Source organism: Mesocricetus auratus, unplaced genomic scaffold (genome assembly GCF_017639785.1).
Source record: "Mesocricetus auratus isolate SY011 unplaced genomic scaffold, BCM_Maur_2.0 Super-Scaffold_100007, whole genome shotgun sequence".
Taxonomy (NCBI): Eukaryota; Metazoa; Chordata; class Mammalia; order Rodentia; family Cricetidae; genus Mesocricetus; species Mesocricetus auratus.
The window spans coordinates 8490405-8623714 of NW_024429191.1; the positions used below are offsets into that span (position 1 = coordinate 8490405).

The window sequence follows — 133310 nt, forward strand, 5'->3', positions numbered from 1 at the left end:
GCATGAGTGTGTATGTGTGTACTGGTGCGTGTGCACATATGTGTGTGTGTGTCCTGGTGCATGAGTGTGTATGTGTGTACTGGTGCATGTGCAGGTGTGATGAGTGCAGGTTGACAGTGCATGTCGTGTCTTCCTTGATTACTTTTCACCTTGTATTTTTGGGGTTTGAGTTTGTTTTTTAAGACAGGCTCTCTGTGCAGTCCTCACTATCCTGGAACTTGCTGTGTAGACCAGGCAGGTCTTGAATTTAGAGATCTGCCTGTCTCTGTGCAGTCCTCACTATCCTGGAACTTGCTGTGTAGACCAGGCAGGTCTTGAATTTAGAGATCTGCCTGTCTCTGTGCAGTCCTCACTATCCTGGAACTTGCTGTGTAGACCAGGCAGGTCTTGAATTTAGAGATCTGCCTGTCTCTGTCTCCTGAGAGTTGGTAACTAAAGGCATGTACCACATCTGGCTTCCAAGTTATTTTTTGAGACACTCTCTCTTGGTGACCATGCAGGTCACTGACTCTGCTAAACTGGGCAGCCAATGAGCTTCAGGGACCCGCTTGTCTCTGCCTTCCTGAGTTTTGGGATTACAGACCCAGCCCTCTGGCTTTCACATGGTTCTTTCGAATCTGAATTCATGCTTTCGTGGCAGTTACCTTGCTAAAGGGCCAGTATTCCCAGTTCTTTTTTTCATTCTTGTGGGTGTCTGAGAGACTCCAGAATGAGAGTTACAAGTAGTTGTGGGCAACTTGAAGTGGGTTCTGGGAACTCAAGTTGGGTTCTCAGAGAACAGCAAGTGCTCTTAAACACTGAACCGCCTCTCCAGCGCTTCCATCCCCTTTTCATGGACGACAGAGTCAAGGAGTTGGCCACACAGCTGGTCACGCAGCTGACCACACACCTGGTTACACAGCTGACCACACACCTGGTCACACAGCTGGTCACGCAGCTGGTCACACAGCTGACCACGCAGCTGGCCACACAGCTGGCCACGCAGCTGGTCACACAGCTGGCCACACAGCTGGTCACACAGCTGGCCACACAGCTGGTGGGGGACTCACCTGTCAGGGGGCAAGGGTGGAGGCTGTGGAGGTGAAGCCAAGGGTTTCCTTGTGGGCTTGTCATACGGGCTGTGGGATGTTTTCCCTGTGGGGAGAGTCAGACATAGGTTCCCCGGAACCGGTGTGTAGGTCGTAAGAAAGCTACATCTGGGTCTGGCTCTGGCATCTCCCTCCCATACCATAGAGCTGCTGCAATCCGTCACGGTCATCTTGGGACAAGCGGTATTTGTCAGGGTCTCCCACTGGGCCCTGGTAGAAGGGCCTCATAATGGAGTTGGGAGCAGAAGAGTGGCCGAGGCCAAGGGCGTGGCCAAACTCATGAACTGCTACTGCAAATAGGTCCGTTCCTTCACCATCTGGGGAGAGAGGACAGGGGTGAAGCAAGGCCATCCACATTGGAAAGGAAGCACAGGGGTTTGCCTGCTGGCCAGGAAGAAGACCCAGGGGACCCTGGAGTAGGGATTCCACCTCCTCTGCCCTGACCCCTTCCTGAATGGCATCACCATTCCTGTATTCCTTGAACCATCCAGCAAAGATTTTTGCTGTGACACTGGGATATGGGGGCCAAAAGGGCAGAAGAGAGGTGTTCTCATGCTGATGTAGTCCCTCACCCAGCAAGGGAAAACTGCATATAGAAACTTAGGGTGCAGAACCCTAAGGTGCCCGGCACTGGGAACATCCCCTTCCAATTCCAGCCTGTGGTTAGAAATCCCCACTTAGGGTGCTGGAGAGATGGCTCAGAGGGAAACAGGGCTGGATACTCCTCCAGACATCCAGAGTTCAAGTCCCACATGGAACCTCACAACCTGATGCCCTCTTCTGGCATAAAAGGTGTACATGATCACAGAGCACTCACACACATAAAATAAATAAATAAGCCTTTAAAAAGAAGACAAAGAAGAAAGAAAAAGAGGTCCCCACTCTGCTGAGCGTGGTGGCATAGACCTTTGGCCTCAGCATTCAGGAAGCAGAGGCAGGAGTCTCTTTGTGTTTGAAGTCATTTGGGCCTATATAGCAAATTAAAGTCTAGTTAGGACTACATAAAGAGACTCCCCTCCAAAAAAAAAAAAAAAAAAAAAAGAAAGAAAGAGAAAAGAAAAAGAAGCCCCAACCTCCCCTTCCCTCCATCTTCACCCAGGGTTTCACTCCTTTCTTTCCTTCCCTCCCGTGCTTGGATCCACATTTCCAGGCCATTTCCCAGACCTCACATCTCCACCCACCTCTCCTAGGGCCCTCACCCCTCCTTCCGCCAAAAGGAAAGCTCAGACCACAGCACACTGCTCTGGCCTCTTCCCCCACAGCTTCTTCCCTGGGGACCCCACCCAGGTCAGCCCAGAGCTTCTTGATTCTCGGCTTTATCGATCTCTGAAGTCACCGGTTGAGAAGGCCTGCCTGGAAGACACTAAGACAGTTAGCAGAGCCAGGCAGTCCCCCAGCAAGGCCCAGATTTCTGAATGTCACTCCACCTCCCTCATAGTTTCTAACCAGTATTAATGATACTGAAAGTGAGATGTTAGAAATGACCGGTGAACTGAAAAGCAGCTTGCCCTAACAGGAAAACAAAACCAACTTTTCTCTTTTCTTTTTTGAAACTGGGTCACACTATGCAGCCCTGGCTGAATAGGGATTGATCTTGATGCAATCCTCCTGCCTCTACCTTCTAAGCGAAATCACTACTGTTATATACCACTATACTTGGCAAGAGCAGCAAATGCAAGGATTCGTTCCGTCTCAGACCTCCATCTCCCATCATTTCACAGAGGGGAGACAGAGTCATCAAGGTCAGGAGCAGAGCTGGACAGGAAGCTGAGGGCCCTGCCTTCAGGTGACCCTGTCCGAACTACAACTTAAGTTCCACGTTGGCTGCAGGTCATCTTATTATTCTGAAGCCTTTTACTGAGAAGTCAGAGGAAGTGTGGTGTCTCAATCAGGATGTTCTCTTTCTCCTTCCTTATCTCACCTCTCTTGGGGCAACGCAGGGCTTCCGGGTCACGAACCCCTTCCTGCACCTTTCTCACGCTATGCAGATGGAGAACATAACATAATCACCCAGACTAACCCGTGAGAGGCCTGGTGGACAATGTTCAGGGTCCCTGCCACCACCCATCTTTATTGTCTTTGGCCTAGCAGGTGACTGCTTTGGTCCTCTCAACTTCTATTCTAGGTTCATAGGCCCTCAAAGATGGGACCTGGACTCGGACCCCATCTTCATGTGACAAGGCTGGCAATTGTGTTTCCTATTTCATCAAGGCAGGCAGGGCTGGGGGTGTACTCAGTTGGTAGAGACCTTGTCTAGCATGCATAGAGTCCTGGGTTTGACTCCCAGCACAACGTAGAGTAACCCTGATAGTGCATGCCTGTGAGGGACATGAGAGTAGGATGAGCAGGAATTCAAGGTAATCCTTAGCTATATAGCAACTTTGAGGCCAGCCTGAGATACATGAGACCCTTTCTCAAAAAACAAAAAGCCAGGGGCCGGGAGGGATGACTCAGTTATTTAGAATGTCTACTGCTCTTCCAGAGGACCCCAGTTTGGCTCTGAGCACCCACCCCAGGGTGCTCACACCTGCCTGTAACTCCATGTGCAAGGAAGTCCGTACCCTCCTCCAGCATCTGCACTCGAGTACATGCCCCCACACAGACACACACACACATGGTTAAAAATAACAAATGTAAATCTTAAAACTAAAATCCAAACCAAACAAACTAAAAAGGCAGGCAATGCAATGTGATGTCACCTGGGGTACACATGTACACACGGGCAGATAGCCTCACAGCCCCACACTGACCTCTTGTCTCCTGCCCGTGCCCATTTCTTTCTTCCTGTCTAGGCATCTGTGCCCCCCCCCTTTTTTTTTTTTTTTTTTGGTTTTTCGAGACAAGGTTTCTCTGTGGCTTTGGAGGCTGTCCTGGAACTCACTCTGTAGACCAGGCTGGCCTCGAATTCACAGAGATCCGCCTGCCTCTGCCTCTCGAGTGCTGGGATTAAAGGCTAAAGGCGTGCGCCACCAACGCCCGCCCCCCCCATTTTTGAGACAGTTTATATAAACTATGTAGACCAGGCCAGTCTAAATTCAGAGATCTGCCTGCCTCTGCCAAGTGCTGGGATGAAAGGTGTGTACCCTACCCAGGCATCCACATTCATCTTTCTATTCATGCACTGGTAGAGCCAATGCTTAAAACCCTTCATCCTAGCCGGGTGTTGGTGGCGCACGCCTTTAGCCTTTAATCCCAGCACTCGAGAGGCAGAGGCAGGCGGATCTCTGTGAGTTCGAGGCCAGCCTGGTCTACAGAGTGAGTTCCAGGACAGCCTCCAAAGCCACAGAGAAACACTGTCTCGAAAAACCAAAAAAAAAAAAAAAAAAAACCCTTCATCCTGAGACACTCTTTGGGCCTGGTCCCCAGGATTCCAGCCTCCCTAGTTTCTGCCCGTGCTTCTTAGCCAAGTTCCTCAGTCAGTGGTTTAAACAGTCTTCACTTCCTCTATTTTTCTCACGCCTAACTACAGTTTGAAATTCTTCTCATGGAGCAAGCAGGCACAAAAAGGCCACTTGTCAGCCAGGGGGTGGTGACACACACCTTTAATCTCAACCCTCAGGAGGCAAAGGCAGTCAGATTTCTGTGAGTTCAAGGCCAGCCTGGTGTACATAGGGAATTCCAGGACAGTTGAGCTGTTACACAGAGAAACCCTGTCTGAAAAAGAAATGTCATTTGTCCCCAAATAACTAAATCCTGGTCACGTGACTTGCTGGACATTTCCCTGCCTAGCTGTGTCTAACCACTTCCTCTGAACTTTTGTATTCATCATTTTTCAGCCCTTTTTCTCCCTACTTCCATTGCTTTAGGTTTAGGGTTTTTTCCCCAGACAGGGTCTCTTGCTTGCAGGCCTAGATTTCTCTTTGTAGATGATTCACTGGCTGTCGCTTGTGTCAGCCTCCAAAGGCTGGGGTTACCAGCATGTACCGCCACGCCCAGCTCCCCATCAATCTCCCCAGCTACCTGCTTCTTAACTTTAAGGCTCTCCATCGCTGCTTTTGACTTTTACATGCTCCACTGTCTCCCTGGCACCTCCCGACCCCTCCCCAGGCTCAGCTCTGCGAGCAGCTGGCAGTGCAGTCAGCAGCCCAGGTGCCCACAGTGAGGAGAACACAGAGCACCCAGGCGGAAGGCGCTCTTCCCCCCCATGTCTCCGCTGAGGAAGCAGAGCGGCAAGTGGAGGAGCCCGAGCTCGCTCAGCATCAGAGCTGGCCTGCTTGATCTGGAGATGCCGGCCTGCAAGGGCTTCAGGCCGCCCTGTGCTGCAGGGTATCTACAGCCTCACTGTCAGTCTGTGACTGGCTGCCAGCGCCCCACAGAGCCTGGGCACCAGACCCAACCATCCCCTCCCCACTCATCTTACCCTAGCACAGAAAAGGACTGATCGGTACAGAACTGAGAAGACCTGCCCCCACCATCCATGTTCAGTTCTAACCCCCCCAGCCCCACACCACACACACACACACACACACACACTCACACACACACTCACACACACACTCACACACACACACTCACACACACTCACACACACACTCTCACACACACTCACACACACACACACTCATACACACTCACACACACACGCTCACACACGCTCACACACTCACACACACGCTCACACACACTCACACACACTCACACACACACTCACACACTCTCACACACACTCACACACACACACTCACACACACTCACACACTCACTCACACACTCACACACACACTCACACACACACTCACACACACACTCACACACACACACACACACACACACCGCTTCCCTTTCTCCTGAGAATCCTTTCCCTTGAGAAACTGTTTGCTTAAGAATTTCTGTGCGACTGACGGTGGTGCACGCCTTCAATCCCAGCACTAAGGAGGTAAGGGCAGACAGACCTCTGTTAGTTCAAGGCCAGCCTGGTCTATAGAGAAAGTTTCAAGATAGTCAGGGCTACACAGAGAAACCCTGTTCTGGAAAAACAAACAAGGAAAAAATAAAAACAGGAGACTGGAGAGGTGACTCAGCAGTTAAGAGCACTGGCTGCTCTTCCAGAGGTCCTGGGTTCTAGTCCCAGAAACCACACGATGGCTCACAACCATCTACAGTGGGATCTGATGCCCACTTCTGGCATAAAGGCATACATGCAGATAGAGCACTCATATACATAAAACAAGTAAATAAAATCTTAAAGCAAAAGAAAGACAAACAAAGAATTTCTATCTGGAAACAAGAGGAACGAATACAATTTTTTAAAAAGTGGGATGGGATGGGGGAAGGCAGGAAAAAAAAGGCTTCCTCTGTGAAGCTCTACTTCCAGGGAACCTGACCTAGGTCAGAATTGGGAGTCCAATTCTAAAGAGGGTATTTATCCTCCATGCCACCTGCACAGAACATGCACATACTGCCAACACGTCCAGACCTGTGCTTACCCACCCTGCCAGCCCACTGCTCCCTCCCCCATGTATAATAGTAGCAATCTTCTAGGGTGCTGAGCTGGACCTGGCCGTCATCTGCCATCGTCACTGGGGGTCTAGTCGGATCGCAGTCTGGGCCTGCTCTGACGCCCCTCAGCTCTGCCTCTTCACGGTCAGTCCCACCTGCTGCCTCTCGCCTCTCGCCACTCCGCCTCCCCATGCATCCAGGAATATTTCTAGGATGCAAGACTATTTGATGTGTTCCCATTGCTTCCTGAACCCTGTTCTTCAAATACTGCTTCCTTTCCAAAACCCTTTGTAACCCAGAGCCCTCTCTCATCTGTGACATCATACACGCTGACGTTGCCCACAGCTTTGTGTCCCAGCCATCAATGCTCCAGACCGTATCTTCCCTCAGTGGCTCCTCCCACTCTGGCTACATGGCACTCAGCCAACTCACTGGCTGGTGTGTTCTTCTTGTGTGTCCCCTATACCTATGCACTGGCCTGTGACACCTGGTACTCAGCATTCTTTGTTCAAGACAGAGTCACTCTGTAGCCTAGGCTGGCCTTCATCTCACTATGTGGCCCCAGGTTGGCCTCAAACTTGCTACAATTCTTCCTTAGCTTTCTAAGCACTGGGATTACAGGTGTGCTCATCACACCTGCTCTGAACCCTGTCTTATAAAAACGAAATGTTTGTCTTGAGTTGGAGTCTTTGTTTGTTTTTTGTGTTGGTTTGGTTTTGGTTTTGGTTTTTCAAGAGAGCGTTTCTCTTTGTAACAACTCTGTCTGTCCTGGAACTCTACCTGTAGACCAGGCTGGTCTTTAACTCGTAGAGATCTGCCTACCTCTGCCTCCCGAGTGCTGGGACTAAAGGAGTGCACCACCATGCCTGACTCTGAAGTCTTGCTGTATATCTTCAACTGATCTGAATCTCACAATCCTCCTGCCTCAGCTTCTCAGCACTGGGATCACAGATGCCTGCTGTTACCTGACTGCCACCACATCCGGCACATGTCATAGTTAAGCAGAAAGAGTCACCACTTCTAGGAAGCCTCCCCTGCCCAAGAGTAACAGGCTGCCACTGGGAACTCAAGCTGAGAACTTCCTCTGCTGTGATTTCTGGCCATTGCATCACGTTGCATAGAGGTGACGGCCACTCTTCTGCCTACGTTGATGGATAGTGAGGTGTTTGAGTTTTTACACAGTACTTCTCTGAGCTAGGCACTTGACAGGACAATCAATTCTTCTCCTTTTTTTTTGAGACAGGGTTTCTCTGTGCAACAATCCTAGCTATCCTGGAACTTGCTCTGTAGACCAGGCTGGCCTCAAACTCACAGAGATCCATGTGCTGGGAGTAAAGGTGTGGGCCACCACTGTCTGAGCTTGGCACTTGAAACGCCTCTGTAGTGGTAATTTTGGACAGGCACCTAATGGATTGTTCAAACAGCAGTCCACATGTGGCTGTGAAGCTGTTCCAGAGGTTTGACTACAATCTACTCTCACTGAAGCAAGCTACCCCAATGCAGAAGGACCATATCAATCCAGCTCTAAGGGCAAACACTGAGGATTCTAGGAGGGAAGAAACTCTGTCAAGACTATAACAGAAATCTAGCTTGATTTTTCACTCTGCTTTACAAATTTTGGCCATGTTAATTCCCACAATCCCCATGAACTGATTCCTTAAAGTAAATCTGTTTTAGGACAGGCTAGAATAAATAATGAGTTCAAAGTCAGCCTGGGTTACAATAATGAGACCAAGTCTCAAAAAAAATAAAAACAAAAACCTCTTTTTGTGTATTGTTAACGGTGTGGGAGGGGCTGGGGACTGGAGAGGTAGTGTAGTGATTAGGAGTATTGGCTGCTCTTCTACAGGTTTGATTCCCAGCACCTACATGGTAGATCACACCCACCTGTAATACCAGTTCCACATCCTTCAGGCTTCCTAAGGTACCAGGCAATGAACCTGGCACCCAGACATACATGCAGATAAAACATCTATACACATACAATTAATTAATTGTGGCTGAGCTCACTATGTAGACCAGGCTAACCTCAAATTCACAGACACCTGCCACTGTCTCCTGAGTGCTGGGATTAAAGCTGTGTGTTACCATGCTGGGCCAGTGTGTGTGTATACGAGTGTGTGTGTGTCTTCTGAACCCATACATGCTAGACAAGCAGTAGACCACTAAACTACCTATCTCCAGCTCCTCTGGGGAATCCTTGACTGATTTTATCAATTAATTTAAACCAAGTTCTTTACCTTTTGACCCAAAAGTCCAGGTCTCCTCATCATCGAAGTGAGTGTCTCCAGAGATGGGGTGCTCCCCAGGGAAGAAGGCATGAGCCAGGGTACCACCGGGTCCATCAAAGGGGTAGCTGTCCTGGTGGTAGCCCCGGGAAAAGTGGATAAGGATGTCGGGCTCCTGATTCTGAGAATCCACCTCCTGGAAAGTAAGGCCGGACTCAACAGCCCAGACAGCCAGGGCATAGCTCATGAGGGTCCTCACGGTCGACTGGCTCAACTGGGAGTTCTGAGAGAAGGACTGGATACTGAGGAGAGAGGAGGAGACTCAGTGGCTGTGAAGGGAATGGCCAGCCAGGCAAGTTTGGGACCTCAGGGGCAGGACAAGGGGAAACACAGGCACCAAGACCTACCTCCACGTCAGGGTGCGCTTCTCCCACACACTGCCACTCAGAGCATAGCGGCGACGGCGCCTGACCAGCCCAGCAGCCCCTAGGATATCAGGCAGGGAGCAGCGGGGCTTGTGCATGGTGGCTATTGTTATCGGGTCTGTGAGAGAGAGACGTGATGAGTAATAGGATAGTCTGTCATGGTACCAACTAAGAAGTTGGCTCAATGGAGCTGAAAAGTTAGCTCAACAGCTAAAGCCACTGGCCGTTCTTCTAGAGGACCCAAGTTCAAGTCTCAGCACCCACATGGTGACTCACAATAGCCTGTAGCTCCAGTGTCAAGTGCCCTGACACCATCTTCTGACCTCTATGATGCATAGGCACCCACACAGGTCACACACCTGAACACATAAAATAAAAATAACTAAATATTTAAAAAAGAGCCAGGCAGTGGTAGCGCACACCTTTAATCCCAGCACCTGGGAGGCAGAGGCAGGCAGATCTCTTGTGAGTTTGAGATCAGCCTGGTCTACAAGAGCTAGTTCCAGGACAGCCTCCAAAGCCACAGAGAAACCCTGTCTCGAAAAACAAAACAAAAACAAACAAACAAAAAAAGAAAGTGGCTTAGGGCCTCATGGTCTGAAAGCAGAGAGTCACGGTGAAAGCTAGCTCAAGCCAGGGGCGCTCTCTACTTGGCCTTGGGGGGACTGGCCATTGCAGGAGGCACTCAGAGGCTTAAGCTGGGTCTCCTGTGCCACTTCCCTAGCCTCAGCGGGTGGACACTAAAGGAAGGTACTCCAACGGTGTACCTGTGAGTCTGGACACCAGAGGTCAAGTCAACCTTGGGTGTCATTCTTAAGTGCTATCAACCTTGGGTTTTTTGTTTGTTTTGTTTTGTTTCATTGGCTTTGGGTTTTGAGACAGGATCTCTCACTTGGTCCAGAATTCCCCAAGTAGGTTAGATTGGCCAATGAGTCCCAAGGATCTGCATCTCTGCATCTCTGCCTCCCCAGGGCATTCCACCAGACCCCCTTTTAGCTGATTTCTAGAGGTCAAACTCAAGTCTTGATGCTTGCGAGACAAACATTTTATACCTAGGCCATCTCCCCTTTCCTTTAAGGTCAGAATTCAAAAGGCTGCCCCTCCCCTTAAAGCTGTCCATCACTCTTTTTGTTGTTGTTTGTATGTTTTCCTCCTGTTTTTTTGAGAAAGGGTTTCTCTGTGTAGCTCTCTGACTGTCCTAGAACTTGCTCTGAAGACCAGGGTGGCCTCGAATCCAAACTCAGAGATCTGCCTGTCTCTGCCTCCCAAGTACTGGGATTAAAGGTGAGAGCCGCCACCACCACCCCACCTAGTTTAAATCCTCATGGGATACTGATCAAAGTCTGCAGGCCAGTAGGGACCAGCAGGGATCTTTACTCTGAAGCAGCTAGCCACCCCTTCTCAAATTAGATCTATCTGTAAATCCCCTTTCTAGCACCTGCCCATTTCTAGGAGTCATTTCACATTCAAGTGAGGTCAAAGCACATCTCACTGGTAGCAATAGCAAACAGTAACCAAGGGCCCTATAGCTCTGGGTCTAGAGCACGGGTCTTGCAAATAGTAACCAAGAACACAGTGACGTCGGCCTCTGTTCTAGGCTGAGAATGAACAGAGCAGGGGGAGGTTTCTTTCTGGAAGATTCTCTGAGCTCCGTCTGCCATTCTATGTAACTGCACAGGAGAGTCCTCAGCTCTACCTCCAAAATATGCTCTCTGCCACATCCCCACCTCTACTCCACCAGCGCCACCTGCAAAAGACTCCTTCTGGTTCTCCACCTACCCTCTACCCCTGTCAGCAAACAGAAGAAACTTAAGACCAAACCAGAACTGAGCCCTATGGCATCAGTGAGGCTGGAACAGGAGGACCACAAGTTTAAGTCCACCCTAAGCGACAGAGCCTCCCCCACAATGAACAACAACAAAACCCCGAGTCAGACCACGTTTCTTTCCCCCTTTGAGCCCTCCTCCCCTGGTGTCTTCTTATCCTTCAAGGTGACCTAATCAGGCTCTTGCCTAAGCCCCTCAGCCTGCCTTCACTGCCAGCAGATAAACATGTGCCTGCCACAGCTCTTTTGCAGTTACCGGGCCATTTCCCCCACATTTTCCTGTGGTGGCATCCTGTCTGTGATCTTAGCTTATAGGCTCACAGGATGTCTTTCAGAGTGTCCTACCCAGCCAGATGCAGCAGTATAGACCTGGAATTCCAGCACTCAGGCTGAGGCAGGAGGATCTCGGAGTTCAAGGCCAACCTGTGCTCAGTGGCAGGATTCCCCCAAAACAAATCAGCGTCCTACCATAATCATGGGGATGGCACCATCTGAAATAATTTTGGATATTGATGATCTTGATCTGTTTCTTTCTCCCTCAGAATGTCAGCTCCAGAGAGCGGGGGCCAGATCTGTTCCATCCCTGTTGCAACAATGGAGCCTGACAAAGACAGGACGGATAACTGGATGCCGGCAGACCTCCAAGGTCTGGGCTGGGACCTGAGACCAGCATCTTGATATCTCTTGTGATTCAGGCCTTCCCTGTGGTGTAAAGACTCTGGACCATCGACACAGGCAGGACCGCCCCGTGGCAGGGGCGTGGTGGGCTACCTACCCATTCTGCCTGTCTAAAGACTCTGGACCATCGACAGAGGCAGGACCGCCCCGTGGCAGGGGTGGCAGGGGCGTGGTGGGCTACCTACCCATTCTGCCTGTCTCAGGCAGCCCAGCAAATCTCTGCATGACTTTGATCGCATCCTGCAGCTTCTCAAGGCTTTGCAGCTGGGCTTGGGAAGGGTCCGCCGGAGGCAGGTAGCCATAGCGAGTCAGCCAGTCCTAGGGCATAGGAGAGGAATGATGAAGCCCTAAAAAGATGGAGCTCGCCCTTCTCACCATAATTTGAAAAGTCCAACCCTCTAGGGGATCCAGAGACAGTGGTCCCAGCCCTGGATGACAGCGCCCATCTCCCTTACATACACAGCCAGGGTCCCCACTCCCCAGCTCTAGGTTTGTCAGTCTTTTAGATGCAGCAGGTGAAGGGCCCCAGCTTCCCATTTTAGCTCCTTTCCACACTTCCAAATCCCAGCCGCCAAACTTCCAGATACAGCTAGTAATACAGGTCCCCAGCCACCTTTCAGGACATTTGAATCCAGCCCCCTCTTTTCTTCAGACCCAGGAGTCCACCCTACTCCTTTCCTTTTACAGGCTCTCTGTGATCCCAGGAGCCAGAGGATCCGAGCTCACCACGCCCAGGCTCTCGTCCTGCGCCCTGGAAATCGGAGCGCGCACAGGCTGCAGCAGAATAACCAGCAGAAGACCAAGTAACCAGATACCGAGCGCCTGCAGCCTCATGGCGCTTTCAGCCTGGACCTCGGGGACACTCGAAGGGGCCCTGACTCCGTCCGCCCTGGGGGTCTGGAGGAGGACAGGGACCCGGTGAGGATCCAGAGAGCCCACACAGGGTAGTAGAGATGAGCAGGGGAGATCCGGGAGCCTAGCAGGCACAGCAGGGGCTGAGCGGCAATAGCCGAGGGTAGAGGTGGGGCTGGGGTCCTGGGAGCGTGGAGAAGGCGCAGGAGGGGACAGAGGTCCGGTAAAGAAGTCCACTACGGGAGTCTCTCCTGTCCCTCGGTCCCCCAGGTGCTGTCCGTGCCTGGGCGCTGCGCCAACTGCCCCGCCTGCAAGTGGAAGCCTTGATGGGGCGGAGCTCACGGCGATGAGCGTTAAGGGCGCGGCGGGGAAAGCAGTCCAATCTTCCAATGTCCAGCACGAAGGGGAGAGCCAGTCGTCGTCCCCCACCCCCGCCCCCCGCTGCTCCTCACTGGAAAGCAAGGACTCTCATGCGAGCTCAAGGACTAGCCGCAGGGCAAGCGGTCTGATGTGTCCCCTCCTCCACGACCTCCGTCAGAAAAGTTTCTGTTCCCAGATCCATGCTCTATCGGGACTCGTGGAGTAGTCCCTGCTTCTGCTTCCTTAGGACCGCGAGCCGGGGGAGGGGTGGCTGGAGTTCCCCTCCCCCACGCATCCTGCCGCCCTGCCGGGGGATCCCAGGCTGCTGGCAGTATGAGCTCCGTAAGCTTCCTTTTCACCGCAGGATCCCAGCCGGGTCTAGATGTGCTCAGCGTGACTGCCCCGGACCATCCATTGTCCCAACTCACCTAAAAGGCTCAGCTCGGAGGACCGGACGCTGGCGCCTCAAGACCCCAAACTCGCCTGTTCCCACCTCATGGTTTTCCCCCCAGGGATTAGGCATTTAAACCCCAAACCTGCACACACAGGAGACAGCAAAAGGTGGAAGAGGCAATTCTTGGGGGAAAAGGGCATGGCCTGGGGACCAGCAGAGCCTCCCCTACAGCCAGAGGAGCCTAGGGACGGAGACCAGACAAGTGGAGAGCGGCTGGGAGGAAGCAGGATGCAGGCTGAGGGACAGAATGGAAGGAAAGTGATCAGTGGAGTGTGTGTTGACCGCTCGGTATCGGGAGCAGCAGGAGGTTCATTTGCATTTCAGACAAAACAAATAGTGGGCAGGATGAACAGGCTGCCGTTGTAAACCAGAACGTTGGTATCCTGAATTCTTCTGCAGAGCTGTGGACAAATTTCACAGACTGGATGGCTCACACAGAAACTCGTTTTCTCACAGTCCTAGAAGGTCAAGGAGCACAGTGGGATTCCCCTGAGGCCTAGAGAGGGCACCCCTTGCTGTCTCTTCATGACGTCATGTCTGCTTGTATGACACCCCTGCTGTGTCTTCCCCTTGTGTGGACACTAGTCACTGGGTTTACCATAACCAACTAATTTCTTTCTTTTGTTTTTGTTTTTTGTTTTTTTTTCCATACAGGGTTTCTCTGTATTGCTTTGGAGGCTGTCCTGGAACTCGCTCTGTAGACCAGGCTGGCTTCGAACTCACAGACATCCACCTGCCTGCCTCTGCCTCCCGTGTGTTGGGATTAAAGGCATGTGCCACCAACGCCTGGCTCTTTCTTTTTTAATCACCTCTCTGTCTCTCTCTGTCTCTCTCTCTGTCTCTCTCTCTGTCTCTCTCTCTGTCTCTCTCTCTGTCTCTCTCTCTCTCTCTCTCTCTCTCTGTCTCTCTCTCTTCCCCTCCCTCCGCTCCTCACAGTCCCTCCTCTCCGCTTCCCTTCCCTCTCTCCCAGATCCACTCCTCCGGTTCCCTCAAACAAAAAATAAACAAGAAAGGGCAGTTTCCTAGGGATATCCCCCCAATAAACCAGGTGGAGGTGACGCATGCCTTTAATCCCAGAATTTGGGAGGCAGATATCTAGGTTTGAGGTCAATCTGTACTACAGAGCAAGTTTCAGAACAGCCAGCACTACAAAGAAAAGCTTTGCCTGGGGCGGTGGTGGGGAGGGGGGTTGGAGGGCAGACAAAGGGACAGAATCTCTGAGCCTACTCTATAATAGAGAGCTCCTTGAGCTCATGGCAGTCCTCCTGTCTCAGCCACTGGAGTGTCAAGATCACCAGTGTGGTCTACAGGGCAAGTTCCAGGACAGGTTCCAAAAGGTACACGGAGAAACCCTGTCTCGGAAAAAAAAAAAAAAAAAAAAAAGATTACCAGTGTGTACCACTACACCCATCAAGGAATGACTTTTATTGTATCTTGGTGGGGAGGCTGTGGCAGGAGTCCTTTGAAACTGGCCAGGGCTTTCCAGGTTTAAATTTTCTCTCCAGGGAGGAAACACTAGTTCTCAGCTTGCTTAGATGTGTAGATGGCACAAAACTTTAAAGACATCAGCAAATAACGTTGATCCAGTCCTAAAGAGAAACAGCTCACACAAAGATGATCTCATTACCTGAGATGACACGCCTTTAATCCCAGCACTAGAGGGAATAATAGATAGGATCAGGGTCTTCAGTGGTCAGTATCAGGGATTCATTCTCCAGCCACACTGAGGACAGGAAGACATTCAAGTCTCAGGATTCTCCAGCCACGCTGAGGAGAGGTTACAGTCTGAGGTTTGGCGGAGCCAGGATTGCCTTTCATTCTGAGGTAGAGTAAGAGCCAGTGACCAGCTGCTGTGCTTTTCTCATCTTCAGCTTGGAGCTTTACTGTGTTACACTACATAGTGAGTTCCAAGCTATCCAGGGCTACACAGGAAGACCCTGTGTCAATCCTGGCAGTGGTGGCACATGCTCTTAATCCCAACATTCTGGGAGGCAGAGGCAGGTGGATCTCTGTGAGTTCAAGGCCTGCCTGGTCTACAGAGTGAGTTCCAAGACATGCAGGACTACACAGTAAAACCCAGTCTCAAAAAACAATCATTCAAATAGCTAGGCTCAGGGACCAGGAGAGAGATTCCTGTAAGGCCAGCTGGATCTACATAGCAAGTTCCAGCCCATTTAGGACTGCACAACTGAGACTTAGTCTTAAAACAAAACACAGCAAAAAAGAAACAAGGAAAGGTGCTGTAGCCCAGATGTCAGAGCTCTTGCTTGGTGTTCAGGAGGGTCTGGATTCCATCCCCAGCACTGAGTAAAATGCAGAGCGTGGTGCTCCCCGGTAATCAACTCAGAAGGTAGAAGCCAGAGGATCAGAAGTTCAAGCTCATCTCAGCTATATAGTGAGGTATAGCAGCAAACTAACAAGAAGACCCAGTGGAGTCAGAGCCCTTGTTCCAGTGTGAGAGTGGGGACACCTGCTCAGGGACTTGCTTACAGTTTTATTAGACAGAGCTGAAGAGTCTAGCCACCATGAAAATGAAGGACAGCTGCAAACTCCTTGCCACCTGAGAGGTGGCCTCTAATCTCCCCCTCCTGGGCTGATCTAGCCAGCCAGCCCATACACCAGGTATGGAGGTGGAGAATCTTTCCACTGAGTTCATACCCCCTCCTCCCAGTGCAATCTGCCTGCAGGTTCATCAAGAGCCACCAGGCAGGGCTCTGCCAGCCCCACACCTGTGTGAGAGAGAAAACTATTGATATAGGGGTGTGACTCTATGGAGTGTTTGCCTAGCATGTGAAAGGCCTTGGTTGGTTCCCTTAAAAAAAAAAAAGGTAATTATTACACAGCAAGAAATCCTGGAGCCCTCCAGCCATTAACTCTACCCTATGTATAAGACAGAGTGGGACTCCATCCTGTGTTCACACAAACCAGGCTGGGCTCAAATTCAGTATGTGCTAAGGATGACTTCTGGTCATCTGCTTCTTCCTCTCAGGTGCCGGCAGTACAGGCCTGTGCTACCATGTCTGGGTTATGCAGTGCTAGAGACAAAACCCAGGACCTAGTACATTCTAGTTCAGATGTTACTCAGCCACATTCCTAGACCTAGATGTGTTTACGTTTGAAAATATGAAGACCCTAGCACACAGGAGGCAGAGGCAGATCTCTGTGAGTCTGAAGAAAGTCTGATCTGTAAAGTGAGGTCCAGGCTATGGAGACCCTGCCTCAAAAAAAGAAAAAAAAAGAAAGAAAGAAAGAAAGAAGAGAAACTGTAAAGAGGTAGGGTGGTGGTGGCACACCCCTTTAATCCCCATGCTCAGGAGACAGAGGCAGGTAGATCTCTAGGATCTCTATGGGTTCAAGGTCAGCCTAGTCAGTAGAGCTAGTTCCAGGACAGCTAGGTCTACACAGAGAAACTTGTCTCAAAAAAACCAAAAGGTTAAAAATAAATGAATAAAAATGAGGGGGAGAGAAGAAATCGTTGTCCTTGGGAGAGAGGAGCTAAAGTAGACAATGGCACGCTGCTCATTTGTCCATTCAGTGTTGACAGTTTGAGACTCTTCCAGAATCTCTTTAATTTGAGGATTTTCAAACCTAGTGATCTTCTGATTCATGGAATTATAGCGAATGTCGGAGCATTCTAGTATGTTAAGAGGTCTGGGGAGGAGATGGCTCATTTGGTAAAGTGCCTGAACGCATGAAAAAAGCTGAACCTAGAGTCCCACATCTGTAACCTCATTGCTGGAATGTGGACAGGGATAAGTACATCCCGGAGGCTCCCTGACCAGCCAGCCTAGCTGAAGCACTGAACTTCAGGTCAGCACAAGACCTTGTCACAAAAAATAAAGATGAAGCCTGGTGTGGTGGCACATGCCTTTAATCCCAGCACTCGGGAGGCAGAGACAGGTGGATCTCTATGAGTTGGAGGCCAGCCTAGTCTACAAATTGAGTTCCAAGCCAACCAGAGCTACACAGTGAGACCCCCCTCCCTCAAAAACAAAATGAAAACAAAAAAAGCAAAATACAAAAGAAAGAAAAGATGAAGGGGCTGTCTTCTACTACTCATGGGCACATGCATACATGCACATAAATAAATAATAAAATGTTTTAAAATAAAGATAAAGGGGGCTAGAAAGATGGGTCATTGGTTAAGAGTACTGGCTGCTCTTCCAGAGGTCCTGAGTTCAATTCCCAGCTCACAACCATCTCTAGTGGGATCTGATGCCCTCTTCTGGAAAGCAAGCATTCATACTGATAAAGCACTTATACCTAAAATAAATAAATAAAAAGAAGGATTGAAGAAGGAACATGCAACATTGACCTCCGGCCTCCATAAGTATGTTCGCAGATGTACATATATATGTGTGTGTGTGTGTGTGTGTATGTGTGTGTGTACAGTCACCAAAACACAGGCATACACAATTCATACATACAGAGAAAGAGAGTCAAAGCCAAAGGCCCACATTCTATCTATAACTTCCTTTAAAAAGTTTTACTTATGCCGGGCGTTGGTGGCACACGCCTTTAATTCCAGCACTCTGGAGGCAGAGGCAGGTGGATCTCTGAGAGTTGGAGGCCAGGCTGGTCTACAGAGTGAGTTCCAGGACAGCCTCAAAAGCCATAGAGAAACCCTGTCTCAAAAAATAAAAATAAAAAAAAATAATTTCCTTATTTATTTATGTGTATGAGTGGTTTGCCTGCATTCATTTATGTGCACCATGTGCATTCCTGGTCCCCAAAAATGCCAGAAGAGATGTCCCCACAATTCACCCCTTTTTATTTTCAAATGAGGCACTCCTGGCTTAGGTCAAGTAGGGTCACCCTCCCTTGCCCGTCTTCGGGGAACTTTGAACCCCTGTCTTAGGTGGGAGGGGTCTTCCCCACAGGTTGCCAATCGTCAGAGACATCCCAACCTTAAATCATCTGTAATCAACCTTCATGGCTATTGGGATTGCCATGGGCTAAGCTAAGCAATACTTGGTTATGGATCTCTTGCCTCTGGAACAAGGCACATTTGAGCTCGGCATAAAGCCAGAATGCCTACCACCACTGCCACCATTTCCAGGACCCCCATTGACATAGCACCTCTCCATCACCGTACCCATCACCAGATCTGGGCCATAACATTCTACCAGCCTTCGTCTGTTACAAGGGTAACCTGCATGTGATTTACATTTACAATTTGATAAAGTTTACAATCATTCCAAGATCTGCTCAGGAAAGCATTTAGAAAGTGCACTTGCACAGATACATTAGGTACAATCATTGATGTTACACATGTAGCATTATGAAAAATATGAACAATAGGCTTGTTGCACTATCCACAGAGCACCAATTTGTTCTTGTGGTGATGCAGTTTGTTGATTTAACGTCAGTAGCCTCAGCTGATTATGTGACTTGAGTCAAAGTCTCCTTTTTGTCGCATTAGGACAAGTTGCATTTCTCCAGAAAAATACATTGGCCTAGGCGCGATTCCAGAAACAGGAACCATCAAGTCTAATATTTCAAGTGACCATGTCCTGTTCAAATACTGAAAAGAGGCTTTTGCCACTCATCACAGTCCATACCAATGTCCAAATGTTTTAAATGGGTCCTTTTTTCCCCTAAAGGGAAAACTGGCAAAACGAATTCTGTTGTTTCAAGGTGTGTCAAGGGCAGACAGTTAGTCTTTCCAGTTCTCTGTTGGCTTCGGGATGAAAACTCACGGGTCCGGAAGGTTGATGCAGCAGGTCTTTGAGAAACTGGAAATCTCGAACCGACTGTTTTCTTTCTTTCTTGGGCTGTAGATTCGATGATATCAAGGGTCAGGAACATTGATTTAGGAGATCTCACTCAAACTGGCTTAGGTAGGCTCCCATGGTCTCAGGTCCAGTTTTTCTCTGCTCCATGCATCTCACTAAATGGTCTGACAGCTGCCAAAGCTTTTATTCTTTTCCTGCAAGAAAACACAAACATGCCCTCGACCCCAAATTAGGGTCTTCTCCACTGTCTAGTGCATGGATGTCTCCATTTGACCTGAGCAATGGTTGCTCAAGTTCCATCATGCCATAATCTGTCTGAAGCTCACTGGCATTCACATTATAAAATTTTTAAATGAGGAGTGTATTATTTGATGAGTCATGTGGGGACTGGGGACATTATTCCCCTTTTTTAATTTTTAAAATTTTTTTTTCTTTTTTGAATTGTTGAAGCTGGACCATAACAGTAGAAGGATTTGTCTACCCTCCTTGGTTAACTATCTAACTAAATTGGGATTACTACTTAGATTATTAGTAGATGCCCATTAAAAAGGACATATCCATTAAATATTTCCCAAAAACTTCTGAAAATCACTCAAAGATTGTAAACTATACTGTGTCCAAATAACTTTTGAAAATTATTTGAAGTCTGTGAGCAGTCTTTCCCAATCTAACCTGTAAAGCTCTCACTAGCTGACAAGGCCTCATTTGCATCTTAAATTTTTCTGTTAAAACATTAACAGACTGGCTGGATGTTCCTTTTGGCTATATATAAAGCAATCTAGGTAGCTTTTTAACTATTTTTGAAGGGATTTAAGTATCCTTTTAATCATATAAGCAGTTCACACTCGCGCATTCACAACCACATTTTATACATACTGGTGTGGCCACACCATACATTCAGTACATGCATCTTTCAGTCATCCTTTTTTCCTAGGTCACGATTAGTCTGTTGAAATGAAACTCCCTTATTTGAAATTTATGTAAAAGAACAACTCCAGCCAATCCTTGAACTAAAATGGGCAAAAAGTCCTGTATATTCTTTATCATTCCTCCATTTGAGCTACAGTCATTGGGTATAGCCGTACCTACTCCTTGTAACTCTGTAGATACAAGGTGGAGAGGCCAGGCTTTTGGCCAAAAGTTTTTAGAGATGACTCACAAAATAGAACTTAAATGCAAACAAAATTTTCCATTCCATATACCTTTGTCTTTGTCTTTTTCTTTTTCTTTACTTAATACAAGTACCTCTTTACTGTTACCAATTTTTTTGATTCACCCATTTTTTTTTTTGAGTCAGGGTTTCTCTGTATTGTTTGAGGCTGTCGGTCCAGCCTGGCCTTGAACTCACAGAGATCCGCCCGCCTCTGCCTCCCAAGTGCTGGGATTAAAGACGTGTGCCACCACCGCCCAGCTTGTTACCAATTTTTTTTTCTGAGACAGGGTTTCCCTGTATTATTTGGAGGCTGTCCTGGAACTTGCTCTGTAGACCAGGCTGACCTTGAACTTGTGTAGCTGGAGCCGTTCTTCAGCCCCTGATGTTCCTGTCTCTACTTCCCAAGTGTTAGGACTTCGGGAGGAGCTACTAGAGGCACGGCTTTCTATGCGTATTCTAGTGGGAGAGTGTATCTGCAAAAGAGAAAGAAAAATTTTGATGACCTAAAAGAACTGGAAAAGGCCGTCACGAAAGAGAAATGAAAACCCATATTTCACCTAAAGGGGAAATGAAAAAGAACCCGAATGTCCTACGAGAGGCTTTCTTTCCTTGTCTCACCTGACCTGAGTCCAGCCCAGGCAGGACTTTGAACTGCTGCTCCTCCCACTGACTTCATCTCTCCAGGTTCTGGGATCACAGCTGAGCCGCCATGCCTGCTTTATGTGGTACTGGGGGTTGAATTTACAGCCTCGCAAATGCTAGGTAAGCACTCTAAGCACTGAGCTACATCCGCAGTTGTTTTTTGTTTTGGTTGTTTTAATTATGAGACAAAGTTTCGTAATGTAGTCCAGGTTGGCTTGGAACTCACTACACAGCCCAGGCTAATCTCTCAGACTCCCACAATCCCCTTGCCTCCGAGCGCTGAGATTACAACGAAAGCATCTACACAGGCCCCCACTGACTTTTTTCTGTTGTGAATATCACCCAGATGGTGTGCTACATAGTGAGTACCTGTCACAAAATATTTTTCCCTGTTTGGGGATATGTTAATTAGATAGTTAAAGATATGTATATAACATGTCAAAAGGCAAGAGCCTTCCATGATATGTGAAGAAGCAGGGGGCTTAGTCCTGTCTTCAAAGGACTGCCCAATGAGGCACCTAGAAATCTCTTAGCTCCTGGTCACCAAAGGAAAGGGGACGAGGAAGCTGGGGATCCACCGTTGGCATCAACAAGACAACAAGACTATGGCTATGCTAGGTGGCGGCTGACCCGGAGAGCAAGCGATGGACACCACTCTAAATCACCATCTCTCTCTCTCTCTTTCTCTCTCTCTCTCTCTCTCTCTCTGTCTGTCTGTCTCTGTCTCTCTCTCTCTTTCTCTCTCTCTCTGTCTCTCTCTCTCTCTGTCTCTGTCTCTCTCTCTGTCTCTCTCTGTCTCTGTCTCTCTCTGTCTCTGTCTCTCTCTCTGTCTCTCTCTCTGTCTGTGTGTGTGTGTGTGTGTGTTGCTTTGGAACCTATCCTGGCACTTGCTCTGTAGACCAGGCTGTCCCCTGCCCCCCAAATGCTGTGATGAAAGGCGTGCACCACCAATGCCCAGCTAAATCACCAACTCTTGATTTCCCAGGCTCCAGTGGCCTCTACCTGGAGCACTGAGAGCCGAAAGAGCAAAGCTTTGAGAATGGGCTCCAGGCATGCATGCTGGAGGGGTTCCGCTTTCCTGGAGACAGCTTGTGCCTGTTGCAGGTGTAGGAACCAGCCAGGGGGCTCCTCCTCCTGCTTCAGGAAGCTCTCTGGGTTTGTGTCCCCAACAGACCCAAGGCAGGAAACCACAGGGTTCAGCAAGCAGCTCCTTACCCAAGTTCCAGCTGTCCTCAAAGTGGTGGCCCAGCTTCAAACACAAAGGGAGTGGCCAGGGACATAACCTCCGGGGTACAGGTTTCTCAAGATTTGAGGCGCTGAAGCCCGGCCTTCGGAATTCCAGGGTTCCCTCACATAGAACTGGCAATGCTGTCTCATGGCATCCCTCGCACAGCAGGTGACAGTGGGCATGTGACATCTGGAGCTACTTTCTTCATAGTCTTCCTGAGTAGGGGGTCCTATGCCCACAGAGGCATACAGGGAAAACTAGGGGCTAACTGCAACCGAAGCCCCCACCAAACTAGTACTTTGAACTTAGACCCATTTTGGATGAAATTGTCCAAAGTCAAAAGGAACTGAACATGGGTTGGATTAGCAGTTGTGTTGGCTATCCAAAGCAGAAGTCAGTAGGGTGTGGTCGGCTTCCCGTTCAACAATGGCTGTCCTGAACTGGAGAGGCCTGGAAGGTGTGCGCCATCAAAGCCGGGTGTAGTGCAAACAGGCTATGGATGTGGAAGCTTGTTTGTTTTAGGTTTTGAGCCAGGGTCTTGCCTTGTAGCTCAGGCTAGACTCAATATCGCCCTTCTCCAACTTCACCCTCTTTTTTTTTTTTTTTTTTTTTTTTTTGGTTTTTCGAGACAGGGTTTCTCTGTAGCTTTGGAGGCTGTCCTGGAACTCACTTTGTAGACCAGGCTGGCCTCGAACTCACAGAGATCCGCCTGCCTCTGCCTCCCGAGTGCTGGGATTAAAGGCGTGCGCCACCAACGCCCGGCCCAACTTTACCCTCTTACGTGCAGGCTTTGAAGCAGTTCTTGTTGACTTGTTGACATGCCAAATAAACTAGCTATATATAGGAACAGCTTTTCTTTCATCTATAGTTGTCTTTGATATAGCATATATGGCATCACTATATTACTAAATAGTACTCTGTAATTGCAAAAAGCATTGCAACTAATTTTTAACATTCTGAAAGCTTCTATGTAATTTTAAAATAAAGTAATAGCACATTCAGTGTGAAATATTTAATACAAAGATTTTAAGCCCTCCCAACAATGTACTCATTGCTCATAGCTTTCATACATGTCATAAAAGCCTGGTGGCACTATGGTTTGGAAGAAAGCTCTTCCTCCCCAGGTACCTGTGTGGAAGAGAAGGGGGGACTATATACAGGATTGTTTTCCTGGTCTCTAGGAGTGCAGAAGAACTTTGGCTAAGGTACTGTAAGATCTGGGAAGGCCTCCCCAAGAAAGAGACTCCCTCCCTCCACTCTTAGCCATGGTTCACTAGGGGCTAGTTAGACGGAGAGGAGGTGTGGAAGTTGGGCACAGGCCTCCAGAAGGCTGATTTGTGAAGAGCATGACAAGGCTGCTGAATGGTCCCTCATATCCAGCTTCTCCAGGGAAAAGGGGATGGGGCTGGAAGTCTCCAATTGTAGGATGGCCTACAGCTAGGCACAGAGTTGGGAACTAGATTCAAATGTCCAAAAACTCTGGGACTGTAGAGACTGAAGCAGAATGAGTATTCACAGCAGACTGACATAAAAGACACCATCTTAAAACAATATCCAAAGAGTGTCTGGGACCTGGTGCTAGACCATGGGGGGGGTGAGGGTCTGTATATGCCCACAGACAATTGATGTTACTTCTCACATCCGGGTACCTCACCTATGACTGGGATGACCTCATAGGTTTGTCGTGGGGGTGGAGAACAATGGGACACACAGGTGAGTCTCCTGAGTCACCGAGTGCAGCTCTTTACTCTCATTGAAACTTTACACTCCTGCAAGCCAGGAGCTGCCGTTGCCCTTACCTACAGATAAGGGAACTGAGGGCCGCAGAGCTTAGTCAGCCGAATGGCACAGGCACACACACCTCTGGCCAATAATCAAACTGGAATTAGAACCGAAGCCACGTGATGTCAGCACCCATGAACTAAGCTCCTTCGCTCTATTGTTTTATTGGTTTGTTTCTAGTTTATAGGTCTACACCCCTTCCCACATCTTGGGTGTGCTGTGAGCCTCCCAGAGGGAGGGCCCTAGTCTCATCACGTCCAGATGAGGTCAGCACCTGCCTAATTGGAGGGCTTCTGAGCACGGTGTGCTAGGTGGCTTCCAAATGACTGGCCGTTGATTTTTTTTTCTTTTTCTTTTCTTCATTTCTTCTTCTTACTTTTTTCGAGACAGGGTTTCTCTATGACTTTGGAGGATGTCCTGGAACTAGTTCTTGTATACCAGGCGGGTCTTGAACTCACAGAGATCCACCTGCCTCTGCCTCCAGAGTACTGGAATTACTTTGCTTTTTTCCTGCTAGTAAAACTTAATGTATTCACAATACTTGTATGTTTATGAGGGTGGGGACAATTAATGGTTATGTACAGTAAATTTAGTGTTAGCAGTTGCTCAATTTTTCTTTAATATTTGGCTTCCGTCGATACAGCAGTGAACAATTTGCAAGTAAGAATTACAAGTACCTCTTACTTTGCTGCATTCACAAGAAAAACACAAGTGGTTTGATGCCTTTGCACTAAACAGAACAGTCAGAACTCCAAGGCTATATTAAACTGAATCCTTCATTGTGCTCTATAGCTTGGATCAGTTTACATCATAGAGTTTCTTTTTCTGTATATTTTGGGAGATCTAAAAGATTAAAACAGGTATGGGAAACCGGGAGATAGCTCTCACCACCTCCTGTTGACAGAATTACTTTAAAAAAAAAGAATTTATTTATTATGGATACAGTGTACTGTTTGTGTGTATGCCTGCAGGCCAGAAGAGGGCGCCAGATCTCATCATTGATGGTTGTCAGCCACCATGTGGTTGCTGGGAATTGAACTCAGGTCCTCTGGAAGAGAAGCCAGTGCTCTTAACCTCTGAGCCATCTCTCCAGTCCCAATTTTGTTTTTTGGTTTTTGTTGTTGTTGTTTTTGAGGTGAGTTTCTTTTATTGTGATTTTATTGTCTTCATAACAAGATCAGCTTGGCCTTTTCTCTTCTTATCCCCTCCCGGTTCAAAATGCTTGCTTCTCTTACTAGCCAGAAACCTCTTGGATCTACAGTTGAGCTCAACACACTCAAGCCTCCGCACAATCTTCTTTGTAGCTTCAGCCTTGTTTTGGAAAACAGGCTTCGTCTGCCCACCATAGCCACTGTTTCCTGTCACAGCGCCGCTGTCCCTGGGCACACAATGCCCTCCTCGTGCTGCGTCACTCGACGGGGCTGGTGCTTGCCGCATCTCTTACAGAACGTCCGGCGGGTCTTAGGAACGTTCACCACGTTGGCAGGAGCGATATTGGCACAGAAAGAAGAGGGAAGGCCAGCAACGGGAGTTTATAGGAGGTCCATTTTTGTTTTTTAAGACAGGGTTTCTCTGTGTAACCCTGGCTGTCCTGGAACTCACTCTATAGACCAGACTGGCCTCAAACTCAAGAAACCCACCTGCCTCTGCCCCTCTGAGTGCTGGTTTCAAAGGCATGCTCCACCAGTGTCCAGCCTACCTCCTGATTTTTAGACCTAAGGCCTCCAACTTCTCAAGACCAGGACATCCTGAACCCTTGTCAGAGGCATACAGAGCAGCTGGAAAAGCAGATTATGAGGACTATATCTCTGAGGTAGGGCTTTTGGGCAGAATGTGGAGGCTCTGGGTTCAACCCCAGCATATCTATCCCTCCTGCTTGCACAGCTCTCTCTCTCTCAACTATGGGCACAGGGCACGCCTTCAGTTGATATCCTGAGAGTGGCTTCCAGTCATCCTGGAGGGAGTGTTCGCACCACAGAAACTGGTAAATGCATCAAGCTGTGGCTTTTGCTCTCCCCAGAGGCTCTTGTTCAACATTTGCCAGCAGACCACTTTCCCAGAGATCTATTTGTCCTCTTTATGTGGTCTGGAGTTGCTATCCTGTGTCTCCTCGGGAGACCATGGTGCCTGAGGAAAAGGATGACAAGTCACAGGGCCAAGGCTGAGGTCCCACTCTATGGGTTGGCCCTACATCACCTGCCTTGGGTCCCATCCCTTTGTGTCATGGCTGCTGGCCTTGCTGGAACATGGGACCCAACTCTGCGAGTGCAGCCACATGGACTCAGGTGTGTTGAGAGGCAAGCCACCTTAAGTGCACGGTCACCAGTGTCTTGTATGCACCATGGAATTTATTAAAGAATAAGTTGCTAGGGCCAGGGCTATAGTCAGTTGGTAGAGGACTTACCTAGCACTTGCCAGGCCCTGGGTTCAAACCCCACCACAGCATAAAATGAGAGTGTAATGGTGTGTGTCTGCTATTCTAGCATCCAGGAGGGGGAGCCAGAAGCATCTGAAGCTCAAAGTCATCCTCTATTCTTTAGTGAGTTTGGGGCCATCCTGGGATACATGAGACCCTGCCACCACCACCCAAAAAGATGTTAACGTCGCATTTTCACTGTTCATAATTGTGGTGGTTTAAATTAGAATGGCCCCTTGACAGGCGTTGGTGGCGCACGCCTTTAATGCCAGCACTCGGGAGGCAGAGGCAGGCGGAGCTCTGTGAGTTCAAGGCTAGCCTGGTCTACAGAGCGAGTTCCAGGACAGCCTCCAAAACAATACAGAGAAACCCTGTCTCAAAAAACAAAAAACAAAAAACAACAACAAAAAAAAATGAGAACAGCCCCCATAGGCTCATACATTTGAGGCTTTGTCCCCAGTCGGTGGAACTGTTTGGGAAGGATTAGGAGGTGTGGTCTTGTTGGAGGAGGGGTGTTCCTGGGGGTGGGCTTAAGATTTCAAATCCCATACCAGGTCCAGTCTACCAAGTCTCTCTCGTGTCTCTCTCTCTCTGTCTCTCTGTCTCTCTGTCTCTGTCTCCCCTCTCTCCTGCCCTTATATCAGAGGTGAGCTTGCAGCTACTACTCCAGCATCATGTCTGCTGGCCTGCTGCCATTCTCCTTGCCATGATGATTATGGAGACTAACCCTCTGGAACCATGAGCCCTCAAATTAAATGCTTTCTTCTATAAGTTGCCTTGGTCACGATGCTTTGTCACAGCAATAGAAAAGAAACTAAGACACTAACCAATTTGTGCCCCAAACAAACCTGGTGGTTCTCCTGAGCCTCGACTTGTACCTCTGTAAAACGGATTGTCAGTAGCAGTTGCTTCCTTAGGATGTCACAAAGGTAAACTATTTGTTCCTATAAAAGAGCTTTCTTATTGGAGGATTTACAGTGTTATCCTTACTTCCTATCCCAAAGGCAGGTGTGAAGAGCATGATGCTGACTTCTTTGCTCAGCCTATGATCTGCACATGGTAGGTGATCAATTACTGTTCCCAGTAGGAACAAGATGGGCCTTTAAGAGGATGGAGATTTTCCTTTGACAGTATCTGGCCATTCCCACCACTAGGAGGCGTCCCAGAACCTCCTACTTCACCGCCCCCTCACCTGTGCAAGCCCGCACCTGGTGCCGCCTCCGGAAGAGGACGTTGGGGATCGGGGGAACTTCGGAGGTAGCCCGGTGGCGACAGGTGAGAGCCTAGGGGGTGCAGAGGGCGGGACAACCAGATTTTTGGCATGGTTGGGGGAAGACGGGTCGGCAGGGCAGGATGAGGGAGCTCAGGAAAGGCCTCTAGGGACTCTGGAAAAAAACTCCGGGAAACCAGGACACCACAAGCAAAGAGAGTGGTGGGTATGCGCTGGATACCCAAAGCAGGAGTCGGGGGACCCATTGGCTCTGGACCTGGGCCAGCTGGACTAGGTGTTACACCTGGGATTTTCTGGCCCGGCGGTACTTGCCACCTGTCGAGAGGAGGGGGACAGGTGTGCGAGTGCTCTGGGGTGAATAGGGAGCGGGAACCCTTCCGGGGTTGGCATGAAGAAGCCAGAGTGTCAGGCCTTTCCTCCTGAGCCCCCAAGCCCCTGTCCCTGGGCGGCCCTCTTAAAGCACAGGGCTCCCATCCCCAGGGGCGGGCCGGGAAGTAAACAGAAACCCGAAGTGGCGGCGATGGTGCGCTGGCTGGCACAACCTGTTACCTCGCCCTGCGCTGGGCTAGCGCCAAGGCCCAGAGAAACTGGGGGTCTGGGGATGAAAGCTCCTAAATCAGGAGGGGTAGAGGCAGGAATACCTGGGTCTTGCTAAAATAAAGACCTAAGAGATTCCATTGGGAATCCAGGAGAGAGGGAAACGATGGGTGTCAAGACTGACAAGGCTATACAAGTCTAAAACATCTGAGAAAGTAGAGCCAGGATCCTGGGAAGCAAACGGCTAGAGATCTGAGTTTCTGGAAGGGGAAGGAGTTGGATGCCTGTGGCTAAAGGGTCAAGACACACCCAGGTACCTAATGGTGAGAGCCCTGCACTTTTAGGATAAGGAGCTGGTTTTATCCTTGTAGGCTGAGTCTACCTGAGCCTGCGTTCTAGGGTTAGCGCCCAGGTGGTGAGGGACTGGGAGGGGGAGCGGGAACTGGTGGCTTGTGGCACCAGAGTGCAGGGACAAAACTTCCTGAAGGCAAAGATCATGAGGCAAAGGCAGAAAGGTAGGAGTCAGGAGGCAAGATGGCTGATTGCATCCTGCTTCCTGCCTCAGTCTACCCTAAGGTCACTAACGGAGCCGAGCGGCCAACATGGATCATTAACCCTTGTTGGTCCAGGGAGGCCCTGGCTGCAAGATTGGGAGGCTTGGGTGTTTGCCACGAGGTGCTGAGCCCTGGGGCTGCTGCAGGGTGGCAGATCAGCAACAGCCTGTCTCCACAGATGTGCAGGTACCATGGACTCCCCTGGTGGGCCGAGCTTCCCTCCTGGGCTGCTGTCAGGGGGCGCTTCTCCTAGTGGTGATGAAGGATTCTTCCCCTTTGTGCTGGAGCGCCGAGACTCCTTCCTGGGAGGGGGCCCAGGGCCAGAGGAGCCAGAGGACCTGGCCCTGCAGCTGCAGCAGAAAGAGAAGGACCTGCTGCTGGCTGCCGAGCTTGGCAAGATGCTTCTGGAACGCAACGAGGAGCTTCGGAGGCAGCTAGAAACCCTGAGCGCTCAGCACTTGGAACACGAAGAAGTGAGCTGGCCTCTGGGGCACGTGGAGGGTGGGCAGGATGGGGGAGGGCAGGGATGAGAGCCCAGCAAGGAGAAGAGCACTGGGGAGGACAGGTGGGCAGAATGGTGCCTCTCAAACAGATCTGGGCAGGGAAACCAGAGATAGTGCCAGCCTGAAGTTCCAAGACTTTATCCCAAGAGAAAAAGAGTCAGGCATGGTGACACACACCTTTAATCCCAGCACTGGGGAGGCAGAGGCAGGCAGATCTCTGTGATTTCAAGGTCAGCCTGGTCTACAAAGGGAATTCCAGGACAACCAGGGCTACACAGAGAAACCCTATCTCAAAAAACTGAAGAAGAAAAAAAAAGCAGGCTGGGTAGAGTTGGTTGGTAGAATTCTTGCCAAAGAACAAAGCCCTTAGTTTGGTCCCCAGCAACACATAAATGCAGGCATGGTGGGGCCTGTAAGGCAGTTCTTCAAAAGTGGAAACAGGAAATTCAGAAGGGTTCAAGGCCATCCTTGGCTACATAGTGAATCCGACTTGGGCAACATGAGATCCTAAAAAAGAAAGCAAGGTGCCGGGCGTTGGTGGCGCACGCCTTTAATCCCAGCACTAGGGAGGCAGAGGCAGGTGGATCTCTGTGAGTTCAAGGCCAGCCTGGTCTACAAGAGCTAGTTCCAGGACAGCCTCCAAAGCCACAGAGAAACCCTGTCTCGAAAAAAAAAAAAAAAGCAAGGCAGCCAGCAAGGACTCGAGACTGGAGGTATAGCTCAGGAGTAAAGCATTTTTTTGTAACACATGCTTGGGTTTGGTCCCCAGTACAGCAAGAAATAATAATCTCTGCCTGGATATGGTGGCACACACCTTTAATCCCAGCACCTAGGAGTCAGGGACAGGCAGACATCTGTGAAACCAAGCTAGTCTACATAAGTTTCAGACCATCCAGGACTACATAGTGAGATCCTGTCTCGATGACAAATAATTTAAGGACAAACAAAATCTGCATTCAGCCCCTGGGCAAGCTGTTGGCCCTCTCTAAATCTAAAGGTGGCTCATCAACCATCCACTATAGACTGGGTGCCAATCCTCGCCTTCACCCTGCTAAATGCCCCCCTTCTCTCTTCATTTTTGTCCCAGCCTGGGTCGAGCTCTGTCAGCCCCACTCTCGCCCTGGGGCTCATCTCTGTGGTGTAAACACCTTCATGTACCCACATTATAGACCCGGATCCCTGCTCCAAGCTGACCTTGTTGGCCAACTACCCTGCACCCTCTCCATCAAGCCCCCAACCATCATTTGCATATGAACGTTGCTCCCCACCCATATTTCATTTGCTCTGTGGCTTCAGCACTGGTGGTAGCCTCCGTGTCTCCACCTCAAGCTCTGCAGCGTCCCCACATTGGCCCCAGCTTCCAGGACTCTATGAATCTGGTAGCAGAGAACAAGACAAAGTCCAATTAGATGGGGCGGGGGTGCACGCTTTTAATCCCAGTGCTCAGAAGGCAGAGGCAGGCGGATCTCTGTGAGTTCGAGACCAGCCTGGTCTACAGAGTTCTAGGACAGGCTCCAGAGCTACACAGAGAAACCCTTTTTTTTTTTTTTTTTGGTTTTGGTTTTTCGAGACAGGGTTTCTCTGCATTGTTTTGGAGGCTGTCCTGGAACTCGCTCTGTAGACCAGGCTAGCCTTGAACTCACAGAGCTCCGCCTGCCTCTGCCTCCCGAGTGCTGGGATTAAAGGCGTGCGCCACCAACGCCCGGCGAAACCCTGTCTTGAAAAACCAAAAAAAATATAAAAAGTAGAAAATAAAAAAAAATCACATGACTTTATCCTGGACTAGCATCTCCCCACCACAGTTAGGATGAAACTGAAACTCCTCGCTGTGGCCTAAAAGTTCTGGGAACTGCCATCCTCTGATGTCAGTGACACCTTCCCTCTTTTGTAGGGTCTTTTCAGTTCCTCCAGTGACTCAGGCCTGCGCCTTTAGGGTCCCTACATTTGTCTGCCTGCCCTGCTTTTGAGTCAGGCTTGCTATGCAGCTCAGGGCTGGCCTTGAACTCACCAGATGCTGAGATTACAGATGTGTGCCATTGCTTCTGGTTTGCACTTGCTGTTCCACTTGCCACCTTTTCTGGCTGGCTTCCCTTGTCCTGCAGGGGCCGATGCAAACATCAGCCCCTCCTTAAGTGACCCCCCACACTTCCCTGAGTTCCTCCACGACCCTGGCTCTCTGAAGCTGCCTGATTCCTGCATGTGCCCATTTGCCTGTGACCCTCTGGCAATGAGTTTGAAGTTGCTGATCTTCCTCAATTCTTTAGCCAGACCTTAGAATAAGAGGAGCACAGGAAATACTGAATAGAGATGACGATGACGTGTGTCTGTAGGGGTTGAAGGGCAAGGGCTTGAAGATATTAAAGGGACTTGCAGATATTGCAAGTAGCAAAGCTAAGCACCAGCCAGAAAAATTGGGCCCCAAAGCTTCCCAGGACTTTGTTGCCCTAGTAATATTAAGAGTTTGACTAGCTAGATGCCATCCTTACTAACTTGGGACCCTGCTTCCTCATCTAAGGATGCTGGGGCGCCCTCTAGTGGACGAAATCAAGTAATACAAATAGAGAGCCAGAAAAGCACCTGGCTGAAAACACCTGCTAATAATTGTAGCAACTGTGGTTAGAGTCACCTGGCTCATCCCTTCCTGCTTTGAGGGCCCAGAGACAGTGGACGCCCCCAGACCTGTCTGTCTTCTCATGCTGGACATCTCAGTGTGTCAAGCGCCCCCCCCCCACGCTGGTCCAACAGGTTTAGAGGAGGGCAGATAGAGGGGTGGGGCTCTGGGTGGGACAGCGCAAGATTAATTAGAGGGAGAAGAGGAGAAGGGCTGGGCCAAGCTGGCCCACAGAAGTTCCAGGAGTCTTCGAAGTGGGAGGCCATGGGCCGGGGCTTAAATTCTACCAGACTCAGGCGCCAAAAACGACGCTTACGACTTCGGGTTCAGAAGCCCAGGCGGCAGCAGGAGGTGAGTGAGCCTCAGGGCTGTGATTCCCTCCCCTGTCCTGTCAGCCCAGCTGTCCTGCCGGGAACCCGCTTCCCAGCTCTCTCTGGGTCCCAGTTCACTCTTACTGACTCTCCAGTTTTTGCTTTCTTGGCCTCTTTCAATCTGTGTGACCCTCCCTCCATCCTGGTCTCTGCGTTTGCTCCAGTCTTGGGCGATTTCATCTTTTCCCTCCCCACAGAGGCTGCAGCAGGAGAATCATGAGCTCCGCCGTGGACTGGCAGCCCGGGGTGCTGAGTGGGAGGCCAGAGCTGTGGAGCTGGAGGGAGATGTGGAGGCCCTACGGGCCCAGCTTGGGGAGCAGCGGTCAGAGCAGCAGGACAGTGGTCGAGAGCGGGCAAGGGCCCTCAGTGAACTCAGCGAGCAAAACCTCAGACTCAGCCAGCAGCTGGCCCAGGTAGATTAACCCCTGACTCCTGGGGGCGGGGGTGGCTGACACGCAGGTCCTCAGTGGGGGACAAGTCAGTGGACAGGCTGTATTTGGTGCTGAGCCCAGACGGCTGGATGGTTCCACTGTCAGTCACCCCCGCCCCACCCCCAGGCCTCCAGGACCGAGCAGGACCTGCACCGGGAGCTGGACACCCTTCGGGGGCAGTGTCAGACTCAAGCCCTGGCTGGGGCAGAGCTGAGAGCGCGGCTGGAAAGTCTGCAGGCAGAAGTGAGTGTCAGCTAGTGCTCCCCGAGACTGGCCCAGCAGCCCCCCCCCCAGCCTCCACCTCATCTCTGACACCCGTCCCCAGAACCAGATGCTGCAGGATCGCCGGCAGGACCTGGAGGCCCAGATCCGAGGCCTTCGTGAAGAGGTGGACAAGGGTCAAAGCAGATTACAGACCACCCACGAGGAGTTGCTGCTGCTTCGTCGAGAGAGGAAAGAGCACGGGCTGGAGGTGACCAGAGGGGTGGGGGTAGGGGCAGCCAGCTAGGCCCTTGGCAGTGCCTCAGGACTTTCTGGGAGATGTGGCCAGTTAAATCACCAAGAGCAGGAGCAAGTGGGAACCGTGGGAACCGAGAAAGAGTGTGGAGTGAGGGGAATACACTCATAAAGTGCCTCAGAGCCTGGCTGGAAGAGGGCTGAGCTCAGAGCTCAGGGCAGAAATGGCTGGTCTGGGGCTGTGGATAGGGTGAGAGAGTGAAAATGGAGGGCAGCCTGAGTTCAGATGGTTCAGCTTCCCACCCTACTCAGTTTCCCCAGTTGTGAGAGGGATGGTATTATACACCTCAAAGGACCGAGGTGAGGGTGCGAGACTCAGAAGGATCAATAAACGCTAGATCAAAGCAATTAGTGAATTAGAAGGAAGGCTGTGCAGGGACCTGATGGGGCCAGGCCAGGCACGCCCTGCTTTACGGGTGAGGAAATTGGTGCTTGCGAGGCGAGGTGTATATTCTAGGTTGCTCTGTGATTCACGAGGGCCGGCCTAGTCCATCGGGGTGCTGACCCTGGCATTGCTTGGCCCTCGGGCGCCCCCTGTGGGCCCACCGCAGAGCGCAGGCTTCCTGCTGACCGTTGGAATGATCTGTACGATCTGCAGCTGGAACGAGCTCGCTTCGAGGCTGGAGAGGCACTGAGCACGCTGCGGAGGCTGCAGAGGCGGGTCTCAGAGCTGGAGGAGGAGTCGAGACTCCAGGACGCCGAAGTGTCGGGTGCCTCCCTACAGACCGAGCTTGCCCACAGCCTTGACAGTGACCAAGACCAGCATGTCAGTGAGTGTGAAGGCGCCCAGGTGAGCTTTCAGCCTACCACCCCGCATTAGAATAACCAATGAGGGATGCAGGCTCTGCCCTTCCTTCCCCCGAAGGTTCCATGCAGCAGCGATCAATTCCTTTGGCTTATAGACTATCTTTTCCCCGGAGATCCAAGAAGCATCCAGTCCCCAGCCTTCAATCCAGGAAGAGAGCTTGGAGCCCCCCAAGAAGCGAGCATCCTTGAGTCCAGCGGAGATACTGGAGCAGAAGGAGGCAGAAGTGGCCAGGCTGCAGGATGAGGTTGGAGAGGGCATGGTGCTGGATGCAAAGGTCCAGGATGTCCCGTCCTTTCCCGTATTCACTGTCCAACCCACTCCTCAGTGAACCTGTAGTTGCTTCCTGAGCTGGCCTGTATCTCCAGGAAGCCTTCTGGACTCCACTCTCCTCCCTGAACTTCTCCCTTCATCCCTCCCGCTGAAGGCTTACCCTACTCCCCACCAGTCTGGCACAGACGGAGTTGCCTGCTGTGTTTCCGGAGCAGGCGCAGGCTGTGGGAGGGCACGTTCTTACCAGGCTCATGTTCCAGTCTAGCTTCTTCCCTGGCCTGCAGATCGTCCTGCACCGCACAGAGCTACAGACGCTCCGGGATGAGCTACAGCGACAGAAGGAGCTGAGGGCGCAGGACAATCGTGACGAAGCCCTGAGCTGTGCGCTCTCTGACCGGGACGAGGCCGTGAACAAGTGAGCCTGGCATTCTCACCCACGGCCTCAGCGGGGCTTGTTCTCTGGCCTTTTCTGGGCCCTCATTTCCACCGCTCTGACAAGAGTATAACCTCCATCTTGACTCAGAAGCTTCAGCCTTCCCTAATTTCTGTGCTACTGCCCTCTCCGCCCGCTGCCCTTTTCAAAGTGTCCAAGAGTCCCCAGTGCCCTTGTACCATTCTCTACCCCTGTCACTCGTAGGGCCCTGAAGCTGTCGCTGGAGCTCAGTCGTGTCTCGCTGGAGCGGGACTCTTTGTCCCGGGAACTGCTTCGAGCCATCAGCCAGAAAGTGGCGCTGACACAGGAACTCGAGGCTTGGCAGGTGAGAGAGCGGGCCCTGAACAGGACTGGTGGACACCATCCTGACCTGACGCCACCCTCACTCCGACCCATACCCACCCTCTCCTGCAGGACGACATGCAGGTGGTGATTGGACAGCAGGTGCGCTCCCAGCGCCAGAAGGAGCTCAGTGAGGCTGCAGCAGCTCGGCGAGGCAATAAGTCTGGCTTTTCACTTCGTCTGGGATCGGGGCAGAGCGGAGGATTTCTAAGCAACCTCTTTCGAAGGACCTGAGGGCTGGACAACAGCGCTACATTTCCTCGCCCTGAGGCTCACTTTCTTCTTAACAGCCAAGAGAACCACAGGGCCTGAATGACTTCCAAGTGAGACCATTTTCTTCCTTGCCCCAACAGATGGACAGAGGCACTTAGGGAGCAGGGGCCAGCTTTGGGGCAGCAGCCCCAGGTGGGTGGCAGGGCAGACTCATATAGGTCTATCTTCTCTAAGCACTGGGCACCTGCCCCTTCTGTGGAACAGGGTTAGGGATGGGTATTTATGTGTAAAGATAAGTCAGTCAGAGCAATGTATAAATCACTATACTTACTTGGTCTCCATTCTTGGATAGAAAGTGCAAACAAGAAAAACATAAAACTTTATTTTGACAAGAAAAATAAAGCTGAATGTAGTGGCTCACAGGTCTAAATCTCAGCACTCTGGCAACAGATAGGAGGAGTGCTCAGAGTTTGAGACCACGCTGAGCCACAAAGTGAGTTCTGGGCCAGCCTGGGCTAAAGTATAAGCCCATCGTGAGATGGAGGGTCAAGGTGTCAGAAGGACATGGAGAAAGCTCGGTAGCCCAGGTTGGTGAAGACGTCCACTCGACAGCTGTTGCCAGAAGCAGTCAGAACCTAAAAGCCAAGAAGACATGGCTGACCCACCCATCCCATAGGCCCCTTGAGATCCCCACATCCGTTCCATGACCCACCTTGCACTCGGGGGCTGCTGGCTGCTGGTTGAGGCTTAGGCTAAGCAGCCCTGGGGAGGAACCAGGCACCTGGGCCTTAAGCTCCCCACTCAGCTGCCAGTGGTTGACACAACAGCCCTGACCAGCAGACAGGATCTGTGGAGGACAAAGAGGTTCAGGGGTCAGGTCTAGCCAGGGCCACTGGACAAGGTGACAGAATCAAGAGGAGGGTCTCACCAGGTCCTGGTAGAAGGTGACATGCTTCTGAGGTGCCCGAATGGGAAAGACAGTAGTGGGCGTGGAAGACCTGAGGTGCCAGAGGGTGAGGGCTGGGCCCCCTCCACAGACCTAGGCAGAAAGTTAGCAGGCCCCAGTCACTCTGAGGCACGGACTTTAGTGATGACACCATCCCACTCTGCCCAGCTCACCATCCAGTCTGAGTCAGTAGCCAAACATCCAATCCAGCGCCCATTGTGGGGCCGTGAGCACTCCTGGGAAGGAGAGAAGAGGTGAGGACATTGGAAGACAGATAAGGGGACCAGGATGTAGGTCTCCCCTTACCTCATGCTTATAGACTTCGATAGTCTGAACCTCTTTGGCTATACGGAGATCTGTGGGAAATAAAACCACCAGGACTCCTGATGAGCCACAAAGCCCCGCCCCCCGCTTTCCTCACTCTGTAGACCACACTGGCCTTGAACTCAGAGATCTGCCTGTCTCTGCCTCCCAAGTACTGGGATTAAAGCGTATGCCACCAGACCCCCGCTTACTTTCTCGCTAATTAGACTTTTCCTTACCCCAAAGCCGTACAGCTCCATCCTCACCACCGGACAGCACCTCAGGACTGCGATCCCTCAGTGCCAGGCAATGGATATAGTCTGTGTGGCCGCGGAGGGCCCGCTGCAGGGAGAAGGGAAGGGGCCCGCTGCAGGGAGAGGGAGGCTCAGGAGGAGATGCAGGAGGCAAACTACCTTTGGCCCAGACTTGTCCTGGCTCCAGACCCCTACTCACTGTGAAGGTCCCAGTTTCCAGGTCCATAGTGTGCAGCTGACAATCTCCCCCAGCTAGAATGAGTGAATTCTCCTATGGGGGAAGCAGGAGAGAGCTGAAAGTTAGCATCAATCGGGGCAGAGGGCAACGTTTGGCCTAGAATGGTCACAAAGAGCTCAGACCTTGGGGACAAGCAGCAAGGCATTGATTTCAGGTACTTCCAGGCTGGTCCTAGGTGGAGGAGGAGAGGTGTCAGAATCCCAGAGGTAGTGTCACTGACCTCACATGCCCTCCGCCAGCACGGCCCCGCTCACCTGTATGGAGGCTGGCGACGCCACAGTTCCTTACAGCCCTTCACAGAGAAGCAGAGGAGGGAACGCTGAGTGACCCCAACCTCTCCAGGTGGGGAAGCCCCATGCGCCCAGGCTCCAGACTCCTACCTTCTTGAGGATCTCTGCCCAAAGCCAGCCCTTCACTTCGCCATCCCCAGCACTGAGCAGATGCCGATCTGTGGAGACCATGCTGTAGACAGGCCCGTCATGGGCTACAGGGACACAGAAAATGTTAATGAGCCCCTGTGTCTCTACCCTGAGGTTTCCTGAACCATACCCAACAGCTATACCCACCATGGAAGGTCACCATGGGTTTCTTGCTTTCTTCTTTGGCCTCTGAACTCAAGGCAGCAGACAAACTGAAAGAAAGGTGAGGAGGAGCCAAAAGTCAGAAGCAGGGAGCACGAACCCCAGAAGGTACAAGTGCTAGGCCCAATTGTGATGGGTACCTGAAGATGGCGATCCGCCCGTAATTGTTGCCAGCTGCCAGAAACTTCCCGCAGGGAGAGACACTCTGGGAAAAGATGGTCATGTGCAGGCGCTGCAGGGCCTGAGAAACCTCGGCCTGTGGGAGAGGGTGAATGAGGAGTCTCAGGGAGACCTGGGGCCTCCTCCCACAGACTCCTGTCTATCTGCCCTGCTCAGCCATAGCCATCTCCCCACACAAGGGTGGCTCCAGGAAGCAAGTGAGAAAAGGAGAACAGAGGCACAGCCTAAAACTCAGAGCAAGCACCAAGCCTCTCCGGTCAGCTTAACGGATGGACGGCACTCCCAGGAAATGCTGTCAGTTAGCTAAACTAATGAATAGTAAGCTTTGTAGCCAGATTTAGTAGTGCACCACTGTAATGCCAGCACCTGACGGGTGTAGCAGGAGGAGCAGTGGTAATCCCAGATTATGCTCAGCTACAGTGAGTTCAAGGGTAGCCTGAGCTACATGGATAGTCTCACACACACACACACCTGAGGATGTGACTGAATTGATAGTGCTTGATTAGCATGCCCCACGCCGTAAACTCAGTCCCCAGCACTGCACACTGCATTAAGCAAGCACACACCTGTGGCCTGTGATTTCAGCACTCAGGAGGTGCAGGCAGGAGGACATCCCCCACTCCATGACAAACTCCAGGCCAGCCTGAAATGTGTTGACCCTGTCTCAAAACACTAAGTGAGCAAAAATAATAAGTCAATATTTTAAAAATGGGGGGTGTGCCTGGAGAGATGGCTTAGCAGGTAAGTGTGCACTGCTCTTGCAGAGAACCCTACAGACCTACATGGCAGGTCACAACCATCTGTAACTCCAGTTCTAGGAGAGCAGATGTCACCTCCTCCAACCCCTCGAGAAAGGTTATCACAAGAAGCCCTCTGTCCCAGAGCTCATTATGTAGATCAGGCTCACATCATAGAGATCTGCCTATCTCGGCCTTACAAGTGCTGGGATTAAAGGCACTGAGTCAGTAGACCTTGTTTTTTTGCTTTTGTTTTTAATTTGTGTGTGTGTGTGTGTGTGTGCTTCAAGTGCCCATGAAGACTAAAAGAGGGTGTTGGGTTTCCTGAAATGGGCATCTGTAAACCCACTCCTACATGGCTGCTGGAAACTGAACTTGGTGCCTCCGGAAGAGTAACAAGCGCTTTTAACCACTGGGCCATCTCTCCAGCCCCCGTGATGCCTCTTCTGGCCTCTGAGGATACCATAAACACACAGAGCACACATACAACCTGTAGGAAAACACTTACAGACATAAAAAATGGGTAAATCTTACAAGAAAATAAATGGCCTAGTATGGTGGCACACTTTTAATCCCAACACTTGAGAGGAAGAGGCAGACAGATTTCTGTGAGTTCCAGGCCAGCCTGATGTACCTCCTGAAAACTTGTTTCAAAAAAACAAACAAAAAAGATAAAGTGGCTCTTGAGGCCAAGGGTAACTACTCAATGGGCAAACCATACTCTTTTTTGTTTTTGTTTGTTTTGGGGGGACAAGTTTTCTCTGTGTAATCCCTGGTTGTCCTGAAAGTAACTCTGTAGACGCGGCTGGCCGCAAACTCAGAGATCACCTGCTCTGCCTTCTGAGTGCTGGCATTAAAGGTGTGCAAACACTACCACTCGGCTTACCCAGCTCATGCTCCTTTTTGTTTTGTTTTGTTTTTCTCTATATTGCTTTAGAGGCTGTCCTGGAACTTGCTCTGTAGACCAGGCCTGGCCTCGAACTCACAAAGATCCACCTGCCTCTGCCTCCCGAGTTCTGGGATTAAAGGTGTGTGCCACCACAGCCTGGCTTATGCTCTTTTTTTTTTTTTAAAGATTCTATTTTTATTGCTTTTAATTATGTGATGTGTGTGAGGGGAGTGTGTGCAGGTGAGTGCAGGTGTCTACAGAGACCAGAGGATGCAGATTCCCAGGAGCTGGAGTTACAGGCAATTACGAGCTTTGGAACTTAAGTGCTGGGAACCAAACTCGGGTTCTTTTCATCTCTCCAACCGTTAAAATCCATTCTTACCCAAAGTCCTGTGTCTGAGCACTAGCACCGTATATATTGGGCATTATTTTTAAGTCAGGGTCTCACCATGTATCTGGATGACCTGGAACTCACTATGCAGCAGGCTAGTTTCTAACTCACAGAGATATGTCTACCTCTGCCTCCCCAATGCTGGCATTACAGGTGTGTGGCACCACGTCCAACGGCGCTAATTTTTTTTTTGTTTTGTTTTTTGAGACAGGGTTTCTCTGTATTGTTTTGGAGGCTGTCCTGGAACTCGCTCTGTAGACCAGACTGGCCTCGAACTCACAGAGATCCACCTGCCTCTGCCTCCCGAGTGCTGGGATTAAAGGCATGCGCCACCAACGCCCGGCTCGGCGCTAATTTTTTTAAAGTGGCTTTATTATCCCTCACAGTAAAATGTACTGACATCTAATCCCTATGTTACTATTAGATCCCAAAGATCGAGGATCACTGTTTTGGGTATCAGAGACTGAGTCCCACAAACCACCTACGCACACTGGGTATCCTGAAATATTTCTTGGCCACCAGGTCAAGGCAAGACTACAAACCCCAGAAGGCACTGTGCGCACACTCGACTCACCTGACCCAGAGGCACGGGCGACGGTGCGGCGTGATCCATCTTCAGAACTACAAGTCCCAGAGGGCTCTAGGCGCGACACAACCTCTCGACTTCCTACGTGCGTGAGAGTGGCTCTTCTCGTTGCGCCCCAGTACCTGGTACTGTCGGCCGTTCAACAACTAAGGCGGCAGGTCCGTGCTGTCTCGAACCACCGAACCTGGGGGGAGCTCCGCGAAGCACCCTTATGCTAAGTAGTGTCCAGGACTGTCCAGCTACGCAGAATCCCCTCCCCCCCACCCTGCCGACCCGTCCCGCCTTCTAACCTCGCGGTGCTCGCCTTCCGCGCCTGCGTCGAACGTCTCCAGTGAGCACGCCGGTGGCCCCGCCCCTCGCGCTGCACCACGCCCTCAAAGGCTCCGCCTCTGTCGTCTGGATCCCACCCCTCTATCTGCAGGACCCCGGACCGTAATGATCCTACAACAGCCCCTAGAGCGTGGCCCTCCAAGTCGGGATCCACGGATCACCACTGGGGTGACTCGCGGCCTGGACGCCAGGTGCGTAAGCGGCCCCTGCGTGGGTCGGACTAACGGAGGGCAAGAGCTTTGGCCGGGGACCCAGGGCCGGGCAGTAGAGTGATCCTGGGAAGTGAGGCTAGGTGGTACAGGAAACCGTGGTGTTTGAGCCTGTGTTGGAACTCGGAAACCACGGTCAGGATTTCCGAGGTAGCTTGATGGGTGACGGCCTGAGACCGTAAGGTGGCTTAGGCCACACAGACGAGACTGATTCTGGAATCCTGGCTTACACTGCAGGCTCACGTAAAGAGGGTGGGTGGGCTACACCTGGCTCAGTTTCCCAGCTCCCCTCTCCTGGAGCCCATGAGCACGGACACCCCTGGAGGAGCATTAAGTTTGGGGCCTGATGGGTCTCCTTAGATGTCACCTTTGGTCCTCATCAGTTTGCCTCCACCCTCAACATCCCTGCCTCTGTTTCTCTCTGGTCTTTCCCTTAGGGACCCCTTGCACAAGCAGTTTCTGTCTGAGGAGAACATGGCCACCCACTTCTCCCGACTCAGCCTACATAATGACCACCCCTACTGCAGTCCCCCTGTGACTTTTCCCCAAGCCCTGCCACCACTCAGGTAGGCACCTCCCCTTGCAGGGCCTTCTAGAGAATCGCATTCGGTCCTCAGAGCCCCTCCTCGTGCTCTGCCTCATCATGCTATTTTTAGCTTCTAGCCAACTTCTGTGCTGTTTTCCATCTTTGGCTCCAGGGGACCTGGACCTGGCAGGAGGTGGCTGTGCCAGCCCAGCCTCTGCCCCATACTTTCACTGTCTTTCTTCCTCTTTCAGGAGCCCTTGTCCAGAGCTGCTTCTCTGGCGCTATCCTGGGAGCCTGATCCCTGAGGCCCTCAGGCTGCTGAGGCTGGGGGATACCCCCAGTCCCTACTACCCTGCATCCCCAGCTGGGGACATCATGGAGCTCTGAGTGCTGATGATGACCAGTGACCCTCCTCACCTTATTCCTGACAACAAAGACCAGCAACCCCCAGAAAAGGATGAGGTCCTTCCCCAGTAACAGGACAGATGATACCGAGCTCAGTGATACCCTGAGTGGGAGGGGCATCAGCTTGGAAAGGGGAAAGTATCACCCCATTAGTGAATAAAGATTTCTGAGCAGTTGAAGGTTTCTCAACAGCGTTTGGGGAGGGTGGGTGGAGTGCTGGATGCTGGGGTTTTCTCTTCAAAATCTTCCCTGGAAAACGGTGAGGGCAAGCCAGGTCCTGGCAAGCTGGGCTCCAGGCATTGAGAATGTGTGAGTCAGAGCCTCACCCCCCACCCCCGCAGTGGCCGACTGACTCCCTCCCTCCCTCCAGTTCTGGGGAGTCAAGCTAGGGATCAGGCCATACTCGAAACCAATTCAAGTTAAAGATTCTTTTATTAATAAATTCTCCGTCCCCTCTAAACTTTATCCCCAAAATAAATATCCCCCCCTTTAGAGGATGGGTTGTGTGTGTGTTTGTATTAGGGCCAGCCCTCCCAGAGGGCCAGCCCCTAGTGTTAAGAACGGGTCCCTAAATCTGACCCCCCTCCCAGGGCTGAAACTTAGTGCCCATCTGAGTGGGTGGGACCTACTGTGTCTGCCCCTCAAGTCAGCCAGGCCCCCAGGACTTGGGGAGAGCAGGAGACCCCCTTGTGCAAATGCTGCGGTTCCTTAGTATGTGTCGCTTTGTGACCCAGCTTGAGGCTCCCTGCCTGGAACCAGAGACAGGGCAATCTAGACACCTTGGAAGGCTCCCCCGAACCCTAAGCCCAGTCCTGGGAGGTGAATCACCACCTCACCCCACCCCCTTGTGGTTGGAAGAGTCTGGCTCGGGTTGTCTGGGAGGCCAGGCTGGCTCCAGAATGAATGAATGGACGACGTGTGGGCACCGGCGCCGGTGCTCCTCACTGGATCAGTGCCACACCTGGGCAGCCCTCTCCACCAGTCTCCTCTATGGGGGCTGGAAAATAAGAAGGGGGGTTGTCATGATTAGGGAACATTTAGGGAAGTGATGGGGGAGGTGGGAAGAGCGAGGGAGGAGAGGCCACTTACTAGTAAACTTTTCTCTCCGTCGGCACCGTCTCCAGACCAGGAAACCAGAAAGTAGCGCCAAAACCAAGGCCAGACTGAGAGTGCCTCCCAGAATGGGCCAGAGCAATCTGAAGGGGGCAGGAGGTGCTGCTGCGCCTAGTGGCCAGGGCTCAAATCAGATTTCGCCCTTGGGAAGCCAGTCCTCCCTCAAGGGGATCTCAAGCTTTGTCCCCTCCCCCCCCCCCAGTGTTCCCCAACCTGATAGAAGCCCTTTCCCCAGTCAGTTTTCCCTGATTTCCTAGACCCTAAATTCAAGGCCCTCCTCTCCACCCCAGCAAACCTCGACCCACTTCTAGGATCCACTGGCCACCGGCCCCGACCCCACTCACATCCCAAGCAGAAGTCGCTGTGCGGTCGCGCTGGACATGAAGCGCAGTCCATGCACTTGTCGAGGTCCGCGCTCCAGGAGCTGCCGCTAGAGCAAGGGGCGGTGCCTGGGGAGGGGGCTGCAAGTCAGAAGCTGACGGCAGGGCGCGGCTATTCTGGGGGCTGAGGTCAGGGTCAGCCGGCTCAGATAACGTGAGTCACCATCGCCCCCCCACCCCCGCATTCCTCACAGGTGACCGCACCGCCTGACCGAGACACGGCAGTGCGGGAGGGGTAGCGCGCGACTTGCAGGGGGTGAAGTCCCCCCCCCCACGCCGTCAGAGCATGACTCACTCCTGGGCACTGGGCCCGACCCCAGTCCCTCCTCCCGCATAACTGGGCATTGAAGTCACCGGATGGAAGGGGCACCCCCACATGGTATAGAGGGCAAAGACCCCAGTGCCCCTTCGCGATTCTTAGCTATCGGGGCTGCTCAGACCCCATTACGGAGCAGGGTGAGGGCATGCCCTCTTCCCAAAACAAAACTTTCTCCCTCAAAGTTTATTTTCTCTCTCCACTCTGACTCGAACTTTTGAGACAGAAGACCCCACACCTGATTGGACAGGTAGTGAAACTGAGGCTCGGATTGTGGATAAAGCTTGGAGTGGATTGAGACCTTCCCCACTTGGAACTCGCTGCCGAAAGACCACGGATCGTAGATCCGCACGTCCACCCGGTTCCACTCGGATCTCCAGGCTCCCAAATTCCGCTCCTGGCCACCCAAAAGTCCGAGCTTCACAATCCCCTGAGCCAAGCATACCTGGTGCTTGTTCTCCGGCCGCGGCGCGCATCAGCACCAACCCGACTCCCAACACGAGGATCTGCGGCAGAGGCCGCGGCCAAGCCGGAGCCATGATTGCCGGTCCCGCGGCAACAGCGGTCTGTTCCCACCACCCGCGGGCCAAGTCTCAGGGCTGGGGCCCCGCCCCCGCCCCCGCCTTCCGGGGCGGAGCCCTTGCCTCTGCCCGCCCTTTGCTTTGCGGTGCCGAGAGAAGGCAGTCCGCTGACGAGCGGTTCATTCAGCACAGTCTCTCCAAATGTCTAGAACGCCCGAGGACGTCTACGCTGCTCCACCCTCTGCGAGCCTTAGTCCGAAGGGCGTGGAGCGGAGAAAATCAGCCACAAACCATAATTGCAAAAACATTTTTTAAGTTCAAATAAGTAATCTGTCTATTATTTTGCCTTTCTGGGGTGGGAACCAGAGGATGGAATACACCAGGCAAGCACTGAGTTATACCCACACAGCCTTTATGTTCGCTTACTTTGTTTGGTTTTGACTTTTTGAGACAGGATCTCATACTGTATCCCAGGCTAGCCTCAAACTCGAAACAATTCTTCTGTCTTAGCCTCCTTCCTAAGTGCCAGGATTGCAGGCAAGCGCCACCATACCCACATTTTCTTTCGTTTGTTTGTTTTTGTGTGTTTTGTTTTGTTAGAAAGAATCTTGCTTTATAACCCAAGCTGGTCTCTGTCTCCGGATTCTCGCGTATCAGTAAACAGTACTGCAAGCATATGCATACTACATTGGGGAGCGGGGGAGTTCCAGACAGGGTTTCTCTGTATTGCTTTGGAGCCTGTCCTGGAACTCTCTGTAGATCAGGCTGGCCTCGAACTCACAGAGATTCTCCTGCTTCTGTCTCCCGAGTGCTGGGATTAAAGGCGTGCGCCACCAACGCCCGGCCTTGCTACATTATTTTTTAAAAGATTTTATTTTTGTGTTCGTGTTCGTGTGTGTGTGTGTGCGCGCGCGCGCGTGCGTGTGTGCGTGTGGCATGTGTATGAGTGTCCCTGGCGTCCAGAAGAGGGCAAAGGATCTCCTAGAAATAGAATTACAGGTGGTTATAAGCTGGGGCAAATAAACCCGGTCACCTGGAAGAGCAGAAAGACTCATAACCGGTGAGCCATCTTTCCAGACCCACACGCTGCTTTCTTAAGGGTCTCGAGGGTATAACAAAAACAACGAGCAGGCAGCGGGTGAGGATGCCTACTGCCAAGGCTGGCAATCTGAGTTCGATCCCCGAGGCTACAGAGTGGAAGACGAGAACCAACTTTCGCTAATAGTCTTCTGACCACAGGTATGCAGTGTGACAGCACCCCCCCCCCCGCCAAAAAAGTAATGTGCCCTTTAGTTTGTACCTTAGGGCTTACATAGGTCTTACATCGGACTTACCTGCAGACTTGTCTCCGTTCGCAAGGGAAGAAACTGGGGTTATGGAAAGTTGAATGAATTCTCAAGTCTCAGCTCAAGTCTCTGAACTCAGCAGGTAGCAGGTGTAGCAGCCGGAGTCCCCAGCAACTAAGGGGTTGAGAAACCGGCTGAGAAACGCACTCTGGCTGATGACCGGGCGGTGGTCTCTGCCCCTCCCAGAGGGAGGTGGTCCAGTGACGTCATTGAGACTTTAAGACCCTTTGCCTCCGCCCTCGTCCCTACTTTCGACTTGGGATTCTTTGCAGTCTCTTTTGCAGGTGAGCCTGGGGCAAGTGTGAATTGCGGGCGTGGAGATTCGCAGGCAGGGAATGTGGCGGGGTGCATGCGGGCGTGTGCAGACACTGGAACTTCGATCCTAGTGGCAGCCACTTGGGTCGGCAAGTCCCTAGGAAAGAAGTAGTTGCAGAGGGCCCGTGAGGCTATCGAGGCCCGGTAGCCCCAGAAAAGTTAAAAAGCCCCTGCCCCTCCCCCTCCCCCGGGACAAAGGCATCGAAACCCGGGACGCCCCTCCTCCACCTGCTTGGCTTCTTTGGGGCGGGACTCCCCTCCCCCTCACCTGCAGGCGCGGACCCAGCTTCGGGCGCCGCCATTAAGCCCCTCCTGGTCGCTCACTCCTAGGCCTAATAATCAACCCGCCCCGGGTGGCCGAGCCGGACACAGCACGCCCTTGGACAAAGCTGAGTGAGCCCTCGGTAAGTGGAGAGGGACAGAGATAAGGAGCGAATGTCTCTCCAGATCTTGACTCTTGTCTCCTGTGTGAGACTGCAAGTGGGAGGAGTCGAAAGGGTCTTTGCCATTCTTAGGTGCAAGGTGCACCCTTAGAATAGAGGGTAATCGGGAGCCACAGCATGGCGCCTAGCAGAACCCACCCCGTTAGTGCCAACTCTGTGAACTGCGACGTGACGACACAGGTGCCGTCTGTCACAGAGGGCACTGGGGTCTTCAGCTCCTTAGGAAGCTGTGTCGAGAGAGGAAAGGTAGCTTGGCCTTTGGTCTAAAACTCGAGAGAAAGGCTCCCATCCTTGAGGGCGTGCACCTTGACCTTTAGAGGTGGAGACTGGACAAGAATCCGCTAGTAGCCTAGAAAATCTGCTTTGGGGCAAAAGGGTTTTGTTTTCCTTGCCTTCCAGGGTGGGCTGGGCCTGAAGGGCCTCTAGCAACTCCCAGGGATTGGAAGGAGATATTTGGAGTGTGGGGGAGGGCTAGGCCTGATATTTCAAGGAATTATATCCACCTGAAATGGAACCTGGAACGGAGCTGGGGGACTCCATTTGAGCTTTGGGTGGTGGGAGGAAGCTTGAAATCTCACCTGAGCGCCGAAGTGATATGGTTGGACCTGAAACTTGTGGCTAGAGCCCAACCATTACCTCGACAGTTCACCTTCTTTGTGGCACTTGGCTCACCTGAAGCTCGTTTGTAGAGGGCTTGCCTGGCATTCATGCAGCCCCGAGTCTGCAATCTCCAGTGCTGCATTCTCTGGGGTAGGTGATGCAGATGGTAAGCCCGCCTGTTAGCCCAGCATCAGAAAGATGGGAGCAGGAGGGTCAGAAGTTTAAGGTCAGCCCCTGCTGCATCGGGAGTTAAAAGCAGTTCAAGCCTGGGCTACGTAAGACCCTGTCTCAAAGTTGGGCGTTGGGGTCACAGGCCTTTAATCCCAGCACTAAGGAGGCAGAGGCAGGTGGATCTCTGTGAGTTCAAGGCCAGCCTGGTCTACAGAGCGAGTTCCAGGACAGTCTCCAAAACAATACAGAGACACCTTGTCTCAGAAAAAAAAAAGAAAAGACCCTGTCTCAAATAAAATAAGTGCACGAGAAAGCATCTGTCCCCGGACTGACCTAGCTTCAGCTCTGTCCTGTTTCCTGTCACCTGAAGAAAAACAACGGGATGTGTGCTTTACCTCTCACAGACTAGGGGAGAATTAAATGCTTATTTTGCTTTTGATTGGCCTAGACAGTGTATCTAGCCCATACTGCAGGACACAGTAGCCAACTGTCAAGGTACCATGTGCTCCTATCACAGCTGGCAAGTCATAGGTCATCAGGGCCCGCCACACTTTAACACTCTTCTGTTTCAATCTTCCCACACTACACAGCCCCCTCGACTTCATCATGGCTTCTACTGGTCTGCAAATCTTGGGGATCGTCCTGACCCTGCTTGGCTGGGTCAATGCCCTGGTGTCCTGCGCTCTGCCCATGTGGAAGGTGACAGCCTTCATCGGCAACAGCATCGTTGTGGCCCAGATGGTATGGGAGGGGCTGTGGATGTCCTGTGTGGTCCAGAGCACTGGCCAGATGCAGTGCAAGGTGTATGACTCACTGCTAGCACTGCCCCAGGACCTACAAGCGGCAAGAGCCCTCTGTGTCATCACTCTCCTCATTGTCCTGCTTGGCCTGCTGGTCTACCTCGCAGGAGCCAAGTGCACTACCTGTGTGGAAGACAAGAATTCCAAGTCTCGACTGGTGCTCATGTCTGGGATCGTCTTTGTTATCTCCGGCATCCTGACCCTCATTCCTGTGTGCTGGACAGCCCACTCCATCATCCAGGATTTCTATAACCCCTTGGTAGCTGATGCTCAAAAGCGGGAGCTGGGGGCCTCCCTCTATCTGGGCTGGGCAGCCTCAGGCCTTTTGCTGCTGGGTGGAGGGCTGCTGTGCTGTGCCTGCTCCTCTGGAGGGTCCCGGGGACCTGGCCATTACATCGCCCGCTATTCTACATCTGCCCCACATTCAGCCTCTCGTGGACCCTCTGAATACCCCACCAAGAATTATGTCTGATGCTCATTGGGAAATGAGGCTCTACTGGCCAGGGGACCTTAGGACCCTGAGCTGAGACATCAAGAAATAATGCCTAGTAGTTTGGTGTTTTTTAGTTCCTTGGTTTTGTTTTGCAGTACTGGGTATTGAACCTGGGGTCCTACACATTTGGTAGGCAAGCACTCTCTACCCATGAGCTATATGATACCCTGCCCCTAGGGTTGAAGTCCAGACTCCATGTACCTCTGCTGTTGGCATTTCTCACTTTTAGATTGAGCATCGGGATGGGTGACACTTTTAGTTTGTCTTTATTCACTCTGGGCATCTTCTGTAGAACCTGTTTTGAGACTGCTTGTGAATCTGATTTTTGTGATCCCCAAGATGACCTGTCCCAAGAGTTCCCAGTCCTGGAAGGTCAAGTGTTAAGTTACCAAAGAATTTTCTACTCCAAAACACCTTTGGCCCCTGCATCCCAATACCAAAGTCACCGTGTACTTCCCCCAAATAAGGTCCCAGCTGTGCTGTAGACCTTCCCCCATTTCTCTATGACCTTGCACATTTCCCTGCCCACACAATGTTTTACTAAATAAAACCTGATTTTTATAATGTGCCTTTGATGTCGCTTGGTGTTTGGTAGGAGCATAACTAGAGGTGGGCAGCAGTTCCACAATTTTAAACCTTTCTGGCTCAGACCCTGTGGTCTAAGCAAGCACCCCCACCCCCATGCCTTTTCACAAATCAGAGGAAGTTCCATTACAATGTGCGTTTATTCCCAGCTCAGGTTGGGGAGTGGGTAGGACACCGAGCAGCTTGGATTCAGGTGGTGGTTGGATTGAACGTGACCATCTGAAGGCTGTTAGGTCACAGTGCACATCTTGCTTTGAAGGTTGGGAGGCTGAAGCTCAGGTTCCTGGGGGTAAGGTAGAGTCTCCACAGAGAGGAGAGTAAGTCAGTTCAGGAATACCTGGGAGGCAGGGATGGGCCAGGGTATGCAATAGCTTTGGCGCTTTCTCAAGGTTGCAACCGCTGCAAATGGTTGCCTCAGGACAAACCAGCTGAGATTCCCCCAGAGCCAGGTCCTGACCAAACAGAGAAGTGAGCTTCCCTGGCACACGAGGTTGATGAAGGGATGCAAGGGTTCGGCCCAGTGCCTGGGCATAAAGCTGCAGGTTTGAGCTTCTGGAGGAAGCCTCGGCCTCACACGTAGTCCCTCTTATCCAGTCCTGAAGCACCTGAACGGGAAGGGATGGAGTAGCCCAGCCTGGGTCCACGGGGCCGCTCGAAATGGGATGGGGGACACGTACAGCAGAGGAGCCCTCCGCCCAGCATGAGCAGTGCAGCTGCTGCCCAGCCCAGGTAGAGGGAGGCTCCCAGTTCTCTCTTGAGGGCTTCAGCCACCAGCGGGTTATAGAAATCCTGGATGATGGCATGGGCTGTCCAGCAGACGGGAATGAGCACTAGGATGCCCGAGAGGAGGAGAAGGACCCCTGCAGTGAGCACAATTCGGGCCTTGGCACCTTCATCCTCCACACATGTGGTGCACTGGGCACCCGTGATAGCCACCAGCAGGCCCAGCAAAGCCAGCAGAAGGGCAACAACACAGAGGGCTCTGGCAGCCTGCAGATCCTGGGGCAGTGCCAGCAGTGAGTCGTACACCTTGCACTGCATCTGGCCAGTGCTCTGGACCACACAGGACATCCACAGCCCCTCCCATACCACCTGGGCCACAACGATGCTGTTGCCGATGAAGGCTGTCACCTTCCACAGAGGCAGGGCACAGGATACCAGGGTCCCTAGCCAGCCTAGCACTGCCAGGGTCATGCCAAGGAGTTCAAGGCCAGTTGAAGCCATCTGCTCCTCAGGTCTTCTCAGCTCTTAGCCTGAATCACGCACTTAACAGAGTTGGGAGCACAGAGTTCGGGGTGGGTCTCAATGCTCAGGAGGTGGATCTCAGGCCTGGAGAGACCGCAAGTCTGCAGGCCTCACTGATACTCACTGAATACAAAAAAGTCCTTAGGTGCTGCTCAAGGGGATCGCTTGTGTCCTCTGGGAAGCCTTTGGCCCATCACAGACCCTCCAAACCTGCCATGGAGTTGGAAGAGCCGTGTTCCTCTCTGCTGGCTGCTCCCGTCCTTTCTTGGTTGAAGTCCTCTCAGTTGGTATACAGCTTGTCTCAAAACAGAACTGTGAGGTGCCACCTGGGGCGTCTGAGGCTGCTGGCTGCAGGCGGGGTTTTAAGGCCTAGGGCAGGGGAGGAGCCCAGCAAGGGACCTGGAGGCTGCCATTGGGTAGCAGAAACAGAGCAATGGTGAAAAGGGGTAGGATGGGGGCCCTCGGGGTTAGGGTAGGGTGCCAAGACCAAGTGGAAACCCAGGAACAAAGGGATTCCAGGAAGACAGGACAAACAGAAAAGGAACAGAGAAATGGGCTACTGAGCTCTCAGCCTGGGCCTGCTTCCACTTTAACACCTGTCTAATTCACTCTGTGACGGTGGGGAAAATATGCCCCCATTATCCATCATCATAACCCTCTCCCCCTCCCCCACCCTCTCAGGACTCTCCGGAATCTGATCTGTCTCCAGTCTCAGCTCAATAACCCTGGCAGCTCCTAGGGGAGAGGCTCCGCCTACAGTTTCCCAGACAACAGGTGCCTGGCGCCCAGCTCAGGTGGCATTACCAAGGCAACGGCCTAGAAAACGACTCCCCCCACCAACACACACATAGGCACACACTTCCACCTCAGCTCAGGTGTTCCCACTCCACCCCCATGGCCGAAACTAGGGGCCCGAGCTGAGCTGTTGAAGGTCCCTAGTGGCCTGGTGATAAAGAGCCTGTTGTTGAGACAGGAAGGAGGAGGCCTGGGCCAAGAAGGGACAAGGGGGACCCTGAGATAGGGGGACCCTGAGATAGCGTGCTCTTTTTGATAGTCACGTGAATAGCCAGAGCGGCCTGGACACCACAGAGGTGGGCAAGGGGGTAAGGGTCAGAGGATTAAAATGACCCTGAGCCCCAACTTCCGGTTCCTTAGAGTCTCTATTCACAGGGTGCTGCCTGATTTCAGCTCAAAACCTGATCCTACCAGCTCAGGAGGCACAGGCAGGCAGATCTCTGTGAGTTCCATGCCAGTCAGGGCTATGAAGAAACCCTGTCAATCAATCAATCAATCAATCAATCAATCAATCAATCAATCAATGCCTTAGGAGTTCTTAGCCTCCAGGAAGGGATTGTTCATAACTTCCATGATTGCTCTGAAATATGCATATATTGGCAGAACTGTGTCCCATGTGGAATGCAGGCTCTTTAAGTTTTCTCAATTGAGCCTCTAGTAGGAAGAGGTTAAAACACCTCTTCCTCCCTGATCACCCTGCCCAGCTTCTGAAAACTATCTAAAAAAAAAAAAAAAAAGGACTCCGTCAGAGGCCAGGCCAGCATCCCCAACCCCAGGTGTTTTGCCTGCATGTATATCTGTACAATACATGTTCTTTTTTTTTTTTTTTTTTTTTTTTTGGTTTTTCGAGACAGGGTTTCTCTGTGGCTTTGGAGGCTGTCCTGGAACTTGCTTGGTAGTCCAGGCTGTCCACAGAGATCCACCTGCCTCTGCCTCCCGAGTGCTGGGATTAAAGGCGTGCGCCACCAACGCCCGGCTACAATACATGTTCTTAATGCCTGCAGAGACCAGAAGAGAGCATTAGATTCCCTGCAACTAGCATTACAGGTGGTTGAGAGCCACCATGTGGGTACTGAGAATCAAACCTGGGACTTCTAGAAGAACAGCTAGTGCTCTGAACCACTGAACAATCTCTCCAGCCCCAGTGGTGGTACACGCCTTTATGCCAGCATGATCTACAAAGCTAGTTCCAGGACAGAAACCCAGTCTCAAAAAAAAAAAAAAAAGAAAAAAGAAAAAAAAAAAACCTCCTAAAGGAAAAGGAGGCCTGGTGTGGTACACCACCATGTCCAGCTTTTCTTTTCTTTTTTAAAAAGACAGGGTTTTACTATACAACCCCTGTCACCTGAGAATGCTTACTCTGGTATTAAAGGCATGAGCTACCACTGCCCATGTAAAGCTTTTTTTTTCTTTTTCTTAACTTACTATGTATGTATGAGTCACTGTGTGTGTGTGTGTGTGTGTGTGTGTGCGCGCGCGCGCACATGTGTAAGGATAACATGCAGGCCAGGCAGTGGTGGTGCAGCACTTGGGAGGCAGAGGCAGGCGGATCTCTGTGAGTTCAAGGCTAGCCTGGTCTATAGAGCGAGTGCCAGGACAGCCAGGGCTACAGAGTGAAACCCCGTCTTGAAAAACCAAAAACCAAAAAAGAAAAAGGGTAACATGCAGGAGTCTAGTCAGTTCTCTATCATCTGGGACATAAAAATGGAACTCTGGTACTGATGTTTGGTAGCAAGAACCTTTTACCAGCTGAGTCATCTCAATGCTCCACATCTATGAAGGTGGTATTAGAATCCAGGGGTATGGTGTACTCATCATTTCTAGGTATAGATTTTAGCACTCTTGTAATTTTAAAAACACCTTGAAGAGAAATCATAGTTGGTTTATTGGAAGAGAGAGAAGAGGCAGAGAGGGAGGCAGAGACTGGTCTCTGGGGACAAGAGTGGTGGAAGGGAGAGAGAGAGAGAGAAAAAAAAGAAAGATGGGAGATGGGCAGGGCCCCTTTAAAAGGGAAGACAGTGAATGCGCACAGGTGATGCTCTTAGTGGCTGCAGCTGAGGGTGTCCTGTCGGAACCCCAAGGGCAGATGCCTAACTACTTCTTTCAAAAGGAAAGTTTGCTCTTCCACCAAATAAATAGATGGAAGCCATCACCTAGTATAAAAAGTGGGATGGGACCCCTACCTCTCCCGGATGACTCCAGGGTATTAGACGTTCTTATCTGCCCTGTGTGGTGGTACCTGCCTTTAATCCCAGCACTTCTGAGGCAGAGGAAGGTGAATCTCTGAGTTGAAGGCCAGCCTGGTCTACAGAGTGGGTTCCAGGACAGCCAAGGCTACACAGAAAAACCCTGTCTCAAAAACCAAAAAGAAACAAATTTTTCCTTGACTTTGGGGGAGGAGTATCGTGGTATGGGCATACATGAGTGCAGGTACCTGCAGAAGCCAGAGGCATCAGATCCCTGGGATGGAGTTACAGGTAGTTGTGAGCCAGTCAACATGCATGCTGGGAACAGAACTCTGGTTCTCTGAAAGAGCAGTATCCACTCAGAACTCTTTCCAGCCTTCAAGCTGATACAGTCTTGCTAAATGTTTACTCATTTGTGTGTACTGTGTGTCACTGCAGGCGTGAGGTCAGAGGACAACTTGCAGTAGTTGGTGCTACTCTCCATCCTCTACGTGGGGCCCAAGAATCAGACTCAGATTATCAAGCTTGTTGGCAAGTACATTTTTACACACTGACTCATTCTGATGGTCAATGCAGATGGCGTTTCGGCAGTTTCCAAGTCAGAACTAGGAGCTTCTTCAGATCAGTACTTTGCTGATGGGGTCAGATCTGTCCAGTTCATCTGCCTCCTGGGGCATGGATTTCACGGCATGTTAGGAGGGAGTGACTGCTAAGAAGGGCCAATAGAGCCCAGGCTGCCTGGAGGGGCCTCCAGGAATCTGGTCACGCAGGTTAGGTTAGGTGCTAAGACTGGGGCAAGCCTGGGTCTAGGGGCCATCAACTCCACCCTCTGCAGCCCCAAGCCTGGAGTGCCTTCCCCAGGAGCTGATAGAGCCCACTGCCTTTGGGTGTTGAAGGCCAACTCTCCCTGGCTGGCCCTGAATATTTTGAGTTTGGAGGACTGTGTCCTGCATCCAAGATTGGGAGAGCTGGTTAACCTGTGGAAAGCTTTTCCAGGTAGCCCACCATTGCTACAGATAGCTCTATACCTCCCAACACCCTCCCCCCCCCCCCCCCCCCCGCACAGCTGTGTGTGGCAGCACACAACTCAGTAGGGTTAGCATTGTCACCTGGCTGGTGGCTGTGCAAGCCTGTGGCAGACAGATGTCTGTGAGTTCAAGGCCAGCCTGGTCCCTGGACAGCCAGTACTGTTACACAGAGACACTCTTGTCTTGAAAACAAGCAAAAACAAAACAACAAAAAAGAAAAGAATCAAGGAACAGTAAGTTTCCTCAGGGGGCAGAGGCCAAAAGTCCCCAATTCCTCTGTGACCCCAAAGTGTGGGTGCTCCCTATCCTCTGCCTAGGAGCATAGCAGGAAGCACCCACACTGCCATGAACTCAACAGCCACAGGGAGTGGTTTGCAACCAGTGACCAACTGTGCTTTAACTGGCCCTCAAGTGGCTCAGGCGGCAAGGCTCCTGCTTTTTCATATGAGCTCCACTCAGATCTGGGGGGAGAGTAAATGTGAGGAGGAACCCCCACACCATTCCAGAAGCCTGAAGGACTGGGCACTGCTCTTTAGGGCACTCTAGACCAGGCTGCAAAAACTTGCTTACAAGGAAGCCCTAGACTTTCCTGGAGGCTACCTGGGTGGTCCTGGATTTCCATTAGGTTATCTTCTTGGGAAAAAAAAGGGTTAAAGTCTGGACTTGTTTTATCATTGATATGGAGAGGTAGGGCACCCCTGATCAGTTACCATCTCAATGAGACTTTAACAAGTCCTCCAGAATCCCCACCCCCCCCCACCTCTGCCGACTCGGAAGGATGTGAGGAATTTTCCCCAATGCTCTACTAACTGCTAGAGGAAACAGAGGTGTGCCCCACCAACTAAAGTAACTAAACAACATTCTTTGTCTGGGCTGAGTGTATCAGAGGCTAGTAGGCTCTGGAGGGCAGTACAAACCAGGATTGAATTTACATGAATGTGGCCTAAATGGGCTAATTTACTCTTCTCAAAGGGGACCTTAGGCTACAACCCTTATCGCGTCTAAGAGCCTGAGGGTCCACCTGGCTTTATAGGCAAAGGAGCCAGTTCCCTAGCTCTGAACCTTCAATGACTGAGTGGTAAAGACTGAAGATCCCTGTAATTCTCTGCAGCTCACTAATCACTTACTACAAATAGGAAACACACCCAGAGCACTAAAAAGCTAGGCTGTGTATACACACAGGCAACTGAAGGGCCTGAAGCAAAGACCCTGATGTCTAAGTCAGCTGCTCTCTCAGCAGGTCAGGCCAGCCGGCCTCTGAGAACCCATCTGTCAGCAGGAGGTGGTGGACTATAAGGCAGCTCCTTTCCCCTGCTGAGCCTTCCTTATATTCCCCGGAGAGGTGCCTAAGACAGAACCTCCGTCTCAAACGCATGTGTGTGCATGTATATATGTACTTGATTTTGTGGGGAAGCCACAGGCTCAGTGTTTGGATCCCTAGTGTGGAAAGCCTTCAAGAGCAGCAGCCCAGGCTCCCATCCCCCGAGAGGTCTCAGACAAAGGTATTCTGTCAAGAGCATAAAGGTAGTTTCACTTGTACACCTGGATAGGTCACAACCATGGACTGGGTAACAATTAACTTTATTATCAGTTTTGATCAGCTTTTAACCCAAAGCAGTAGATGGTTCTCAAGCTTGGCTAGCCCGTCTCACAGAAGAGTTATACCCCCACCCCACACCCCCGCCCCATCTCCAAGTCAGGGTTTCTCTGTGTAAGTACTCTGGCTGTCCCGGATGGGAGCTCACTTTGTGGACCAGGGTGGAACTCAACAGAGATCCGAGCACTTCTGCTTCCCGAGTGCTTGGCGGCTGTGTGCCACTAGTGGCAGGCCACAAGAGTTATCTTTAAAAGATACATTCACTGTCCCTCCTGATACTTTTTGCTTCCAAGCTGAGAGAAGAGAGCTGGGCAGCATGAGAATGGGAAGGCAGCAAGCTGAGGAACACAAGGAAGCAGAGAGACAGTCGCTATGGAAAACAGGCACACTGTCTTCCTGTACCAGTGTTAGTCTGCTGACCACAGGCTCTCAGACCACTCAAGGCCCCCAAGCCAGTATAGGAGAGGGCTTAGTTAAGTTCTGGGAAGATGGATAGGAAGGTGGGTCACGGCCTAAGCCAGGCTTGGTAGCACAATCCTGCTATGCAGCTACTTGGGTAGCAGAAGCAGTCAGAATCCAAGTTCAAAGGTAGCCTGGACTACAGAGATGGCTGAGCTTATATGAGCTGGATGGCAATGGAACTTGGGAGTATGACCTCATGCGATAAAAGTGTCTTTTGGTTGTTTATTTATTTATTTATTTATTTATTTATTGGTTTTTCAAGACAAGGTTTCTCTGTGGCTTTGGAGGCTGTCCTGGAACTCGCTTGGTAGTCCAGGCTGGTCTCGAACTCACAGAGATCCGCCTGCCTCTGCCTCCCAAGTGCTGGGATTAAAGGCGTGTGCCACCAACGCCCGGCTTGGTTGTTTCTTGAAAGGTCTCGTGTTATAGTTCTGGCTAGCCTGAAACTCATTCTGTAGACTAGGCTGGCCTCCAACTCAGAAATCTGCCTCTGCCTCCCAAGTGCTCTGTTAAAGGCATGTGCTACCACCATATCTTTTTTTTTTTTTTTTTTTTTTTTTTTGGTTTTATGAGACAGGGTTTCTCTGTATCGTTTTGGAGGCTGTCGGTCCAGCCTGGCACCACCATATCTTACTGATAAAAGTATCTTTGCAAGCATGATTCAATGAATGATCTCAATAGGAAGTCAACGATAGATGTCCTTAGAAGCTGAGGCAAAGAAAGTCCTTTCCTGGCACCCGAGGACCAGCAAGGCCCTGCTGAAGCAAGGCAAAGAGACAGACCTGGTCTCCAGCTGCCTTTGACACGGCCAGTCCTTCTTTAGGCCTCTGGCCACCAGCACTGTTAAGAGAACAAATTCCTATTGTTTCAGGCCACTTAGTTTGCATAGCTCCTTTCTGCCACCACGGGAACCTAGTAAACTAATTGATCTTCTTGCTGATGGACCTGGGCTCTCAGAGGTCCTCCAAGGTCAAGGCTGGCTTCCTGATACCGCTCTGAGTGATGGAAGAGGTCTGCCATCCACTTGGTTACCTGAGCCCAGGCTACCTGTGGAACAAAGAGAACTTTATATTAAGTTGTACCGGCTGCACAGAAACCAGTGTGGGAGTGAGAGGCCTGAAAATCGGGAGAGAGGAGTTTTTATCCAGGACTCCACCTGGAGCTCCCTTCTCCCTATGCTGATGACGTCACAGCCCTGCCCGTGATTGTCCTACTCAGTTTCAATCGTCCGTCACCACCACTTGGGGGCAGGGGGACCCTCGGATCTATTTCAGTCAGAAGTTTGACTCATAAGACTTGGGAGTTTCCAAAGGTAAGTGAGGAAGGCCTTAGCCTTACACACACACCCTGGATAAGGGACAGGTGCCATTCTGGAACCTGGCTGCAGCATCTGAAATGTTTGTTTTCAAAGCCCAACTTGGTAGCTCCGGACTATTAAACCTGCTGACAGGATAACTCTATTGCTGAGTTCAAAAGCAGCCAGCACTGCATTGCAAAGGGGTCTAGTCTCAAAAAACCAAAACAAGCAAAAGAATCAAACTTTTGTTGTCATCCTTTTGACCTGGGTTTCTTTCATGTGTGTGCGTGCTGTGGGTAGGTGGGTAGGCTAGTTTTATCAACACTTAGATGTGTTACATTCTCAAATATCCCACAGAGACACCGCAAGACTGGAGGCTGGGGGAAGAGGCGACAAAAGTCCCTAATTTTATTTTAAGTGTTTTGAGACAGCGTCTCACTAAGTAACAAAGGTTGACCTTTAACTCGTGACCCCCCCTCCCGCTTAAGTATCGTTAGTGTTGGGGTTACAGGGGTGTGTCACCAGCCCCAGCTTAAGTCCCTTATCTTAAACTGAAGTTTACTTCATTCTTCCCGAGCCTTGGCTGCAGTCCCGTCACTCTTCTTTCTTCCCCAGCAGAGGTCTGGCCCGACCTTCCGAAACTGCAGTGTCCAGGCACGGACTCACCCGCTTGTAGCCTAGCGGAGTCAGGTGATCAGCAGGGTGGCGACAGGAAGAAGTAGGGCGGCGGGGGCTGGGGGGGCGGCAGCGGCGGGGGAAAGACCGGGAGCGGCCAGGGCTCACGGGGTAGCGGCGGCGCCAGCAGGGTGAAGGGTGAGGGCCGCGTTGGCAGCGGTGGCAGCGGCTGCGGGGGGAGGTTCGGCGAGCAGCGGGGGCCGGCCCCGAGCGCCCACGGGCCCCGGGATGGCCGCGATAGCGGCCTCGGGAAGCGGCGGCAGCGGCAGGTGTGCAGGCGGTGGCGCGGGCGCGGGCAGGCGCGGCAGGTCCTGCAGGGCGAGCGCGGCTGCGGGAGGCGCGGGCGCGCAGACCTCGGGCGGCAGCTCCGGCAGCGCCAGGTGGACCCCAGGGCCCCAGGGCGCCAGCAGCTCCGGGCGCAGCGGGAGTGCGGGCAGCGGCGGCAGCTCAGCTAGAGCGAGAGCCGAGGGTGGCGGTGGTGCTGAGCTCAAGCCCGGAGGCAAGCCGGGCAGCGGAGGGTGCGGCAGGGACGATGCGGGCGGTGGGGTGGGCGGCAGGGACGCACGGGCCCGGCTCAGCCGAGAGTGCACGCGGCCGCGGTCGCGCCGCGGGTGCGAACGGGAGCGGGGCCACCGCGCCGCCAGCTTGGCCGCCGCCGCCACCCCGGAGACCAGTGCACGATGCCCACAACCCGTGAGCCAGGGCTACGAACCCGCTGAGGTCCGCCCAGCCAATTGGAGTCGTCGGCAATGCGTTCCAGCCAAACACAAGCTGGTGCGCTTACTGCCTGGGCACCCCGACCAATTACCGTGTCCCGCGGTGCCTCCTTTGCCTCCCGCTATCCTTCAAGGCGCATACGTGCCCAGGACGCCCCCTCCTGGTCCGATGGTGCTGAGAGAGGCTGAATCTCCCGGGCCATGCCCCAACAGTATAAAATGTGTCACAGCAATTGTTGCTATTTATCAATGTGACTCTGGAGTAATGCATATTTTCATTATATCTTCTTTTTTGAGACGTAGCTCAGAATGGCGTCCTATTCGTGATCCCCCTACTTTTGGGTTAACAGACCACGATCCACTCATTCCAGTTATAGAAGGAATATCATAATTCCAAAAACAAAGTTTTGGACTGTGAGATGACTTAGTGGGTAAAGCTAGTTGTCTCCAAGCCTGACGTCTTCAATCCGGAGACTCACATAGTGGAAGGAAAGGAACAATTCCTATTAACTGTCCTCGAACAGCCAAACTCATGGCAGGAACACACACACACACACACACACACGCAAGCACACACTTACTTGAGCACACAAAATAAAGAAAAGTACTCTTACTCAGTGTTCTGTGTGGAATATGCAGCTCAGTTGGTAGAGTGCTTCTGCAGCATGTATGGGCCCCTGAGTCGTCTTCAGCCCCACTTATATAAGTCAGATGTAATGTCTCTAATATCAGAGCTCAGGGGAGATGGAGGCAGGAGGATCAGAAGATGCTCAAGGTCATCCTCAAGGCTAGTCTGAGCTAGATGAGAGGGGCAGGGGGCTGGTGGTAATGCAAAGTATATATGTTAAAATTCCCAATAATCGTGAATGACAAACAGTTGGGATTTTGGAAAATAAATAAATAAATAATGACTCAAGCCTGTAATATACTTCTAGCATTCGGGAGGTTGCTGAAGGAGGGTCAGGAGATCAAGGCCAGACTCAGCTAGTTTCAGGCTACCTTGGGCTTCCTGGCACTCTGCCTCAAAAAGAAATGAGACAACAAAAGGAAGAGAAAAAAGAATAAAGGGTCTGGAGAGATGCCTCAGAGGTTAAGACCTCTCACGGAGGTCCTGAGTTCAATTCCCAGCAAACATATGGTGGTGGCTCACAACCATCTGTAATGAGATCTGGTGCCCTCTTCTGTCATGCAGGCATACATGCCAGCAGAACACTGTATACATTATAAATAAATATTTTTTAAAGAGGAGGAAAAGGGTCAAGCTCTTCAACATTGGTATTGGAGGACACTTGATCGATGGACCAGTGGCTAGGAGCATTTGTTTCTCTTGCAGAGGACCAGGGTTTGATTCCCAGCACCTACAGGGTGTCTCATAATCCCTATAACTTCAGTTCTAGGAGATCAAGTACCCTCCTCCAACATACACACATGGGCAGAACATTCAACATTCTCTTAAACATTAAGAGAAATTTGGATGCCAGGCAGTAGTGTTGCACACCTTTAATCCCAGTACTTGGAGTCAGAGGCAGGGAAATCTCTGTGAGTTCAAGGACAACCTGATCTACAAATCCAATTCCAGAACAGGACTCCATCTCCAGCATGGGGATATGGGGTGTCATCTGTTTTCCTCACTGAGGACTGCCACTAGGAGTAGGTGGTGTTGGTTCACCGTAAGGAGAAAAGCCTTGTGAAGTAGAAGACACAGTGTGATGAGAGGAGGATCTGGGAGATAATTATTTGAGGTTGTGGTCAATTTCTTTCTTTCCCTTTTGGTTTTTCCATACAGTGTTTCTCTGTGTAACAGCCCTGGCTGTCCTGGAACTAGCTCTGTAGATAGGTTGGTCTGGAACTCACAGAGATCCCCCTGCCTCTGCCTCCCGAGTGCTGGAATTAAAGGTGTGCGACACTACTGCCCAGCTAGGGCTCAATTTCTTAACCTCCATGCTGAACCCTTCCTTGGAGACCAGTGTGTCCACATTTGCAGCTCCAAGAGGTAGAAATGAAGATACCCAGAAGCATGAGCGAACATGGGATGAGGATGACTGACTTTAAGAAATATTTTTGCTGGGCGGTGGTGGCACACGCCTTTAATCCCAGCACTCGGGAAGCAGAGGCAGGGGGATCTCTGTGAGTTCGAGACCAGCCTGGTCTACAAGAGCTAGTTCCAGGACAGCCTCCAAAGCCACAGAGAAACCCTGTCTCTAAAAACCAAAAAAAAATTTTTTTAATTAGGAAGTGTTCTGTAATTTGGAAGAATAAGGTTTCCAAGAAGCCTTAACTGCTTACGAAGGTGTTGTTTGTAGGATCTGTGCCTTTTCAGCATTTAGAAATCAATGGACTCAACTAGAAGGTATTTTTCACTGAGGAGATTTTTATTTAGTTGGTTTTTTATTCTGGGATGTGAATCCACACTTGTACTCTGTGACTGAGCTATATCCCTGGTCCCTGGTATTTGTAATTGTTTGAGATGTCTAATTTAGTTCATCAAGTTTGTAGGCCATCCTAATATCTTATTTGTCATTTAATTGAACATTAATCAAATAATGTGAAAGTAAATTCTATATCTAAATTATGAGTTCAGTGACATCTGACCATAAGGGAAAAATACTTTTGAGCCTCTAATCCCACCACTTGGGAAATGGAAGCAGGAAGATCAGGAGTTTCAAACAAGCCTCAGCTACAGAGAACATTAGAGGCCAGCCTCTAGCTTATGTAACCCGGTTACATAAGATCCTGTCTCAGAAAGGCTGGTGAAATGGCCTGGCAGGCAAAAGTGCTCTCCACATAAGCCTGACATGAAACCTGACTTTAAGGCCCGGAACCCACAGTTGTTGCCTGGCTTCTGCTCTGATATGCATGTGCACAACATCACACACAAACCTTACGCATACAGAACAATAGTAAATTAAATTGAACTAGAAAATAGGAGATTTTTATTTTTAAATTTTAATTTTTGTTTTGTTTTTTGAGACAGGGTTTCTCTATAGCTTTGGAGGCTGTCCTGGAACTAGCTCTTGTAGACCAGGCTGGTCTCGAACTCACAGAGATCCACCTGCCTCTGCCTCCCGAGTGCTGGGATTAAAGGCGTGCGCCACCAACACCCAGCTGCCTGGCTTAAATTTTAATTATTATATGTGCCTGGGTTTTTTGCTTGCATGTATGTCTGTATACGATGTGCATTCAGTGTCCTTGGAGGCCAGCAGAGGGAGGCAGATCCCCTGGGATTACAGTGAGTGCTAGGAATTGAGCTCTGGTCCTCTAGAAAAGCAAGTGCTCTGAACCACTGGGTCATCGATGTGTCTACACCCCAGCTTTATTTTTGAGATAGGGTCACACTGTGTAGCCTGTGCTTGACCTTGAACTCTGAGTTCTCCTGCCTCAGCTTCTTGATCTTCTGCTTCCACCTTTCAAGGTTAGAGTAGAGCCATCCCACCCATCTTCTTCAACAACTTTAGTGAATGATGACAAATTAAAGCAAGTTCTAAAATGTTCCTTTGCATGGTAAACACTCCCTAGATCCCAGACCCCCAGGATCCTATTTAAAGGCAGTCTTTCTTTCCCAGTGTTTGAGGTCAAACCCAGGTCTTGAGCTTGCCAAAGACCCCTAAATGGACCAGGACCAGTCCCCTCTTTGGGGACATGTTTTGGGTCTATTTTTGTTGTCATGTCTTTCATTTGGAATACAGAGTCTGACAAAGCCACTTTGTCATTTGATGAGTGAGTAAATGAAGCAGGATGTGTCACCTTCACTGAAGTCAGCATGGCACACAGAGGCCACTAAGGGATAATATGGCTTTATTAATACTTCAGCCCAGAGGACACCACAGGCAGCGCAGTGCCCTGGGCCAGTCTTCAGATCCCCCTGCTGTGCTCCTCCAACCAGGCTCTAATGCAGAGACCCTCAGGGTGGGCAGGGGACAGGCTCCATGCTCAGCAGTGTCCTGGGGAGAGACAGAACAGTGTCTAGGGCACTGGTGATGTCTCTGAGATCATCACTCAGCATTCTAAGGGCCAGGGAGCCTGCTCTCCCTGCCAAGGACTGGGGGACAGCTGGAGGGATGACAGTGGTGGCCTCTGAGTGGAGCCTGTGGGTCACCACGACTCCTCTTACCTCAGGAGCCATTTACCAGCTGTCTCTTGGCATCTGCTTCACTAAAGGCTCCCCTGCAACACAGACCACAAGACACGTGGGACACCAGGGGACTTCTGCCACACAGCTCCTTTTCCCCCGGCTTGTAAAGAGGCTCACTCACCAAAATGGTCCAGCCCCAGCTCTGGCCTCAGCTGACCATAGGGCCCTGGGAAAAAAGGGTTAGGGGCGCTAACCTACACAGCCCTGTGTCCCCTTCTTTTCCTCCCAATCTCAGTAGAGCACGCGGGCTGGGCTCAGGGCCTCCCCTTAGTGATGTTTTCCTTTTCAGTCGCTCGGGTACCCGCATGCCATTCCCTCAGCCTTCCCTACACACTGCTATGGGTTAGGCCTGGATTCAGGACCCTGACACTGCCCACCCACCCTCACCCACACCCCATTTACCTGCCTGGTTCCCCACGCCTGCATATCCATATCCTGGCTTCATTCCAGCCCCCCAGGGCTGGAGGGCCAGCCAGGGGGAGCCCTGCAGGGCCCCAGCTTGACCTGCAGGAGGAGAACTAGTGTGGGTACACTGTCCCCCAGAACTGGGCATTCAGGAGGCCCCAGTCCTTCTGAACTTTGGAACCCTCTTGACCACCCTTGCTGGATTATCATCATCATCATCATCATTATTAATATTATTATCATTATTATTATTTTACCATTTCTCTCTAGGGTTAGAACTGTTGCTTTAGGGTACAGAAGAGTCTCCTCCCTGAGTCCTGCAAGAGATCAATTATTTATCCCCATCCAGCTCCTGGCTACAGCCCATTCTCTTCCTCACTGTATCTGGTACTCTGGGTTCAACTTACCATTCCTAAAACCATTGTTTATGGGGAACACTGGAAGATGAAAGAGAAAGTTTAGTGGTAAGTCTAGCTTCCTGTCTCATGGCCCAGCCTTCACCCCCAGCCCCTCCCCATACTTGACTGTAGTGTCTCTGGGAAAACTCCAGCTTCCAGAGCTCCATTCCCATAATGGAAACCTGTATGAGAGAAATTGGAGCAGAGAAGGCCAGGGCAGGGCAGCCATATAGCCACCACTTGGGGAGGGGAGGAGTTATAGAAAAGACCAACTCAGATTACTAAAACAGAGCCCCGCCCTCACCCCAGCCTTGGTGGTGCAGCCATGTAATCTCAGCTACATGGGAATCTGAGAGCCAACATCTCAAGGTCTGCCTGGGCTACACAAGACTCTGTCTCAAAACAGGAAGGAGAAGGCTGATGAGATGGCTCGTGTGTGAGCCTGGTGAACTGACTTTGATTCCTAGAAGCCACATAAAGGTGGAAAGAAAGGACTCCATGAAACTGTCCTCTGATGATGGACAGTGGTGGCACATGCCTTTAATCCCACCACTCGGAGGCAGAGTCAAGCGGATCTCTGTGAGTTCGAGGCCAGCCTGGTCTACAGCGTGAGTTCCAGGACAACCTCCAAAGCAGTACAGAGAAACCCTGTCTCGAAAAACTAAAAATAAATAAATAGAAAGTGAAAAGCTGTGGTGTTGGCTGCTCCATCCCCCTGGCTCACTCTTCCACCTCCTCGTCCAGCTAACCCCAGTTCTGTTTTCTTGCTGCTTCCTCCGGGAAGGCTTCCCAGACTTTCCTTCTGGTCAACTTCTAAAGCTGCTGTCTTCCGACTGTCACTGTACCTTCACCTCAGGCAGGGTCACAACTGGCACTGGCCACAGTTGTGGAAGCGTGTGAAGGTGGGGTTTGAATGAGTCCACAAGATCACAACCTAAAAGTTCGAGCTAGCCCCTCCTCTTCTTTATAAGGGGTCACCTCTGCACACCTAAAGCCAAGTCTGTAGGATGTGGCCACCATCACAATTCACTGGCAAAGCAATGCCACTACAGGAGTGGATGTTGGGTGATTAAGAAATAGAACAGTGGCCGGGCGTTGGTGGTGCACGCCTTTCATCACAGCACTCGGGAGGCAGAGGCAGGCGGATCTCTGTGAGTTTGAGGCCAGCCTGGTCTACAGAGCTAGTTCCAGGACAGCCTCCAAAGCTACACAGGGAAACCCTGTCTCGGAAAAAAAAAAAAAAAAAAAAGAAGCAGAACAGTGATGGCACGTGCCTGTAATCCTAGCACTCTAGAGGCAGAGGGACAGAGGCAGGCAGACCTCTATGAATTTCAGGCCAGCCTTGTCTACATAGTGAGATTCTATCTTAAAGGTGGGGATGGAGAGAGGGAAGGAGGGAGGTAGGGAGGGGGTAGGGAGGGACAGGGACAGGGAAGGGAGAGAGAGAGACAAGAGATATAGGAATAGAGAGTCTGGCCATGAGATAGATTTGCTGTGCATAGGATGGGCATTTAGAGAGGCTCACCAACTTTCTGCAGCTTGAAGCCACCATGGAAGCCTAAGGGAGAGGAAACTGGGTCAGAAATGACCCTGGCCTTTCCCTCCCCTCTTCTGGAGGTGGAACACAGAAGAAGGAGATGGAGGCAGGGAAGGGGAGGGAAAACATCCTTCTCACCCAGTTCTGCTTCAGCTCCATAGCGGTTGGAGGGCTGGTGACCTGTGAAAAGGTGGGGTCAGTGATGGAGGGTGGGGACTTTGCAGATCTCCTAGGGGCCACATATTGACCTAAGGAACCTTGGGGGAAGAAGCAGGAACTGGCCCTGTTTACATGGAATAGAACCAAAGGAAGATCTGAGAGAGCAACAAGAGTTTGAGGGTAGACTGTGGGAGGGTCTTCCAGGCCTTAGGTTACCTGAGGCAGCTTTCGAACAAGGGTAATGGAGGACTTGATACCCAAGAGAGGCAGGAATAGAGAAGTAGAGGATTTGTCCCTCTGAGATTCAGGACTTGACACCCAAGAGAGGCAGGAATAGAGAAGTAGAGGGTTTGTCCCTCTGAGATTCAGGACTTGGAATCAGATCGCACCTGCTTTCTGAGGCTTCAGTCCCCACTGAATGGCCGGGGTTGGTGCTAGAATGAGGGACACCGAAATGAGCCCTCACAGGGTCTCTCTGAGGATATGACATCAGAAAGTGCAGCCAGGGCCAGCCCCTCTCAGAGCCACAGACCTCCTGGCACCTCCCTACCCCCAGGCTCCACACTGACCTGGGGATTTAGCATTTTGCACTGGGGGCAAGAGCTGGGATTTCAGGCCCCAGGCACCTCCTTTATCTGAAGGGACTCCTGGAGTGGGAGACCCGGGGAGGAGCTGTGGTGGGACAAGCCCACCATTGCAGGGACCTAGATTAGGAGGAGAGGTAAAGCGTGAGGGGCTGGCTCCAGGTGGTGGCTCACCTACGCCACTCAGGACACCTGAGCCAGGACAAGCCACGGTTTGCAGTGGCTTCCAGGAGGCACAGCACTCCCAGGAGACCTCTACTAGGCGAGACAGCCCAGTTCTGTGGGCCACACTGATCAGGGGGATAAGGTAGCTCAGACAGGCAAAGGACTCTTGCTATTGACACACCCAACCCCTCTGCCTCCCTGTCATGCCCTCTGACCCCTCTCCTAACCTGTCTGGGAACTTACCTGGCGGCTGGGCTGCCATTCCATTTCCTTTGTATCCTGAGGAAGAAAAGAAGTAAATGAGGGGCAGGATAGGGTGGCCCTGCAGGAGACGCAGGGATCACAGAAGGCAGAGGTGAAGGGGTCTCTCTCACTTGCCTGTCCTTGGAGATTTCATTCCCCCTCCCAGGCATGGTGGAGACGGAGAACTGATCATATATACACACCCTTTCCAGGGAATGAAACTTCTGTGCGCTCCCCCACCCACCTGGGGGCATCCCCAGCCTGTTCTCTGGCATGTACCCTGGGAGGAGAGCAGGCCATGAGGACTGGACTAATGCTGGGTGTGGAAATATCAGGGAGGCAGGAAGAGGGACAAAAAGGGCCTTACCCGGCTTCAGAAGTTTCCTAGCCCCTCCCAGGCCTGAGGTGACATGAACAGGGCATGGGGGGCCCCACCTTGCCCCTGGCCCTTCCCATGACCATCTGTTCCCCTTTCCGTGCCCCTTACCTGGATGTGGTCCTTGGCCTCGGAAGGCTCTAGTTCCCAGTCCATTTCTGTACCCTATGGAGACAAAATGGGGCTACCTCTCCTCCAAAGACCTTTCCTCTGATCTCTTTCTGGCATCTGACCTACAACACGTACCCCTCCTCCCCTTCCTAGTCCATAGTTAATGGAGACTGCAGGGTCTAGTGGGCAGAGAGACATGGAAGACAGAAGAACCCTATCAGGCTATGCAGAAACCAGGGGGCTCTTCAGATAGGTTCTAGAGTGAGTATCCATTTGCTTTCTTTGCTCTACTTTCCAAGCCTCTGCTCCCTAAGCCCCTAGTACCTTCTTGTTGCCATTCTGAACTGGGAGGAGGAGGAGGGGGGTGGAGGAGGGGAGGAGGGGAAGGAGGGGGAGGAGGGGGAGGAGGGGGGAGGAGGGGGGAGGAGGGAAAAGTGAGCGGAGGACGGAACTAAAGTTAGGGAGGAAGGGACTTGGCCTCCCCTTCAGAGTCAGGCCAGAAACTACAGGCTCCTTGGGATCTTCTCTGCAGACATGACAGTGGACAGTGACAGGACAGCCAGACACAAACTCCCTTACCCAGCTGGATTCCAAGCCCATGCCCATTCCGAAATCCTGGGGATACAGATGGAGGGGACCATTAAAGAGGGAGCAAAGTTCAGGGCTGGCGGGGACAGGCAGAAAGACAGGCTAGAGATGGGCACACCTTGCTTCTGGGGCCTCATGTCTGTTCCATAGTCTGAAAGAGAAACAGGGTACAGGTGAGAGATGCTGGGTTCCCCGCCTCTGGGCCTCATAAGCCTAGCTCTGCTCCTACCTCGTCCATAGCCATTTCGAGCTGCAGGGCCTGTGGGAGGATAAGGAAGATGCTATAGTGGGCCATGGAAGAAGAGGCCAGGGTGAGAGCGGTCTCTTGGGGTCCCTCACCTCCCTCCCTGGCTCCACAATCCCCACTGATTTCCACACGTCCTTCATAGGAACTAAGGATGGGCTCTCCTTGAAGACAGGCACAGGAAACACCTCTCCCACCATGAGCTTAAGAACTAAGGATGGGGGGCTGGAGAGATGGCTCAGAGGTTAAGAGCGCTGTTTGCTCTTCCAGAGGTCCTGAGTTCAATTCCCAGCAACCACATGGTGGCTCACAACCATCTGTAATGCGGCCTGGTACCGTCTACTGGCCCGGGCAGAACACTGTATACATAATAAATAAATAAATTAAAAAAAAAAAAAGAACTAAGGATGGTGAGGAAAGAGAGAGAGATAAAGAGAGAGAGAGAGAGAGGCTCCCCACCTGGCTTCTGAAGCTTCCCACCTACTCCTACAGTTGGCAAAAGACAGAGAGAGGCTGACTGGAGTTGTGTCAGGGACTCCCTCAACCCTCTGTCCTTCTGATACCTATCTCTAGCCTTTCTTCCCATCTGCCTGGTTCCCTAACATCACTGTAAGACCCATGCCCAGAAGACCACACCTGGCAGGGCATCAAGTCCATTTCCATTCCCAAATCCTGGGGAGGAAAGGGAGTTGGGGTAAGATGGGGGTCTCAAAAGGAGGCAGGGGAATGAGGGGGCTGTCCCTTCTTCTGGACTCCTAAATCTCCAGCTAAAAGGCTTCATACCCCTCCCAGGTCTGTGAAGGAGGATAGCACAGAATTCAAGCCTCAGGCTAGACCACCGATCTGTCCATCATTCAGTCAGGCTCAATCTTTGGGGCCCCAGCCAGCCCTAGCCCATTGCCATAAAGAGAGAGGGAGGGAGACATGGTGGAGGTATTTATGGATCCAGGAGGGCATGATCAGGGACCCTGTGCTGGTTGGTTTTGTCAACTTAAGCCTAGAGTTTCTGGGAAGAGGGACTCTAAATTGAGAAAATGCCTCCATCAGATTGGCCTGTGGGGCATTTTCTTGACTGGCGGCTGATGTGAGAGGGCCCAGCTCACTGTGGCAGTGCTGCTGGCCCTGGGTGCTATAAGAAAGCTGGTTGAGTAAGCCCTGAGAAGCCAGCCAGTAATCAGCACTCCTCGTGGCCTCCGATCAGTTCTTGTCCTGGCTTCCTTTCATTATGGACTGTGACCAGGACATTTAAGCCTAAGGAAAACCTGTCCTCCCCAAGTTGCTTTGGTCGTGGTGTCTTATCACAATAATAGAAACACAAACTAAGGCAGGGACAGACTCAGAGTAGACAAGACTCACCTGATTTCTGGGCTTTCCTGCCCACTCCAAAGCCTGTAGGAGACATGCACAGCTGGTGAACACTGCTTGTTCACCCCCGCCCCATACATACACTGTATATAAGTCTCCCAGTCCTAGCCCCCACCCCTAGCTGCTCCATATCCATTCAGGGCTGCCAGGCCTGTGTGAAGGGAAAATAGGATATGGGTTTCGGTGGAGGTGAAGGCTTTTTCTCTTGTACGAAACTAGAAACACAGAGTCCTGGAGGCCTGCTCTCAGCACCTCCTCGGTTTTGTACCAACTCTGCTCCTCTGAGGCCTGGGAGGGGAGCACAGAAGGACACCCCACATGTGGCCCTTATCTCACTTGACTAGGCTCCCAGTCCATTCCCAAACCTGGAGGGGCAAGTGAAGGTGGAGATTGTTCCAGAGGGAGCACTGTCATTGGAGGGAGACAGAATCCCTGGCAGGAGTGAGTCCCACCTGCCTTCTGGGGTACTGCATGTGATCCAAAGCATGAGAGAAATAGGGAGTGGGTGGGGCCCTAGCATGCCTCGTTTAGAACCCTAGTACCCTGGCTGCAATCTCTCCTAGTCCCCTGGTGCCCGCACCTGGCTGGGCAGCAGCTCCTATTCCATTCCCATTGCCAAACCCTGGGAGAGAGCAGAAAAGAGTAAGGGGAGGCCAGGCTATGTAGGGGTGGGTGGGCTTCACAGGGACACTGAGACAGGGCAGAGCTCACCTGCCTTTGGAGGTTTCATGCCCCCTCTGATGTCTGAGGAAGAAATAAGGACTCAGTGAGAAACTGAGAGCTCCCAGGACCTCAACCCTAGCACATACCCCAAAACCTCAACCCCAGCCCATACTCCAAAACCTCAACCCCAGCACATACTCCAAAACCCCAACCCCAGCACATACTCCAAAACCCCAACCCCAGCACATACTCCAATTCCTTCCATTCCCTCCTCACCTGGTCCACGCCCATTCTGAACTGGGGGACCTGTGGGGAAGGGAGGGATGAACAAGGGACAGAAGGTCCATAGTCAGTCCCCACTTCATACCATGTTAAAAACCAGCCCTCCTCCTAATTGACTGTCCCCCAAAGCCTGAGAGGGGAAGGTGGGCTGTAGGGGTGTAGATGACACTCCCATAGACACACAGCCTACCAGCATCACCTGACTGGGCTCCCAGGCCAAGTCCATTCCCATTCCTGAATCCTGGGGACAGAGAAGAGTGTGAATGAAGGGGAGCTCAGGACCTGGGGAAAGACAGGCCGAGGAACAGGTCAGGACAGGGCTCACCTGGCTTCTGGGACTTCACACCTCCATAGTCTAGAGGAGAGACAAATATCAAGGTGAGGGACCTGGGATTCCCATTTGAGGGCCTCCCGAGGAGCCCAGCCCTGCTCCTACCTGGTCCATATCCATTCTGGGGTGCAGGACCTAGTAGGGAAAGAAGGAGATTATATATCAGGACTCTTTCTGATATTCTGCCCAAGACCTGAACTCCATCTCCATCCACACACCGACAGACGTGCATGCGTCTTAACGGAGTCATACTGTGCGCTCTCTCCTTATACTGTTGTTTTCTTTGCCAAACCCTGAGCATCGAGTCCTAGCATCTTCTCACTCTGGCCTCTGAGTATTCAGACCCCGAGTGCTTATGGAAGTCTGTACCGTGCATCTTCCTGCAAGCCTGATCCCAGAGCTGTGTCAGTCCCAAATGAACATGCAGGAAGCTATATAAATTATGAAACTGTTGGCCATTTGCTATGGTTTCTTAATGGCTAGCTCTGACTTAATTATTAACCCATAGTTACTAATATATATTTTTATAAGGTCTTTTTTGTTTGTTTTTTGAGACAGGGTTTCTCTGTGGCTTTGGAGCCTGTCCTGGAACTCACTCAGTAGACCGGGCTGGTCTTGAACTCACAGAGATCCCCCTGCCTCAGCCTCCTGAGTGCTGGGATTAAAGGCATGTGCAACCACTGCCCAGCTGTAAGGTCATATCTTACCGAGAATGCCAGACTTGCACCCTCTCCTCCCAGGATCACATGGTGACTACATTTCCCAGAATCCTCCTCGACTCCTAGTCCCACCTATCTTGCTTCCCTATTGGCCAGCGGTGCTTTATTTATTAACCAATAAGATAACATATACACAGAAGGACTTCCCCCATCAGAAGTCCTGCCAGAACTTCTGTCCCCCAGGTCTGGCTCTGGCAGTCCCTCACTTTCTGCCTCTCGTCTGTCCTCTGCTGTTCCCTGGTCTCTTTCCTGGGTTTCTTTCTTCTGCCCATGTTCTAGAAGGTGATGGTTCTGTCTTCTGCTGTGAGCCTTTAACTTCCTTCTTGCCTCTCTAAAGTGAAGGATGCCATATCCTGTTGCCTGGGTCCCCCCTTAGGTATCACAACCAGCCAGAAAAACACCTTCCTTCATCCACACTATCTCCTGCCTTCTTGGCCCCTCAGTCATTTCTAGAGCCCACAACCTCTTTCTGTGGGTGTCTCTTCCATGTTCCTTAAGCCTCCACCAGTTTTCAGTGGACCACAGCCAACTCCCCAACTTTACTTTCTCTGTTCTAGAATTCTCAGGGTGGCACTTGTGACAGCCTCAGTACCATGCCGGTGCTATCTGTTTTCCCAACATACCTTGGACTTCCACACCTGGCTAGCCCAGGATGGGTGTGGTTTATAGAATGAGTGTTTGCTGTATGAGGCTAAATTGGAAAGCAAGCAGGGGGTCTCACCTGGCTTCTGGGGTTTTAGTCCTTCTCCAAGGCCTGAGGAAGAAGAGAGATTTTTAGTCCTCCACATTAGCACTCCCATCCAGGGGTGCTTGAAAAATCATAGTGCTTTACCTGACTGGACTCCAGTTCCTGGGAAGGCCCCAGCTCCCAGCCTATTTCCATCCCCAAGTCCTGGGGAAAGAGTGAAAGAAAATGAGATTGGGAGCCTGGAGAAACACAGGTGTGTAAGTACAAGGACGGGCATAGCAGGAGCCTCACCTGGTTTCTGGGGTTTTCCAACTCCTCCAAAGCCTGGAAGAGATATGTAGGTGAGGTGTCCTCATTTCTGGGCTGGCTTCACGCCAGAAACTCAGCCCAGGACACCCGCATCTGTCCCTGTCCCCTCTTTACCTGCTCCAAAGTCATTCTGAACTGCAGGGCCTGACTGGGGGTAGAGGGAGTTGACAGGAGCCACCAATGCACTTGAATGGGAGTGAGGCCGCAGCTGGCCAGCTCCTGGCTGCATCTGCCTCATCCATGGGCCTGCTCCTCACCCTTCCATTCCTTCCGGATTGGAACTTCCTTTTTGATTGATTGCTTGTTTGTTTTGAACCAGGGTGTCACTACATGTAACCCTAACTGTTCTGGAACATTCCATGTAGAGTAGGCTGTCCTTGAACTCACAGGTGTGTCTCTGCCTCCTGAGTGCTAGGATTAAAGACCTTCATCACTAGCCTAATGGTATACACGCCTTTAATCCCAGCACTCAGGAGACGGAGGCATATGGAGCTCTTAGTTTAAGACAGCCTGGGCTACACAGAGAAACCCTGTCTCAAAAAAAAAAAAAAGGACTCTCATCAATCACTATGGTCAGCTTTGTTTTGTATTAGAGAAAATGTCACTTGTAAGCTCAGGCTGACCCCTAATTCACTGTTGGCCTACAGTGACCTTGACAGAGGGTTTCTACCTCCCAAATGCTAGAATTGTTTGTGCCACCATGCCCTGTTTTTGTTTGTTGTTGTTTGAAGACAGGACTTCTTTGTGTATTCCTGGCTGTCCTGGAACTCAATCTGTAGACCAGGCTGGCCTTGAACTCATTGACATCTGCCTGCCTCTGCCTCCTGAGTGTTGGGATTAATGGTGTACACCACTACTGTATGACAATGCATATTTTTGAGACAGGATTTTGCTCTGTAGCTCAAACTAGTCTGGAATTTACCATGTCTCTTAAACTGAGCTGGGACCCTTGATGCTCCTCCCTTGGCCTCCTGAGCACTGGGATTACAGGTATGAGCCATCATGCCCTACAGGAGTTTTGTTTTGTTTTATCTTTTTTTAATATTTTATTTATTTATTTATTTTATGTATGAGTGCTCCATGTTTATGTATGCCTTTGTGCCAGAAGAGGGCATGAGATCCCACTATAGATGGTTGTGAGCCACCATGTGGTTGCTGGGAATTGAACTCAGGACCTCTGGAAGAGTAACCAATGCTCTTAACCTCTGAACCATCTCTCCAGCCCCAGGAGTTTTGCTCTTGACCCCTAAAGTGAGCTCTCCAGCCTGTGGACAGTTGAACTTGAGCTACAATGGTGTCCACAGGGCTCAACACCAGGTCTGGCTCAGAGGTGTACTTGAGAGATTGGCTAAAGGAGTGATCTCCTGAAAACTCTGCCTTAGGATCCCCACGAAGGGGCCTCCCCATTGATGCACTTACCTTGCTGAGACCCCAGATTGTTTCCATTGCCGAGTCCTAAAGGGAAAATTATTGGGTGGAGAGTTTGAGGAGGGCGTGGGAGGGAAGGAGGGTCATAGGTGGGAGAGGACGGTGGAAAGAGCAGGTGCAGGCTCACCTGGCTTCTGAGTCTTCATGCCAGCTCCCAAGCCTGGGGGAGACCCCGGCAAACTAAGCCATGTGCACACCCCACACCATGCCGATTGTCCCAGAAATCAACTTTCTTGCTTCTTTTTTTTCAGTACTAGAGATTAAATTTGAGGCCCTGTGCACACTGGGGAAATGCCCTATCACTGAACTATATACAGATGGCCTTTTACTTTTGTCCTTAATTTTATTTATTTTAAACTTCTTTGACAATTTCATTAATGTATTTAAAGGATTTGGGTTATTTTCACACACACACACACACACACATACATATACACACGTACAAACGCACTCACATACACAGTATTACCTTCTCTCATTCCCTTCCCATCATCATCCCACTATTTTTTTGGGAGGGGGTGGAGAGCAGGGTCTCTCTGTGTAGCACTGACTGTCTTGGAATTCTATCTATAGACCAGAGCTCCTCCGGCCTCTGTCTACTGAGTACTGGGATTAAAGGTGTGTTACACCACTGCCTGGCCCCACTATGTATTTTTATCTATTTAGTTTTTGAGAAAGTTTCCCTATGCAGCCCTGGAGCTCTCCTTACTTACATATACTAGTCTCTGCGCCCTGGTGCCAGGAATAAAGGGCTGCATCGTCATGCCACTTTATTTAGTCTTTGAGACAGGTTCTCATTTAGGCCAAACTGACCTTGAGAGGCCTATAAAACTGAAGATGACCTTGAACTCCTAGTCTTCCTACTTCTGCCTCTCAAATGCTGGGATTACCGGTATATATCACTAAACCTGCTTTATGTGCTTCTGGGGATCAAATCCAGACCTTGACCTTTGCTGGACAAGCACCCGAGATACATCATCAGTCTCTACTTTTTATGTCTGAGACAGGGTGTCCCCAAGTTTCCCAGCCTGGCCGTCCTTAAACTTCCAATCATTCTGTCCCAAGTCTCTGAGATTACATGTCTGTGCTATAAGACTAGATTCCAGAAATAATGTCTTCTCCTTTTTTAAAAAAATTTTTAAAGATTTATTTACTTATTACATATACAGTGTTCTACCTACATGCCAGAAGAGGACACCGGATTGAATTGTAGATGGTTGTGAGCCACTATGTGGTTGCTGGGAATTGAACTCAGGACCCCTGGGAGAGCAGTCAGTGCTCTTAACCTCTGAGCCATCTCTCCTGCCCTTTTCCTTCTTTTTTAATGCAGCCTTTGCTGGCCCAGAACTCCCAGACATCTGCCTGCCTCTGCCTGCTGAGCACTGGAATTAAAGGCACACACCACCCCAGGCTCCAGATATCAGCTTTTGCTCTCCCAGACCATAACCTCCCCGTTTGGCCCAGGTGCCCTCACCTGACTGGGCTCCAACTCTTGGGAAGGCCTCAGCTCTGATTCCATTCCCATTGCCAAACCCTGGGAGACAGCAGAAAAGAGTAAGGGGAGGCCAGGCTATGTAGGGTGAGTGGGCTGCATGGGGACACTGAGGCAGGTCAGAGATCACCTGGCTTTGGAGGTTTCATGCCCCCTCTGATGCCTGAGGAAGAAATAAGGACTCAGTGAGAAACTGAGAGCTCCCAGAACTCCAACCCCAGTACATACCCCAGAACCCCAACCCCAGGACAAAACCCAGCTCCTCCCAGCTCCTCCTTTACCTGGTCCATGGCCATTTTGAGAAGCAGGGGCTGTGGGCAGACAGTGACAGAGTCTGTGGCCAGGCCAGTTTGAGGCTAGACTGAGGTGGTCCAGTCCACTCCCATGGCATCCCTACCCCAGACATTGGTCTCCCAGGCCCCCAGCAGTTCTCTTAGGGAACATGCCCAAAGATCAGCCTAGAAGACCCTCCCTAGGCCGGAGACTACTTCTCAAGCAATAGGTCTGGCAGAACAGTGAAGGGATCTGCTCTTGGGAGGTAATGCAGTAACAGAGATAGGGATAGGACAGGGAGAGACGGAACCTAGAGATGACAGAGCTAAACTGGGTATGCAGCATCACAGGGAGACAAGGAAGGAAGGAAGGAAGGAAGGAAGGAAGGAAGGAAGGAGGGAGGGAGGGAGGGAGGGAGGGAGGGAGAGGGAGAGAGAGAAGAGAGACAGACAGAAAGAAAGAAAGAAAGAAAGAAAGAAAGAAAGAAAGAAAGAAAGAACAAAGAAAAGGCAGGCAGGCAAGGGGTGGGCCTTCCCCTCACCTGGCTTCATGCTCCCTCCTAGGCCAGAGGCACACATAACAAGGCTGATATCCGCTGCCCTCTGATTAAAACTGTGCCCTGAGTCCTCTTCACCACCCCCACAGTTACTTCAGCACCCTGCCTCAGTTACTTCCTGCTTCAGGGGACCTACTGATGCCCAAGCCATTCTGCCATTAAATATGGAGGAGAGGGTGGTAGGCCATGGCTGGGCATATTTGGGAGACATAGGGAGCCATGGGCAGAGATGGAGCTAAGACATGGGCTGAGCAGGGTCTCCAACCCCTAGCTTAGAGGTTTTTTCCTCCCAGGCCTGAGTCAGATGGAGAGCTGACCCCTGCCCTTCATCCAGAACCAGCCTCTCTCCTTTTGGTCCCCCGGGGTCCTTACCTGGCTGAGCTGTCACCCCTGCAAAGACTCTAGCTCCAAGCTCAAATCCATATCCTGGGGTGAAAGAGCCAGAAAGAAGAATAAAGAAGGGATGGGGCATCAGGCAGAGAGGAAAAGGCATCAAGAGGGCTCTCACCTGATTTCTGGGGCTTCACAACCCCTCCAAAGCCTAAGGAAAGAGATGCGGCAGATGATGGAACCCAGGGACCAAGCCTCCCTCCTGGATTTTCTGTTCCATATCCATTCTGAACTGAGAGGCCTGAGGTGGTGTCTGGGGTCCAGCTAAGTTAGTGGTGAGACGGAGTTCCCTGCTCTCTCCTCCTCACACCTGACACAAAGGGTTGTCATAGTCTCTCTCTCCTGCCCGCCTTTCCCCAGACACCAGTTCTGTTTCCCTGAGGACTGGAGAACTAACCTAGTGCTACCACACCCCAAGCAGGGTTACCCCTGTTTTCCTGCACCTCACCTGGATAGGATGCTATATCTGGTCAAGCTCCTGCTTCTAGACCATTGGCATTACTAAACACTACGGAGACAGGGTAGGGTGTCAGGGAGGTACAGGAAGGAAGGACAAACAGCACCAGGGGAAGGCTCACCTGACTTTGGAGGTTCCAAGCCCCTACCAGCACCTGAGAAAGAGATGAAGGTCAACCGGGGATCACAGGATCCCTTCTTCCTAGGGACAACCCTTTGTCTCCAACCCTCTCCACATGGCAGCTCCACTTTTACCTGGTCCATAGCCATTTGGAGCTGGAGAGCCTGTGAGGTGAGAAAGAGCTGAGTGGAGGAAGTGTTGGGTCCCAGCAAAGTGGGGGAGCCTTGAAATTCTTCTCTGAGATCAAGATAGAAACTAGCACTCCTAAATGTCTCCTCAACCCCCATCATTCACCAGTTCCTGTCTCAGAGGCAACAGAGTGCCCCAGACGCTGACATCCTCCCACCTGATGATGCTCGTCTGACTGGGGGTTCCTGAGTCCTAGTTAGGCAGATGGAGGCCAGAGGTGCAAGAGAGACAGGCAGAGCTAGGTTGGTAGGGCTCACCTGGCTTTTGAGGTTTCACGTCTCCTCCAGCGGCTGGGGAGGAAGAAAGCAGGTGAGTACGGAAGGGCATCAGGCTGACAGCGTCCCAGAACTACGCATTACTCACATTGTCATTGTCATCACTGGGTCTTCCCACCTTCTGGGGCTATGTTCAAGTCAGTGTGAGGAAGAGTGTGATAGCATTAACCACCCCCCTTCTTTCCATTTTTAGGGTGGGGGTGAGGGTGGGACGGTTTTACTCCGTAATCCAGGCTGGTCTAGAAATTACTATGCAGTCCAGGCTGATGACTCTCAGCTGTCTTCCTGCCTCAGGCTCTGAGTTTGGGGTTTACTGCTGTGAACCACCACACCCCACTTCTGAGTTATCTGTCTACCTGTATCCACTTGTCTGGCCCTCACTTTGGGGGAGAGAGATGGAGTGTCTTGCCCCGCCTCAAGCTCTCCATTCGCCTCACCTGTTCCTGGTCCATTGGAGGGGCTGTAGCCTGGAGGACAAACAAGACGTTTAGTCTAGGAACGGGCAGAAGGGTAGGAGCCTCTCTGGGCCACCCTGCCCACACCTCTCACAATTTAGCCTCATATGCAGCCATTTGGACTGCCAAGGCCGGTCGAGTTGGGGAGAATTTAGAAAGTAGCCTGGAGGGCTAAACGTGGATGCCACATCTGTTTCTGAACCTCAGTTTCCGCTCTGGTCACATAAGGATGTATAAGGACAGAACCAAGGGAGCAGTCTGGAGTTAGGCAACTGCAGTTGGGTTCCTGGCATGGACAAAGGCATCCAAGCTCTACCCCTGGATGTTTGAGGGGCAGAGCTCACTTTGCTTTCCTCCTTACCTATGTATATAGCCCTCTTCTCCCATCCAAAGATCCTCACCTTTGGACCCTTCCTTTTCTGGAAATTCCCTTCCCTTCCCCTCCTAACTCCTCCCTTCATCCAGTCTTAGGGATCACTCCCCCACCCCCAGCCTTCCAGCTCACTGGTCCCCTGCTGCAGTCCACTTTAGCACTCTGCCTTTTTTCAGCACCTCCTCCCTCCCTTCTGTTCAGCCTGCTCTCCATTCTAGATAGCTCCAGGCCCTTCTTCCAGGGCCCCTGTGTTCTCAGGGACAAAGCTCCCAACTTTTCCAAGAAGATGAGTGTTTGAACTTCCCACTCATTGGCAAGCAGATATTGCCAGTGTTGCCAGCAGGGAGGAGACTCCATGTTCTCCTGGCTTTCATAGCTGGAGTCCCAGAGCTGGGGAACATTTAGAGGAGTCCCTAGCAAACTCCAAAAGTTCCCTGGGGTCAAAAAGTGTCCCAACAGCCACTTACCTTTCCCCAGGCTGGGAGGGAGTCGGGGCAGTCCTAAGGAAGCAAAGGGTGCTGCTGTTCAAGGCTAGCATCTCAGAAATGGCAAGGAGGTAAGACCCAGATCTACCTCCAACGCCCCTAAAACCCTCCTGCTTTCCCAGGCTCCCCTAGCCCCAATGCCCACACCTCCCGATCACTCCAGAACACAAACTTTTGTTTTTAAATGGGGCTTATGTATCCCATACTAGCCTCAAGCTTGCTGTATAACCATATAGCCATGAAGCCAAGAATGACCTTGCACTTCTGGTTCCTATGCAAACACTCTACCAACTGTACTCCATCTTCACCCCCACCCCCACCCCTCCACCCCCGGGAAGACAGGAGTCTAACCCATGTCCTAGTCAAATCTCAGTCCCGGTCACAGCCGCCTGGACCCTCCCAGGAGCCCACCCTCACCGCCTTGCAGGCTTTCAGAAGTCAGGCACAGCAGCAAGAGGGCAATGGGAAGGACCCAGATGCCCATGATGTCTGGGGAGTGGGAGGGCACAACACCCTTTGGGCTTTTAAACAACTTTACTGGGAGGTTCTTTCACTCAGAGCCCCAGCTGTATGGGGTAGAGGTTCTGCTTGCAAACCCCAGGAGGCCAGTCCAGGGGCTCTCCCTGGAGCAGAACAGGCACCTGGTCCTCTGGGCCTCATTGTAATGTACCCCCTCATCCATCATCAGTGCTGACAGCTAGGATAGGCCTCCCTGGGGCTCTTCCACCCCATCAGTGACTCTGGTCCTGGCACAGGCTGGAAGGGTTCAGATGTTCCCCCAGCAGCTGGGGAGGATCAGGCTGGCACTGCAGGCCCAGCCCAAACACAGCTGTGGAAAAGGTGGGAGCAGGGCCAGAGCGCATTGCTCACACAGAGCTCTAGGAAAGCCTTAACTATTACTAGAAAGGCAATTGGGAATGCAACAGTGTATCAGAAGCTGCAACAATTCACAGATTGTATCCTCAAGAGAGCAGCTTTTGTCCCCTCTGATCCTGCTGGGGATCACTAGAAACAGACCTCTTGCCCCTAACTGAGGACTGACTTGCTACAGGGGCACCCCAGCCTCCAATCCACATCCTATGCCCCTCCTCATTCCACGAGGGACAGTGGCACACAGGGACACATTACTCTGTTTTCTGCTGTCTTGTTTCTTCTTTGCGTTGACATTAAGGGTAAATGCAGTAGCTTAGGTTGGGTGGGGTAGGCTGTGTGGGGGTGCGTGAGGCCTTGGAGCACCTTTCATTCTTAAGGTCTGAGCAACTGAACCTGGAGCTGGGCTTGGTGCAGGGGGCCTGGAAGCGGGTATTTAGGAGAGTCGAGCCTGTGATAAGCTAGGGTGGGGTCTGGCCAGTAAGTGCCCCCTGCAAAATGAATCTGAGGACCCCACCGAGCTGGCTGAGGATGGCATTGACTCAGGCCCTAGCTCTTGGACCCAAGTCTAGAAAGGCCCATATCCTGTCTGTTGGCTCTTCCCGAACCTAGCCAGGCCTCCTGGAGCTGCTGGCTGAGGAGGCCACTTTGCCAAGCCTGGCTTTCAGACAGGGTGGAGGTCTGGAGCAAGGAAGAGACAATGGCACGTCTTGACACGAGGCCTTGGAGCACACCACGCTTCCAAGTTCAGGTTAGCAGCCAGCAGACTGCAGACTAGTACACAGCACCCTTCACTCACGGGCCAGCCCTAGCACCGAGTCAGCTCTACATTCACTGCCCTCTGGCTCCCCTACACTCAGGGCTGCACCCCATTGATAATCTCTTCCCACCCAGAGCTCCTGCCTATAGGCATGCATTTGACCAGTCTTGTGGTATCTCTTGACCTTCCCCAAAAGACCCACCTTTTATGCAAAGCTCCTCTGCTGATTGAGGGTCCCTCAGCCCCACACCTCAGTACAGCAGCCCACTTCCATTCCGTAGTCACTGGGAAGAATACAGGGGTGGTCTGGCCCCAACCACTGCCTAAGAATCCAAACAACTGGACAGAGAGAATGCTGCCCGCTTTGCCCCAAGGCCACGAGCACTGGTTCTCTGACCTTCACAGAGGCCAGCTGAGTGGATCATAGGCAGGACAATGAGTCGACCTTGGACCTTGGGCACTCATCTGGCCTTTCTGAGTCTGGGTGCTTTCCTCCAAATTGATGACAGTAACAGCCCCTTGGGTCAGGGCTATTTGAACTTCTTGTTTTGTAGGTAGGGAAACAGAGGCAGAGAGGAAAAGGCACATGACCCAAATGGTGCAACTGCTCAGTTGGGCTGGAGTCTGCTCCCAAGCAGTCCGTGGGGTTCTGACTCCTCTCCCTGCTCCTAGTGTTCCCCATGCCCCTGAGCAGGCCCAGGCCGGTGATATCAGCAAACTTCAGAACTGGGACAGTTGAGGGCCCCCTAAGCAGAGCCAGACATACAGGCACACAGGACTCATTTGCAGGGCGCCAGGGAGGTAGGAGGGGAGACTCCAAAGGGCTACACAGGAGGTACACTCTGACTGTGCCAGGCTGCCTGAGAGCTGGCAGAGGCCTGTGGAAAACACCGGCCAGCCTGGGTCCTTGGGCCAACTTCATGTCTGCTCAAGACCTGCAGAATCCTCACTTCTCATCCAGGTAGTCTAAGAACAGAGATTTGAGAGTTCAAAGAAACTCTGAGAGAGCACTAGTCTGGGTGCTGAGCACCTCGGGCTGAAGGGGACATGACCCGATATCTAAACAGACGAGCAACTACAGGGGATCAAGTGCAAGCTGGGATTATAGCAGGGATCAAGTGCAGGCAGATAGCTGGGATTATAGCAGGGATCAAGTGCAGGCAGATAGCCGGGATGCTGGAAGTGCAGGGCTGATGCCCGCGACACACATTACCTAAAATGGCAGTCTGTATCAAAGGTCCCCCGGCCCCCAGCAGCACCTGTGAGGGTGGGAATTTGGGAGGACAGCTGGAGGCACAGCCAGGCGCCTGTGGGCAGACACCTCCCGCACCAGCTGCTGCTCCTCAGCTGCCCCTTCCACCCTGTGTCGGCAGCGCTTTAGGCCACATCTGAGCTTCCGATTTCCCTTGGCTGCCTTTGGGACACCTTCCTAGACATTACCCAGGCACTCACAAATGGGCAGAGCTGACCTCTGTTAACTTCTTTTCCCACCCACCTGCCAATTAGAATTTCTGCAGCCATGAAATATGATATACACAGAGAAGCATACACGAGACAGAAATGTGCAATTTAGTAAATACTCGTGAGCACTATGCAACAGAAATGGAACGCGGCCAGTTATCAGAAACACCCATCAGTTTCCTCTAGGAGCTCCAGGATCCCATTTGAGATTATTCCTTTTCTCCTCCCCTTTCTTGTCACTTCATTCTGTTTGTGATCCCATCTAGGTGAGGGACTCTTCCTCAGAGTCTGGGAGGTATGTATAGCTCTGTGGTACTGTTGCAATAAAGTGTTACACTGGGATGTTGGGCAGGGCTCTCTCCTGGATGTGCGGATGGGACTTGTGGAACCTAGCATCTGGCTAAGGTTTGGAGGCTTCCAGTGCAAGAGTTTTGGCTGGCCTGAAACTTGCAACATAAACCAGGCTGGCCCTGAACTCTTTTAGACTGGCTGGTTTCTGGTGGGATTAAACGCACACATCACCACGTTCAGCTAAGAGTCCTGGTTTTGATTCCTTTGGAAACATGCCTCTGTCTGTGCTACCAAAGTGTGGATAGGGGTCCCTGATTCCTGATTTAAACAGCAGCTGCTCATGGTCTTGACTGATGCAACCATGTTTGACTTTATGTCAGGGGGAGAGAAGATTCTTCCCCTAGAGCAGTGGTTCTCAACCTTCCTAATGCTATGACTTTCTAGTACAGTTTCTCATGTTGTGACAACCCCAAATATAAAAAGTATTTTTGCACCAGGCAGTGGTGGTGCATGTCTTTAATCCTAGCACTTGGGAGGCAAAGGCAGGCAGATCTCTGTGAGTTTGAGGATAGCCTGGTCTACAAAGTAAGTTCCAGGACAGCCAAGGAGAAACCCTGTCTTGAAACCCCCCCACCTTAAATTTGTTTTTGCTATTTTATAACTGTAATATTACTACTGTTATGGATCATAATGTAAGCATTTGTGTTTTCTGATGGTCTTGGGTGGCCTATGAAATGACCCTGTGAAAGGATTATTAGATTCCTCAGAGGGGTCATGATCCACAGGTTGGAAACCTACACTAGAGGCTCTAACATCTGACCCATAAAAAGTGTTAAACCAATCATTCCCAATTCTCACTTTTTGTTTTGTTTTTCGAGGCAGGGTTTCTCTGTGGCTTTGGAGTCTGTCCTGGAACTCGCTCTGTAGACCAGGCTGGTCTCAAACTCACAGAGATCTGCCTGCCTCTGCCTCCCGAGTGCTGGGATTAAAGGCGTGCACCACCACTGCCTGGCTCCAGTTCTCATTTTCTAACCAAGCTTTTGCTTGCTGGCCCATGGTTTCTGCTCATATATATATATATATATATATATATATATATATATATTTGTCTATGAGACCATGAACTCAGACAGAAAAGGACTGACCTCTCTGGTCAGCCTCTCCTACAATGAAAGCAGTTCACATATATTTTCTCAGCTAGTGTTCATTTCTCCAGGAGGGATGAGCTATTCATTTCCTAGACTGGTGGAGCCTTTATTTCCCTGACACACATTTGCATACTTACCAGCAACTTCTACTAATTGTCATTTATTGCATGTATAGTACAGCCTTTCTCTACAGAGTGAGATGTTCATTGAAGTATGCTGCTGAAATGAAAATGTTTTCATTTATCTCTGTAATGCTGGGGGTTGAACCTAGGGCTTCACACATGCTGGGCAAGAAGTGTGCCATTCAACTGAGAGACTAGCCATTTCAATCCCTTCCCCATTTCCTTTATGAGACAGGGTTCAAGTTGCAAAAACTGTCCCCCCCCCTTTTGAGGCAGGATATCACTATGTAGCCCTGGCTTTCCTGGAACTTCTGATATAGACCAGGGTGGCCAGAAACTCAGAGATCCTCCTGCCTTATTCTCCCCAGATCCCCAGTGCAGGGATTACACATCTGTAACACTATACCTAACTTTTTTTTTTTTTTTGGTTTTTTGAGACAAGAGTTTCTCTATATTGTTTTGGAGGTTGTCCTTGAACTTGCTCTGTAGACCAGGCTGGCCTCAAACTCACAGAAATCCGCCTGCCTCTGCCTCCCAAGTGCTGTGATGAAAGGCGTGTGCCATCAACGCCCGGCTACTATGCCTAACTTTTGTTTGTTTGATTGGTTGATTGATTTTGAAAAAGGGGTCTTGTTATAGTGCCCAACTAGGTTCCAATTTCTGTGTTCACGTGATCTTTTTTGCCTCAGCCACCTCTGTGCTTGAGATATAGGCATGTACCATTGCACTGTGTTTTTGTCGTTTTGTTTGTTTCAATCATTATGAATTAAACTTGGAGGGATAGACAGTTGGAAGGGGATGGGGCCTGTCTAGAAAAAAAGGGCTGGCAGAAAGTAAACCTGAACAGTTGGAGAGGGACCTCTCTGGGGTCCTCAACAAGGACTGTGAGGTGTCTGGCTCTCTGAGACGCTAATGCAAAAGGAAAGGGCTTGGAGGTGGGCTGCACCCGAGCCCTGGTCTTTATAGCCACAGCTGTGTTTGGACGGGGCCTAGATTTCTCACTTCTCGATTAAATGAATAAAGGTCCCTTTGCGAAGAAGCAAGCTCCATCCCACGTTGTTCTGCACAGGCTTTCTGCTAACTACTTTAAAGGAAGCGTCCTTTTACAAGAGGTGACGGATGGCTGTGCTGGAATCCATGACTGCTGTCTGGTCTGGAGCTGAGCCCGATGCCTACCTTTCCCCTTAGGGCTCTACCTTTTCCCTTGCCCATCATAAGTTTGCTGTCTTTAATCTTCCAATTACTTATATGTCTTCTGAAATAGTAGCTTTCCTTTACACAAACACGATTTGAAGGGAATTTTATTGAAAATACAAGCCGCACAGACCCCTGGTTCATCTCTCCTCTCCAGAAGAAAACCTGGGCACAAGGAAACTCCAGCTTCTTAGAAGAAGCGCTCCCCACGGCTATCCTGGTGTGATGAGGACCGAATGTACATAAGATGTGTGTTGCAGGGCACTTGACTTCCTGAGGACTTCCCGTGGCGACTTGGGTACAAGATCCTGCCTGCCCCTTTTATGGACGCGAGAATTAAGGCAGCCCAAAGAGGGCAGAGAATGTGGGAACCCAAGTCTGGAGGCTGACAAAAGTCCCGGGGATCTTGAGGGAGTCAAGGAGCGCTCCCACCCGGCGTCCAGGATTAAGATTTAGCTCCCCCAGCAGCAGTACGGCCAGGAGAGGTGCGCCTGCGCAGTGAGAGAGCTCGGCCAGGCTTGAGGGCGGGGAGGCCTCGCTGCGCACGCCGGACGCGAGGCGGAGCCAATGCCGGGGCCTGACGAGCTGCGCCAGGGGGCGGGGCTACGGGCGATCCTGGGCGGGGCCTCGAGGCCGGTTTGGAATTTTTGGCGCGAGCTGGCTCCGCGCGCGCTCACGGGCCGTTCCCCTTCTGAGAGAGTGCTTCGTCCCGGTGTTCAGAGGCGCCGCTGCCGGACCCCGACCTGTCTGGCCTCAGTGAGGCCCTCAGCGGCCTCCGCCGACCCGGAACCTGGGACCTCGCTGCGGCGCCGCGCCCCGCCCAGCCTCCGCAGGTGAGCCCACACCCGGGTGAGGGCTCCGGGCCGCGCCGCTCTTCCGCCCGGCGCTCTGCCCCGCGCTCCTGCCGCGCTGCGCCCCGAGACGGCCCTCCGGCCTCTCCTCAGTGGCCGGTCGCCCCTCTGCAGCAGCCCCACCCCTCCCTGTGTGTCACGGGCCGACTGGCCCTCGGGTGACTCCGGGTCAGCTGTCGCCCACGCCCCGCCTACTCCCGCGGGCCGCTCTAGGTGCCTGCCTGTTCCTCCCCCTGGAAGTCCTTTCCCTGCACTGCCTCTCTTTTCCCTCATGTCTCTGGGAAGAGCCCCTTCCGGGTGACAGCCGGTCTACGCAGTCGTGTCCCCTCGCCCACGGAGCGAATTCAGCAGCGGCGCTGCCGGGGAGGATCTCAAAATCTAGCGCTAGACGGCGGTCAGCAAATGTGTCCAGCCCAATGAGAGGGTGAGACCCCTGGAAACGGGGAGGTCACCCTGGCTGGTCAGTGGCTCAGGGCCACTCTGGACTCAGCCAGGACTCCACTACCAACCCTTCTCATCCCATAAAGGCGGTTTGACCAAGCCAGAGGTGTTAAAACATAAATGATGTTGAGAGGGGCCGTTCTTCCTGTCTGAAGACAGAAGGTGATGGGTTCCCCGGTGCTAGGCATGGAGACTATATATTTTTTCTTCCTTTTTTTTTTTAACATTTTTTATGTATGAGTATTTTTGTCTGCATGTGTATCTGTGTACCATGTTCGTGCCTGGTGCCCACATAAGCCAGAAAAGGGTGTCAGATCCTCTGAATTGGAGTTACAGATGCTTGTGAGCCACTGTATGAATGCTGGGAATCAGAACTGGGTCCTCTGGAAGAGCAGCAAGTACTTTTAACCTCTGAGCCATCTCTCCCTTTCTTCAAGGCTGTGTGTTTAACTAGCACGATCATGGATCCTGACAGTCTGATTCCTCCAAGAACTCTTTTTTTTTGGGGGGGGGGTTACGAGACAGGGTTTCTCTGTATTGTTTCGGAGGCTATCGGTCCAGCCCGGCCTCGAACTCACAGAGATCCGCCTGCCTCTGCCTCCCGAGTGCTGGGATTAAAGGCGTGCGCCACCACCGCCCGGCTCCAAGAACTTCTTTGTTTGTTTGTTTGTTTGTTTGTTTTGTGGTGGGGACCAAGTACAGGGCCCTGACCATGCTAGGCCTAGTCATCTCTGAGATGGGATTCTTGAAGTAAATAGAGCCATAGCAAAAGAGCCTTCCAGCCAACTCTTTTAATTTAAGTCCCTAACCTCACTAGGCTAACCATGCTCCAAGTAATTTGATCTAGCCACCACCCACAGCTAGGTGTGGCAAATTTTGATACATTGTGTTTTCCCCTAAAATTGCTTTCAACTTGTTTTTGTTTCAATTACAACATTGTAGCAACCCGATGCTTCCCCACTTTTCCCCACAGGCACACAATTACTGACATGATGGTATCACTGTACTTGAGTCATTTCAATTACTATCTAAAGCACCGGTTATGATAACAGCATTTATGCCAGACACCAGTCTTAAATTCTTCAGCTTTTTGTAGGTCAGTGCAGAATTGCAAGTCCACAAACTCCTCTTGCCAGGTGCTCTTCATAATATCCCAGATTTTGGGCATGGGGTTATATTAATAAACCTGTTGGTGTAGCAGTTACCTAACATGAATGATGCTGTGAGCTTGCTACTCAAGCACTGCATAAACTAGGTGTAAGGTACATGCTTGTGATCCTAGCACACTGGAGAGAGTGGTAGGAGGACACAGTTATCCTTGGCTGCACAAGTTTGAAGACAGCCTTTAGACCTTGTCTCAAAAAAACAAACAAAAATAAACCTCAGATTTAGAAAGCGCAGATGTAGGGGTAAGGATGTAGTTCTGGTAAAAGGCTTGCCTAACGTGTTAGGCCTTTGGTTTACTCCCTACTACCATAAATGAATAATAGCTTTTAAAAAGGTATCACAAGAAAGCACATATGTGTAAGACCACTAGTGAGTCTGCAGCATCCAAGATCAAACACTAATGTTTCGTCAATGGATATCAGCACTTACAAGACTGAGGCAGGAGGATTGCTACAAGTTCAAGGTCAGTCTGGGCTTCATAGATTTTCCTCAAAACAAAATAAAATTATAAATATACACACTGAGTGAGAAAAATGGATAAAGTCAAATTTTTTCCCTAAATTACGTTTTCATGAAGCTACCCAGTTGTATTATTTGTTGACAAGACTTCTTTCCTTTTGGGTTGTTTGGCACTAACTTTGAAAATAATTCCAGCTCTCTGGAGAGTGAAACAGGAAGTTGTTCAAAGCTAGTTTGGACTACATAATGAGTCCCTGTCTTGGAAAAAAATACAAAACAAGATGGGGGGGGATTTTCTTTTGAGACAGGGTCACCCTGTGTAGCCCTGACTGTCCTGGAACTTGCTTTGTAGATGAGGCTGACTTTAAAATCACAGAGATCCTCCTGCCTCAGTCTCCTGAGTTCTGAGTTCTGAGGCTAAAGATGTGTGCCACTCTGCCCAGTTTCAAAGAAAAAAATGATTAAACCATAAATTTCAGAACACTTAATTCTATCCCCGCCATCTTTTTATGAATGAACTGTTTCAAATTACTGTGGATTTGAAGAAACTTTGAAAATCTGGAAGTCTTCCAAATTTCGTCTTATGAGAGTTTAACTTTGGTGGGATGGGGGATTGAAGATCCACATGAATGATAGAATCAGCTCTCTTCTAGGCTGTCCTCTGAACTCACAGAGATCCTCCTGCCTCTTCCTCCCAGAGTGCTGGGATTAAAGGTGTGCACCTCCACCGCCTGGCATGCACATTGTTTTCTGTAACGAAGCCAGATGGGATTCTGACAAAGATTGTACTGAATCTGCAGACCAATTTAGAGAGGTTGAACAGGGGTTTGTTTTCTCTGCTAGAAAAAGGCTGAGCTGAAGGCCTCTGAAGGTATTGAAGCTATAGTGCTTTAAGCAAACACGGTACCATGAACTATACCCCAATTCACAACTTTAAGACGATTGCCATGAACATGTTTTCCTTTTTATTTAGGCATTTGTATGTATATGCAAGCATTCTGGGGCCTTGAAACCACCAGGACCTGCAAAAGATTGATCTGTATCAGGCAAGAAGGAAATCCCATTCAACACAACTCAGTAGCCAGTGTTGGTTCAAACATCTAGAGTCTGACACTGGACAGTCTATTGTAGGCATATTTAAGTACAGTACAATTTGGGAAAAGGTTTCCTGCTGAAATACAACCCCCTGTACACAAGGAAGCATAATTAGATCAAAACTCTTTTCAGTTCTATAGATAGGCTACTGTATTATCTATCCTAAGGCCTAGAGAAGGATCTGTTCCCATCATACAGATAGTGTAGAGGTCATCTGGGCTATTAGCCACCTCTGGTCCTGGTTGGGGGAGCCAGGTGTGGCCTGGCTATATAGATAGCACAGGGGTCACCTAGGCTGTTAGCCACCTCCATCCCAGCCTTCTGGGCAGAAGTGGTTATACATCTTGTAGTAGGAATAATAAAAACCCAGAGACAGATATTGGGGTTCAAACTGAAGATCAGAGAAGCAAAGCTGCCAGGCCACCAGAGAGCTCTTACCCCTACCAAAGCTGAAATGGAGATCCTGTCCTCACCGTCGCTGGAGACTAATTGCCAGAATACAAGACCCTGTTCCTATCCTATATACCTCTCTAGTGCTGGGATTAAAGGCGTGAACTCTGTTTCTCTTTTAGACTGATTCACTCTCATGTAGGCCTGGGTGGCCTTGAACTCACAGAGATCCATCTGCCTCTGTCTTCTGAGTCCTGGAATTAAAGGTGTGTGCCACTCCTGCCTGACCTCTATGGCTGGCTTTGCATTCTGATCTTCAGTGGCTTTATTAGCTCATAAACAATATATCACCACATCTTTTTTTCTTTGAAAGGACAACCCTGTGCATTCCTGATTTCCCTAGTACTATTTGTGAGAACAAGAACATTTGTGCTCCCAAAACATGTGCCTGTTGGTTTTTGTTTTGGTAGTAGGAATCAAACCAGGGCCTATTACATGCCAGGAAGGTGTTCTACCATTCGGTTGAGCTACATTTCTTCTTCTCCTAAACTATATAATGTAGCCCTGACTGACCTAGATCTATCTGTTTGTATAAAAATAGAGATCCTTTGCCTCCTAAGTGCTGGGATTAAAGGTATGCACTATCATGCCCAGCATTTCTTCCTAGTTTTTTTTTAATAATTTTTTGAGATTTATTTATTTTATATGTATGGGATTATTATATATATATATATATATGTTTTTTGTCTGACTGTAGGTTTATGTTCTACATGTGGGCAGTGCCCATGGAGCATAAAGAGGGTGTCAGATCCTTGGAAGTGGAGTTACAGGCAGTCATGTTAGTGCTAGGAATCAAATCCAGGTCCTCTGGAAGAGCAGTCCATCCTCTTAACTGTCCAACTATCTCTCTAGCCCCTTCTTCCTTAGTTTTGAGACAAGATCTGAATATATGCTCCAGGCTAACCTCAAATTTGTGAACCTCTTGCCTCAGTTTTCCTAGGCTAGAATTATAGGTATATACCACCATGTCCAACCCCAACAACTAAGACATAAAGCTTTCATTCACTAAAAAATATTTATTATTGTTGGGGTGTACCATGACACATATGTGATGGTTAGAAGATAACTTTGTGGAATTACTCTCCCCTTCCACATTTATGTAGGTTCTGGGTCTGAATGAGGTTGTCAGGTTTGCAAGGCAAGCATATTTACCTACTGAGTCATCTTGCAGGTCTTGTGTCGCAGACCCTTCCCCCACTTACATGAGCAAGGGTCTCGTGTAACTCATGCTGGCCTTGAATTCTCTATGTAGCCAAGTATAGCATTGAACTCTTATTCTCTTGCCTCTGCCTTCCAAGTGCTGGGATTATAGGTGACCCTCACTGTGCCTAGCTCTTTACTTTTTTTGATATAATTGTCAGGTATGAACTTCACCCTGTTTCGAAGTCAGCTTTTCCTGGAGACAGCCTTAGAACTGTTTTACAGCCTGCCTCTACCCCCGGGCAGTTTGTCTAAGCTGTGCTGTGGACAGTGATGAACCTCCTCCTGGCTGGAACAGGACAGAGGTCTCTGGCATTCTTTGCTAGCCTCTTCCAATGTGGAGCTCCCTGTGAATGAGCTAGGGCTTGGACCATGGGCTTCTCAGCCTGCTGGGCCTGTTGTAGAACCTCCATCTCATCTGTCAGTGGCACAAGAGAGAGAAGAAAGCCCCTGGTTATTCTCTCACTAACAGAAATCCAGCCTCTGCTCTGTAGAGTTGGTGGGAAACAGTAATGCTGAGAACCTACCTGCTCTTCCTAGGCAGACACTTTAACTCTGACAGGGAGTTGAGGCAGCAAGAACCTCACTTCTAGATATGTGCCCATAGTGCTGGTGACTTGAAGGTTCTACTCTTTCTCCACGTTCTTACCAAGATTTACTAGATTTTCTTCTGTGTTTCATTTTCTGTCTTTAGTATCACATCCAGAGATTAAGATAGTATATAGTTTTCATTTATCTGTTCCTGGGGGGAAGTCCACAGTCTCCTCATTTTGTGTACATATTCTAGAAGACAGTCAAGTTTTGGAACTCGGAAGTTATTTTTACTGTGGAATTGGTGATGAGGAATGGCATGATTTTCCCATCCCAGGACTTTGAGTGCAGAGAAAGCTGAATGGGCCACTCTAGGGCTGCCTGTCTTATAATTCTCCTGCTGGGTATGAGGCCCTTAGAGATACAGGCTTACGGTCCTGATTTCATGTTTATGTCACCTCCAAGTGTGCAGGTGTGTGATAGCCTGTTCTTCTTCTCTGCAGGCACTTGCGGCGCACACAACCTTCATGTGGAAAGTAGAACGTGTGTGTGGCAAAGCAGTGGCTCTCTTGTGCGCCACGGAATCGAGCACTATTTAAGTGGACACATTGCTCTGTGCTTTGATCCTCTAGCAGTGGCCATGTCCGTGCCCACGGAGGGCACCCCACCACCCCTAAGTGGTACCCCCATCCCAGTTCCAGCCTACTTCCGACATGCAGAGCCTGGTTTCTCCCTTAAAAGGCCCAGGGGCCTCAGCCGGAGCCTTCCACCTCGGCCTCCTGCCAAAGGCAGCATTCCTATCAGCCGTCTCTTCCCTCCTCGGACCCCAGGCTGGCACCAGCCCCAGCCCCGGAGGGTGTCATTCCTGGGTGAGACCTCAGAGACCCTGCAGAGTCCTGGGTATGACCCGAGTCGGCCAGAGTCCTTTTTTCAGCAGAACTTCCAGAGGCTTAGCCGCCTGGGTCATGGCTCCTATGGAGAGGTCTTCAAGGTAAATGAAGGGTGGTTTCCAGGGTTTGTTTCTCTGGGGAACCTCTTTGCCTTGGTGGGATAGTGTCCTAGGTGTCCTGCTGCCTTTTATTCTTTGACAGCTTGCCTCCCTAGGGCTTACAGCCACCTCCCACTCCTCACCCCACCTCCCACTCCCCATCCCCAGGTCAGGCACCTTGAAGACCTGCCTCAGGAGCACTAGCTCCTTGTCCAGATCCTGGCACACCCTGTAGTGGTTCTCTGTCGCCACCTCTCTGCTTGGAGATGGCTGTACTGGGACCCATGACCAGTTCTGTCTGGCCTGGAGTTGATTCCAATGCCTCCAATGCCTACCTTTTTCCCTAAGCTAGCAGGCTCAAAATCTGTACCCTTTCCCATCATAATTTAATTCTCTTTAATATGGTTATTAATTTTCCAGTTATTTATATGTCTTGTAAAACAGCAGCTCTCCTTTACACAAGCACTATTTAAGGCAATTTCACTTAGAATTCAAGCAGCACAGGCCCTTGGATCATCTTTCCTTTCCAGAGGGCATACTGCCCCTGTTGTTTTGGGTCTAAATCTTTCTGTTAGCACTGGACCCTGGTCAGAGGGCTTAGTCTGCCCCATCTCCTCTGTTGCTGGGTCTCTAGTGCACTCTCCTGCAATGGACATGTGTCCAGTTCATTATCATTGCATGCAGAGGTCTTAAGACTGACATGTATTTCCCTACATGGTGAAATCATAATAGCATTCTCTGATTGTCCTCTATCCTGCCTCTGGGTCACACCTCCCTTCCAGGTACGCTCCAAGGAAGATGGCCGACTCTATGCTGTTAAGCGCTCCATGTCGCCATTCCGAGGCCCCAAAGACCGGACTCGAAAGCTGGCTGAGGTAGGCGGCCATGAGAAGGTGGGGCAGCACCCACACTGTGTGAGACTGGAGCAGGCCTGGGAGGAGGGCGGCATCCTGTACCTGCAGACAGAGCTCTGTGGGCCCAGCCTGCAGCAGCACTGTGAAGCCTGGGGGGCCAGCCTGCCAGAGGCCCAGGTTTGGGGTTACTTGCGGGACACTCTTCTGGCTCTGGACCACCTACATAGTCAAGGCCTAGTTCACCTCGATGTCAAACCTGCCAACATCTTCTTGGGGCCCCGAGGCCGCTGCAAGCTGGGTGACTTTGGACTACTGGTGGAGCTGGGTTCAACTGGCGCTGGTGAGGCCCAGGAAGGAGACCCTCGCTACATGGCCCCAGAACTGCTGCAGGGCTCCTACGGGACAGCTGCAGATGTATTCAGGTGAGGCTGGGATATGGAGAGGTCATGAAGGGACTATAAGAGGCTCTTTTTGGGGACTGATGAGCAGAAAGGGAGGGACTGCCCAACAGAGGAGCTCTTCCTGGTGTTGGGGTAAGAGGGCATTCAGGCCTGGGAGGTGTTGTCCCTCCCACTAACTGAGAGGTCTCCAGAGTAAGCCCCTTTAAATTATAGGTTAGCCATCTCCGTGTCTAGCAGCTCTCTGGCTATGCTCCAGCACAGGGAGAGTAGGGTGCAATGAGGTTGAGGGACTTGTCAAGTCCACAGTTAGCATCTGGGACTATACCCAGGCCCAGAGTTCTGAGTCCACACTGGCTACCACTGCTCTGCCTCATTTGTATTCTGGTTATTTCTACATAATGATGATGCCAACCCTAATAATCATGGAAACCAGTTTACATGTCAATGGGGTTCCAATGAACCTCCACTGCAACATGCTAACTGCTTAAGTGTGTGGCCTCTGCGCCACAGCAAGGTCTCCATCTTGGCTGTGACCGCTGGCCCTCCAGAGGCGGCCTCAAAGCTCCTCGCCTCTCTTTCATCAATGTCCTGATTTATGGGGAAGAGAGCAGCCCTTTCCTACTAAGATGCTGCATAGAACAGGAAACTGTGTCACAAAGCTGACTTTGCCTTTCTTTTTCTTTGCCCTGTCCTTAGTCTGGGTCTCACCATCTTGGAAGTGGCCTGCAACATGGAACTGCCCCATGGTGGGGAGGGCTGGCAGCAGCTGCGCCAGGGATACTTGCCCCCTGAGTTCACTGCTGGTGAGTGGGGGCTCAGAAAAGAGCCAACTACTACCAGCTTCTCTGGCAAGGGGTGGCTAGTAGTAAGGACACTGCTGGGCTGAGGGCTCAGTCAATACCCTGGCTCCTGACATGTGTGGCTCTGCCTCATGGGCAGGTCTGTCTTCTGAGCTGCGTTCTGTCCTCACCATGATGTTGGAGCCTGACCCCCAGCATCGAGCCACAGCTGAGGCCCTGCTGGCCCTGCCCATGCTGAGGCAGCCACGTCCCTGGAATGTTCTGTGGTATATGGCTGCAGAAGCCCTGAGTCGAGGTTGGGCCCTGTGGCAGGTAAGCCTCTATGATGCTGATGTATGCCACCTGTTCCTTGCCCAGGGGACCTAGCCACTCTCCTGAGGCTCCCTTTTGAACTTACTATACAGACCAGGCTGTCCTTGAACTCATCATCTTCCTACCTCAGCCTCCCAAGTGCTGTGATTTTTTTACAAGGCTTGATTTCTGAGATTCCCTTTCCTCTTAGGCACTGATCACTCTGCTCTGCTGGCTCTGGCATGGCCTGGCTCATCCTGCCAGTTGGCTGCAGCCTCCAGGCCCACCAGCCACACCACCTGGCTCTCCACCTTGCAGCCCCCTCCTGGACAGCAGCCTCTCCAGCAGCTGGGATGATGACAGCATAGGGTGGGTGAGAGTCTAGGACATGGGGGTGGGGTGTGTGCACATCACTGCAGTCAATGCCCCATGGAAGGTGTCCTAGGCTCCATAGACAGGAAGGTAGATGGGCCTCTGTCACACTCAGGGGACAAGGACTGACTCTGGGTGTGGCTCATGGCCTGTGTGGGCAACTGTGGCATTTAGTAGCATAGCTTTATACCAGTCATTAGTGCAGGATTGCAGCCCCCACTTCTGTAGAGGCTGCCTCTGTTCAGGGACAAAGTGCTGTCCTCACCTAGGTGAATACCTCCCAGAACCTGGTAAGTCCCTGTCCTGAGTCCCAGGTGTCTGCTAGCCAAGGGAAAGGTGTGATTAAGAAACTGCTACAAGGAAGAACCATACACTCTCAGGATCCCTCCTTTTATAGTACTGTTCCCCTCACTCTGAAGGTTCTTTGTAACATACCAAGTTCTAGAAAATCTTCATTTAACAAAACTTGGCATCAGCTCAGTTGAACACGAAAACAGACAGAGATGACCCCTGAACATGGTCAGATAGGAAGACTTGACAGCTGTCAATGTGTGTGTTTATTGTTTCAATTATGGCCTCCTACCTTTAGCAAGCAGAAGCCTGGAACCAAATAGGGTCAGAGCTGGTTTGGTACTACTTCCTCAACCCTCAACACCTTGTTTGCTCTGTCCTTTCTTGTAGTCCCTCACTCTCCCCCGAGACCATCCTGTCCCGAATCACTAGGAGAACCTCTACCCCTCGAGGCAGGTACATGCCAAGGTGAGGAGGAGAGCAAGCCCAGGGCCTAGGGCTGGGCACAGTTGGCTTTGGGATCCAAAGTCTTATTTCTTTTTCTTTCCTCCCCTAAGGGATGCCCTGGACCTAACTGACATGGATTCGGAGCCTCCTAGAGGTCCCTGCCCCACCTTTGAGCCACGGAACCTCCTCAGCCTGTTTGAGGACTCGTTAGACCCAGCCTGAGCCACAGGCCCAGCCTCAGTGCTTTTAAACCTCTGACCCTCTTTCCTACCTCTCCCCCAGAAACTTCTGTCTCTAATAAAAAGTAATGAATCTTGGGAGCACCCAAGGTTGTTCATGTGGCAACATAGTGCTTCTTCTCCCTTTATTGATGTTGCCTAGGGCCTTAGTCCTCTGAGATGATCTGGCTGTGAGGCAATGCTCTGCTACAGAATGGCCTTTGGCCAGCAGGCTGGAACCACACATTGTATAGAAATTTCCTGAGCAGACGTGTCTCTGGTAGGCAAGTCAGTCAGTCAGACCACGGCACTGAAGGTGAGTCTTTGGTCCAGAGAGGCCTGAATCCAAAGCCACCATTCCACATCTGTGCCTGTGGCCTAGGGAAAGCAGCAGCTCCTCTGATGTCTCCTGGCCAGATGATACAAGCAGGACCAGTGCCCACTTGGTCCTGAGAAAAGGGCCTGGTCTCACTGCCCTGCATCCTGACTGCAGGAATGGTAAAATTCTGGCTGCTGAGAGGTTGGCATGCAGGGCAGAAAGATGGAGGTCAGGAAGCAGGGGCAGAGAAGGTAGTTCAAGAGTCCAGGAGGTGTCTTGTGGGAATGGCAAGGTAGGGCCAGTGATTCTGGGATGGAGGCTTGGTAAGTTGGCAGAACTCAACTGTCAGACATGAATTCAGAGATTCTCAGGTAAAACAGGGTAAACTGAAGCCCAAAGAACGATTTCCTTCTAGCCGACAGTGAAGAGGTACCCTGGAGGGGAGTTGGCAGGGAAAGGGGTAGCTAGAATTTGAAGGCCTGGGTACAAGAAGAGGTTAATCAACAGGAAAGGATGAAGAGTGGTCTCCCAGATAGGAAGTCCCATGTCCTGGCTCGTCCAAGGAGCCAGCCCCTTCCAGACCAGCAGAAGGAGGGAAGGTGGCATTATTTGTCCCAGGAAGCTGTGGGCAGGCTGGTTTGGCAGCTAGGAGACAACTCAGTCTGGGGGACAGGCGTGGTGGGCAGCCCAGAGCAGGTCAGGTACAACACCAGCATGTAACTGGAGAATGGAACCCACACTGAGTAGGTGCATGATTTGGTGGGAGTTGCCCCAGTAGTCAAAGCGGCCAGGTCCCCAACGCTCTGGCAGACGTGCCACATTCACCAGCCCTCCAAGCAGTGCCAGTGCATCCATGCGCAGGTAGCAGGGCAGGGAGCCTGGAGCTCCTGAGCCCAGCCCTACTCCACGGGCCCCAAACACCAGCAGGCGGGCCCCAGCTTGCCAACCAAAGGCTCGAAGCCGGGCACTGGTGGAAGGAGCAGTGAGGGCTCTCCAGCCAGCCACACCTGACAGTGCAGTGTAACCCATCAAAGCAGCTGGACGAAGCCAGGGTCTGCAAGCCAGAGTGCAGTGGATGATGGGCAGGGCCCCTGCAGAGAGAGAGAGAGAGGGGGGGGGGGAAAAGGATATCAATTCAATCAATTCAAGCTAGCTGATCTTCCCTACCCAGGATTCCCACCAGTAGCCCTTGCCTCCACCTTCCTGTGGCCCTGGCTCACCAAGAGTGTTGACAAGGCAGACTCCACACATATCCAGGGCAAGGAGCCGGGTGTACACAGTACTGCCTCCTTGGTGGCACATGAAGAGGTGATACAGCACAGAGGCTGCAGGGGGGACCAGGCAGGCCACACAATGTGTACCTCCCAGCCAGCCATCCTTACCCAACTGGCCCCAGGGCATGGTCATTGGCACCAGCACCAGGAAGCCCAGCAGGGCTAGTCCTAGAAGGGAAGAAGAGTTACTCATTCAACATATTCATCATAAAGAAAAAGCACATCCAAAAACAAAGTATCAACTGGGGTCAGGAATATAGCTCATAGGTAAGGTGCTAAGTCTGACAATCTTAGTCTGATCCTGGATTCCACATAGCAGAAGAGAACCAACTCTCACAATTTGTCTTCTAACCTCCACATGCCTTGGCAGATATATACCTACTGACCCCCATACACACTAAGTTAATATGTAAATATAAAAAGTAATAAAGTGACCTGACTATTAAAAACACAAGAAAGACAGAGCAAGGCAGAGTTCAATACTGCTGCCAACCCACACAGAAGAGGGTCTGTGGGCTCCAAACTTTCAGAAGTGTTACTGTCAGGACTCACTGCAGGTCTAGAAGTAAGACAATGAGCCCTACTTTGCAAGTATGGAAGCAGGCTCTCAGTGACCTGTCCCAGCTGAGCTCAGCAACTAGGCAAAGGACAGGATGATGAGCCAGGGCAGACTAACTCCTGTGTTGTCCTCCTCGCTGAGGCTAAAGCCACAACTCCTCTCTGCCACACAGAAGGCTAGACCAGGTCTGCCTGTCCGTCCTGGAGTGTTGCAGAAGTCTGGAGAAGCATGACCTCAACCTGAATTCTGGTTAGGACAGGAGGGTCATACCAGACTCGGGGTTACTTAACACTTCAAGTGTCCAGGCAGATGGAGACTTCGAGTCTTTTTGTTTTTCATAAAGAAAGAAGGGCAGGAAAGGCCAGAACGAAGGGAAGGGGGCTGAAAGGAGCTTATTCTTTCTCCTCTGGGGGTGTCTTCAGGAGCTCTGTTCCTTCCAGTGTTGGCCTTTCTTGGCGATTCCCCACCCTTCCCCACAGGCAGTTGGCATTGCCCTACTAGAGGACAAATGCAGGCATCAGCCCCACTCTTGGTGGGGGGTCTGACAATAACGTTCTCCCTCTCCTTTAGAGAAAAGCACAAGCCTAAACCTAACTGGCTCTAGTCCCCTTTCCCAGCTGGGGCGGCTCAAGGACAGGACAGGGCTGTGTCAGCAGAGCTCTAGGGGGCCGCAAGGGGAGGGGGGACACCAGGCGGAGCCCCAAGACTACTGCTATGGTGGCGGGGACACTAGGCCACCACGAGGAGGGGCTTGGGCCAGGCAGGGGAGGTCTTCTAGTTTCTGACTCCTCCTAGCCAGTGAACGCCCATCTCCAGGACCAGCGCTGGAGGAGGAGGGTGCCCAGGGTGCAGGATTACCAAGGGGATCCTAGGATCCTTACCCCTAGAGCTCAGCGGGATTAAGCTAGCTCCCACTCTGCTCACATCTCCTCCCTTGGAGCACTGCAGGAAAAGCAGAAGCTGGCAGCGAAGCTTGGGACAATGGCAGCTTTGTCACCGCGGCTCCCGGCCCAACTAGGGCAGGGGTAGCCTAGGACTTGGGGCTCGGGAAGCTGCTACGCTCACAGACAAGGCGGCCGCGAGTGTGGGAAGCATGAAGTGGGGCGCCGCTCACCTACCGTGTGTGTAGATGTTGCCCAGCTCGTTGTGCAGATAGAAGAGGCTGCGCAGGCAGCCCGAGCCGCTGCTGGCGGGTCGGTAGCCAGTCAATACGAACTTATTGAACTGCAGGTGCGGCGGCGAGCTAGCCCAGTCCAGCAGGCGCGGCCCGGACAGGAACGCCATGGCCTCATGCACTGCGGCCGGCGGGCGACCCTCTGCTTTCAGGCTTCCTCCTCAGTGGAGCCGCAGCGCTGGGAAGCTCATCTCGATTCACCTCCGGGCTGTCCGGTCGCCCTGCGTGGGGTCAGTCGGGGGTCCGGGCCCTCTTTCCTCACGCGCTGCGCACGCGCGAGCTCGACGCCCCCGCAAGGGAAAAGAAGCTGGCGACCCGGCTGCCGGAGCCCAGTGTGTCCAGTTCCACCGTGGCAGAGCACCGCAAGAAGGGCTCCCGTTGGCCGCCACGGCAGCCTGGCGTCTCGCCGCAGCCCTGAGGACGGGCGCGGCCGGACGCTGAAGGGGACGCCAGGCTCCACCCCAGCTCCTCGCCCCCGCCACCCTGCCCATGTTTCGCGCGCTGGATTCCTGACGTTCACGTTGCAAAGACCAATAGGCGCTGTGGGCAGGGATGCTCCGCCCCGAGACCGCCCAGGCCTTCTCTTTTTAACATATGCGGCTCCAGTCTTCATTGCGTGAGGTGCCTGTTGGCTTGGGACGTGGTGTTCTGGGTTGGAGTCCTCAACTGGAGTGGCCTGGCATCTGGAGTCTACTAACATTTCACACCCTAGCTTTCTTAGTGATCTCCAGGTTGCCGCGCATCTTTGTGTACCCACCTCGAGTACACAGTCTGACTACCCAGATCTCAGCCCACACTCAGGCTCTGTCCAAGGTGCTGCCCCTTCAGATGAGTCCCGCGCAACGATGGCTCGCACCCACTATGAACGTATAGCTTTGGCCGGGTACCCAAGCGTCTAAGATGTGTGACGTACCAGGAGCCCTTGGTGAGGCTCAGCCCTTCCAGCCAGGCTTCTTTGAGCTTGGGTTCCACCCAACTCGCTCTCCCTATTATCGCCCACAAGGCACACCCTCGGCAGGGCCTAGTACAGGCAAGGAACGGGCATAGGCAGGAGGCCAGGGAAGAAAGGTCGGCTCCTTTCTGCTCTTGCTGGTATCAGAAAATAACTTCTTCTGCATAAAGCCACCCACAACCAGCTTCCACTTCCTCACTCAGAAGAAAGCTCACCGTATGAAACACCCAGCACCTCACCTGCAACCCTCCCGCCTTACACTCTCACACAAAGAACTTGCTGAAGCCTCTACTAAAATAGGCCATTTATTTTTAAGTCTCTGGTCGGTCTTTAGATCAATTTTGTTGACCCCTAACTTTCATTGAGGGCAGCAGTCTAGGACCACTTCCAAAAGAGGCGCAAAGAACCCTAAGACCAGACACCACCCCTCACATCAAGGTCCAAGGGTTAGCGTGTTGGATTCCTTTCGCCTTTTGGCTTCGACCATTTTGACCCCAAAGGTCAGACCAAGTTCCCAAACAGCACTGGATGCTTCCTGTCCAATTTTCTTGTCTCCCCGAGATCACTAGAGACCGAGCCACCTTTAAAGAGGCACAAGGAAGAGGTAGGGTGCTGCCTATTATCTCAGGTGTCCATCTTGCTGGCAGAAGTTGTGATGGACCCCGGACATCTGGGGTCAGAGAGCAGAGATGAGCGAGCGCAAGGAGCTCTGGCTGGAGGCACTCAGGGGCCGGTAGCCTGCAGCAGGACCCTCAGCCTGAGAGTCCCCTGGGGGACAGGGCAGGGCCACCACTCGGGGCCGGCGGTACCACACAGCCCAGCTTCTCCTGGGGCCCCGGGAAGGTCCTAAGGCCAGAGACCCTTTTCCCGGAGCCAGCAGACAGCTCCTAGAGAGGGAGCAGACGTCAGCTGGACACATACCCAGTCTTGCCTCCAATATCCTGCTCTGCCTGAGAACCCATGTGTAATTCTCCCAAGGCCTCGCCCCCAAGAACCCAGGACCATCCTAGCTTTGTTCCCACGTCCCAGCTTCCCACCAGAGCCCCCACACCCGAAACAGGAGGCATCAGGCGCCCAGTGCAGGGTCTGCCCTCAGGCCCTGCCCCAGCGCCCGCACCGTCGACGCAGCAAACGCAGCAGCGACAGGAGCAACAGCAGCAGCACGGAGATGGCCATCACAGTGGAGAAGACTCGGGCTGTGGGCACAGGGGGCAATGAGGACAGGGCTCCGAGGGGTCACTCCTGATTAACTCCCACACTGCAAGCCAGACTCACCCCCTATGGAAGCCTGTGCAGCTCCCGGCTTAGGGCTGCAGCTCACGTTGGCACCATCGGGGTCTCCTGCAGGAATCTCAGCCGAATCCTTAGGTGATGCGCTGTCCTCCACTGCAGAGAGAGAAATGAGGCGAGGTGGCCCGGAGTAGGGGTGTGTAGGCAGCGGGGGTGGGGGGGAAAGAGGGCCGGCCCCCTGCTCACCGCGGTAGGTGAGCGCGAAGCCTTGAGCATGGCCCCGCGCGTCGCTGTGGAAGGTGAGCAATAGCGCAGCAGTACGCAGACGCAGAGGCCCAGGCGGTGGCGGGTGGGTACCGTCGAAGGCGCGGAGCAGGTTGCCGGACGAGGCGTCGCGTAGCTCCAGCCGGTCTCGGGAATCCGCCAACTCGAAGAGGCGGAAGGTGAGTTCTAGCGCAGCGCCCATTTGGCCCAGTACCCAGCTGCAGTTCCGGTCTGGCCCATACTCATCCGGAAAATCCGGGGAGTAGATGACACCCTGAGGCGCCGTCCAGTTTCCCTGGCATGAGCCCACGGACACTGTGGGCGGGGCAGGCGGTCAAGAACTCGAGGCCATTCGGGTTCTTTCTTTCCAGCGCAGAGACCCCGGTGGAAAGATTCCCCTTTCCAGTTAGGACTCATTCCCGCCCTCGTACTGGCATCCAGCACCCATCAGTTTCTTTAAATAGGCCCCGCCTTCGGAACAATCCCTTATCAAGTGCCGGCTTCACATTCAGCTTTAGCCTCATGCCCGCTACAGATCCTGCCTCCAGTCCTAGCTTCCCTATCTTGTCTTACTCCAACATCAGGCTCCCCCGATTCCATTCCTACTAGGGGATGGCACATCAGATCCCACTGAGACGCCACTCTTCATTCTGGTCCACATCTCACCTTCATAGATGCCCAGTCGCCCGTCGCCTCCACACAGCTGGCCTGGGTGGCCGAAACAGATCTGGTCACAGTCGGTGGCAGGGGCTGGACGTCCCCGGGCCAGGTCGCTTTCAGAACCACAGAAGCAGGCATAACCAGCCTCCACGCCAGCCAGCTGGGAGCACAGACTGGGTGACCCCAAAGGCAGGGATGGTGGGTATGGGTGGAGTAGTGGGGCGGGAAGTAGGGATTGGTGAGGGTCAGAAGTTAATGTCAAGTTTTGCCATCAGTGTTGGGAGCTGGGTAGGGTTCTAAGGTCAAGGTCAAGGGTCACTGGTCTGGGCCCAACCACCGTACCTGGTAGCCCTTCATGCGGCAGAATCGGAGGCACACCTGGACTGTGAGCTTTGTGGAGGTGCCACTGGGACCACTGAGAGCAGGGGGTGCCCCGGAGTCCACAAAGCAGCCCAGGTACCCAGGCACTGTGGAGAAAGCAGAGTCAGAGCCCCACCTCTGAAAGTGACCCCTGGTGAGGCTCTTGTGGTCACTCACTGTGGCATGTGGGGATGTCACAATAGCGCCAGTAGATGCCCTCTTCTGTCTCGGGCACATAGCACCATGGCTGCACATCGCCATCTGGGTTCCTGTGGGCGGAGGGAGGTGGTGAGCCCACCACCCTTTCCAGTGTGGCCACCATGCTGTAGAGGCCATGCTCCTCTCTGTCAGGGCACAGTCTAGTGTTCTGCACCTGCTCCTGGACTTTGACCTCCCCAGGGGACAGGGAAGTCGCCATAAGAGCCTGGAGAGTTGTTTTTAGGTGTGTGACTTGACCTCATGGGTACCTTCCTGACTTTTCAATGGGTCTTGCCCAAAATGTCAAAGGAGGGCAAGCGGCGAACCCTCAGCTTTGTGGTTGGGCAGAAAGTGGCTCCCTTTCCGTCCCTGGCTGATGTTCCAGAAGAGAGCTGTGGCTTTGAACTCCTCACATGATGGGCTGTAGATGCTGCTCAAGTAACTACTACAAGAGCCAGTCCAATCATTTCAGGGTTCGAGTCCAACCAGATCTGGCATCCAAGGGTCCTTTAAGGGTGTAAGCCTTTTTCCTGGCCCTGACTGGAGGATTTGCAGAAACTATCACCTAAGTCTGACATATCTTTAATTCCAAGTTTGTGCTGAATCTAGTATGAGGTAGGTCCAGCCCCTAAACCTTCCAGAGGGTACTATACCAGGCTAGAACCGACCTCCCCTCTGCCTGGCCTCCTGCCATCACTGGCCCTGCCTTGCTGACAGCTCAGTCAGGCTCCTCACCTGCAGAAGTTGTGCGCGCCCAGCCCCCAGCGTCCCTGAGGATCGCTGGCGCTGCTGTAGCTGTGCTGCTGCGTCTGGTCCCAGAAAAGACAAGGGCGTCCGGCCCCTCGAGGGCCGGTGTAGTTCTGGTGGCCGCGATAATCAGCGCCATTCACCTGGAAGCATTCGGACAGGCCTGCCCGGCAACCGTGGGATCTTGGAGAAGTCTGAATGCTCACTGGGCCTCCTCACTTCTCGACACCCAACTCCTGCCTGGTCCCAGTCAGTATCTCCCAGTTCCCATCCCCGAGGGGGCCTTGGGGCTGCTCAGCTGCTCCATCCACCAGCTCTCCCGCCTCTCCAGTTTTGTGGTCCCAGCCCTGGGCGCAGAAAACTTTGGCCTGGCTGCTGTGCCTAACTCACCTGGATTGTGCAGGCTCCCTGCTGAGGCTCCTCGCTGCGGCAGCAACATTGGGAAGAGGAAGAGGAGGCACTGCAGAGCCGGTGTCCCCATCTTCCCTAACCAAAGAAATGTTGCCTGGACTAGAACACGGCCTGGGACGCTCCGGGGATCGCTGTAGGGTCTCCCTGGTGACCTAAAGGGGGCGTTGTCGTCTGATCCTCTGTCCTGGTCTTACTTTGGTCGGAGCTGCCCGTCCGGGACCAGGAAATATCTTCCTGGGATCTCTGCCCGGCTGTCTCTCTGTTCTCTGGAGGAGGTATGTGGCCAGAGGATGAGCTCAGGTTCGGGTTTCTAGTTCTCGGTCGAGCCTGGGCCCCCACAACCACCCCAACGAACTGTGCCTTGCACCCTTAGTCTCTCTCTTCCAGGTCTCTAAAGCACTGTCTCCCGCTCCGCTTGTGTCCCCACAGGTCCCTCCTCTCTTGCCCCCCCACCCGGGAAGACTAGAAACCCCGCCCGGGATTGGAGCGCAGACAGCAGGTCCAGACGCCTCCCACGCCTGTCCCCCGGGACCCCCAGCGCCCCAACACATGCCTCCCCACCCCTTTTTTCTCTTTCTTCCAGGGTCGGTGTGGGTTCTATTGGGAGGGTATGGAGGGGGACAGGTCAGTTAGCTTAACAGAGCTCTAGAGGACCCTAAAAGGAGCGTTACAGGACTCCCCCGCGGCTGCACCGAGTCAAATTGACACCGATACAAGTGCACGTGCACACTCTCATTCAATCCACTCATTCATTGTTTAAAAAAAAAAAAAACGCTCACACGCACATCTTCTCCGAGTCCTCAAGCTCCTCTTTCCCCAGATCCCGCCGAGGCTGGCTTGAGTAAGGAAGCGCCACTCCCTGCCCCTGATCGCGGAAGACAGGCAGGAATCGTGGACATTCAGCCCGCGACAGGCAGGGGCAGCTGGTGTCTGGGGAGGAAGGCAGCTGTGCCCCCCGTCCCAGCCCGCCCCCTCTCCCGCTTCCATTTTTTCCACTCCCTAGGACCCCAGCCCAGGCTCTCCGGAGCCTTGCCTGCAGTGGAATTCCCCCAGCGGTGCCCCCCACCTGGTAGGGGAGGGGGAGGGGAGCAGGCCCAGGCAGGCGTGGGGGGAAATTCCCCGCCCCATCCCCCTGAGCCCGACTCCTCCAACTCCTCCGAGTCCTCTGATCTCCCAGTGCTGCCCCGGGGCTTGGGGGGAGGCCAGCGCAGGTGCGTGGGAGGGCGGGGGTGGGGACCCAGGGAGAGAGCGGGGGGGGGAGGGGATGTACCCTATGCAGCCCTACCCTGTTCAAACCCCTTGCCCATCAGACCAGCCTGCCCACCCTTGGGCTAGCATGCCTTGGGCCCAGGCTGACCTAGCCCAGCTCTGACAATCCAGGGCTTCCCCCACCTAACACGGGTTCTGAAGCAGAGAAGCAAGATTCGCAGAGAGGATTCTAAGAGGCTGAAGCCTGAGTGGCAGTGATCAACAATTAGCTGTGGGAATCTTGCAGCTGTGCAGTTGGCGCCTCATTCGAAGGTTCTTAGGGCCATGACAAGTTGCCAGAGGGTGGAGGGGGTCGGGTAGGGATGGAGTATTCCAAAGGGATAGATTTGCTGAGGTTGTGGGCTGGTGAGGGGTGCCCCCTTTGGCAACTCAGTGGCCGAGCTGAGCTCTGGACTGGGAGTCTCCCCCATGCACTGACCCCTCCAGAGCCCTCCAGACATCTAGCAAGGAAGCCAACCTTCCCTTTTCACCTGAGGGCCAGAAGAAGCTGGGGGCTGTGTAGTCTGGACCCCTCACATTTCCTGTGAGGGTCAGTCATGTGGAGGAGGAAGTGAACGCATAGAAATGAGTGATCCCGACCTCAACACACAGGGCAGGAATCATGGCAGAGTTAGCTGAGGAATGGCTCCTCCCTGGCAGAACCATGGGCCCTGAAAACAGCCCTCCACTGTTTGGGGTGGATCTGACCAGTCCTGTCCTCTGCAGAGGGGCAAGAGAGGAAGGTGGGGCTCTGTCAGCAGGCGTGGTTCCCTGAGACAGGAGTGAGTGGGAAATGTCCTTGCCACAAGTCCGGGATGGCTTGTGGGCCCTTTGAGAAGAAAGAAAGGCCTCATGCCTTGCTCCCCTCAACACACACTTCCCCGGCATTCCACACTCTGCATTGTGCAGGCAGCAGCCTGTCAGCATTCCCAAGGCCCTAGGGGAACAATTGCACCTCCCCATTCTGCAGATCCCAGAACTGGGGCTCAGAGGCCCTTGGCAACTGTGGACTCACTGGCTGTTCAGCGTTGTAGCCCAGATTCAAGCAGAGTGTGATTTGGTGCCTGGTGTTGACACTGTTGTCCCTATGCCACATCTGAGGTCTCTGACTCCTCCACAGGACGATGTCACTATAGATGGACACCAGGTGTCTCTTACAGTGCACTTTTTAGACAGGTTTGGACTGGAGCTTGCAGTAACAGACCAAGTTGGGCTGAACTCATAGATTCCCCCTGCCTCTGCCTCCTGAGTGCTGGAATTAAAAGTGTGAGCCACCACACCCAGCTCCGTTCTCTTTTTCCTTGACCAGAAGTCCCATTGCCAGGCAGACAGTGGTGGCGCATGTTTTTAATCCCAGTTCTCCGGAGGCAGACAGGTACAACTGAGTTCCAGGACAGCCAAGGCTACACAGAGAAACCCTGTCTTGACAAAAAACAAAAGACCCATTGCCTCCCCCACACCTCCAGTGAGAGCTGCTATCCCACAGCAGTCTCCCCAGTATTGCTTTTCCAGAGATGGGGAAACCGAAGTATGGAAGGAGTTAGTTCAGGGTCATAGTGCCTAAGACTCTGTCCCTGGGGGACATAGGTGTATCTTGGTCTGTTACTTCCGTGAATAGATTTGTATACATAAACCTGTCATGTGGGGGCAATAGAGAAAAAAAAGAGAAACCTTGGGCATGGGGGCTGGAGAGGTGCTACTCTATCAGAGGTCCTGAGTTCAACTCCCAGCAACCACGTGGTGACTCACACAATCTGGAATGAGATCTGGTGCCCTCTTTTGGCCTGCAGGCATACACATATGTAGAACACTTACACACACACACACACACACACACACACACACACACACCAAAACACAACTTGGGCATGAGGGTGGGTGCCCTTGTTCTTATTTTCTTTGAAGTACATGAAGTCAGGTTTGTTCCGTCCAGTGTGAAAAAGGGTGAAATGCTGGAGACACTGGGTGGCATTATCCCAGGAAGTTTCCCAGGGTGCATTTGAGCCCATTCCATTTCTTTCTGGGAGTCTATCAGGGTAAGGGTAGACCCTAGTGTGGACAGAGAGCAAAGAAAGCCCCCAAATTCCCAATATGGCATTCTGGTCTCTCAGAGATGACACTGCCTGTAAAGACGCCACTCCAAGCTATCTTTCTGTGTGCACGCCTCACTCAAACTTACCCTCAGCACCTAACCCCACCCAGGGGCTGCTCTTTCTTTCCCACTGTACCTTCCTTTTTCTGAATTGCACATCCCTGCATCTGTCTTCATCTGGTCACAGACCTTGTGTGGATGCTGTTTGCTGTTTTGGATCTCAAAAGCCTGCCATAACCCCCTGACCCAGTTTCCTGGGCCTAGCTTCTCTGTCCGCATCATCACCTAGTCAACTGTGAGCAGGCAGAGCACAGCATGTGCCTCTGTTTGGGGAGGTTGCGTGATCATTTCAGAGGCCCAACACTGGAGACCACACTCACCTCCATGAGCTGCTGCTGCTGCTGCTGCTGCTGGCTTGTCCTAAGTGCTCAGGTCACAGCCTGTGCAGGACTGGGAGACACTCAGAGGTGGAACACACTCTTGACTTTGTCCATCTACTGTGGGACTTGACAAATTACTTGTTTCCCCGGTCTCAGTTTCCCTCCTGGGATGCCACCAAATGGCTACAATGGAGAAATGCAGTAATCCTACAGGAGGTTGGCTCTCTGGGAGGAGCCGAGGGTAGCAGCCTTTGCTAGTTACACCCGCCAGGGGGTGCTGGAGAACTCTGTTTCTTGAGAAGGCTCATGATTTATTGGAAATTGCCTTTGTGGACCAGGTTGGAGGTACTGAAAGGTGGAGTCAGCTTGTCTGCTCTGCCCACTAAATTCTTCTGGGGGGGCCTCAGGAAGGGCGGCTGCTGAGCTGGGGCTATGGGTTATGCAGGTTTCTCAGTGCCCCTCCCTCACAGAAGGCTGGAGAAGGAAGGGTTTCACTTTCGAAAGATGAGATGGCTAAGCACAAAGGCCCTGTTTGGTCACTGCTATCAGACTAGCCTGGCGGTGCTTGGTGCTACAGTAACCAACTTCACGGGCATCTGGGGTGTAGGGACCTCTGGGAAGACTGAGAGCCTGGAAGCCCAACAGTGGTTGGTAAGGAACCATCCATGGTGTGGTTTCAGAGTCCGCTGGTTTGGAGCAGAAAGGTAAGAACTACACCCTGTCCATCCTCCTCTCCTGCCTCTCCAGACCCCTGACTCTGTCTCCTCTTTCCTCAGGAGAATTACAGCATCAGCTGGGAGCTACAAATGCCCATAGGCGTCCCAGTTGCTGCTGGAACCCTGGCCCTCCTTGCTCTCCTGGCTTTGGCCTATCATTGTCTCAAAGAGGTACCTTTCTCCTCGATTCCATGCCTCTGCCCACAGCCATCTCTTCAAAACCTGTTTCTCCTCCTCATGACTACTTTGTGCCCAGGCCTGGAAGTCCAGATGGAGGCTTTGCTGTGGAGGCTGGAGGTGCCACCAAACTGGAGAGAACCTGCAGCTTGTCTTCATTCACAGGCCAGAAGAGGGCCAGCTGGGAATCCTCTCTTCAGAGTCCCATGCCCCTCAGTTGCCTTCTCCAATGTCCCCCTGAAGGCCCTAATGGCACCAGGACTGCTCCTCAGCTTTGATATGAAGAGGAGCCCTCCCCGTTGCTTCAGAGCAGGCTGTGGTATCCGCCAAGCACCCTGCATTCACATGGATGGAGGTAATGCGACAGTTGGTGGGATGAGGGGTGGGTCTTTGTCCCAAGGAAGTCTGGCGTGAGGGAGGGAGACACTAGCCAAACTGTCTCTCTCCTGTGGCTTATGGCAGCAAAACCATCTTTCCCCAAAGCCACCCTGAGGAAGCAGAGACTCTGGATACTCCATCTTGAACAGTAGCCTGTCCCCATGGATGTGAATGCCATGATCCAAAGGAGAGCCGTGGGCGAGAAGCAAAGGCCCGTGGTCCTCAGGAATGGCCAGTGAATGGCGCAGCAGGCACTCGGAAGCTGCACCTGACCTCCTTCCATTCCCAGGAGCTCTGTCACTGTCCAGGCAGAGCTGCTGGGCCTACGGTCCAGGCTGGTTCCTTCTGGTGACCACAGCAAGAGCCTCTGCAACCTCACCTCTGGTAGCCGAGCTTTCCCAGCTCAGCCTCCTGAAACATGCCTGGGTCCCTGGCTGTCGAGCACTAGGCTGGTGAGCTTTTTTGGCTCAGGACACTGCTACCGCTTACCCTCTTGCCCACTTTCCCAGACCCAGAATCATTGGAACCTGGACTCCTGAGAACCAACCTCCAGGGCCACTTGATCATTTTTCCAGGGTTTTCCTGGGCTAAGGAGGGTGAGTTAGTAAGGGCAGGTGAGCTAGGTTACGGCAGGTAGAATTTGAAAGTGTCCCCAAGTTTCCTGCCCCTAGAGGTCCACAGGCTCATGAACTGGTCCTCTGGAGTGTAGATATAACCGTGAGTATATCACACACTTCTCCCTTGAGGTTGTGCTGTGTGGTGGAGGGGTTGATGCAGATTCATTAGTGTCTAGTTAATTAAATTGTCTCTGTGTTAAGTAAGAGATGTGGCCAGGAACAGTGGTGCTTGCCTTGGCAGGTTAAGGCAGCAGGATCACTTGAGTCCAAGACATCAAGGCCAGCCTGGGTAACAAAGCAAGGCCCTGCCTTACCTCTCAACAGGGTCTGCTATGTAGCTCACGCTGGCCTGGAATTTGCTATGTAGCCCCAGCTGGTCTAAACACTGATTTGAGATCCTCCTCGACTCCCTGAGTACTAGGACTATAGGCACATACAGTTTGAGACCTTAATTAAAAAAATATGTGATGATGATGAGCCTGGATGGTCTAATTTGGTCTGTGAATTGTCTAAGGGTCTGCTCATAGCTGCCCAGGAGAGGATGAGCCTCCAGTCTGAGGCTGCCACCTTGATTGCAGCTGTGTAACCCAGGCAGAGGGTACTGTTCAGCCTTCCCAGAGCCCAGATTCACCAAAAGTATAATAGTTTTTGTCAGTTCTTCCTGGCAATTTGTTCTAAAACAATAATGTGTGCCAAACAGGACAGGCTGGCAGATCTGAGGGCAGTGAGAAGAGCCTGCTTAGCCTCTACTACTCTCCTTTTTGTCAGATAGGTGGCAACGGACCTATTAGAATCCTCCAGAATGTGAACAGAAGATTGGCCTCCCCAGAGTACTATACATCTTCTTGTGGCCTTCCAGAGCAAGAGGCTGTAGGATGAAGCAAGTGGGAGAAGGCCTAAAGCCTGTGTTATCCTAAGAGGGTCCTGGAGACATCCCTTTTTTTTTTGTTTTGTTTTGTTTTTCAGAGACAGGGTTTCTCTGTATTGTTTTGGAGGCTGTCCTGGAACTCACAGAGATCCGCCTGCCTCTGCCTCCCGAGTGCTGGGATTAAAGGTGTGAGCCACCAACACCCGGCTAAATAAATCTTTTTTTGTTTGTTTTTAAAGGATTTTATTTATTACATATACAGTGTTCTGCCTGCATGTATGTCTGCATGCCAGAAGAGGGCACCAGATCTCATAACAGATAGTTGTGAGCCACCATGTGGTTGCTGGGAATTGAACTCAGGACCTCTGGAAGAACAGACAGTGTTCTTAACCCCTGAGCCATCTCTCCAGCTGGAGACATCCTTAAACGCATCCTTAGTGTCTGGTCCTTAAGCTAGGCCATCATACCTGATACACAGCCAGGGAGGGAACTCCATGTGGAGTACCGTGGAGTTTGCGCTGACAGGTAGTTGAGGAAGAAGTGGGTGTGGAAGCTGCTGGGCCCTAGGGTGAGCAGCTGGGGCCTAGGTGAGTTGGACGCAGAGGGATGGGGATGGGTACTGAATCACCCATGACTTCAATCCCAGCCCTCAACAGGCAGAAGCAGGTGGATCTCTTGAGTTTAAAGCTAGCCTGGTCTACAGAGTGAGTTCCAGGACAGCCACACAGAGACATGGCTACACAGAGAAACCCTGTCTCAAAAACAAAAACAAAAAAAACCACTGTTGAGTGTTTGTTTGAAGTCTTCCCCAGTGCTGAGATTACAGACATGTGCCACTAGGCTCAGCTTTTCACAGGGTTGCTGGGAATCTGACTCAGATGCTCATGGTCGTGTAGCAAGCACCTTCCCCAGCCCCCAGACCATCTTTTTGACTAGAGGCCGATCTCAGGTGGAAACCTAGGGCAGCTGGTAGTCAGGACTGGGTAATGGGCTAACATGAACAGGGGCAGTCACCTGTCCAGATAGTATCCAGGAACTCAAGAAGCAAACATGGCCTTTGCTTGAGGTGCCTCCTCCATTTTGGGCTCACTTCAACTCATTCCAGTGAGCTCATGAAGGACTCAAGATGAGGGGTGGCACATAGCCCACTCTTATGGCTGGGAACAGAGCTTCAGCAGGTCCCTCCCAGTCTTGGTCGAAGCCAAGCAAACACCATGGCCCAGGAGTTGCCAACCAAACCCATTACTTCCCCAGTGCTTGGCAGAAACAGAAACAGTGCGTGGCTTTGTGCAGCTCAGCCTATTGCTGCAGACGGGGTGTTGACACAGCAGCACTGCACCATGAGACTAAATAGGGTTTATTGAAGGAAGCAGATGAGCAGAAGCCAGTGGTGGGCACCAGGCCATCACTATCCCCCAGGGTGGCTGCTTCATGGCTTGCTTGCTAAAGGAGAGGAGCATGCAGCTCTATGACGGGAGAGGGACAGCTCTGTCTAGGGTGTAGCATGCAGAAAGCTCTGCAGTTCCTAGGGATGTTACAGTGCCACTTCTAGCGTGTCTCTCTAAGTTCTGCTAAACTCTTCTATAGGAGGCAGGCTTTGATGCCATCTAACTCTCCTTGTGCATCAGGCAACACCATGTGGGCAATTCTCAGGGGTGCAGCTGCCACTAGAGCATGGCTATCTGGTGTCACCACCTCCTGACATCTACGCTGGCTCCCACTGCTAGGAACTTCTGCTGCTGTGGACACAGGTTTACTTTCAATTGGGACAGAATGCAAGATGCAAAACCTGACAGAAGGCATAGCGAAGCCTTGAGCCTGGCCTGCTCTGTCATGGTTGGGGCTGGCTGTGTCCTAGTAAGCAGCAAGTGACTGAAGACCAAGAAGGCCCCAGAACCTGTCCCTAAAAGATGCAAAAAAACCCGCTGTGACTTGCACTGTCTTCAGAAGGTGGCAAGAAGCTACCATATATATCCTGGCTAAGGACACATTCATTTTGCTGGACTTTATGGAGCTTATGAAGGGTTACACCCCACTGGAAAGCTCTCTGCAAGGCTGCATGCTTTGGAAGCAGATGGTGCTGAGGCCTGGACAGCAGAGTGGGGTCGAGGTATATCAGTCCAGACACACTTCTTCACAGCTGTCTAGGTCATAAAGGTGACAGCAGCATGGCACGGTCTGCAGGCCACCCATCAGCTCTTGGCACTATTTTTCTGTCAACACAAGATACCACCCAAGGTCAAAGCACTCCTCCTGGGAGACCTCTGAGGAAATGTGAAGGTCGTCGATGGTTTGGAAGAGTGAAGGGAGTTGTCAAGCAAATCTGAGTGATGGGAAACGCCTGCATCTGGGATGTCGGTTGCTCCTCTGTTGTTTCAGAGAAGACTCACCTCACAGGGACCAATGCTTCAGTTTTTGCTCTTCTTCGATGTTCCTGATGACAGAGAAATGTGTATCATTACAAAGGTTTTATTTAGCTAGGAAGCGGCTGTGCACATCTTTAGTCCCAGCTCTCAGGAGGCAGAGGCAGGCAGATCTCTGTGAGTTCCAGACCAGCCTGGTCTACACAGTGAGTTCAAAGACAGCCAGGGCTATAACTAGAAACCCTGTCTCAAAAAAGCAAAAACAAAAACAAAAATGAAACAAAACAGAAATCAAGCCAGGTATGGTGGTACACGCCTTTAATCCCAGCACTCAGAAGGCAGAGGCAGGTAGATCTCTGAATTAAGGCCAGCCTGGACTACAGAATGAGTTCCAGGAGCAGGGCTACACAGAGAAATCCTATCTCAAAAAAACAAAACCAAACCCAAAGATTTATTTATGATCTGATTCTGAGTTTTTGCCTTAAAAACAAACAAACAAAAAAAATCTCATGCTGGGCAGTAGTAGTCCTAGCACTCAGGAGGCAGAGGCAGGCAAACCTCTGTGAGTTCGAGGCTGCCTGGTTTACTGAGCAAGTTCCAGGACAGCCTCCAAAGCTACAGAGAAACCCTGTCTTGAAAAAACAAACAAACAAACAAAAAGCCCTATCTCACTATATAGCTGAGTTTGGCTTAGAACTGACCATGTAGCTCAGACAGGCCTTCAACTAGTGCTCTTCTTACCTCAGCCTTCTGAGTGCTGGGACAATGGGCAGGCTCTAATTTGTTCCTCAGCAAAGATGAAACTGGTGCCTGAGGTTCTCCTGAGAGCCAGGAGACTTGTAGGTAATTGCCTTTGATAGCCAATGCACTGTCACAAATCATCCAATACAGCTTTTGGAGGTCAAAATTATAAGAGTGGCTGGGCTGGGTAGTTCTGACTCACCATGAAGTTGAGGAGATGTCACCAGGACCAGTCATCTGAAGGCTCAAGGGCAGAGGACCTACTTCCAACATTATTCTTGCTCTAACCTCTTCTTTTTTTTTTTGTTTTGTTTTTGAGACAGGGTTTCTCTGTGGCTTTGGAAGCTGTCCTGGAACTAGCTCTGTAGACCAGGCTGGCCTTGAACTCACAGAGATCTGCCTCCTCAGTGCTGGCACTAAAGGTGTGTGCCACTATGCTGGACTTGATCTTCCTCTTTTATTCTAAGACAGCTCAATACTTTTTAGGTTACTATCTCTTGAAAAATCAGATCTAGGTTCAAGGCCAGCCTGGTTTACAAAATGAGTTCTAGGACAGTTAGGATTGTTATTACACCAAGAAATCCTGTCTCAGTGGAGGGGGCAGAGGAAGAAAAGAAAAAAAAGAGGATCAATTTGTAATGGAAGCTGGTCTAAGGACTACGAAGACGTAGTATAGTTTCATGTCAATGGGAAGGGATCAATAGAAATGAGAGGGAAAGAAGGTTCTGGAAATGAAGAAGTTAGGCCTAAAGTCCCTGGTCACTCAGAACATACTTTTCTTCTTCCTCCTCTTCTTCTTTTTCTTCTTGGCTGCATTGGCGCGCCGCTCCTGCTCCCGTTCCCGTTCCCGCTCTCGCTCTTGCTCTCGCTCTCTCTCTAGTTCCTGCTCTCGTTCTCTTTCTTGTTCTTGCTCCCGCTCTCGCTGCTCCTGTTCTCGCTGCCGCAGGGCCTCCAGGCCATCCAGGTCAGGTGGGTGGCAGTGGCTCCGCATCACCATGACCCGGCGGCCCTGGGTGATGGCACGGCTGCGACAGCCCAGACGAGCCTGGTCCCGACACATCCAGTACACCTTCTCACCAGCAGCCTTCTCCTTCCTGTACAGGAAGGACTCATACACCAGGAATCGGCCGCCAAGGGGGGTCCGCAGGAACTCCAGTGGCTGCAGAGGCTCTGTAGGGGCAGAGTCATGCTGTGAGGGGACCACTGGCCTTTCTCTGTCCACTGCAATCCCAACACTAGTACCTGTCCCCTCTGCTTTGCCTGCTCCCCCGGGCTCTGGGGACTACTGCTCAGCCATGGTTCTTAGATACTAATACATACTTGCTTTCCTTTGCAGAGGCTCCGATGCCGCCTGGGCTGCCCCCTGGAGCTCTGCTGGAGGCCTCACAAGACTACAAACTCATGTTTACTGGGGTCCACCAGACAGGTAGCCCTGCTGGGAGGCCAGGGATTAATCTGTTCTGTATAGTGGGGGCCTGTTATTTCCCCGCCCACCAGCTGGCCACAAAGCCATTTTCAGACTTTGCTAGAGCAGAACAGGCCCAGGGAGAAGACAGGAGAAATAGAGGCCCTGGGATGGAGGGTCTTTATATTGCTCAGTCACGAGTCACTGGCGACTGCCAGCCATGCCACCCCTAGCCCACCACCCTCACTTTTTCTTTGGGCCAGAGTTAGTGTCTCTCAGCAACAGCGATCAATCACATGGTAAAATCGGTGCCTCAAGCACAGAGCCTGGAAAGGGCCTGGAATGTTGCAGGGCGATGACGAGAAGGCACTCTCCCTCCACATACCTGGGCCTTCCCAGTTGGTCAGGTTAGGGAAGTTCTCTCGTTGCCGCAGAGCTTCCAGGCCACCCATGTCAGGTGGATGGCAGTGCCTGCGCATGACCATCACCCGCTGGCCCTGGGTGATGGCACGGCTACGACAGCCCATGCGCGCCTGGTCTCGGCAAGTCCAGTACACTTTATCTCCAGTTGCTTTCTCCCGCCTATAGAGGAAGGACTCATACACCAGGAAGCTGCCCCCAAGAGGGGTCTTCAGGAACTCTGGCCCCTCTGTAAAGAAACCAGGGAAGCAATCAGGGAAGGGGCATGGAAGCTGAACCTGACATTAGGAGGGGAGGGCTGGGGAATGTTCCTAGTTTTGTAGCCAAGAACACCATCCATGTTGGAGAGACCCTACCACCCACTTCATGCCTCCCCCTGCTCACAGTAAGATAGCCCTGTGTCCGCAAACCCCACTGTGCCCTCAGGGGCCAGGGTCTACCCATCCCAAGGCTGGAGACTGGCCAGGCCAAGCCCTGCAGGTAAAGGCTCCAGCATGATAGTGTCGGAGGGAGCAGGGTGTTTGTTTGCTCACTAAATTAGGTGCCCTCCAGGCCAGCGGCAGGTACTCCATAGTCTGAAGAGTGAGTTGGGGGTCAAAGCAGCTCCGAACTAAAGAGGGGGTTTTAGTCATGAGCCCAAGGGCTGTATATGTGTGTTAGCTGGGCTTAAGCTTGAGCTGTGGAGGTAAGAGGAACCTGAAAGACAGCCTGGCCTTACCTAGAGGACCCTCGTTCCCCACTACCTCCCGTGATCACCGTGACCAGGCACAAGGGCTGTTGTGGTTTCAACAGAATTGGCCCCCATAGCCTCACAGATTTGAATGCTTGGTCACCAGGGAGTGGCACTGTCAGGATTGGGAGGGAGTATATCACTGGGGGGAGGGGCTTTTCTTTTGAAGTTTTAGAAGTCAAAGCCAGGCCTAGTGACTTTCTCTCTTCCTGCTGCCTACAGATGTAGATGGAGAACTCTCAAGTACTTCTCCAGCCTGTGTATTGCCATGGTCCCCACTGTGATGATAATGAACTAAATCTCTGAAACTGTAAGCAAATCCCAATTAAACGTGTTCTTTTATGACAGTCGTCGTTGCTGTCGGGGTTACGGTCTGTATTCACAGCAGTGCAACACTGACTAAGACAGAAGTTGGTACCAGGGAGCCAGGCATTGCTGTGGCAGGCCTGGTCATGCTGTTTGGCAGAATGTGGACTCTGGATTAGGAAATCAGGGACACTTTAAGCAGGGCTTAATGGGCCATATTAGTAGGAGCACTGAAGACAGTGACAGACTAGGAAGTCACCAAATGACAAAGGAGCTGGAGGTGGGCAGCCCTGAGAGGCTGAGGGCTTGGGTAAAAGCATCTGACTCCAGAGTGACCAGAGAGGTAGGGAAGGAGACCAGGAGGTTAGGACAACCTGCAGAGCAGCCAAGAGGCCAAGAGGGAGGAGAGCCTCTTGTGGTTGTGGGGAATGGTCTACCTCCTCCACACTGGAGTCAAATGTTTGTCAGGGCTGGGCTGGAGAGATGGAAGTTAAGCTGTTACAAGACACAGGTTGCTCTTCCAGTGGACCCAAGTTTGAATCCCAGCAGCCACACAAAGGCTTGCAACCATCTATAACTCCAGTTCTAGGGAATCTGATGCCCTCTTCTGGCATCCACAAGTACCAGGCACAGCCTCTATGGACACAAGGCATACATATAGTACATAAACATATAAACAGGCAAAGCAACTACATATGTGAACAATAAAATAAAAAATGGTTTTCAGGAAATAAAAACGGGTAGAGTACAAGGACAGAGAAACAGTAAGCCAAAGACACCAACAGAATGAACAGAGGCAGAGGAATTGTAAGATGTTAAGGATGTAGCGAGATAGAACCTGAGTCAAGGGGCTGGAAAGATGGCTCAGCCAGTAAGAGCATGGGCCGCTCTTCCAGAGCAGGGTCTCTTTCCAACACCCACACAGCAGCTCACAGCCATCTAAACTCCAGTTTCTGGGGATTCAGTGCTGCCTCTGGCCTTCAATAAGCATAAACGCACATGAAGGAAAAACACTCACTTACACAGTAAACAACAGAACTCAGCCAAGCCCTGTAACAAGATCCGCCCCAAACATGTACACAGTGGCTGAGCCAGAGAGGCACTGGGGAACTGGAGGCACAAGGGCATCAAGGTGGGTTTATACATGAGGAACAAAGCAGGGTGCCCAGGGAAGAGGAGGCAGAGGTCTCTGTTGGAATATTGCTAAGACCCAGAACTACTCCAGTTCTGCAGAGGCAAAGTGAGGTCCCGTGCACAGACAGGGCCTGGAAGGCCAATACACAGGGGAAAGCTGCATGCTGGGAGGCAGACACCAGAGCACGCAGGCGGAGACTGTGTCTGGAGAAACCGGCTATTGCCTCAGCAGGACACAGGCAGCGGCCATCATTCTGCCAAGACTAGGCACCATACAAAAGTCACTTTTGTATGAGGGCAGACACTTAAAGCTTTAGTAGAAGAAACAGAAAACAAAACCTAGAAAATCTGAGATGGCACTGCAAAAGTGACCAGGGTCATCACAGGAGGGTCAACGACTGTATAACTCTAGCCACAGAAAGCCACGGAACAGAAGCATTAGGTAGGCATGTGAGAAGACAGACACTGTTGCATCAGGCATGGTGGCTCGTACCTTTCTTCTATGCACTTAGGCAGAAGCAAGAGGATCTCCTCAAGTTCAAACCCAGCCTGGTCTACATAATAAGCTCCAGAAAGCCAGGAGTACCCAGAGAGACCCTGTCCCAAAACAGAACAGAACAAATGCAAGGAAGACACTGTTGACGAACGAAAGCTACGGTCTGAAAAGGAACCTAGGGAACCACAGCTTTGACACATCAGGGAGGCAGAAGATTCCCAAGTCCTACAGCAGAATCTGGTCACACCTCTAGGGTCAGCCATAGGAAAAAGACTATGCTATTTTCCAGTAGATTCAGCTACTGTGCAGTGACACTTTACAGCCTGGCACTCTCAGACAGCCACACTACCCAGCAAATGTATGAGGAAATCACCAACAGCTCCTGATGGGCAGGGTCTCAAACAGGTCCTCCAAGATGCCTGGCTCAAGGACCTCTCAAACCAAGACAAGAAAGCCCAGAGGCAATTCACCTAGCCAACGGAATGTAGGTGATGGTCAGGCTTAGCACCAATCCCCGGGCAAGGCTGAAGCAGGGCTCGGCAAGCTTTGGAGTCCTTTACTGATGTGATACAAAGACAGTGGAGAAAGACGTGGGCAGTGATGGGTCCTCGGAGAAAGAGGCGCACACAGCAGCTTTTGGACAGCCACACAGGGAAGGAAAGAAAAGTGCAGGGTAGTCCCAGCTTAGCAGGGGCAGAATTTGATAAGAACAGGAGGCAGGGGCTAGTAAGACAGTTCAGAAAACAAAGGCACTTGCTTCCAAGATTGTCAGTCTCAGTTCAATCCCCAGGACCTACATGACAGAAGGAAAAACTAACTCCTACATGTTGTCCTTGGACTCATACATGTATGCCAAAGTTTGCATGCACTTATGCACGTGCATACTCACGCACATGTGCACACACACAGAGGCAAGCAGATCTCTGAGTTTGAGGCTATTCAAAGCTACATAGTTGAGACTTATGGCCCTGTTTCAAGCCGGGCGTTGGTGGCGCACGCCTTTAATCCCAGCACTCGGGAGGCAGAGGCAGGCGGATCTCTGTAAGTTCGAGGCCAGCCTGGACTACCAAGCGAGTTCCAGGACAGCCTCCAAAAGCCACAGAGAAACCCTGTCTCGAAAAACCAAAAAAAAAAAAAAAAAAAAAAAAAAAAGACCCTGTTTCAAAAAACAAAACAATGACCCATAATCAAGCAAACAAAAGCATAAAACCTACTCAAAAGTATATCAAAGCTAATTCAGTCCCTCTGGCTGGACATCAGCAGGTAATAAGGAGATTTAAAAGTGGACAAAATGGATTAATTTAATAGTGGTAGAATGCATTTTAAGAAATGGGGAAGCAAGCCGGACGATGGTGGCACACGCCTTTAATCCCAGCACTCCGGAGGCAGAGGCAGGCGGATCTCTGTGAGTTCGAGGCCGGGCTGGACCGACAGCCTCCAAAACAATACAGAGAAACCCTGTCTTGTAAAATCAAAAAAAGAAAAGAAAAGAAACGGGGAAGCAAATGCTTAGAGTAGAGATGTGCGGGGCTGGTAGTGATGTCATGACCTGGCATCATCTCCCTGTTTATAAGGGTTGTCATAGAAACTGAACAAAAAGGGAGTAAGGATGGTAAAACACCCCCTGTATCTGGAATAAATTTAGAACTAAAAGGTAACTCAGAGGACTCCAAAGGCTACAGGACTCGGAGGCTGGTGAGTGTGGGCTGAAGAACTCAGTGCTGACCAGGTGAGAAGGCTACAACCCCTTTCCCCAGGCAGACACCAGGCTCCTCTGGAGCCAGATGGGCAGAGCCAGGACTCTAGCATGCAGGTTTGCAACAGCTAAAGCTGGAGGGAGGTTTGGCTCTTTCAGCTCCCAGACTCTGAGACTGACTCGCTGACCTCTGCTTTCACTGTAGCAATAAGGAACTGGTCTTACACATTCAGCAGCCTCTAAGATAACAGAGGAGAGATTAGGTTTATCAGGTTTTGGGCCTAGAAGAATAAGTTGGCAGGTAAAGAGGAACCTGGGGGAGCAAATCCCAGACGGACTGAGTATGGGGCAGAAGCGGGGAGTCACAGAAGAGAGGACTGTGACTTCCAGAATATTTACAGAAGGACAGAGGGCAGGACACATGTAACCAGTAGAAAAAAAAACTGTGGGGTCACGGCAGGTACCTGGGCCATCCCACTGAGTGGGGCCGGGGCGTTTCTCCCGCTGCCTCAGAGTCTCCAATCCTAACAGGTCAGGTGGATGACAGTGGTTTCGCATCACAGTCACCTGCCGGCCCTTAGTGATGGCTCGGCTGCGGCAGCCCATTCGTGCTTGATCCCGGCAAGTCCAGTACACCTTCTCACCAGCTACTTTCTCCCGCCTATAGAGGAAGGACTCATACACCAGGAAGTTGCCCCCTAGAGGAGTCCTCAGGAACTCTGGGCCTCCTGCAAGAGCATGGCAAAGACAGTTAGGGGTGGGGCAGAGGATGTAGATTAAGAATGCAGGCTGGCTACCACCTCCCAAAATGAGGCAGCCAATTCTGGGCACAGGCTCCCCAAACACTAAGACTCACTTGGGTCCACGTCCTGGTCCTCCTGCTCGGGGGGTTCCTGAAAGGATTCCTTATTCTTCCTTGCTCGTTTTCTGGACCTGGACCGGCTCAGAGTCAGTCTGCCCTGCCCCCTGCGGTAGAACAGGCTGTCCACCCCTTGGAGCAGTGTGTCCTCGATGTCATCGCAATCCTCCAAGTCCCCAGCACCAATTCGCCTTGCCTGTATCTTCTTTATGGTCTTTTCCTGCTGTCGCCGGGCCTGAAGGCCTTCTATGTCAGGTGAGTGGCAGTGGCTGCGCATCACTGTCACTCGCTGGCCCTGGGTGATGGCACGGCTACGGCAGCCATGCACCGCATGCTCCCGGCAGGTCCAGTACACCTTGCTCCCTACGGTCTTCTCCCGCTTGTAGAGGAACGACTGATGAACCAGGAAAGTGCCCCCATAACATGTCTTCAGGAACTCAAGGGGCCGATACCGTACTGGAGGAAGAACCCAAGAAGGTCACACACCAAGGACAAGAGTCCAGGGGTCCCAGGAGGAACTGCCAAGTATCTTTCTCCCAAATGATGACATACTTCCCTGAGCTGGGCATGTGTGAAGTCCAATGCACCCAAGCCACCCAAGAGGAACAAGGTTCTTTTCCAAGTCAATTATCTCTCAGCTCTCCAGTTCATACCACAATGGGAGGGGCCAAGCTCGGCTCTGATTCATAGGTTATATTCTGGGCCACCCTTGGCCATTTTTTTCTAGGATTTGTTCAAAATTTTTGTCTAGCTTTTTCGTTTTTACAGTGTATAGAATTAAGCCTAAGGCCTTAAAGATGCTTGGCAAGTGCTCTGCCACCGAATAACATCCTTAGCTCCTCTTTTGGAGTAATATAGGCAGGCACACACTCACATATTCTTAACATTTGGGAAAAGATGCTCCTCCCACCAGAACCCAGTGCAGCCACTCAGATCCTCACAGCTCCTGTGGTCAGGAACCATCCAGGCTCCCAGAAGCCACGCCTACCTACTCTAAGACCGCACACCACCCCTCAGCTAGCTAAGCTCACGCTCCCTTCCACCCCCTACTACAAGCTCCTACTACAGCCTGCCTCAGGAATAAGCTCCTGTGACCCCAGAACTCACGTGACTTATCTGAGATCAAGGCCTCAATTCACAGGGTTAGAATCTGAACCTGTGACTCAAAAGCCACACCTTGCCCCTGGGAACCCTGCCAAACTTAGCCTGAATCACTGAAACCTGCCCATCAGCATGCAGATCTCTAGGACCCATACCAAGCCCCACTGCATGGGAAATTCTGGAAGGCCCCAGGACCCCCGTATCACAATGCTGTCTGTCCCATGGGCTTAATGATGACTGGGGTGCATTTATAGTTTTGATTTTGAGCACAGTTCAAGTACCCCCATGAAACCCCACATTTTTTTTTAATTTGGGCATGAAGGATCCCAGGGTTCTTTCCTGCTCCAAGTGAGCAGAGGACAAGTACTCACCCACTCCTGGTGTGGGGCGTTTCTTGGGAGGCAAGCTCTGCAGTGCCAGGGATCGGTACCCCTGCTCCTCCTCTGGGGCTTCAATGCTTTGCTGAGGGGTGGGCTCTGGTTCCACAGGGTACAGCCATAGGCTCACCCCATCTTCTTGGCCTTCAGAGCCTTCAGGCAGGTCTGAGCTAGGCAGCTTCTCCTTCTGGCGCCGGACCTCCAGGCCCTCCTCATCAGGTGGATGACAATGGTCCCGCATCACAGTGACCCGAAAGCCACGGGTGATGGCCCGTCCCCGGCAGCTCAGCTCTGAGTGCTGGCGGCACTTCCAGTACACCTTGTCCCCCACAGCCTTCTCTTGCTTGTACAGGAATGACTTGTGCACTAGAAGGCGGCCCCCATATGGGGTCTTCAGGAACTCCAGGGGCTGAGGGGCAGCTGAGGATATGAAAAAGGCTGGATTAGCTTCTCTAGGGCAAAGGTCAAGGTCAGGGGCCTTGGTGAGTGGGTCTGTGAATAGGTAGGACCCTGTAGGCAGGACGCTTTCTCAGGCTCCTAACTGCCAGGCAAGCCCAGGCTTTGTGAATAAGGGAGATTTAAGGAGTTTAGAGAATTCTGGATATAGCTCAGGGAGTGGGCCTGGTGCCTGGGACACAGGATGTACTTAGAGACTAAATAGCGTAACTGAATGGAAGAATGGGATCTCATAGGTCACCCTGGTGGAAAACGAGGTGTACAGGCCAACAGACCCAGGACCAGCAGGACCAGGAAATCTCACCTGCATCTACCCTGCTGCGTTTCCGGTGAATTATCCGCCCCTGCTTCTTAGCCGGCACAGCCTGGGGGGTGTTGGTGGACTGGGTGGCAGGACCTGACATCTCCAGGGACACGGCACCTGTTGGTTTGGACCCCCCTTTGTCCCTAGCCGGGGCCACATTGGAGGGCTCCTGGGGCTCCTGGCCAGCTTTTACACGCTCACTCTCTTGCTCATTGGGCTCAGGCAGGGGCATCCTGGTCTCAGAGTCTGGCCCTCAGGCCACCTTCAGCCTCCTGGGAGATGGGTCGCTCTTCCCCTTCTTCCTCTTCCTCTCAAGCCTCTGTCCTAAGAGAGGAACCAAGGCAGTTAGTGGAGGAGGCTCCTGGACCTGGGGCTCTAACAAGTGGGTCTGTGATGGAGCCTGGAGGAGACCCGACAGAAGTAGAAGCCCCGGGCAGACAGCCCCCACCCAAGCCTTTCCAGGGCTGCTGGTGATCAACGTACTAGCTACTGAGTTTCTACTGAGTTTCTACCTTAGAAGCCTCATCAACGTCTAGCATAGATCCCTTACTTTTTTTTTTTTTTTTTTTTTTTTTTTTTTTTTGGTTTGTACGAGGCAGGGTTTCTCTGTATTGTTTTGGAGGCTATTGGTCCAGCCCAGCCTCGAACTCACAGAGATCCGCCTGCCTCTGCCTCCGGAGTGCTGGGATTAAAGGCGTGCGCCACCACCGCCCGGCTGATCCCTTACATTCTTAATGGCCCATTTAAAAGGCAGGAAACAGACATGCCTAGGAACGAACAGGATGAAATCCCACCGTACCTGCTCAGATGCCTGTGTGCCTACCTTGGCACTGTGCAGTTCACCTCAATACTGGGTACCTGTCTCAAAGAACCCAGGCCAGTAAGTGCTAGTACTCTGCATGGCAGAAGACTGATGCCTAGCTCTGGGAAATGGAACTCGGCTCACACAGGTTATTCTCTGACCTACCCTGGAGGCCTCAACTCAGCCTAGTCCTCCAGATACCAGAGGCCCTTTGCATTGACCTTGCAGCTTCTGTTACTGGTGTTGCCTTGGCTAGGCATCCAGGGTTCCAGGGTTCCAGTCTGGACAAGGATGGTCAGATATGGGGTGCTACCCCAGGGTGGGCTGACCTTCTTGTCTTTCTGGAACAACTGAGTAATATGTAGCTAGCAATGAGTTTCCCACCTTCCAATAAGAGCCATTAAATAAGACGGTAACACTCCAGACATTTTTAGCTTCTTTAAAAATTTTTTTTCATAAAAAGCTGAGCATAGTGGCACACACCTTTAGTCCTAGCACTCAGGAGACAGAGGCATGTGAATATCTGAGTTCCAGGTCAGCCTGGTCTACATAGTAAGTTGCAGGTTAGCCAAGACTACAAAGTAATACCCTGAGTCTGTCTACAAAGCAAAAACACATTTTTTTCAAGTTTTTTTGCTTGTTTTTCAAGACAGGGTTTCTCTGTGTAGCCCTGGCTGTCCTATAACTCACTCTATAGATCAGGCTGACCTTTCATTCGCTGAGATCTGCCTTTGCCTCCCCAGTGCTGGGATTAAAGATGTACACCACCATGCCCAGCAGCTGCTTCTTCTTAAATACCCTTAGTAAAAGAAACCAGTAGGAAAGGGTCAGTCTCTTAGGATTGGGTTTAGAGACGGCCAGCATATAGAGACTGAAAACAATTGAGTGGTGGGATCTGGAGACTGAGAAGTGATTGCTAATGGGTGTAGTTTTCACCTGCAATCATGAAAGTGTCCCAAAATTGGCCAAGGTGATGACTGTACACTCTGTGTTTAAAAACACCAATGGAGGGGGCTGAAGAGGTGGCTCAGCAGTTAAGAGCCCTGATTGCCCTTCCAGAGGACCTGGGTATAATTCCCAGCACCCACATGGTGGCTTATAACTGTCTATAACTCCAATTCTAGGGGGCCAACGCCCTCACACAGACATTCATGCAGGCAAAAAAAAAAAAATTTAAAAAACAAAACAAAGCCGGGCGTTGGTGGCGCACGCCTTTAATCCCAGCACTTGGGAGGCAGAGGCAGGCGGATCTCTGTGAGTTCGAGGCCAGCCTGGTCTACAAGAGCTAGTGCCAGGACAGCCTCCAAAGCCACAGAAGAAACCCTGTCTCGAAAAACCAAAAAAAAAAAAGTGTAAAAAAAAACAAAAACAGAAAAAAAACTATTTGGGGATGTAGTTCAGTAGCTAAAATGCTTGCTTGGTGGGGCTGGAGAGATAGATTAGACATTAAGAGCACTGGCTGCTTTTCCAGAGGTTCGGAGTTCAATTCCCAGCAACCACATGGTGGCTCACAACCATCTGTAATGAGATCCAGTTCCCTCTTCTGGCCTGCAGCCACACATGCAGACTGAACATGGTATATCTAATAAATAAATAAACCCTAAAAAAAATGCTTGCCTGGTGAATATAAGACTACTTTATTCCCCAGAAGCAAATAAAACCAGGCATGAGGAGAGTTCACTCAGGAGGCTGAGGTAGAATTTGAGGCCAGTCTGTGCTACATAATCAGGTCTTGTCTCAACAAACAAAAATCAAGGCCAGCTCAGAGGGATAGGATAGCTCAGTGGGTAGAAGCACTAACTGTGCAAGCCTGATCCCTGGAAGCCACATAAAAGCAGAACTGATTCCACAGAGTTGTCTTCTGACCTCCACCCAAGAGTCATAGCATGAGACCTTTCCCACATCACACAAACACAATAAAACACACAATAAAAAATCTGATAAAGGGCTGGAGAGACGGCTCAGAGGTTAAGAGCACTGACTGCGCTTCCAAGGATCCTGAGTTCAATTCCCAGCAACCACATGGTGGCTCACAACCATCTACAATTCAATCTGGTGTCCTCTTCTGGTATGTAGGCAGAACACTATGTATGTAATAAATAAATAAATCTTAAAAAAAATCTGATAAAAAGTGTAAGATGCTGACATTCATGTTGATGGGGATATGGGGTTCTCCATATAATCCTGCTTTTTTATCTTTGTGTGTCTTTGTATGTATGTACATGATGGTACACACATGTGCTTGAGTATAAGTGTAGACAAGAACATCACGCATGTGGAGGTCAAATGACAACCTGGGGTGTCAGTCTTTGCCTTCACCTGATTTGAGGAAGAGTTTCTTATTCCCTACTGGAAGGAAATACCAGGCTAGCTTGTTTACGAGAGTCCTGAACTTCTCCTGTCTCCATCTCAACACAGAAGCTAGGACTACAGACGCAGGATACCACACCTGGCCTCACATGAACAATAGGGTCAAAACCAGCCCTCACAGCTAGCTGGCTGAGTCATGTCCCCAACCCTATTTCAGTTTAAAAAAAACAAAACAAAGCTGGGAGGTGGTGGTCTACAGAGTTCCAGGACAGCCAGGGCTACCCAAAGAACTATCTTGAAAACCCCCAAAACGGGCTGGAGAGATGGCTCAGAAGTTAAGAGCACTGGATGCTCTTCCAGAGGTCCTGAGTTCAATTCCCAGCAACCACATGGTGGTTTACAACCATCTGTAATGAATTAATAATAAATAAAATCTTAAAAAAAAAAAAAGGAGCTGGGCATTGGCGGTGCACGCCTTTAATCCCAGCACTCGGGAGGCAGAGGTAGGCGGATCTGTGAGTTTGAGGCCAGCCTGGTCTCCAGATCGAGTTCCAAGACAGCCTCCAAAACAATACAGAGAAACCCTGCCTCGAAAAACCAAAAAAAAAAAAAAAAAAAAAAAAAAAAAGGAAACCCCCAAAACAAAACCCTAAAATGCATCTTTTTTTTTTTTTTTTTTTTTTTTTGGTTTTAGGAGACAGGGTTTTGTTGTCTGTGTGGATGTATGCATGCACTCGATTACATGTGAGGCGCAGAGATGGAGGTCAAGAGACATGCAGCAGTTAGTTATCTATGGTCAAGATGGATTCTGGTTGTCTAATTAGGTCCTCAGCATGGCAGCAAGTGCCTGTACCTGCTGAGTCATCCATCCAGCACATCAGGATCTGTTTGCTTGGGGATTTTTTTTTCCTTGTTGAGACCAGGTCTCACTATGCAGATCAGGCTGCCCTGGAACTCAAGGAGATCCACCTACCTCTGCCCAGGCTGGCATCAAACCCATTATGTAGCTGTGGCTGGTCTTGAATGCCTGGTCCTCCCTTCTCTACCTCCACATGCTAAGATTACAGATGTGTGCCACCATGCCCTCCCAGTCTTATTTACTTTGTCCATCGACTTGAGCTTTAATGTGTTTATTTTGCAACATCTACTTCTCACTCAATATGTCTATAACAAAAACACAGTATGTTCAGGTTAGACAGATGTGAACAGCACATTGAAGAGTCTAAAGTTTGTGGTTTACTCTCCATCCCCTCTCCTCCCTCAGTGTTGATGTCAGAGCTGGGTGATTACAGCTCTCCTACTGTGGCCCTGCTGGTGGTCACACACTGCTCAGAGTAGGCCAAGAAACCCTGCAATGTTAGGAATTACTCAGTGCCTCAGTCACAACTGAATCCAATCCCTAACTGCCAACTATAAAATACTGAAAGCCAGAAGCCTCTCTTGGCAGCTAACAGCAGAGCGACAGTTTACCTTTACATGGGAGATAAAATATATTACCATGCCCTTGCATGTTATTCCCAGAACTTCCTGGCCACTCACCTACAGTAGGAAAAGCAGTGAATGAGGGTGAGGGGAGAAAGCTCAGTGGGTAAGAGCATTTGCTGTAAAAGTATGAGATACTGAATCCAACTCCCCAGCATGTTGTAATTTAAAAAGCATCACAAGAGAGAAAGATGCCATTCGAGAGAGCTCACATGGAGGGATTTCTTATTAGGGCAAAAGGAATGGGAAAAGGGGGGAAGGAGGAGGGAGACCAGTCTCTGGGTCTCTGGGGACAGCAGCAACAGAAGAGAGACGCAGGATAGGGTGTTTATCCGCCCCTCTGGTCTCTATGAACTACATAAAATCCACCATCACCTGTTTTCCCAAGCAGCTGTGGAAGCAATACTGCTGGCTGTCTTGGGTGGGGAGATGAGGACAGCAGACTGAGAGTACTGTTTCAAAGCAATTAGAAATACAGACACTGCAGCAGGATGCGGTGGTGAAATGTCTTTAATTCCAGCATTTTAGTTCAAGGCCAGCCTGGGCTACAGGTTGAGTTCAAGGCCAGCCTGGGCTACACATTGAATTCTAGGTGTCAGACCTACCTAGAAAGACCCTGTCTCAGAAGAATTTTTTCTTTTTTACTAATCAAAGAATCAATGTAGCACCATTGGGAGGTCATGAAACCTTTAGGGGAGGCCCTTAGATCACTGGGGCATGCCCTTGAGTGACCTCTGGGAACCCCAGTCCGTCTCACTCTTGCTTCCTGACTATGACAGAAGCATCTTGCTTCATTATATGCTCAGAGCCATCATCACACAGCCCATCCCTTGTAAGGAAATCCGACTACCAGATCTTGGACTAGATTCTCCAAAACCAAAGAAAATTAATGTGTTCTCACTGTATTCTCTCGACGTCATTATCCCCGTCCCCCTGAGGAGCACACCAACACAGAAGTATTTTGTCACAGATACGGAAAGCTGGGGATGGGGGTGGGGTAAGGACGGCTCAGCAGACAACAGCACTTGCTGCATATGCATGAGGACATTAGCTCAGATACCAGCGTTCATGTGACGGTAGGCTGTGACCTCAGTGCTGAAGAAGGCAGAGGCATGGCTTCCAGGATAGCTCCAGGTCCAGTGAGACTGTGTCTTAAAGGAATAAGGCAGAGAGCAATGGAATAGGCCTCTGCATGCATACACACATACACACCCACACGCACACACACTCATGAACGATGAGGAAACAAGGCAAGCCAACTGACACACTGATCATCCTAGATCAGAATCTTGGCTACATGTGCTCCTTGGCCTAGCCTGACGGTACTCAAATGCCACTCTGTGTGTGTGTAATAACACCACCTTCCATCTGCTTTCCTGTCACCGAGGCTTCCGTCCTCACTGCCTCCCCTTCAGCCCAGCTAGATCCGGGCAGTGCTCTGATGGTCTTCAGCCTCGGCTTCCCCAATTTTCCCCAAGAGTACCGACAAGCTGACAAATTGCTCTTCTTAAAAATCAAGTTTACACACACACACACACACACACACACACACACACACACACACGCTTCCAGTAAAAGCCATCTCTGTCATAGGTGAGCATCTCATCAGATCACCAGTAAGAAGCTCCTTTACCACAACTTCGGTTTTTTCCCCCACCTGTCAGACTCCTGGCTCTAGGAAGAACAATGAGAAAAACATACCTGAATCATACCAGAAAACCTAAATCAAGCCCCAGCAACAGTATGGACCCTAGAAAGCATAAACGTAAAAACAAACAGACAAAAACAAAAAACAACAACAAACAAAAACCCACCACAACAAAAAGGTCTTTCTTTGGAATAATTATCTGACTATGTCAGTAAGGAGTAAAGGAGGGTTTAAAGATATCAGATGAACTAGGTCTTCAATCAATGCGTTAGCAAGTCAATAATTTGGTATAGAATGGAATGGAATGGAATGGAACGGAAGAGAAAGGAATGAATTAGAACAGAGCCTAATAGATCTGCGTCATGTGAGTCGGGTAAGCGGCTCTCTTTAAACTTGTGATTCACGAATCTATCGTCAGGCACAGAATATACACATAAAACATGTTTCTCAGTCTAGAATGAGTCACAAAGTTTGAAAGCCATAACGGGCAATCTATAGTCAGAGGGATAACCACCGGCAAAAAGTGCAAGGTCACTGGGACCTGCGGCCGCAAGGATGGGCCGCAGCAGAGGACAGAGCCAGGCAGACACGCAGTGGGCAGGGTGGACACGGTCCGAGGAAGACGGGCAAATGTGTGATCCGGGATTTAGGGATGCTGAGATCCGTACAGGGGTCGGGTGGGTTGGTGCAGAGAGCAGGGAGAAAGAAGACGCACCGCGGATGACCGACAAGGAGGCGACCCGAGTCCGAGCCCGAGCTGCGGAGCTGGGGCTCCTCCCCATCACCGGGCCCGACCCTGGGGCAGCCGGACCAGGCATCGCCCCGCGGGCCGGACCTTCCCGCCCGTAGGGGCCCGTCCTCACCCGCGGCTGAGCCACGCGGTCCTTCGTGTGGGTCTCCGCCAACGGAGGCGTCGGCCTAGCAGCCGGGGCTGCTCTACGTACGAACCAAGACCCGAGCGCCCGATCCAGCCGCCAACTGCCCCCCGGGGAGCGAGCCCGTGCCCGCGCGCGCGCCCCCGCGCGGAACCGGCTAGGAACGCCATTACACTATTAGTGAGCATGCGCAGCAGAGGCGCGGAGCCATTCCTGAGGCGGAAATTACTTCTCCGGGTTTTCTCTGCGCAGTGCCAACCTAACACCTTAGCCAATCAGCGTACAGGGGCGGGACTATTAACGTGTTGAAGTGGGACAACCCATAGGCCCGCTACTGCAGGGGGGAGGGGCGGGGCGGCAGGTGAATTTGTTGTAGGGATGCAGGCGGGGCATCCTCAATGAGAGGATGCCCGCAATCTTGATTGAGACACCGGGACCTTACATAGGATTTGACTGTAGTGTTGCCTTAAATGAGTTCTTAGGTCGGTGACCTTCCAGAACTTTTTCCTTTCTCTCTCTCTCTCTCTCTCTCTCTCTCTCTCTCTCTCTCTCTCTCTCTCTCTCTCTCTCTCTCTCTCTCTCTCTCTCTCTCTCCCTCCCTCCCTCTCTCCTTCTTTCCTCCTTTCTTTTTTCTTATTTGTTTTGGTTTTTCAAGACAGGATTTCTCTGTGTAGCCCTGGCTGTCCTGGACCACTCTTTAAACCTCGAACTCCAAGATCCGCCTGCCTCTGCCTCCAGAGTGCTGGGATTAAAGGCATGCACCACCAACGCCCAGCTTTCTTTTGTTTTGTTTTGTTTTGTTTTTTAAACATACTGCTTACATTTTAAAAAATGTATTTGAGTGTTCTGTCTGCATGTATATCTGGGCCATGTGCATTCCTGGTGCCTGCGGATGTCAGAAGAGGGCGTCGGATCCCCTAGAGTTGCTAAGAGTTGTGAACCACCATGTGGGTGCGGTGCATCAAACCTGGGTCCACTGGAAGAGCAGCCAGTGTTCCTAACGGATGAGCCATCTGTCCAGTTCTGCTGAACTTTCTTATACAGCGCACAGAAGCCTTTAAATATCCTCCACTCCCAACCCAGGGCAATGAGATTCAGAATGACAATAACAGGTCACAACTTTAAATAAGAACCCAGGAGCTACACTAGGCAGTGGTTACACAGCTTTTAACCCCAGAACTCAGGAGGCAGAGACAGGCCAATCTCTGTGAGTTTGAGGCCTGCCTTGTCTAGAAAAGCAAATCCCAGAACAACCAGGGCTATTACACAGAGAAACCCTGTCTTGAAAGAAGGAAAGAAAAAGAAAGAGAGAAAGAGGGAGGGAGGGAAGGAGGGAGGGAGGATGGAGAATCTAGGAGTTGGATGTGGCATGGAACAAATGAAATAGAAGCGGAGAATCAGGAATTCAAGTCCTCGACTATATAATGAATGCAAGGCAAGCCTGGGCTATATGAGACTCTGTTTTTAAAACAACACCACCATATGTGACTAGGTAAATGGAAGATAAATAAAGGGTTTTTTACAAGTTGAAAAGCTAAAAAACACAGAAAATACAAAGCCTGGTGGTGAGGGGCAAGCCTGTAATTTCAGGATTCTGGAGGAGGCAGACGCAGGAGAATGAGACCATTCTAGGCTGTGTAGTGAGTCCCAAGGAAGCTGCTGCTACATAGAACATCTCAAAAACAAGCAGGGCAGTGGTTCTCCTAATGCTGAGACCCTCTCATACAGTCCTTCATGTTGTGGTGGCCCCAACCATAAAATTATTTTTGTTGCTACTTCATAACTGTAATTTTGCTACTCTTATGAATCTCATAATGTAAATATTTTTGGAGATAGAGGTTTGCCAAAGGGGTCTTGATCCACAGGTTGAAAACAACTGGTTTAGAATTTTTCAGCACTTACTGCTCTTGCAGAGGACAAAGTTCACTTAGGAGATCTGACATCCTATTCTGGCCTCCTTCAGAATAAGGCATGTACATGTTACAGATATAGGTAGGCAAATGTTCATATAGATGAATCTTTGAGGTCGGGTGGTAGTGGTGCACACCTTTAATCCCGGCACTTGGGAGGCAGAGGCAGGCGATCTCTGTGAGTTCAAGGCCAACCTGGTCTACAGAGCTAGTTCCAGGACAGCCAGGGCTACACAGAGAAACCCTGTCTTGAGAAACCAATGAGGCCGGGCGTTGGTGGCGCACGCCTTTAATCCCAGCACTGGGGAGGCAGAGGCAGGCGGATCTCTGTGAGTTCGAGGCCAGGCTGGACCGACAGCCTCCAAAACAGAGAAACCCTGTCTCGTAAAACCAAAAAAAAAAAAAAAAAAAAGAGAGAGAGAGAGAGAGAGAGAAACCAATGAATAAATAAATCCTTGAAAACAAACAAAACTGAGTGTTGTGGCCACATGTGCAATACCAGCCCTTGAGAGGTGGATTTTGAGACCACCTCAAAAAACAAAAAGTAAGAAGGGTAACAGTCTGGCTAGGTGTGGTGACACACACTTTGAATCCTATTTTCTTGGAGGTGGAAGAATAATCAGGAGTCAATGGGCCCTATTTTAAAAGCCAAAGTTTAAGACCAGGTATGGTGGCTGCTCACCTGTAATCCTAGTATTCAGGAGGCAGAAGCAGGAGGATCGCTCCCACAGGGAGGACTGCTTGGTCTGTCTTGTACTCTTCCTTGCTTTTAACCTAGCTGAAAGGTCCTAGGACTGGCAGGCTCCTTGTCTCGCCATCTCTTCACCTCAGAATTGGTGTGATACCAGGTTCCTGCAACCACCCTCTCCATGGCTAATCTCATCCACACAGCTGATCTACACATGGGCAGAATTCATAAGCCTCTGCAATTGAAATCTCTGTTCCATCTCTCCTCCCCATGCTCTGTGTGTTTGGTGATCCTGTAGGCTCCTCTCCTTAGGGTCTCCACACTGGGAAACTCAGGAGCCCAAGTAGACAGAGATCACTTTCCTGGTAGTGTTAGCTTACTGTGGTGTGGGGATGGGGCAGGAAGCAGAGGCAATAAATCTAATACATCATACGAGGCAAGAAACCACCCCGTGCCTGGTCCTTAAGGAGGCCTTGCTTCTGACTCAGTGCCATGCCAGACGGGCTGAGATCGATAATCCAAGACCACACTCCAGGAGGCGCTCACCACTCACGTACCACGAATATGAGGGAGCGGCGCGGATTGTGCGCGCCCCCATCTGGTCTCCAGCAGCAATTGTGAGATCGAGGAGTATTGAAAAGGGCCAGCCACTTTTTTTTTTTTTTTTTTTTTTTTTTTTTGGTTTTTCGAGACAGGGTTTCTCTGTAGCTTTGGAGGCTGTCCTGGAACTCGCTCTGTAGACCAGGCTGGCCTCGAATTTACAGATATCCACCTGCCTCTGCCTCCCGAGTGCTGGGATTAAAGGTGTGCGCCACCAACGCCCGGCGAAAAGGGCCAGACACTTTAACCCAGGAAAATATAGAGATTTGCACACAAAGGTTAGGGTAGCCTTGCCCCTTTCTCTCTCTCTCTCTCTCTCTCTCTCTCTCTCTCTCTCTCTCTCTCTCTCTCTCTCTCTCTCTCTCTGTGTGTGTGTGTTAAAAATCGGTCCTTATAAAAGCAGCAGAAAGCATTACCAACTGAGCCATCTCCCTATGTCCTGCCACTCCACCCCAACCCCCAGCCACCTCTGTCTCCAGAGTGCTGGGATTAAAGGCATGGCTACCACATCCTGCCCAAGGCTTCTTATCGTCTGACAAAACTAGACCACCAAATGCACACAGCAAAAGAGAAACCACAGTGGACTGCATTTAAAACGAGCATTAGGACAAAAGAACTAACTTCCAGGGTTGGAACAGAATAGCAATATTACAAGCAAGAGCCTGATGGGGTTAGAGTAATGGTCAGTGGTTAAGGGCACTAACT

The 133310-nt window shown here is 51.4% G+C and overlaps 13 protein-coding genes, 2 long non-coding RNA genes and 1 pseudogene across 29 annotated transcripts in view; 5 read left to right on the forward strand and 11 right to left on the reverse strand.

Moving 5' to 3' along the window:
* The window catches only part of Mmp25 (matrix metallopeptidase 25), a 17454-nt gene extending 4511 nt beyond the window's left edge, over positions 1-12943 (reverse strand). Inside the window, 6 exon segments of the mRNA XM_005081652.4 lie at positions 1050-1134; positions 1229-1405; positions 8768-9057; positions 9163-9298; positions 11869-12001; positions 12410-12943. Of these exon segments, the coding sequence (XP_005081709.1) occupies positions 1050-1134; positions 1229-1405; positions 8768-9057; positions 9163-9298; positions 11869-12001; positions 12410-12517 (929 nt within the window). The 5' untranslated portion in view covers positions 12518-12943.
* Positions 12944-25035: 12092 nt separating this feature from the next.
* Positions 25036-28571, reverse strand: LOC106022080 (annotated as a pseudogene).
* Bicdl2 (BICD family like cargo adaptor 2) lies at positions 27479-35455 on the forward strand. 5 transcript variants are annotated; one of them, XM_040748200.1, is made up of 11 exons: positions 27490-27580; positions 28639-28813; positions 28892-29100; positions 32310-32525; positions 32670-32786; positions 32869-33015; positions 33658-33849; positions 33962-34111; positions 34422-34552; positions 34775-34895; positions 34985-35455. In XM_040748200.1, the coding sequence occupies exons 3-11, from the start codon at positions 29026-29028 to the stop codon at positions 35144-35146; spliced, it is 1311 nt and encodes a 436-aa protein (XP_040604134.1). In that variant the 5' UTR covers positions 27490-27580; positions 28639-28813; positions 28892-29025; the 3' UTR covers positions 35147-35455. The 5 variants fall into 5 exon arrangements, with proteins under 5 accessions (XP_012977194.1, XP_040604133.1, XP_040604132.1 ...); XM_013121740.3 differs by having other exon boundaries at positions 27479-27580; positions 28806-29100; XM_040748199.1 differs by having other exon boundaries at positions 27487-27580; positions 28639-29100; positions 33980-34111.
* Positions 35456-35491: 36 nt separating this feature from the next.
* Thoc6 (THO complex 6) lies at positions 35492-40604 on the reverse strand. Of its 2 annotated transcripts, none has more exons than XM_005081649.4 (14): positions 40521-40604; positions 40219-40358; positions 37588-37703; positions 37433-37497; positions 37247-37350; positions 37121-37158; positions 36989-37037; positions 36828-36899; positions 36614-36716; positions 36378-36427; positions 36245-36307; positions 36054-36164; positions 35838-35972; positions 35492-35760 (listed from the first exon to the last, which is right to left on the reverse strand). In XM_005081649.4, the coding sequence occupies exons 2-14, from the start codon at positions 40255-40257 to the stop codon at positions 35680-35682; spliced, it is 1026 nt and encodes a 341-aa protein (XP_005081706.1). In that variant the 5' UTR covers positions 40258-40358; positions 40521-40604; the 3' UTR covers positions 35492-35679. The 2 variants fall into 2 exon arrangements, with proteins under 2 accessions (XP_005081706.1, XP_012977195.1); XM_013121741.3 differs by lacking the exon at positions 40521-40604 and adding an exon at positions 38194-38299.
* A 14-nt stretch (positions 40605-40618) lies between these two features.
* Hcfc1r1 (host cell factor C1 regulator 1) lies at positions 40619-41876 on the forward strand. Its single transcript, XM_005081648.4, has 3 exons — positions 40619-40751; positions 41207-41335; positions 41547-41876. Exons 1-3 carry the CDS (start codon positions 40666-40668, stop codon positions 41680-41682), a joined length of 351 nt encoding a protein of 116 aa, XP_005081705.1. The 5' UTR covers positions 40619-40665; the 3' UTR covers positions 41683-41876.
* A 237-nt stretch (positions 41877-42113) lies between these two features.
* On the reverse strand, positions 42114-44107 carry Tnfrsf12a (TNF receptor superfamily member 12A). The gene is made up of 4 exons (XM_005081646.4): positions 43955-44107; positions 43158-43262; positions 42790-42924; positions 42114-42697 (listed from the first exon to the last, which is right to left on the reverse strand). Exons 1-4 carry the CDS (start codon positions 44046-44048, stop codon positions 42642-42644), a joined length of 390 nt encoding a protein of 129 aa, XP_005081703.1. The 5' UTR covers positions 44049-44107; the 3' UTR covers positions 42114-42641.
* Positions 44108-45370: 1263 nt separating this feature from the next.
* Cldn6 (claudin 6) lies at positions 45371-48762 on the forward strand. Of its 2 annotated transcripts, XM_005081645.4 has the most exons (3): positions 45371-45660; positions 46022-46095; positions 47496-48762. In XM_005081645.4, the coding sequence occupies exon 3, from the start codon at positions 47512-47514 to the stop codon at positions 48175-48177; it is 666 nt and encodes a 221-aa protein (XP_005081702.1). In that variant the 5' UTR covers positions 45371-45660; positions 46022-46095; positions 47496-47511; the 3' UTR covers positions 48178-48762. The 2 variants fall into 2 exon arrangements, with proteins under 2 accessions (XP_005081702.1, XP_040604135.1); XM_040748201.1 differs by lacking the exon at positions 45371-45660 and having other exon boundaries at positions 45966-46095.
* Positions 48763-48904: 142 nt separating this feature from the next.
* On the reverse strand, positions 48905-51179 carry Cldn9 (claudin 9). Its single transcript, XM_013121643.3, has one exon. The coding sequence runs from the start codon at positions 50005-50007 to the stop codon at positions 49354-49356; it is 654 nt and encodes a 217-aa protein (XP_012977097.1). The 5' UTR covers positions 50008-51179; the 3' UTR covers positions 48905-49353.
* Positions 51180-55602: 4423 nt separating this feature from the next.
* Positions 55603-58383, reverse strand: LOC121141256. Its single transcript, XR_005878119.1, has 2 exons — positions 57956-58383; positions 55603-57143 (listed from the first exon to the last, which is right to left on the reverse strand). It is a non-coding gene; the product is annotated as an uncharacterized LOC121141256 (long non-coding RNA).
* Positions 58384-62562: 4179 nt separating this feature from the next.
* Positions 62563-70057, reverse strand: LOC121141108. Its single transcript, XM_040747967.1, has 19 exons — positions 70031-70057; positions 69803-69835; positions 69083-69115; positions 67712-67741; positions 67601-67633; positions 67474-67509; positions 66895-66948; positions 66408-66443; positions 65985-66119; positions 65805-65849; positions 65395-65436; positions 65245-65277; positions 63842-63901; positions 63729-63758; positions 63579-63638; positions 63319-63420; positions 63038-63082; positions 62896-62948; positions 62563-62725 (listed from the first exon to the last, which is right to left on the reverse strand). The coding sequence occupies exons 2-18, from the start codon at positions 69819-69821 to the stop codon at positions 62908-62910; spliced, it is 834 nt and encodes a 277-aa protein (XP_040603901.1). The 5' UTR covers positions 69822-69835; positions 70031-70057; the 3' UTR covers positions 62563-62725; positions 62896-62907.
* A 176-nt stretch (positions 70058-70233) lies between these two features.
* On the reverse strand, positions 70234-73539 carry LOC121141109. The gene is made up of 7 exons (XR_005878016.1): positions 73503-73539; positions 72066-72098; positions 71919-71978; positions 71808-71840; positions 70473-70502; positions 70362-70391; positions 70234-70277 (listed from the first exon to the last, which is right to left on the reverse strand). It is a non-coding gene; the product is annotated as an uncharacterized LOC121141109 (long non-coding RNA).
* Positions 73540-85061: 11522 nt separating this feature from the next.
* Pkmyt1 (protein kinase, membrane associated tyrosine/threonine 1) lies at positions 85062-95409 on the forward strand. 2 transcript variants are annotated; one of them, XM_040748202.1, is made up of 9 exons: positions 85062-85255; positions 85559-85697; positions 91120-91607; positions 92387-92880; positions 93556-93662; positions 93799-93971; positions 94162-94319; positions 95004-95081; positions 95171-95409. In XM_040748202.1, exons 3-9 carry the CDS (start codon positions 91257-91259, stop codon positions 95280-95282), a joined length of 1473 nt encoding a protein of 490 aa, XP_040604136.1. In that variant the 5' UTR covers positions 85062-85255; positions 85559-85697; positions 91120-91256; the 3' UTR covers positions 95283-95409. The 2 variants fall into 2 exon arrangements, with proteins under 2 accessions (XP_040604136.1, XP_005081699.1); XM_005081642.4 differs by lacking the exon at positions 85559-85697.
* On the reverse strand, positions 95391-99071 carry Paqr4 (progestin and adipoQ receptor family member 4). Its single transcript, XM_005081643.4, has 3 exons — positions 98549-99071; positions 96818-97039; positions 95391-96688 (listed from the first exon to the last, which is right to left on the reverse strand). The coding sequence occupies exons 1-3, from the start codon at positions 98712-98714 to the stop codon at positions 96255-96257; spliced, it is 822 nt and encodes a 273-aa protein (XP_005081700.1). The 5' UTR covers positions 98715-99071; the 3' UTR covers positions 95391-96254.
* A 774-nt stretch (positions 99072-99845) lies between these two features.
* Kremen2 (kringle containing transmembrane protein 2) lies at positions 99846-103496 on the reverse strand. The gene is made up of 9 exons (XM_040748203.1): positions 103406-103496; positions 103004-103178; positions 102248-102339; positions 102053-102177; positions 101717-101870; positions 101033-101365; positions 100832-100942; positions 100674-100752; positions 99846-100443 (listed from the first exon to the last, which is right to left on the reverse strand). The coding sequence occupies exons 1-9, from the start codon at positions 103494-103496 to the stop codon at positions 100233-100235; spliced, it is 1371 nt and encodes a 456-aa protein (XP_040604137.1). The 3' UTR covers positions 99846-100232.
* Positions 103497-107291: 3795 nt separating this feature from the next.
* LOC110342990 lies at positions 107292-115903 on the forward strand. 7 transcript variants are annotated; one of them, XR_005878121.1, is made up of 6 exons: positions 107508-107850; positions 107923-108033; positions 108119-108394; positions 108523-108869; positions 114343-114432; positions 115784-115903. XR_005878121.1 is itself a non-coding variant. In XM_040748205.1 (4 exons), exons 1-4 carry the CDS (start codon positions 107453-107455, stop codon positions 114642-114644), a joined length of 642 nt encoding a protein of 213 aa, XP_040604139.1. In that variant the 5' UTR covers positions 107292-107452; the 3' UTR covers positions 114645-115903. The 7 variants fall into 7 exon arrangements, 3 of the variants coding, with proteins under 3 accessions (XP_040604139.1, XP_021089451.1, XP_040604138.1); XM_040748205.1 differs by lacking the exons at positions 107508-107850; positions 108523-108869 and adding an exon at positions 107292-107491 and having other exon boundaries at positions 108205-108394; positions 114343-115903; XR_005878122.1 differs by lacking the exons at positions 107508-107850; positions 114343-114432; positions 115784-115903 and adding an exon at positions 107412-107491 and having other exon boundaries at positions 108523-109511.
* Positions 111244-129552, reverse strand: Flywch1 (FLYWCH-type zinc finger 1). 2 transcript variants are annotated; one of them, XM_013121735.3, is made up of 8 exons: positions 129396-129552; positions 122291-122614; positions 121525-121950; positions 120050-120508; positions 119658-119921; positions 114797-115060; positions 113781-114176; positions 111244-112336 (listed from the first exon to the last, which is right to left on the reverse strand). In XM_013121735.3, the coding sequence occupies exons 2-8, from the start codon at positions 122520-122522 to the stop codon at positions 112311-112313; spliced, it is 2067 nt and encodes a 688-aa protein (XP_012977189.1). In that variant the 5' UTR covers positions 122523-122614; positions 129396-129552; the 3' UTR covers positions 111244-112310. The 2 variants fall into 2 exon arrangements, with proteins under 2 accessions (XP_012977189.1, XP_021089450.1); XM_021233791.2 differs by having other exon boundaries at positions 122291-122609; positions 129396-129546.
* Positions 129553-133310: the final 3758 nt, after the last annotated feature.

Coding starts and splice junctions, on each gene's coding strand:
- Bicdl2 (XM_013121740.3), top strand. CDS start 28,819: ATGGACTCCCCTGGTGGGCCGAGCTTCCCTCCTGGGCTGCTGTCAGGG. Junction 29,101..32,309: donor AGCACTTGGAACACGAAGAA/GTGAGCTGGCCT, acceptor CCCTCCCCACAG/AGGCTGCAGCAGGAGAATCA. Junction 34,553..34,774: donor CGGGACGAGGCCGTGAACAA/GTGAGCCTGGCA, acceptor TGTCACTCGTAG/GGCCCTGAAGCTGTCGCTGG.
- Thoc6 (XM_005081649.4), bottom strand. CDS start 40,257: ATGGATCACGCCGCACCGTCGCCCGTGCCTCTGGGTCAG. Junction 37,159..37,246: donor GGGCAGAGATCCTCAAGAAG/GTAGGAGTCTGG, acceptor TTCTCTGTGAAG/GGCTGTAAGGAACTGTGGCG. Junction 36,717..36,827: donor TGGAAACTGGGACCTTCACA/GTGAGTAGGGGT, acceptor TTCTCCCTGCAG/CGGGCCCTCCGCGGCCACAC.
- Hcfc1r1 (XM_005081648.4), top strand. CDS start 40,666: ATGATCCTACAACAGCCCCTAGAGCGTGGCCCTCCAAGTCGGGATCCA. Junction 40,752..41,206: donor ACTCGCGGCCTGGACGCCAG/GTGCGTAAGCGG, acceptor TCTTTCCCTTAG/GGACCCCTTGCACAAGCAGT. Junction 41,336..41,546: donor CAAGCCCTGCCACCACTCAG/GTAGGCACCTCC, acceptor TTCCTCTTTCAG/GAGCCCTTGTCCAGAGCTGC.
- Tnfrsf12a (XM_005081646.4), bottom strand. CDS start 44,048: ATGGCTCCGGCTTGGCCGCGGCCTCTGCCGCAGATCCTCGTGTTGGGA. Junction 42,925..43,157: donor CAGCGACTTCTGCTTGGGAT/GTGAGTGGGGTC, acceptor CCTGGCCACTAG/GCGCAGCAGCACCTCCTGCC. Junction 42,698..42,789: donor ACGGAGAGAAAAGTTTACTA/GTAAGTGGCCTC, acceptor CTTATTTTCCAG/CCCCCATAGAGGAGACTGGT.
- Cldn6 (XM_005081645.4), top strand. CDS start 47,512: ATGGCTTCTACTGGTCTGCAAATCTTGGGGATCGTCCTGACCCTGCTT.
- Cldn9 (XM_013121643.3), bottom strand. CDS start 50,007: ATGGCTTCAACTGGCCTTGAACTCCTTGGCATGACCCTGGCAGTGCTA.
- LOC121141108 (XM_040747967.1), bottom strand. Junction 65,437..65,804: donor ACTGAAGCCTCAGAAAGCAG/GTGCGATCTGAT, acceptor ACCTTTTCACAG/GTCACCAGCCCTCCAACCGC. Junction 65,278..65,394: donor TGGAGCTGAAGCAGAACTGG/GTGAGAAGGATG, acceptor CCTCTCCCTTAG/GCTTCCATGGTGGCTTCAAG.
- Pkmyt1 (XM_040748202.1), top strand. CDS start 91,257: ATGTCCGTGCCCACGGAGGGCACCCCACCACCCCTAAGTGGTACCCCC. Junction 93,663..93,798: donor GCCCCCTGAGTTCACTGCTG/GTGAGTGGGGGC, acceptor CCTCATGGGCAG/GTCTGTCTTCTGAGCTGCGT. Junction 94,320..95,003: donor TGGGATGATGACAGCATAGG/GTGGGTGAGAGT, acceptor CCTTTCTTGTAG/TCCCTCACTCTCCCCCGAGA.
- Paqr4 (XM_005081643.4), bottom strand. CDS start 98,714: ATGGCGTTCCTGTCCGGGCCGCGCCTGCTGGACTGGGCTAGCTCGCCG. Junction 97,040..98,548: donor GGGCAACATCTACACACACG/GTAGGTGAGCGG, acceptor CTTCCCTTCTAG/GACTAGCCCTGCTGGGCTTC. Junction 96,689..96,817: donor CTGCCTTGTCAACACTCTTG/GTGAGCCAGGGC, acceptor CTCTCTCTGCAG/GGGCCCTGCCCATCATCCAC.
- Kremen2 (XM_040748203.1), bottom strand. CDS start 103,496: ATGGGGACACCGGCTCTGCAGTGCCTCCTCTTCCTCTTCCCAATGTTG. Junction 103,179..103,405: donor AGGGAGCCTGCACAATCCAG/GTGAGTTAGGCA, acceptor GTTGCCGGGCAG/GCCTGTCCGAATGCTTCCAG. Junction 100,753..100,831: donor TGCACAGGCTTCCATAGGGG/GTGAGTCTGGCT, acceptor CTGTGCCCACAG/CCCGAGTCTTCTCCACTGTG.
- LOC110342990 (XM_021233792.2), top strand. CDS start 107,453: ATGATTTATTGGAAATTGCCTTTGTGGACCAGGTTGGAGGTACTGAAA. Junction 108,034..108,118: donor CCTATCATTGTCTCAAAGAG/GTACCTTTCTCC, acceptor CTTTGTGCCCAG/GCCTGGAAGTCCAGATGGAG. Junction 108,395..114,342: donor CTGCATTCACATGGATGGAG/GTAATGCGACAG, acceptor TTTCCTTTGCAG/AGGCTCCGATGCCGCCTGGG.
- Flywch1 (XM_013121735.3), bottom strand. CDS start 122,522: ATGCCCCTGCCTGAGCCCAATGAGCAAGAGAGTGAGCGTGTAAAAGCT. Junction 121,951..122,290: donor ACGCAGCAGGGTAGATGCAG/GTGAGATTTCCT, acceptor TCATATCCTCAG/CTGCCCCTCAGCCCCTGGAG. Junction 112,337..113,780: donor GAAGAGGAGGAAGAAGAAAA/GTATGTTCTGAG, acceptor CTCTGTCATCAG/GAACATCGAAGAAGAGCAAA.